Below are 144,179 nucleotides of genomic sequence, written 5' to 3'. Positions count from 1 at the left end.
AGAAAAGCCAAGTTTGTTAAGTTCTATTTGTTAAAGAGCTAAGTGCAAGGTGCTAGGCAGATAGCAAAGTCATTTCGGAGACAAGGCAAGAGAAGTTTACCACAGCAAAGTTCAAGAATTGCATTGTAAGGAATGTTTAAAAGTTTTAATTTTATTCTGAGCAAATGGGATGCTTCTGAATCATTAAAATAGGCAGTGGCATAATCTTACTCATTGTTCTGAAATACTACTCAGGCTATCACACAGAGAATACATTGGAGAGGGGAATGGGAAACAGGTACTTGCTTCATAAGAATGTACTGTATAGCCCATGTGTTGATATTCCCTCATCTGTATATTTATTATATTTCACATTTTAAAAAATACAATGAAATGTTCTAAAATAAGATAGCAGAAGTTGGGATGAGGTGACAAATGTCAAAGGTATTTAGGAGGTAGTATCAGCAATTCTTACTGATCTTGATGTAAGAGTGAGAAAGCAGGAGAAAGACAGCAAGAATGACACCAAAGTTTCCGTGCCATTCACTAATGAGAGGATACAAGTCTTGCAGAGAGAGAATGATGATACCCATTCTGGGCTTGCTGGATTTGAAGTACTTCTGAGACATCTATATGCAGATGCTAGGTAGACAGCTCAGTTCTAGAGTTCAGGGGAGCAATCTGGATTTTATATCATTTCCCCCCTAGCTTCATTGAAAGGTAATTGGTATACAAAAACTGCACATAGTTGATGCATATACTTTGGTGAGTTTGAACATATGTATTGTATACACTCGTGTTACCATCACCACAATCAAGGTAATAAACACTGGATTTTATATTTTATGAAGGCTGTTAATACCACAAAACAGAAAATATGACTAATAGTGGCTTGTAAAGCACAGGTTTATTTTTCTTACACTAAAAACAATTCGAGGTGGCAGCTTCAGGCACTGGTCTAGTGGCTCAAAAATGCTATCAAAATCTCACCTCTTTTTAGGTTTCTGTTCTCCTATACCTAAAGGGTTTGTTTTTTTTCTAATGTCTCCTCTAAATGGTAAGCTGGCTGCCACAGATCCAGGCATCATGTCTGAGTTCAAAGGATGAAAAGGGAAGGGATGGGCCCAACAAGATTTCCTCACCTTTATCAGAAAGCTCCCTAGTAGACTTCCCTTGCAGTTCATTGCCTTTAAAGTGGGAGATGGCAAGGAATAAAGAGGAGACTAATAATAGTAGCTGGGTTAGTGAAGCAATAAAAGCAGTCCCCAAAATGTAGATGGCATTTCAATCTATGGCACAAGGTCCAGGGAAAGTGTGTAGAATTAAAAATATCTGCAAAAGACACATCTGATAAAGGACTATTACCCCAAAACAAAAAACTCTTAAAACTCAACAAGAAAGCACACAACACGATTATAAATGGGCCATAGATCTGAACAGACACCTCACCAAAGAAGATATACAGATGACAAATAAGCATATGAAAAGATGCTCCACATCATGTGTGATCAGAGAAATACATATTAAAACAACAATGAGATACTACTACACACCTATCAGAATGGCCAAAACCCTGAACACTGACAACAGCAAATGCTGGTGAGGCTGTGGAGCAAAAGGAACTCTCAATCATTGCTGGTGGGAATGCAAAATGGCACAGTCACTTTGAAAACCACTTTGGCTAGAGGTTGACTCAATCACCAATGGCCAATGAGTTAATCAATCATGTCTACGTAATGAAGCCTCCATAAAAACCCAAAAGGTTGGTGAACATGTGAAGACTGGGGAGAGTGGCATGCTGGAGAGAGCATGGAAACTCTTTCCCTTTCCCCATGCCTTGCCCTATGCAGCTCTTCATCTGGCTGTTGATTTGTATCCTTTAATATCTTTTTATGATAAATCAGTGATTTAGTAAGTAACATGCTACTGAGTTTCGTGAGCCATTCTAGAAAAGTAATCAACCTGTGGAGGGGGTTGTGGGAACCTCTGATTTATAGCCAGTCAGCCAGAAGCACAGAAAACAACCTGGACTTGGGACTGGTGTCTGAAGTAGAGGGCAGTCTTGTGGAATTGAGCCCTTTACCTGTGGAATCTGGTTCTGTCTCCAAGCAGATAGTGTTAGAATTGAGTTGAAATCTTGGACATATGCTGGCATCCAAGAACTGTTTGTTGGTGTGGGAAAGCCTCCAAACACACACATTGAAACTGGGTCCAGAAATTCAAAAGAGGGACACGTGCATGTGTGGGGGCAGAAGGTATATGAGAAATCTCTGTATCTTCCTCTCAATTTTACCATGAACCTGATACTGCTCGAAAAATAGAAAGTCTCTTTTAAAAAAAGTCAAATAATAATAAGTTATTTGGGAAGCAGGAAATCACTAAAAGGGTTTTCATTTGTTCATTCATCAGGCTAACAATTAGCACATTTGTTCTAGGCACCCTACTAATTACTGGAGATCCAGTCTGCATTATAATGCAAGGTGACAAAAATCACTAATTCCAGACCTCTTTCCCATTCATGCCAAACATGACTTCAGAAACGTTACCAACACAACCCAACAGGTCACGACTAGCCATTGATTGGAATTTGGCATGCAGGATATAACTTATTTCTCATCCTTATATAGTACATTGTACATATGCCAGATTTTAACCTTAGTTAAGTGTGACGAATGAAACAGATTTTTATTAAAAATATTCAGAGTTCTTATTTAAATCTAGAAATACACAGTTTAATAAAGCACAGTAATCACATGTGCATTACTATATTATAGCAGTTCTTTGTCTCCTGATTTATAGGTTATATGCTAAACATGTACATATTTTTCCTTCCGTTTTATCCACCTCATATATTTATAAAAATGCAAAATGCAAAGTCATCAACATGATTAATGCAGAGTTTAAAAGTTTCCTAGAATATATTCTCTCCCTCTTTTATATATTCAAGTACATAAAATCTAAGAATATATTAGGCTTTGAAAATTACCAGAAAATATTTCTCAAATATGGCTGTCTTTACTGTATGTGAAATACACTGATTGCTGGAATAGTTTGTTCTGCACCTAGTAACTGACATGTGAATTAGTTATTTTTTCTGCATTGGTTTGAGGGATTTAACCCTCAACCTTCAACTAAAACTAGCAAGCCAAAAACACAAGTTTTATCAATCAACACAGGTTACCTATTTGCCACAGGAATGGTTTTACAAATAAGGAAATCTAGTGAACATTTTAAAAGATTACAGTGAGATGTGACCACCTACCAATAACAGCTACCATTTTTGAGCACAGAATCTATGATAAGCAACTTATATTCATTATCACATGTAATTGTCACGATGTATTATCTCATTTAATTATCACAATTGTCACAAAGCAATCCTGCAAGGTACCAGTATAACCATTTAAGGATGAAAAACAACTGAAGTTTAGATTCAAGATCAACATACTTATAAGTTGTAGAGCTAGGAATTGAACTCAAATATAGCCTCATATAAAAATGAGTATGATTAAATATATTATTGAGTAAACATACTTCAATGATTTTCAAATGTTGTAGAAAAATGCACAGTTGTATGTTATTACGTGTCCATCTAGAATGGAATCTGTAAAATTTGAGCTGGACGTAATGCCTCTCAGGTATAGACTACATTTCCTAGACTCCCTTGCAGCTCAGTAGGCCCAAGACATGGTATAAAACCAACAACGTTATCTCCTTAGAGGTAAAGCTGCTTGTCCTAGACTTTCTCTTTCCTGTAGAATTTTATTAGTACCTTCTATAGACTAAATGTTTGTGTCCCTTCCCAAATTCATATGTTAAAATCCTATCCCTCAAGGTGATGGTATTAGGAGATGGGGCCACTGGGAAGTGATTAGGTCAGGAGGGTAGAGCCCTCATAGACGGGATTAGTATTCATATAAAAGAGGCCCCAGAGATCTCCCTCACCCCTTCTGCCATGTGAAGTTAGAGCAAAAAAACAACCTTCTAGAAAGTGGGCTCTCACCAGACACTGATTCTGCTGGCACTTGATCTTAGACTTCCCAGCCTCCAAAACTGTGGGAAATAAATATCTGTTCTTTATAAGCCACCCAGGCTATGGTATTATGTTACAGTAGCCTGAAGGGACTAAGACAGTATCTACACTTTCCAGGCATGCCATAACATGGGGGAAAGGAAGATGAGTAGAATCCTCCCTTGTTTTCAATCCAGTGGAATATCAAACATGTAAAGAAAGAAATACCATTGTTTTCAATCCAGTGGAATATCAAACATGTAAAGAAAGAAATACCATCACAGTGTATTGAATAGCAAAGAACAAAGTCTTATGGGAGAATAAAGAAAAAATCACTTATTTAGGCTAGAGATTTCAGGAGTGTTTCCTAGATTGTATTAGTCTGCTCAAGCTGCCATAACAAAATACCATAGATTGAGTGGCTTAAACTACAGGAATTTATTTCTCACAGCCTGGATGCTGGGAATTCTAAGATTGAGGTGCTGGCCAACTTGATTCCCTAGCAGGGGCCCTTTTCCTGGCTTGTAGATGACTGCCTTCTTGCTGTATCCTCACATGGCAGGGGGGTGGGGAGCCCTCTGGTCTCTCTTCCTCTTTCTAAAAGGACACTAATCCCATTATGGGAGCCCCACCCTCAAGACTTCATCTAACCTAATTACCTCCCAAAGGCCCTACTTCCAAATACCATCACACTGGGGGTTAGAGTTTCAACACACAAATTTGGCGGGACACTGTGTTATTCAGTCCATAACACAGATGATGTAAAAAGTGAACTGAATATCGAAGGTTCACTGACTTCTAGTCTTGGAGTCGAATTTGTTTTTAAGGCATGCAGGATACTGGGAAAAGCTAGTGCTTTCTCTTTACCCTGCAGGTGCTGGGGTATTTGGTTTATCCTCTGCCTCAGAGTATGTAGAAAAACTATCTCTTCTCATTTACAAAGCTGGAAATAACTACTCAAAATATCATTATTCATTAGAAGGAGCTTTTTCATAGATTTTTAAAAAGTTATTTTGAAATAATTATAGGGTCACAGGAAGTTGCAAAAATAGTACAGAGAGGTCCCATGTACCCTTCATCCAGCTTCCTCCAGTGTAACATCTTATAGAACTATAGTATAATATCAAAACCAGGAGTACAGAGCTTATTTAGATGTCACCAGTCTTTACAAGCACTTGTATGTGTGTTTGTGTGTATGTGCGTGTGAAGTTCTATGCAATATCACATGTATAGATTCACGTCACCACAACCACGATCAAGATACCAAACTGTTCCATCATTGAAAAGGAACTCCCTATAATTCATCCTGAGCAAAATTTCTCTCTAGCTCTGACCTACAAAACCAAACAAGTTATGTGCTTCTAAATGAAACAGGCAAAAGGATAGATATTTCCATTCCAAAAGGGAGACATAAGGAGGAATAAAGGAGTGATGGGTCCCACACAAGTGTAAAACTTAGCAAGGCAAACTCCATGAGACGTTAAGGCTTGAGAACAATCCTCTTTGACTCAATGCTCTGCCCTCCAGACCTGCTGGGAAAGCAACATCACCCCCATGACTCAGCAGGGTGCTGCTCAGGCCTTGGCTCTCTGTGGCAGCCACAGCCATGCCACAGCTCTGTCAGGAGAGGTCCTACCCCCATAACTTCTGTTGGAGGTCATCTACCCTTTCGAAAAAAAAAAACTCCCTCAGGTTACTCCTTTATAGTAGCATAGTCCCTAGTACCTAACCTCTAACAACCACTAGTATGTTTTCTATCTCTATGATTCTGTCATTTCATAAATGCTAATAAATGGAATCAAACAGTATATAACCTTTCTTTTTAATAGCAAGGGCACAGTACAATGCAGTACAATGCATGAGACCAATGTCAAGCAAATATTGTCTCTTATCTGGCTCAGTGTTTTGGCTTTCCCTGGATGTCCCCTTGTAATATCTGCTATTACCACCCTTGGGCTCTACTCTATCTCTGGGAACAGAAGCCAGACCAAAGGTGGCCATATCTACTGATTAAGAGGCATACAGGGCCACAATCTTAACCACAGACACTCTGAAAGGGCTTGACAGAGCTCAGTTTTCTAGTTTATATGTGAAGTGACACTCTTGCCATGGTGCATTCAGAGGGGTGATACGACTTGCTCACTAGGTTTGGGCAGCAGGTGGGGTTATTTTTCCACTAGAGGGCAACAGAAACATACAGTGATGTTAATGAGCAGTGCTGAGTCTTTAGATGAAATAACAGCAAAGAAGAAGAAAGCCAACAGGCAAAAAATAACATCAAACAGGCAAAAAATAACCATCAACAGTATGGTCCTTCATTGCCAGACTGTCACAAGAAGTCAAAATAGAACAAGGAGACCAGGTTGCTGGTGAGTATTATTGCACCAGGGCATATAGTGAATTCCAGCAGGTTTTTTCTTACCTTTGGTGAAAACAAGCTAGCTTCATTGCTGCTAATGGTCTGCATGCTCTTCAGGGCCAAGGGGCAGGTGTGCTCTTGCTGTGGGAAGTAAAAAGACAAAAGATAAGTTTCTCTTTAACTCAAAACCCTCCACACATCTTAGAAGAGTACCAGATGGATTTCTTTTAATATAAAAAGTTAACTTATACAAACTACTAGACTAAAACATAGACACACATTTATAAAATTTGGGGTTTGAAAAAACTTTTTAAAGCATTATAATAACATAAAAGACATATATTTTTGAAAAGTTTTGAATAATAAATTAAAAATTTTGGCAAGAACCTAATATGTGTTAGAAGGGAAGTGCCAAATGAAAAAACACTATGTATTTTATAGTATAGGAGGTATATAGCAGGTACAGAAGGTACGTATTTTAGTAGATGTATACACACATACATATATAATCATACATATAATAAAGGGTTAATATATTAATTATACGAAAACATGATATACATTATACTTATGTTAATATATTAATATCTCTTGATAACGGAAAACTATAAATTCTCCAATAGAAAAAAATGACATAAGAATTTTTGAAAACAAATATAAATATTTATTGAGTGCTACTCTCTGCCCGGTATATTGCTATGTATTGGGAATAGAGCAAAATATCTGAAACGAAAAATTTATTGGAAACTTACAGGAGATTTACAGTTTAATAGGAATAATATCAGTGTTCAATAACTATCAAAAATAAATACAGCCTTACACTTAAAACAATCATCAAATATAATTTTCAGCTGATCAAATTTCCAATGATTATAAAAAGAATAGCCAATGTTGACTTGAATGTTGGGAAATAGGCATTTTGTAATCACTGACAACTTCTTGGATGTAACTGTCAAACTATATTTAAATTATTTCATAATATATGTACATGTGTGATTACATATATAGAGACATAGGCACAAAGGTTCTTATAGCATTGCTTAAAATTGTAAAAAAAATGGAAACAATGTAAATAGTCAATAAAGGGGGAATGGGTAAGGGAATTATGTTACACCCCTATAATGGAGTACTATGCACCATTACAAGTCATGATCTAAAACTATTTTACCTACATACAACTTTTCCGACTAATATGTACAGTATTTTATTTGTTGAAAAACCAAGTACACAAATGCCGTGAAAAATGGTGTTTTTCTCTAGGTGGTGATTTTTAATTAGAAAGAAATTTTTACTACTCCATATTTTCTTCTCTTTTTTTTTTTTAAACTTAGAATTAACATTTATTACCTGTAAAAATAAAACAATGAAGGAAAAAGGCAAATTAAAACACAGGAGTTAGAACAGATTGTAAGTCAGTACATTAGCAATTTCTTGAACTCTATTTTGTGTTTTTAAGACTATTAAGTAACAGTATCTAGTTTGACCCTCAAAACAACTCTGTAAGTTGTGTTGTTTCGGCTAAGCGAAAATTCCCTCTAGAATATACTCAGAGTAGGAGTGTAAAATCAAAGATTTATCACCAGTGAATTAAAAGAAAATTGTACACATTAATCAGTGTTGAAAGCACAGAATGAGCCAGACACTGTAGAGACACCCTCCCATTTTGTCCTCTTTTCCCCGGGAGATGCACTGGAGTCCTCTGTGCTCACTTCTTAAACCCAGTGGGGTAATTGTGAGCAGGTGGGAACTGCCAAAGTCAGGTTCTGCACACAAAGCATACTAAAGAGGCTGCACAGGGAAAGCTATTTATTCCATAATAAAAGTTGGACTAGTATTATGTGGCCACATGACTTGTTCCACCTGCAATTTGATATCCAATGCTTCCAGCAAGTCTCCTTGCAGACTTAAATATCTTCCTCCAAATTTCAGAACAATCCTCGCCTGCTTTATAAGGACAAAGACACAAGCACACTTAAGCGTATGCATAGGTGTACCTGTACATACAAACAAAATACATACATAAAGAAGCAATGTTTTTACTTTTTAAAAAGTGTATTTCCTATAACAGGTATTGATATTGTTATTTTACAGATGATAAAATTGAGATTCTTACTCTGTGAATGTGATTGACTTGACTAACATACTACTGGTGAGTTTCCCAGCCTGGACTTAAACCCAAGTTTCTTGGTTCCAAAGGCCATACCCTCCCCATTAACGTCCTGCCACCTCAAGGGTCCCACAAGTACTTTCTGGCTCTGAAATGCTAAAACTTTGATTCCTTGTAAGAGGAGAGCCTCAAATTATGCAGTATGTTGCCTTCTCAGAGTGAGGAGTCAAAGCAAGAGAAGAGTAATTAATCAACCACAGTGTGAACACTAAGGATTCGATAGATCTCAAGTAGTTGTGGGATCAAGAGCAGTGTCATTACATTATAGGAGCTGTGTCTGTGTGTTCACCTCTGTATCTGCCTTAGTGATCCTGTAAGTGAGAAACATAATCTCCAGTTCATTAAAACGTTGTTAGCATGGCCATATACGTTCAAATGTGCTCTAATAAGTATCTGTTGTTTTCACTTTTGACAAGTCTTATGGTGCTCCACCAAAAGAAACTGACAAAAGAACATAAACTTAGATTTGAAAAAAGCATAATAGATAAACATTCAATTGCAAAGTTCTTTTACCATGGCAAATTTTCTGAGTCATCCAAGCACTGGAACTTCTGAAAATTCCTTTTCAGTAGAGCACCAAAGCAATTCTGTTGCCTCCAAGTTCTTGATAACAAACTGTAAATAACGAACAAAAAGACAAGTTCTCATACCTCTTATCTAGAAAGCTTCAAGAATTGATTTTTTTTCTTTTTAAACACAATGGAAAACACACTGGTTATTCTGTTTCTTGAATACCGCATGCCCCTTCCAGCTTCAGGAAGTTTACATACGCTTTTTCCTGTGCCTGGAAGGTGTTTGCCCTACTCTTTCTTGTCCTCAGGTCTTGACTTAAATGGCAGATACTTACAGAGAGAGGCTTTCTCTGATTCAGTGTTGCCATACACACACACGCACCCCCATTATTCTCACAGCATTCACTTTTCCCCGTATTATAATTTTTCAGTATATTCTATTTGTTTACTTGTTTAATTTGTGTGGCTCTCTTTGGAATATAAGATCTATAAAGTTACCGTATCTCAAGTGTAGGCTGAGTGACCGTGACACAAGTGACACCAGTGAAGTGTAAGCTTCAGAGGTACTTGCTTGACCTATATTCATAAATTTACACTATTTTTATTTTCTTCAAGAGGGCTCCCGAATTTAATAAGTATTAGGCCCCCAAAATCTGGATTTGCCTTGCACCCTGTAGCAGACACACTCTAAGGTTACCCTCAGCGGGTCTTGCCCTTGTCTAATGCCTTCTTCTTAAGTGTGAGGGGAACTTATGACTTGAAGCTAGGCACTAGTATATGGCAAAGGTGAAGGAATAGGCACTCTTGTGATAGAGCTACATTATATAAGATTCTGTCTTTACAGACTGGAATGATGAATTTTCCTGCTGGCCTTGAAGAAGTAAGCTTCCATGTTGTGAAAGGGCTGGTGAGAGGGCCTGTGAAGGCAGCCTCTAGGAGATAACTACAGGCTACAACTAATAGCCAGCCAGAAAATGGGGTCCTCAGTCCCACACCACAATAAACTGAATTCTACCCACAACCACAAGGGCTTAGAAGAGGACTCCAGGTTCCAGATGGGAAAACAGCCTTGACTGGAGTTCTGTGAAACCCTGAGCCGAGGATCCAGCTAATCTGTGTCCGAACTCCTGATCCATGGAAACTATGAGATAATAAATAGGGGTTGTTTTAAGCTGCTAACTTTGTGGTCATTTGTTATGCAGCAATAATAACTAAAACAATCACCAGTGTCTGGTGTAGTGCCTATCACAGGCTAAGAACTCAAAAATATTTAATGAAACACGGATTATATTCAGGCTCCTCTGAACCCATTACTGGATTTCAGGGTTTATCTAAAAAAGGGATCAACTGAATTGGAACAATTTAACTTAAAACATTTCCTTAATTATACTATCTTGTTTCAGTTTGTCTCATTAAACTAAAAATATTCTTAGTTTTGCTTTTTTATCCATCTAGAAGACTTTAGTCCAATTACATTTATCACAATACATGTAGTTTCATGTCTGTAAATCCTGTTTTGTGGGTTTTCTCTCTTTTTTGTTACCTGGTTATTCCTTATTTATTTTCACTTTTGATTACCGAACTACATCCTACTTATATTTAACTCTTACATGGTTTGGAAGATAAAAGAGCAAAGAGCAGATTCAAAAAATAAGGCAAAAAGATTAGGATAGGAAGGTTATTTATACCTGGTGAAGGGAAAAATATGAAATCCCTGAATTAAAATACAGCCCAATATAGGCACGCAGGAAATACCATTTTTGCTCAAGTTGCTCCCTCTTCCCAAAATGAACTCACCTACCTTCTATGCTTGGCTTATTTTTCAATGCTCACAATGACAGTCTCCCTAGAGTTACATCTGCCCCTTTTCTCACTTCATAAGTTAGGTATTTCTAAAATGTACCACTTTAGCTCTCTGTAAATATCTCCATCAAATCACTCTCCCCAAGCTTTCTTCTTTCTCTTTACGTATCCCCACAGAGAGATTATTTGCAACCTGAGAAATGGAAGAGTGTATTCCATTTCTACACCTTCAGCACTAAGCAGAATGCCTGGCAGCTTGGAGGGCTCAATATGTATTTGATGACTTGATGGATAAGTAAATGAACTAGAACTAGACTTCAGTACAAGGCGCAGTGGGTAGGGAAGGCTATAAGGAATGTAAGGTTTGATCTGAAACCAACAAATAAACTGACATGACTTAGTAGAGAGGCAGTATGCCTCCGAGAAGAAACAATCTGAGAACAGGCACAGAGGTGGGAGTAAGCATGCTGCACAGCCAGGATGAGGAGGCAGGCATATCTGGAGCTGTGAGATTATGCTGGCCAGAAGGAGATTTCATAGGAGTAGGGATATTTAAAGCCTTAAACAGCAAATAGAGCTGTTGCTCTTTGACGCACTAGGCGAAAGGGGTGCTATTGCTATTATAATCCAGAGGCCAAAGGAGGTTGTAATGGTTTCACTGAAGTTGCTGAGTCTTGTCTTGTTGTTCGTGTTGTTGCTTATTTTTCCGGAGAGCATTATGCTGTAATTTTTTTCTGGTCTTGTTCTGTGTGACATAATTAATATGGCTCATTTGGACAGAACTGTTAGGAACATTAATTAAAATTATTATGATCCTACTGACTGTGTGACTGTTGTGGAAGCATTTAAAGCCAGAGAAAAACTTTGGTAATTGGAAAACCTTATAAGACATAAGCTTCAAACCACTCATTATGCTTTACCATGCATAAAGATACAGTCAGCCCTCCGTGTCTGCAGGTTCTGTATCCATGGATTCAACCAACCTCAAGTCAAAAATATTTTTTTTTAATTCCAGAAAGCTCCAAAAAGCAAAACTTAAATTTGCGGCACACCAGCAACTATGTACATAGCATTTACATTGTATTAGACATTATAAGTAGTCTAGAGATGATTTAAAGTTTACAGGAGGATATGCATCGGTTATATGCAAACACTATGCCATTTTATATAAAGAACTTAAGCATCTGAGAATCTTGGTATCCATGGGGGTCCAAGAACCAGTCCCTTGTGGATACCAGGGGATGACTGTATTAAGTGAGAAAACCAAGGTACTGCTGTTATTAATGTCAAATAATATCTATTTAAGTGAAGGGGCAACTATTTTTGGATAACAAAATATGATGTACTGCAGAAAAAAATACTCTCGCTTTCAAAGAAGTTTTCTTTTCCTTTAAGATACTAGTGAAAATTTTAGTTATCAAATAAAATATATAACAGGAATGGCTCTTTAAAACTCCTCTTATATACTTTCCACGTATGTAGCAAGCTTTTACTTAGCAGTTAGTTTCCTTATAATCATGACTTAGAAAGCTGAGGCTTCTAATTATATCTTCTGAATGAGGTTCTCAACTTTATGCAACAGAAAAAATTGATTGCATTCTACTGAAAATGGTTAAATCTTGATCAAATGTGCCTGCCTTCATCACATAATTCCCCACCAAATGAAATTAATATTGAAAACTTTTTCAAGATGATTTTATTGTGCCTTTTATGTCAAAGTTTGAGGCCATATTAAAGTTATCAAGTACTTATCCCCAAGTGTTCTGTTGTAGATGCAAAATATGATCAAAGAGGACTGACACCCAAGTAAACTTAGGAATTTGAAAAAGTCATGAACAGGGCTGAATTTCAGCTGTATCCTCAATGGAAAGTTCATTTTTTAATATAAATTATCTTAAATCATTTTTTTTTCTCACGAGAGCAGAAACCACAACAAAGAGAACAGAATACAGAGACGTAATGACTTTGACATCTTGGAAAGGAAACAGCATTGATGGATTTAACCCTAAGGCAAGCAGGGTATTCTTCCTTATGTATTTCATTCCTCCAGCAATTAAGGGTATTCATGGGCTGCTCTGATGCAAAATTAAGTGACATCAAAACTTCTGCAGATAGACTTTCTCCCAAAGGAGACCTAAGCAATTATAGTAGAACTCCCATGGAATCTTAGAACACATTTTTGCCCAAGCATACCTCGATTCAAGATAGTCAGCCAGGGCTTTGTAGCTGTTGAAATTGCCAGCTATGCTAAAACATGATAGCCCCCAAGTTTCCCTGTGTTTCAGTGTCTATTGCTATAAAACAAACCACTTAGTTGCTTAAAAAACAGCAATGTATCATTTCTTAAAATTTTCTAGGTCAGGAATTCAGGCAGGGCTTGGCTGGGCAGTTCTTCTGTTACATATAACAATGGCTGAAGTCACTCTCTCAGCTGCATTTGACTGGTGGTTGAGCAAGTCTGGGAGATACAAGAAGGCCTCACTTACATGGCTGGTCCTCTCTATCCTCATATGCTGTCTCATATATCAGTTTTCTGATCTAAGCTTCTTTACTTCATGGAGGCTGCCTCCCTGTAAAGAGAAAGCAGAAGATGCCTCTTCAAAGTTAGGCCTGGAACTCACACAGTGTCATACCTGCCATATCCTACTGGTCAAAGTAAATCACAAAGCCAGCTCAGACTCAGGAGGAGAGTAAGTCGACTCCACCTCTTGATGGTATGCATACAAAAAGGGAAAGAAGTGATGGTGGTCAACTGTGGAAACAAACTGAACACTGTACCTCTATGTTGGATATTCAGAGTCCCAGACTGGCCTTCCTCCTGTCCCCAGAGTAGCTTTGCTGACCTTAAGCACATCTTCTGGCAATGTGGTATAAGGAAGTATAGGGCAATGTGGGAATTTACATTGAACATATCTAGAGTTGCATCGTGGTTCTCTCTCTTCTGAATTAAGTAATGCAGTATAATAAAAGCCCATCTGAGCATTGTTTTCAAAATCTATGAAATCGGGGTAATGCTATATTATCTTGGATAGTAACGAGAACTAGAAACAAATATAAAGAGACTGGCATATATCAGGTGCTTAAAAATGTTTGTTGTTGTTATTATTAGATGATTGATGGGGAATGGCTTTCTAGCATACCTCTACCTAGAATCCTTTCTATTCAGAAAGGGAATTGAAAGAGTAGAAGAAAACTGTGATGCTCTTCTGAGACATGTCAAATAACTGAAACACTCTGGCCTTCAAATGTCAGAAGCCTCTTAAATGGGAGGAAATCTCAGAGAATGAAGGATAAGCCACACACTTGGGACTTCCCTGGTAGCACAGTGGTTAAGAATCTGCCTGCCAATGCAGGGGACACGGGTTCGACCCCTGGTCCAGGAAGATCCCACATGCCGTGGAGCAACTAAGCCCATACGCCACAACTACTGAGCCTGTGCTCTAGAGCCCGCAAGCCACAACTACTGAGCCCGTGTGCCATTACTATTGAAGCCCATGCACCTAGACCCTGTGCTCCGCAGAAAGAGAAGCCGCCGCAATGAGAAGCCCGTGCACCGCAACGAAGAGTAACGCCCACTTGCAGCAACTAGAGAAAAGCCCGCGCACAGCAACAAAGACCCAACGCAGCCAAATAAATGAATAAATAAATTTTTTAAAAAACCAAAGAAAAAGAGAAAAGGAAAGCGTAAGCCACATACTCAGAATTTAAGTTTGAACCTGAAAGTTGTGGGGAATGCTGATCTTCACCCCGCTTCAACATAGGAATCGGATAAGATCCCGAGAGGAAAAATATAGGACAGGATACTATAGACCTCCTATCAAATGCTTTGACTACATAACTCAAATAAATAATAGTAATATAATTATATAAAGTAGTCTCTCCATGTTGAAATATTATATATGACATAATATATATGTATGTATTCGTATCTATTACATATATATGCAAATACATAGGCTAAAAGAGATTAATACTGCTAAGCTTCCCAAAGACAATGATATATTATTTTTGTCATATGAAAGAAAGGGCATTCTATACATAGCACATACTTCAATCAGAACAAGTTCATGGACATGCTACCTTTGAAGTCAAAAAGGGGCCCACGCTTAGAAGTCCCCATGCTGGCTTCAATGCTCTGTTGTCACCATCCAGAAACCCTCAGTAATTTTTGAACAAGGGGCTCTATATTTTCATTTTTTAAATTTATTTATTTAATTTATTATTTTTGGCTGCGTTGGGTCTTCGTTGCTGCACGCAGTCTTTCTCTACTTGCGGCGAGCAGAGGCTACTCTTTGTTGCGGTGCCGGCAGGCTTCCCATTGCGGTGGCTTCTCTTGTTGCGAAGCATGGGCTCTAGGTGCGTGGGCTTCAGTAGTTGTGGCACGCGAGCTCAGTAGTTGTGGCTTGCGGGCTCTAGAGCGCAGGCTCAGTAGTTGTGGTGCACAGGCTTAGTTGCTCCGTGGCATGTGGGATCTTCCCGGACCGGGGCTCGAACCCATGTTCCTTGCATTGGCAGGCGGATTCCTAACCACTGCACCACCAGGGAAGCCCTACATTTTCATTTTTCACTGGCAAATTACTTAGCTGGTTCTCACTTCAACATACTGTTAACTGTGAATTCATATAATTTTGATCAGAAATGTTTCATATGTTTATATGTGCTTATGAGTAAACAGATACATGTATAAAGTATTCATAGACAAAATGTCATTCAACCACTCAACAAATAACTACTGAGGACAGATTTATACCTATATTAATGATATATTACTTCATTATTTATTACTATATTATTTTATGTATTTTTATCAGGAAGAGAGAAAGATCAAGAAGTTTTGTGATTCCTGAGACAGATGTTCCAAAGGATGTTACTTGAAAGCTCCTCCTTAACTATTCAGAGGAGGAGGACCAGTGACATGTAGACACTTTCTCCCTAAGTATCAACCCAGAGGTGTCTCTCGTGGCCCACTCAGTTCTCCATGTACTCACTCAGCCAGAAGTAGTACCTTTACTGTCAGAAAAATCATTTTCATTATGCAGAATAAAGTGATTCAACTGCCAAAGGCAATCTTCATGACAAAAAACAGCAGCTCTTTTTTCTCTTTTCACAAATAAAGTTAAGTATAATAACAGTATGATGAGCTTCAGGAATGATGGAATTCTCTCTCTCTCTCTCTCTCTCTCTCTTTTTTTGTTTTCTGTATGTGGTTTCAGAATTCCTTTGGTTAATGAATAAGAGTAATCCTTTCTGTAGAAACATTTTGATATAAAACATCAGGTGATTTTCAGAAACCTTCATATTTTGAAACTTAAAAAGATAAAATATAAGCAAGTGGTCAAGTTAAGCAACCCAATAAAGGCCATGTAGTGAGGGAAGCCTCATGGTTTCCAGTGGCTTTCAAAATATAAAGAAGTAAATCAAATTTCATTGTGTCCTCACAGAAAACATCACGATAACTCAGTCTCCATCACAGAACTGGGATTAACAGATGTTTGCTTCTAAGTAATGATAGCCCTAGTAAGAAAATTGCCAATCTTTAGCTTATTCAAAAATCCCAAGTCTTTATTAAGCACAGTCAACAAATCTGCAGTTTGAATTTTATTTTTGCATCTCCCTGACAAATCTCTAATTAACAATACAATAATTTTGAATATCACACTGAGGCAGTGGATTACATTTTATGCCTTCTTGTTTCTAAACATTAATATGAAAGTCCAAGCATCTAGAGAGTCCTCCCCACCTTTTACAAATGTTGACAAAGAATTTCAAAAAAACCGATAATAAGCAAAATCTCTGTATATATGTGAGAGAGCTTTGATTACATAGGTCTGTGGTGTAACATACACTCAAGTTTTTGCATTACTTATGAACAAATAAAGTCTTAAAGATCTGCTGACCTTAAAACACTTTTAGCTACTGTACTATTTTCTTTGTGTAACAAGAAGTAGAAAATAGTTTGCGTTCTGGGGATCCACAATAAAAACTCAAAGGCAGATTGCATTTTGATTAAGGTATGGATGGTAGATTAGACTACTGTTGAGTAAATATTCACTCCCCACCTTCTCCGCCCCGACCTGGATGAGAAGAGTATACATCCACGATACACTGATGTTGGGTTTGGCCATATGACTTGCTTTTGCCAATAGGATATTAGTGGACATGACAAATTGAGACTTGAAATGTGCTTATATGATTGTGGCCTAGAACTTGTTCTCATGCATGCATATTGCCTCATTGCTATGAGAAGAAGAGGCTACAAGTAGCCCCTGGAGCAAAGAGGATGACAGACGCATGTAGCCTACTTGGATCCTAGCTTCAGCTTGGATCCAAGCCCGAACAAACTCAGCCAAGATCACAAAATATCAGCCAACTTGCAGAAGCATGAGGGAGAAATAAATACTTGCTATATGCATTGAATATGGGCTTTTAAAAAATACAACACAATTGTGACAATAGCTAACTGACTCAACAAACTATTTAAAGAACTACAGAAGTATAGCTCTTCCAGGGCAAAATCTGGTTCCATATCTACTCAGGCAAGGTATTGAATACATTACATTCATTGCTAGAATTGTGAAACTGAGACTTTAAGCAACGTGAAATTACTTGAAAATAACATTCCCTAAAAAAATTATTTATGCAAAACTACTAAGCATTCATATTAAAATACATATAAATTTCAATTACCACACTATCAATATGTTGTTATATATGTTGAAATACACATAAATTTCAATTATTTTATATCATCAACAATGTTCATCATGACATTCACCAAAGGTTTTTTGGGGTTTTTTTTGTTTTTTTTTTTTGCGGTACGTGGGCCTCTCACTGTTATGGCCTCTCCCGTTCCGGAGCACAGGCTCCGGACGCACAGGCTCAGCGGCCATGTCTCACGGGCCCAGCTGCTCCGCGGCATGTGGGATCTTCCCAGACCGGGGCACAAACCCGTGTCCCCTACATCGGCAGGCGGACTCTCAACCACTGCGTCACCAGGGAAGCCCACATTCACCAAATATTTTTTAATGTCTATTATAAGTTACCAGGCACATGCAAGCATCATTTAGACCCCTAACCAGTTGTACACAAGGAGTGGTCAACAGTTCAATAAGCACAGGAAAGAAGATTCATCTAGGATCTTTCTGATACATTCTCCTCATCACCGTCATCTCATGGTGTCTTGAGTTGGTTACTATATTCTTTACTGTTGACTTGGCTATTACTAGAAGTTTTACTACTATTACTGTTCACTACATTTCTCTACCTCTTTTATATTACTTTCCTTTTTTTTTTTTTTTAACAGCATTTTAAACAAAGTGTCACCAAGAAGAAAATTCTGCCAGAAAAGATATCTTTCTAATTTAGAGCAATTGGTTCCTAGAAATAGGAGGAGAGAATGGTAAAATATTCAAATTTTTACCACTACGCTCTGTGAAATGTATGTTCTACACAATTCAAATAAATCACTTAGCTTAACTGTGCCTCAGTTTCCTTTCTCATCCATGAGATGGGAAAAGCAATAATATATACCCACACCTTTCAGCATTGAGATGATCAAATGCTGTGTCTGAAAACACTAAGGTAATATGTCATTTTTTTCTTCTTTATTTAGAGGCAGTTTTCAGCAATATCAAATTTTCTCCTTACAAAAAACCTGCCTTTCACTATTTCAATAATATATCTCTTGTATAGAGTCTTCCGCTAAAAAAATAGCATTTCCTCTTTACAAAAGCCAAGTAACAATTTTAAATGGAAAAACTTTTTTTCTAAATTTCTCTTGTAACACTGCTATTATGGATATGCTCGATTGTGAGTTTACTGCTACACAATGGTGCAAATGGTCCAAAATAGATCTTGTCAAAGAATAGATTGCTATTATGATTGATACGCTTGCACCAGGTTGTGTTTCATAAAATATGTATGTTGTTTTGTTTTATTTGGTTTTGTTCTATTTTATTTCTCCATGATGTTTTTGTTTGAACTTGATGTGTCTAATTCAGCTATGGTTTGGTCACTGCTACATGACCTTTCTTTCTTGGTGTTTGTCTTTGGGCTATTTATCTAGTCATCAGTCCAAGAACTAGGAAAATGAAACAAAAACTAGTTTCATTCAAATAGTAAATGCTTTGGCATAGTAGAAGTATAAAAGGGAAGAGTTGGTTAAAACCATTTTTGATATTTTCATGTATTAGCTCTGTATTATATACTTCTCTGTATATATTTTATTATCTATATATCCTACACTTCACTGCCATGAATATATCAGAGATTTCTTATTGTTTAGTGAAATTCTCTACACGTTTAAAAATGTCAAGCCATGAAAACTGAGTTTAAAAAAACTATCCAGTTGCTAAGATAAAACTCATGTTTAAAGACCTAGATTAAAACTAAAGTTTAATAGGAAATACTTATTTTTATTTAAAAGCCCAATATCCTTTATAAACAACTTCCTTCAAATGACAATAAATGTACACATCTCAATATTCATCACAACATTAAATGTAGATGCAATGGAACCTGAAATTTAATAATTCTGGAAAGTTTCTTAAGTTTTGGAAAAGCATGACTCTAAGCCATGAGGAAGTTAATTACTTCAAAGCTTACTGATTCATTCTGAAAAAATAAATTTTTAAATATCATACTCATCCTGAGGGTCAGCTGGTGTCTTACATTATACATAATGATTGCAACAGACCCCATAAACTATGTACCACTGAAAATAGAAAAGGACCTCTCTAATGTAAATACCAAATATCACATATTAATCACAATATGCTTTGCCATCAGTTTCACATTTACATATAAGTACAATGCACACAATCATTTTCTTTTCTTTTAAATGAATTTTAGTTGCATTAAAAATGTATTATGCTTATAGACACTGACATTTTAAAAAGCTGTTTAAATTGAAATCAAATAAGAAAAAAAGTTAATATTCATTTTAATAGGACACAAATGACTCAGTCTAGGAAAAGCCAATAATGAGTTTTTCTACTTTGCCATCATAATGTACATTTAACGAGTTGTCCTTCACATAGCAACACAATGCTGCCATCAATAGAACATAGATAGGCTTTGTGCTAGTTTTCAAATGGTGATAATGAGTTTTTCTGAAGCAAATACAGTATAGAACTGAAGTTCACCAAATTCTCTAGATGTCATAACTAGAGTTACTGAGTATATGGGTTTAACTCTTTATAGAATGTATTTACTTCTTTATTATGCTTATAGTTCAACAATATGATGAGTGGATTAATTTATTCATCAACATTGAATAAGAAATTGCTATCTCTACTGATTAAAAGTAAAAAGGTTTATTGGATATTCATAGGAATAGTAAGCTCTGGCACCAAAACATCGATAATTTTTATATATATGCAACAGAATTATGGGTGATTAAACTGTTTTCTATATATTCTAATTCTCCTACAATAAGTATGCTTCGCTGCCCATTTTTAAAATGCTGGGTTGCCTTCATATTTTTTATTTCACTCTGTACGCTCTTCCTTGCCAATCTCATTCATGTGCATTGCTTCCATTTTCAAATACCTGCTCATGACTTCAGATGTGCATCTTAAGCCCAGGCTTCTCCTCTAATATTCATCTTCATATATATTTCTGCTTACCTGATATCTTCACTTGCATATTTATTAAAAGTGCTTCAAACACAACCCTCTTTAAATTGAACTCACAACCATACCTCCAAATTACATCCATTCTTATCAATCCTACTCTTGGTAAATTGTACACTTGCAGAATTCCCAATCTCAGTAGGTGATGCAACTGTGAATGCAGTTGCACAGGCCACGGATATAAGCAGGCTTTTTTTTTTTCTTTCTTCTTCTTATTTTTTTTTTTGCGGTACGCGGGCCTCTCCCTGCTGTGGCCTCTCCCGTCGCGGAGCACAGGCTCCAGAGGCGCAGGCTCAGCGGCCATGGCTCACGGGCCCAGCCGCTCCGCGGCATGTGGGATCTTCCCGGACCGGGGCATGAACCCGTGTCCCCTGCATCGGCAGGCGGACTCTCAGCCACTGCGCCACCAGGGAAGCCCTAAGCAGGCATTTTTTACACTATGTTCTCCTACACCATCCATGTGCAAACTAGCACATGAGTCTTACAAATTCGACCTATACACAGCTTTCTAATCTGTCCAAATTTCTCCATCTCTGATGTCACAATCCTGGAATACTGTACAAGTATCTGGAATTCTTTTTCCTATGTGTTTTTTGTTTGTTTTGCTTTGCTTCCCTTTTTATTTACACTGCAGCCACAGTGTTCTTTACAAAATGCATATCTGAGCAGGTCATTCGCCTGCTTTAAAACTTTTAGTTGTTTTATTTTGCATCTAAGAAGAAACCCAAACTGTTTTACTACACTCTACCCATTGACTTTCACACTCAAGCTAAAGTAGTCTTCCTTGCAGTCGACTGAGTGGTGTTCTTCCAGCGCGCCAACTTTATTATGCAATCAGACCTTTGTACAGGCGGTTCCCCTAAGGAACAGTTTCCAAACCTCACCCCACCCTTGTTAACCTAACTCACATTCATCCTTTTTTCTAGGTTAAGATACTAATTCTTCAGGACAGCCTTCCCAAACTTATTGAATCAGATAGTATCCCACTATTTTATCTCTCTGTCCTTTTCCTTTGTAATGTATAACAGTTTGTAATAAATGTATATACGTGTCTATTGGATTTACATCTGTCATTCCCACTAGACGATAAGTTCTAGGAAGGCAGGCTCTGATCACATTTTGCTCACCATTTTCTCCTCAGCTCCCAGCACAGTGCATGGTTGAATTACTTATCAATAACTTACTGCTGCATTAAGGATGATAATGTTTTACATTCAGAAAAATATTAAAGTGGGAACAAAATATATGAAGTCAACTTGGTATTCAAAGTGCATAGAATCAGAACATGTTCACCTGCTTGGTTAAGAATCCACCTGCCAATGCAGGGGACACGACACGGGTTCCATCCCTGATCTGGGAGGATCCTACATGCCGCGGAGCAACTAAGCCCGTGTGCCACAACTACTGAGCCTGTGCTCTAGAGCCCGCGAGCCACAACTACTGAGCCCGTGTGCCGCAACTACTGAGCCCATGCACTGCAACTACTGAAGCCTGCATGCTCTAGGGCCTGCATGCCACAACTACTGAAGCTCGCGCGCTCTAGGGCCCACATGGCACAACTACTGAAACCCGCACGCCTCGAGCCCGTGCTCCGCAACGAGAGAAGCCACCGCAATGAGAAGCCTGCTCACTGCAAGGCAGAGTAGCCCCCCCGCTCACAGCGACTAGAGAAAGCCCACAGGCAGCAACGAAAACCCAATGCAGCCAAAAAAAAAAAAAAAAAAATGTTCACTTGCTCTAAGAATACATAAATCTGACTTTGAGATTCTACTTTTGACTTGAGTAAAAACCGACATCTAATTGTCCACCAGATTAAAAACAACATAGGGCTTCCCTGATGGCACAGTGGTTAAGAATCCACCTGCCAATGCAGGGGACACGGGTTCGAGCCCTGGTCCCGGAAGATCCCAGACGTCGTGGAGCAACTAAGCCCATGTGCCACAACTACTGAGCCTGCACTCTAGAGCCCGCCAGCCACAATTACTGAAGCCCGTGTGCCACAACTACTGAAGCCCACTCTCCTAGAGCTTGTGCTCCACAACAAGAGAAGCCACTGCAATGAGAAGCCTGTGCACCACAATGAAGAGTACCCCCGCTTGCTGCAACTAGAGAAAACCCACGTGCAGCAACAAAGACCCAACACAGCCAAAAATAAATAAATAAACCAACAAATAAATAAATAAATAAATTTAAAAACAACATAGTTTCTCTTAAATAAAAGAGCTAAACTAAGAGCGTATTTCCTTAAAGGTCTTTTCAACTGAATGCTTAAGATGATTCTATAGTGAACAATGTCCTTATAATAAATACCATGTTAATTTTTTCCTTATAATGACTTTAATACTAGTTTATAGTTGAAACCAATTTTTAACCATCATTTTGCTTATCAAAATTATGAGTAATATTACAAAGAAAAAACAAAGAAAAGGGTAAGACAGAAAGTAATGAACAGGGTTGAATGCAATACATAAAACTAAATAAAGTTGCTTATCTACTGTCAAGGAATCTTTGCCACTTCTGACCAGGAAAAAAAAAAAAAACTTCTTCTGACACCCCTTTTCTCTATCTCTTGTTTAGTCTAAGCCTTTGGTATCTTCATGACTGTGGTAAAGGTCCTTGTTTAGTAAATAAAAACTAAATGGATGAATGAAAGCTTCTTAATCTTAAAAGCCTCAGTTCCTTTGCCTGTATAATCCAATAAATAAAACCTACACCACAGGTGAAGTACTATAATGGACATAGCACACTTCCTTGAACATAATGGGTCCTCAACAAATAAGTAGTTATTATTATTGTTACTTTAAAATATTTGTCCTCCCTCCTTACCATTTCCCCTCATATCTCTGTGGCTCAATAACAGATGTTTTAGAGAATGGGGTGGGGAAACCCATGTGCCCCATTCCATAATTCAGTCACACTTTAGATTTAAAACAGTCTAGGACACTAGGCTAATTAAAGTTTTCCAGTCACAACCACTTCTTTCTTAGGGTACTTCTCACTTATCTTGTAGTAGCTGATAACTTGTCTTCCCATGCCTTCTTGCCTGCCCCATGAGTGCACATACATTGATATATACTGAGAAGGTTAGTTCTAACATTCCACTAAGAGTGAAAATAATAAGAAAACAAATGAACAAAAAACCAAAACCTCTTAACTGATCAGATTTTAAGTGTTCCAAATACCCCAGTATTTGGTATTTGCTAATGGCCATCAGGCACAAGTGTTCAAAAAAAAAAGCAAAAACACAACCCATAGCATTAGAGACTTTAAAACCCTTCATTCTAAATTTAGTATAGTATATGCAACTTGGGAGTTCCAGCTACCATTGTGGTCAGAAATTCTGCAATCATTTATTTTTTTCTAGGTGTGACGGGCAGAATTTTAAGCTTACCCCATATGGCTCACACTCCTGTTTAATCCCCTCCCATTGAGTGTAGGAGGGACCTGTGAATATGATGGAATATTGCTTCCATGATTAGGTTATGTTACATGGCACAGTTGACTTTAAGAAAGGGAGATTATCCTTGGTGGACCTGACCTAATCAAGTGAGCCCTTAAAAGGGGCAAGACTCTGTCTTCCTGGTGAAATGGATTCAAAGTTCTGGGGATTCTACATGAAGGAGATTCTTCACTGTGGGCTTTGAAAATGGAGAGGGCCATGCACCAAGGAATGCAATCAACTTCTAGGAGCTAAGAATGGCCCCTGTCTGACAGCAAGCAAGGAAATGGAGACCTCAGTTCCACAATCACAAGGAACTTCATTCTGCCAACAACCTGAATCCTTGAAGTGGATCCTTGCCCAGAGCCTCCTGATAAGAAACAGCTCAGCCAATAAGACACCTTGAGAGTGAGGACCTGAGCAGAGAACACAAATGAACTGCATCTAGACTACTGATCAACAGAACTGGGAGATAATAAGTGGGTGTTATCTTAAGCCACTGAGTCTGTGATAACTTGCTATGCAGCAATGGAAAGTTAATCCACTGGGTATCTCAAAGGATGGATCAAGACTGATTTTTAGGACTTTCTCAAAGTTTCAACCCAATAAATATTTCTAAACAACTAACAATTTGTAAAGTTTACAAAGTATGTTCTCATATATACTTTTATTTAGTCATCCCAACAACTCAGTATAAAGAATATCTTTATTATCTACTCTAAACCTTTTTTTTTAATAGTCTCATATAGGGTAATTTTACTGCTCAAGATCACAAAAGCAGACAGTGAAATGATGCCTAAAATTTAAAACAAGGCATTAAGTAATGATGCTCTTAAAAGTGTGAGGCCAGGATCAGTATTAAACACTAAAGACCTACCAGGACTGGGGCTAGGGTGAGACCAGTCAGGCCTTCACCTTGAGTTCAAAATTTAAGGTAAGGTGGGGGGGAAATCAAAAAAATCTCAGTAATCAAGATAAATTATGTCTCAATTCAATATTTTAAAAAGTCAAAATAAATGCCAAAATCCATGATAAGAAAATATCACACTTTTAAATAAAAACACCGTCCACTGGCTAAAAATAGGGTTAAACAAGTGAGGCACTCACTCTCAGCATCATACAAGTGCAGGGTCAGATCCTGTCTTTATTTAAAACTTTGTATTTATTTGCATTTATTTATTTCATTATTTAAAATAAAGAAAATTTATTTATTTTATCACTCACCTCACCTTAGTCCTGGCCCTGACTCAGTAACATGTACCCTTGGACACTTCCTTATCTTCCATTTACTAGGCCATATTAACATTTTCTATTTCTTAAATAAACTCTCTACTCAGTTATTTTGGTTGCCTGGCAAGGGGCGAAGTTATGTATTCAAAAGCAGAGTTCTCTTAAGCTGACAAAGTGACTCCTGGCTATGTCAGTCTAAGCATGGTGTCACGGGTATTGGGCTCATTGAAGACAGTGCATCCATTCTTCTAAAATGGCCCTGATCACTAACATGTCTTGTTCCTCCTTAATATCATTATCCTGGCTGGAGCTAATGTTTTAGAGAATGAGGTATGGGGATGAGGAAGCCTTCAGAAATTCAGTCCTTCATTGGCAGTGGGGCCATTGAAAGGGTTGAAATGGTACTGGACACAGCAGATTTAAGTGTGGACAATTTCTTCAAGTCGAACTGAAACAGAAAGCAAAGGGGAACAAAGTCTTCAGCCATTGAAAGGCTCAAGTTATTATTAGGGGCTGAATCACTCTAAATGACTTCTGCTTGAGAAGGCATTATTATACCATTCATGGGGAAGCAGGATGGGCGGAAGCACAGGGGGAGAAGGAGGTTATAACAGATAAAGAACTCTAAAATAGTTGTACAGTTAGTTTATAACCTAAGACTCCTTACCCACAGTTTGAGTGTCATTGCTCTATAACATTCTATATTTCCAGGCTTATTAACTTAGAAACAACCAACAATGTTTCCTACTCAAGAAGTAAATATTCATTCAAAAATCTAAACATTTAATTTACTAACAAGTGAAACGAGAAGTTGGAAAAATTATTTTAATAAACTGAGGCAACATATTAGCATATTTATGCAAACAAATCAGATATTTTTGCATTGACCACATTAATGGAGTCCTTAAATGAAGTCCATTACGACAGCCCTATATTGAATAAATTTGTGAACCCAGAGGACAGAGTGCCACAATTTGTTTTTATGTCTACATATGCATAAACTAAGATAGTAATAACACTTACACTACTTGCCATATCCACATTGGAATTTATAAAGAAAAAAGTAAAACTCAACTAGCATAACGACTGGGTAGCTATGTAGAAAGAACAGAGCAACTACATCCCTTCAAAGAAAGCTGGCTTTGAATAAATCATAGGACAATTTTCTACATCTTCCAAAATTATAACTATCTGTAGGTACAAATAATATGTCATGTGATAAATTCTAGGGCCTGAACATTGATTATTCCAATGCTGCTCATTAATAGTAATTAATGAAAGATGAATTATTCAACCAGTTATTAACTGGTTTTGTTCTCAAGCAAGATTTTTTTGTTATTTAAAATTATAAAAAATATGAAACAATTTTGGGCTAAAGACTGTTCTGATATTGATTAGACAAAGAGAGATTTAGCTTTCTTTATCTATCTAGCTATCTATCTTTCTAGGCAGTAAAATAGGGCCTTGTAAGGCTCACCTCAAGAAAACAAAAGGGAGGATAACAGAAGGTTCTACCTATAGATACATTTCAGCTAATAATCTTGAGAAGGAATGATAGAATTGGAGAATTACAACTCAGCAATTGTAATGGATTAATGGATGACAGTGATGATCCTCGATGACTGACAACATCACCACAAAGGAAACTACAGACATTATGTATCTCCTAATAGAATTGCAGTGTCACCTCTGGAATGGTTTTGCTAACAAAGAGTAGTACTGGAATTCACTATGTTAACAGACAGAGAAGAGAAAGCATTTGAACATGTGTGGGAGTAAAGAAATTGATAAAAACTCAACACCTGTTCATGGTAATAACTTTTAGAAAACTTACATTAGAATGGAATTTCCATATTGTTAAATCAACAGCAAACATATATAAGTGTGAAATGTTAGAAACATTCCCAATAAAGTCCAGAAGAGGACACGGAGGTATGGTACCAACTTTGCTGTTCAAACCTGGACTGGATTGCATAGCCAGTATACAGCCATACACAGCAATACCAAAATAAAAGTCATGAATAATGAAAAGAGGTAATACGATCCTCTAATTAAAAACTCCAAAGAAATTGGCTGCCAAATATTCAAATGTATAAGGAACTTAAGAAAGCTGGTGTAGAAGATCACTATACCAAAAGAAGGACTCTTATCACACAAAACAAATAACTAATTAGAATATGTAATGGAAAATACACCATTCAAAACAGCAGCGATATCCAAAATATACCTAAAAAGAGAACTAACAAAAATGCACATGATCTTTATGGAAGCAAATATAAAAAAATTACTGATAGATTTAGATAAAAGAAGTCTCAAATACAGCAACATATTATGTTTATTCATGGTGAGGAGAATACTGTACCGATGTCAATTCTCTTTAAATTATTTACAGATTTATGCCTTACCTGATAGGTTTGGTGCAGTGTCAGCAGAGAAGTAGCCCAGCACCTACAAGGCATCAAGGTAAGACACTGAAGGGTGACAGAGGGGAGAACCCACTCCAAAATAAGAAGCCACAAAGAGCCCCCCTACTGTCAGTCTTGGGAGACCCCAGACACGGCTGCTAGGCTCAGGTTCCCCCTTACTTCTAACTGGGGGTTCTGAGGGAAATGAGAACTTCGTCTGAGGCCAGCTGACTCATCTCAGCAGAGGAAGTCCCGGGCCCTGTCAGGAGTCAGGTAAGACCCCGGTGTGAGTTCTGCGTGATTCCTCCGCCTCCCAAAAGAGAGAGGGAGGCCCCCACAACCCCACCTCTGCTATAACGCTGGGAAGCCCAGGTGGGCGTGGCCGGAAGCACTCTCCCTAACTTCTGTCACACCAGCTATAGAGACTGAGGCTGCAGTCTGAGAGGTGTGGCCTCGTATCAGCAGACGGAGGAGTCCCAGAATTAGAGAGGTGTCGCGGTGAGTAATCTTCGTTAGAACTGAAGGGACACACTCCTCCCAGAATTGAAGCGGCCCCACAGAGCCCCACCCTGGACCGACATGCCCCAACCCCACTGTCGATCCCGACGGGCTCAAGAGTGGCTGTTATGCCCAACCCCCCTCCACTTCCGCCTGCAGAATTTGTGGGATGGGAATCCTTGGTCTGAAGGGGTAGCCTCAAGTTGGCAGAGGGAGGAGTCAAAGGACTGGTCAGGAGTCAAGTTTAGTATCCTGGGTTAGAACTGAGGTGACAAGCTCATGCAGAACAGAGGAGGTCCACAGAGTCCTGCCAGCCCCTGTCTCGTGGGTTCCTAAAACAGTACCCTTAAGGGGAAAAGCAGAGGCAGCTTTTCTTGGAAACAAGGTAGAAGAATCTCCCCATTGAGGCTATACACACCATCTCTTCCTCTGTCTTCTTCGGTGACCTCTCATCAACCTTCGCAGATTAAACAGCTGCCTGCAGTCCCTGACCAGTCATCATGCCTCGAGGTCAGAAGAGTAAGCTCCGTGCCCGTGAGAAACGCCGCCAGGCCCATGCTGAGACCCAGAGTCTGGAGGATGCTCAGGCCACTGGGGCGGCGGCGGCAGCAGCAGCAGCAACAGCAGCAGCAGCAGGAGAGTCCCCTTCCTCTGTCTGTCCTCCCTTTGAGGACAGGCCTCAGAATATGCCTGCTGCTGGGACACCTAGCACTCCTGAGGGACCTCAGGGAACCACCAATGCTAATGCAGCTGTTTCATGCACCAATTCAGATGAAGGTACCAACAGCCAAAAGAAGGAAAGCTCAAAATCCTCCAAGGGCATTGAGGACTTACGCAGAGATCCTCTACACATGAAGGTGGCTTTGTTGGTGCATTACCTGCTGCATAAGTATCAAAAAAAAGAGCCAATTACTAAGTCAGAGATGCTGAAGTTTGTTATCAGAAAGTACAAGTATCGTTTCAATGAGATCCTCAAGAGAGCCTCTGAGCACATGGAGCTGGCCTTTGGTCTTGATCTGAAGGAAGTGGATCCTACCAGGCACTGCTATGCCCTTGTCAGCAAACTAGACCTCACCTCCAATGGAACGATGAATGAAGAAGAGAACCCACCCAAGACCGGGCTCCTGATGATCGTGCTGGGTGTGATCTTCATCAACGGCAACTGTGCCACTGAAGAGGAGATCTGGGAAGTGCTGAATATGATGGGTGTACATGCTGAAAGGAAGCACTTCATCTATGGGGATCCCAAGAAGGTCATCACTGAAGATTTGGTGCAGCTAAAGTACCTGGAGTACCGCCAGGTGGCCAACAGCGATCCTCCGCGCTATGAGTTCCTATGGGGTCCACGAGCCCACGTTGAAACCAGCAAGATGAAAGTCCTAGAGTTTTTAGCCAAGATTTATGATACAGTGCCCAGTGCCTTCCCATTCTGGTATGAAGAAGCTTTGAGAGACGAGGAAGAGAGAGCCCAAGCAAGAATGGCAGCCAGGGCTCGTGCTGCTGCCATGGCCAGTGCACGCTCCAGGGCCGTGGCCAGTGCACGCTCCAGGGCCACGGCCAGCAACTTCTCCCAGGCTAAGTGAAGTTCAAGGCTGGTTCTTCACTTTTTGGTTGAAAAGGTGTGTCGGTGTTCTAATAGTGGAGGGCCAGGGTGGGACTGGAGAAGGGTATATCCCTGAGTTCCTGTTGTGTATTGCTAACTTGGAATTTTACCTTTTTTTCTTTTTTATTTAGGTTATAGTTCAAATGATGAAGTCTGAGAAGATTGTTTTCCTTGTGGAAGAAGAGCAGTAACATTCTAAGTTGTGGATGGCCAGGGTGGGTCTATAGGGAACACAGTGTAATATCCTCTTTGTGTTCCTATTCTATATGGTAAACTTAGAGTTTAATTTTTTCTCTTCCTTTTCTTTTCTTTTTTCTTCTCTTTTCTTCTCTTTCCCCCTTCCCTCCCTCCCTTCCTTTCTCTCTTTCTTTCCTTTTGTTATATTTTAAATGTTGTTTCTTTAATAGAAGGTATAATAATTTCAGAATCTAAATTTATTAGTGACCTCAGTTACATATTTATTAGATTTAACTTAATAGAGTTAAGATTAAGAGTTTTATTATTTTGTAAGACAAATTGGGAAACCTTTCGCACTTATTGAACTAGAACAATAAAACATGGCATGGTAATAGGCATTTCTTTGGAAATGTGAAAAATTTTATCAGTAAAATTTCTGGGATCAAAAAATACAGGAGACTTCCAATAAAGATGTTAAAAAAAAATACAGGAGAAAAAAAGTTTAAAAACTGTGTAGTTCTTGGTTTACCTTATCCATTTTAGTCTGTTATTCTGTAAAAATAAAAAACACATAACTGGATTTGCTTCGCTTATTAAAGAATGTAGGAGAAATAAAAGACTTATAAACTAGAACTCATACTCACTGGCTCATTCATTCTCCAAATATTGAGCATCTGCTCTTTGAAAATTATTGTGTTATAAATGGTGAAACTAGGATACAAAACACCCTGCCTTTAGAACTGTACAGTCAAGGAGCAGTAATTATATAGAGAAGATGGTGAAATACCCTCTAAGACCTAAAGGACAAGTAAGGAGTAAGGAGGTAATGGGACAGGGATGGGGTTGGGAGACGTGGGAGGGGGAGGGTGAAAACAATAAGGTACAAATTCCCTGGGTAACAGAAGTTTGGGGGTTGGGGAAAATACAAGTCTCTCAGTGGGACATCCTGTTAATTTAAGCTGGGTGGTAGACTAGATGAGGCTGTGGGACTGGTGAGCGGAGGCCAGGTATACAAACGGTGTTTCTCAGAGTAGGAGGACAAAACCCTGGAATGCAAACCTGTTCATAAGAGTTACTTTAGTATCATCAATAAACCAGAGGAAAAGCTCCTCCTTGGGCAGAAATGGAAGGTGTCCTGTGCTCTTGTTCAAGTGCAGCTGGACACAGAGCACAATCTAGTTGTTTTATGCACAGCATCTCCAAGGAATTTATGAGAAATAAAGGTGATACTCCCTTGAGGTGGAATGCTGAGAACCATATCTCAGGCATTAAAAAGGCATTTTAGGGCTTCCCTGGTGGCGCAGTGGTTAAGAGTCTGCCTGCCGATGCAGGGGACACGGGTTCGTGCCCCAGTCCGGGAAGATCCCACATGCCGCAGAGCGGCTGGGCCCGTGAGCCATGGCCGCTGAGCCTGCGTGTCCGGAGCCTGTGCTCCGCAACGGAAGAGGCCACAACAGTGAGAGGCCTGCATACCGCAAAAAAAAAAAAAAAAAAAGGGAAAAAAAAGCCATTTTAATTAGGTTATCTTGAGTATAATTTTGCAAACTCTAAGGGAGGGCTCCATATTAGGTGGTGAAGAAGTGAATAAAAATACAGGTGATTTGGATGGAAAGGCACCCGGGGGGGACATTGTTGGTCCTTGACACAAATTCTACGACCTCTGAGTTGCATCCAACTGGGGTGGACAACCCCACATACAAATTAAGTAACATCCTCAAATGGGGGAATTTATTTTGTTTTACCTGCTAAGCAGCTTTATGCGATCACTTGGTGGAAACTGCATATTCTGTGATATCTCTTGGATTAATATAACATAAATCTTCCCAGAGGGGAGGGTGGTATCATCTGCAGTAAAAAAAAAAAAAAAAATCATATGATAACTGCCATTCATTAAAGACCTTACTCTGTCAAGTGCTTCATATCCATTACATATATCCCAACAGTCCTACAAGATAGGGCTTATTAGACATACTTTGCAGATGAAGAACTTGTAATTTTCTCGAGTTCACATGGCTGATAAGTGAAAGAGCTGGGACTAGACCCCTGGTCCAGATTTTTCTAGAGCCCACACTTTTCCACTCCTCCAAACTGAGGCAGACCTTCTGTCTTTTCATTCTCTATTATTCTCACTACTCCAAGTTATATCACATACAATTAAAAAACAAGACACTCTAGTCAAAGTACAAAAAGCGACCCTGATGAAGGAAGGTGAATATGAGAATAAAGCACAATTTGGGGATTGTCTGTGGGTTTCATATGCTGAGGATCCCCGTCACTAGCCCCAGGGTTCCTTGACAGGTGACTCTGCTCACATACTGGCACAGTCCTGTACCAGCACTTTCCTGAATTACAGCATGTTTCCTCTGGGTCTTCCCCAGTGTGCCCTCCTGCCCAAATCGGAACCTCATACACTGACCAGCTCTTCACTGTGACCTCTGGAGCTGCACCCTGTTTCCTGTGATACAGGCAGTCCAGAGTCATATGCCCTCCCCTTGATTAAAGCATTCCAACTCTCTGCACGTGTACAGTGAAGGTCCCATCCCTCCCAGTGGAACCATTGACAGTGAAGTCTAGATACCTGGTTACCACAGCCCCATCCCCAGCCCACAAGTTTCAGAGTATATTCCAAATGAGGTGGTGATCACAATCTTACTTCTTACAGAAGATACTGGTTCTTGGGATATAACTGAAGTTAGATGGGGGGTTTTGTAAATGACCCAGATATTGTCAGTAGGATTTTGAAGGAATGTGTTATTTCAGACTGGCCACTGAACACATACACCGATAAGTGAGTTTACGAAAGCCTCCCTCATAAGTTGAAGATGAGAAAAGACCATGGAATTCACTGTCTAACAAACATCTACTGAGGCTGAATTCCTCAGAACTCACAGTCGTTCTAGGAGGGGAAAAATGTCAGGGGTTTACTGACAGATACCCTGTCTTTGAACAAATGTGTCCTACACGTTCAGTCCAATCCGCTTGTATTTAGGAAGGCTCATGTGACTACGCAGACACTGAAATATGAACAATGTTTGTCACCTCCAGGCCAAGGAATTTGAAAGCCAGTATGCCACTTCCATGCTTTCTATTCCATTCAGCAGCAAACATGGAGATCGCTTGTTGAAAAGTGGAACCGCCAATGGGAGCAGACTGGATCCCTGGGTCATCTGACAGTGGAGACCCCTGCCTACCCACATTGGACTTTATGTGTATAAGAAATAAATTTCTGTTGCTTTAAGCCATTGTGGGTCTGCAGGTTTTATCTGTTGCATCAGTTACTTTATCTGATTAATGCATACCTACTATTTTTTTTTAATTTTTTTTTTGGTTGCATTGGGTCTTCGTTGCTGCCTGTGGGCTTTCTCTAGTTGTGGTGAGCGGGGACTACTCTTCGTTGCGGTGACCGGGCTTCTCATCGCGGTGGCTTCTCTTATTACGGAGCATGGGCTCTAGGCGGGCAGGCTTCAGTAGTTGCGGTGCGTGGGCTCAGTAGCTGTGGCTTGCGGGCTCTAGAGCGCAGGCTCAGCAGTTGTGGCGCACGAGCTTAGTTGCTCCGCGGCATGTGGGATCTTCCTGGACCAGGGATCGAACCCATGTTCCCTGCACTGGCAGGCAGATTCTTAACCACTGTGCCACCAGGGAAGTCCCACATACCTACTATTTTTGTGGTTAGATGTATTTAAATAGTGTAATTACAAAGGTAATAGTACATATATTTTTGCTGCAAAAAATTCTTACAGATAGATTACAATCTCCCCCTTTCCTCAAAATCCAGCCCCCGCCTCAGAGGCAACCACAATTAACAAACTGATGTGTGTCATTTTAAAGCTGACCTGAGGTTTTTTCATATGTAGATGTGCTATAAAAATATATTGAACTTAACATGTGTGATTAACAATGTACATATTGTTCTGCCTCTTGACCCTGTCACTTAAAAAAATGAATGCAGAATATTTCCATGACAGCACACATAGATCCACCACACTCATTTAACAACTAAGATCCTTTTTCTTTAAAAAAAAAAACATGTTTGTTGAGATATATTTGATATAAAAAATTGCACATATTTAATACATACAGTTTGATGAGTTTGGACGTATGTATACACCCGTGAAATCATCGCCACAGTCAACGTAACAGACATATCCATCACCTCCAAAAGTTTCCTCGTGTCCCTCTGGTTTTTTCTTTCATGGTGAAAACACTTAACATGATAGCTACGCTCTTTTGAAAATTTTCAGTATTGTTAACTATAGGCACCATGCTGTGCAGCAGATCTTGAGAACTAATTCATCTTGCATATCTGAACCTTTATAACAATTGAACAACTCCTCATTTCCCCCTCACCCCAGCCCCTGGTAACTCAGTTGATTCTCTCCTTCTATGAGTTTGATGATTTTAGGTACCTCACTTAAGCAGAACCATTTGTCCTTCTGTGACTGGCTTATTTCACTTAACATAATGTCCTTCAAGTCCATCATATTGTTGCAAATGGCAGGATTTCCTCTTTTAAGGCTGAATAATATTCCATTGTGTGTGTGTGTCCGTGTGTGTGTTTGTGTATGAATCACATTTTCTTTCTTCGCTTATCTTTGATGGACGTTTGGGTTGTTTCCATATCTTGGCTGTTGTGAGTAGTGCTGCAAGTAACATGAGAATGCAGACATCTCTTAGAGATCCTGATTTCCATTCTTTTGAATACATACCCAGAAATGAGATTGCTGGATTATATGGTAGTTCTACTTTTAATTTTTTGACAAACTTCCATACTATTTTCTATAGTGGCTATACCATTTTACATTCCCACCAACAGTGTACAAGGGTTTGATTTCTTCACATGCTAGCCAACACTTAATTATGCTTTTTTAAAATTATAACCTTCCTAACTGGTGTGAAATGATATCTCACTGTGGTTTTGATTTTCATTTTCTTGATAATTAGTGATGTTGAGCATCTTTTTGTACCTTTTGGCCATTCGAAGGAAAGATCTTCAGGAAGAATAAGATAGGAGCAATCAGGGTGTTGCAAGTCTTGATTACACACAGATGTTAATCATGTATCATAAGAACGCCAATCATCATATTCCAAACTGCCCTCCAAGAAAAAGACACATAAGGATTACCCTACTTATTATGTTTGTGTGATAATTAATTATTCTCCTCCTAATGGACATAAAAATTGTTCCCCATTTGTTGCTATGAGTAATAGGACTGAAATCAACATCTTTGAACATGAAATCTTAGACAAATGTGCATGCTTTCTCACAGGAAAGAAATAGAAAAGTGCAAACTTGATTAAAGTGGGCAGAGTGTTAAGACTGAAATTTTTTACAAATATTGCCGAACTTCTGTTCCAAAGATGCCATACCAATTTACAGTCTTTTAGATTCACGTGTGTGAATGCCTTACATTCTCACAGGCATTTTATTTCATCAGTCTTTTAAATTTTGGCCAAACTTTCAGATGAAAGATACTGTCTTGTTATTTTATTTCCTTATTTTCAAATAGGTTGAGTATAAAATTAAACTTTTACCCATATGGAGCTGGATTTCTGCATTAATGTCTTGAGTACCAGGATTCTTCTAGGCATACTTTACATTCTGAAATATCAAGACATCCCTCCTTTACTTTGAAAAGCAAGGACTTGATGAGTATGATCGGTTGTTGGGCAAGAGAACCAGGCAGGACACCCTTAGCTAGTGAAGATCTGAGATCAGAGCAATTGCCAGAGTTCATGAGAGAGACCACATGAAAAACCTCATCTAGAGAGCCCATGGTAGGCTGGCAGTCAGCATTCTGGATTTAGAGTTCAGCATAAGGTAGAGAAAGGACTATAAGGAGAGAAGGTGGAGAATCTGGGTAGAGGGTCCAAGATAACTTCTGATAATAAGCTTGGGAAAACTCTCAATTACCACCAGCAGCTAGAAGTTGAGAGGTCTGGGTGGGCAGATCTACTGGATGAAAGGACTAGAGGCATGCCAAACACCTCACCTACCTTAGAATCCTCTGTGCCTACCATCAGGCAGAGTATAGGTAGCTTTTCTGTGTCACCCAGTGATACTAGATGCTGGGAGAGCTACATCTCTTGGCTATTCCGGTGGTTCACTGCATCCCTGCCAGTGTTCCTGGCTGGGAGCTGTGTTGATGGCTGCTGGAATCTGATATTTTTACCCTGTGTACAGTGCCTCCTCCACTGAGTTTGGGGCAGTATGAGTGGGCAGGCTTGGGAAGTGATGACACTTGAGACAGGCCAGGAAAACCAGTGAGTAGTGGAAGGGGACCTAAAACTGCAGAGAGGGAGAAATTGAGGGGAGATGTCCTGAGGCTAATTACCTCAATGATTCTGCAGATAAAGGGCTGGACATTCTGCAGATAAAGGGCTGGACATGTCTGGAAAAGATAATCTAGATGACATCCCCAGCTCATGGTTCCTGAGTTTTGTTTTTTTTAAAAAATTCTTTTCAGTTCTATTTCTTCTCAATAACTGTGTAAAATAGTTATACCTATTTCTTGATTTAACAACGGTGACATTGTGACTTATTTATTTTAAATGTTCAAAACAAATTTTAATTTTTTATACATAAAAATTTCATTCAAATCTGACCACACTAAATATTGGCAAACATCATGAACAATAAACAGGAAACATAAACACAAATGAATAATAAACACAGGAACACATTAAACATGAAAAAATGTGTTATTTTTCACCTATCAAAAACTAGAAAAATTAAAAAGCTAATTGTAATTATGTTACAGTATTCCCATGTATCCATATGACTGTTCTATTTTTTTGTGGTATCTTTGTCTAGTTTTCGTATCTGGGTGACAGTGGCCTCATAGAATGAGTTTGGGAGTGTTCCTTCCTCTGCAATTTTTTGGAATAGTTTCAGAAGGATAGGTGTTAACTCTTCCCTAAATGTTTGATAGAATTCACCTGTGAAGCCATCTGGTCCTGGACTATTGTTTGTTGGAAATTTTTAAATCACAGTTAAATTTCAGTACTTGTGATTGGTCTGTTCATATTTTCTATTCCTTCCTGGTTCAGTCTTGGGAGATTGTACCTTTCTAAGAATTTGTCCATTTCTTCTGGGTTGTCCATTTTATTGGCATATAGTGCTTGTAGTAGTCTCTTACAATCCTTTGTATTTCTGTGGTGTCCATTATAACTTCTCCTTTTTCACTTCTAATTTTATTGATTTCATCCCTCTCCCTTTTTTTTCTTGATGAGTCTGGCTAAAGGTTTATCAATTTTGTTTGTCTTTTCAAAGAACCAGCTTTTAGTTTCATTAGTCTTTTCTATTGTTTTCTTCATCTCTATATCATTTATTTCTGCTCTGATCTTTATGATTCTTTCCTTCTACTAATTTTGGGTTTTGTTTGTTTTTCTTTCTCTAGTTGCTTTAGGTGTAAGGTCAGGTTGTTTATTTGAGATTTTTCTTGTTCCCTGAGGTAAGACTGTATTGCTATAAACTTCCCTCTTAGAATGGCTTCTGCTGCATCCCATAGGTTTTTTTTTTTTTTTTCTTTTTTTCGCGTTATGCGGTCCTCTCACTGTTGTGGCCTCTCCCGTTGCGGAGCACAGGCTCCGGACGCCCAGGCTCAGCGGCCATGGCTCACGGGCCCAGCCGCTCCGCGGCATGTGGGATCCTCCCGGACCGGGGCACGAACCCGTGTCCCCTGCATCGGCAGGCGGACTCTCAACCACTGTGCCACCAGGGAAGCCCCCCATAGGTTTTTGATTGTCATGTTTTCATTTTCACTTGTCTCTAGGTATTTTTTTAATTTCCTCTTTGATTTCTTCAGTGATCCATTGACTGTTTAGTAACGTATTATTTAGCCTCCACATGTTTGTGATTTTTACAGTTTTTTTTTCTTGTAGTTGATTTCTAATCTCATAGCATTCTGGTCAGAAAAGATGCTTCATATGATTTCAATTTTCTTAAATTTACTGAGGCTTGCTTTATGGCCCAGCAAGTGATCTATCCTGGAGAATGTTCCATGTGCACTTTAGAAGAATATGTATTCTGCTACTTTTGGATGGAATGTTCTATAAATATCAATTAAGTCCATCTGGCCTAATGTGTCATTTAAGGCCTGTGTTTCCTTATTGATTTTCTGTCTGGATGATCTGTCCATTGACATAAGTGGGGTGTTAAAGTTCCCCACTATTACTGTGTTTCTGTCAATTTCTCCTTTTATGGCTGCACATCTGAAACCTCTTTAGAGGTGAGCATTGGCCTTTATTATTATTTTTAACAGAACACAGTGTATGGGCTAGAAATAGAATAATGAATATCACAGTAAATCACACATAGGCTAGTATTTTTCAAGAAACTTTTGAGATTGCGTATATTTATGCATATATACATGTACACACATATACACTCATATACACTCATACTCACACACACACACACAATTGGTAGCTGTTTCTGTGTGAGCACCCATGCAGAGACTTTCTAACCAAGAAGGTGACTTTGTTGGTGCAGTTCCTTTTGATCAGTTGTAAAATGACTGCCCATTACAAAGGCAAACATGCTGAAAAAGGTCAACAAAGGTCAGGGACCACTTCCTTGTGATCTTCTGGAAAGCCTCTGAACACATGGAGCTGGTCTTCTGCCTTAACTTGGTGGAAATGGAATCTACCAAGCACTTCTATGGCCTTGTCAGAAAACTTCACGTCACTAATGATGGGAGTTTGAATGGTGGCAGGGATTGCCCAAGACCAGTCTCCTGATGACTCTCCTTGGCACATCTTCATGAAAGGCAACTGCCGTACTAAGAAGGAGATCTAGGAATTCTTGAATATAATGGGGGTGTAGACTGGGAGGAAACACTTCATCTATGAGAGCCCAGGAAGCTTATCACTAAAGATTTGTGCAGGAAAAGTAACTGAAGTGCCAACAGGTAGCCAACAGAGATCCTCCATGCTATGAATTCCTGTGAGGTCCAAGAGCCCATGCTGAAACCAGCAAGATGAACGTCCTGCAGGTTTGGGCAAGGTCACTTATACAATACACAGTTCCTTCCCACACCAATATGAGGAAGCTTTTAGAAATGAGGAAGAGAGAGCCTGAGCAAGTTGTAGCAAGGGTTAGCACTACTGCCATGGACAGCACATGTTCTAGGGTCATGTCCAGTTTCTTCTCCTACCCACAATGAGTCTGAACTGCTTTCTTTAACTTGTGGTTGAAGAGAGCAGACAATGTTCCAACTAGTGGAGAACTGGTACTGGGCTGGAGGAAACACAGCATATCGTTTTGTCTTTCTGTTTTATGTGGTAATTTGGAGATTTCCCTTCCTTCTTTCCTTCTTTTTTTAAATAATTTTTTCACTCTTTCTTAATTTCGTTCATTCTTTCTAATTAATTTCTAAATGTGTCTTTTAATAGAAGATTTAAATAGCTTCAGAATATAAGTTTATTAATCAAATCTTTGGTTATATAGTTATTGCTACGTATCAGGTTTAAGAGTGGGAGCTATGTAATTTGGAAAACAAATTGGTAAATCTTCCATCTTATTTTATGATATAGAATAGGATATCATGGCATTGAGTAGGTGTTTCTTTGGAAATATGAAAGAACTCAGTAGTAAAACTGTTGGGTTTAAGAAATAGGTAATGTGAAGATGGTTGACTGATGGCTTTCCTAATACATTCAGTCCATCATTTTCTAAAATTAAAAGATGCATACATGAATTTACTTAACTAATCCAAGAATGTAGGAGAAATTAAAACTTAAATTAGCACGTTCATTGACTCATTTATTCTCTAAACATTAACTGAACATGTGCTCTTTGGAAAACACCTTGATATTCTTGGGGATGTTAGGGATTTTGTGTCTAGGAGCAGTTAGAAGTTATATCATGTTAGCCCAATTAAAAAGGAGTGAAGGGGTGGGAGCCCAGGTGAGAGCTGTTAGGTGTAAAAGCCCTGAGGCAAATCCATTTGGACATTTGGGAAACTGCAGTTTTTCAGTGGAAAGGAAGTTTTAAGCTTAGCTATATGGTGGGTGAGGTAAGGATATGGGAGACCCTCAGATAGTATGTCTCAAAGTTGAGAGACTAAAGCCTAAAATGTAAAATGGCTCTTAGCAGTTACTCTTTAATCCTGGATAAATTAGAAAGAAACTTTCCACTGGGGGAGGCACGGTAGGTGTTTCAAGTACTAGTCCCAGTGCATTTGATCACAGCCTGCAAAGTAACTGTTTTACATTCTCAACTACAAACACATGCTATCTTCCATAAAAAAGGAAGGATGACTCACAAGATGGAGGTGATAACCAGAGGAATTTTTCCCAGGCTTTGAAATCTAATCAAGGAACTGAAACATTTGTCCATTGGTATTTCAGAACTGATACTGTCCAGCGACTCTTATACTTCCCATTTTCTTGTTTCTAAACAGGAATGTCTATAGATGTTACCCTACTGCTATCTCTCCATTGTACATTGGATTTGTCAGGACAGATGACTTGTCTCTTTATCTTATATGTCCATAAGTAGAGATTTATTGTGCCCAGCTGGTTTGCTTAATAAACTTCCCCCCAAGAGCCTCATCATCTGCAGTTGGACCTGATTTAGATGATGAGACTTGGATTTTAAGTTGATTTTGTAATGAGGCAAGACTTCTGGGGATCTTGGGTGAGGGTGAATGAATTCTGTGTAAGGTGGGGACTTGAAATATTGAGGCCTGGAGGGTAAACTGTGGCAGACAGAACCTCAGGGGGCCCCCGTGATCCCCACCTCCTGGTGGTCATGCCTTTGTGTATTCATTGTGGGTAGGGCCTGTGACTTGCTTCTAACCAATATATTATGACAAAGGTGATGAGATGTCACCCCTATGATGACATTATATTATATGTGTTTTGGAAATAATTAGAAACAAACCATCCTGCTGACTCAAAAATGCCTCTCTACAAGCTATGTGTAAAATATAAAACAAATCTAGACTATTAAGGAGAGATCTTTCTTGAAAAAGGATTATTACAAGGGTAGAAAGGGACTTCTGAAACAGGGCGAGGGCACCTATTGCAATAGAGAAAAGCTGTGACCATAAGATCTGCAAGGATCTCAAGCATTAGGCAAAAAGGGATTCTCTTTTGTAGACAGGAGTAAACAATGCTAGAAAGAACTGGGTGTGGGGAAAGGGGATGAAGGGGTAGTGTGATTGGATACTAAATCAGAGAATGTTTTACCCTGAGGACAGCTGATTCTCAAGAGGGGTTGTATGCTAGCTCTGGTGAGAGGAGGCCAAAATTCAGGGGCCTGGAGGAAGAAAAGAAGCTTAACCAAAGTTTGGCTAACAAGCATTTTGTTTCAACTGATCATTTATGAGACAAAAAGTGGTATTTTTGAGGATCTGTATCTGGCCTTGTTATAGGTAAACAAAGGAAAATCCATGAGTCTTATTTAAATTATATGAGGAAGAATGGTTCTTTGAGGTAAGCTATTTCCTGGAACACAAAGTGGGGGGGAATCTCGTAACCTACACTGTTTTCCAGAATCACAGGGCTCAGGTAAAATTGAATGTTATACAGGAAAGAAAATAATTTTATCATTAAATAAGCATTAAACTGTGATATGATGTGCATCACAGGCAAGCACCTAAAGAGATAGCAAAGTTAACAAGAAATCTCACCTTTTTATACAGCCAAGCAGATACAACCCGTTACATCCATGTTCTCAAGATAAAAGATAGCTAGTCCTCAAGTAAGAGGACTTGGTATCACCATTTGTCAGACACAATTCTTCCTAAATGCACATGGTAATTGGGGTGGCCCTCTGTGTTAGACTTTATCCAAAGGAAAACATTCCTGGGTTATAAAATTGGCAAGAATATTTAAAAGAGAAAGGTTTTATATTTACAAGTTTTCTAAAGTAAATGCTCTAAAAATAAAGGAAGTCACATTCCTTTTTTTGGACACCAAAAGAATTAAAATTTTTAATTTGTATTTATCTTTACAGTACCCTCCCTTTGTTGCTGCAAAATAGTTCACACTACTGTTTTAAAATTTATTTCCACTGCCATTTCTACCTTTCTCTGGGCAAATTACAGCCATCTAAATAACCAACAAGTCTGTGGTAAATTACAAAGCAATGCAAGTACAGAAATAAAGTAAGATGGGTTGAAAAATTCAGTACATTATTTGCCTTGGGGAGAAAACCTTTAAATATATCAGACCAATGGTGAATGGTTAAAACAAATTCTTGATTAGCAATGTGCAAAAGTTCTTCATCGTACATTAATTTTACAAACTGTTGTGATGCTTTATTGCTCAAACTTCCAAATGAGTAACTATTTGAGTATTATTTAGTAGTCCCTTATAAAATATTATAGTACCCAATCCAAGCCTAAGGGAGAGCATAACTCTAGAGTCTGATCATCTAAAATTTTAACTAGGAGTTTTTCTTACATGGGCCAATAAATTTCTCCTGAGTTTCCCTTAATTACATAAGTAACATAACATTTACATAATGACTTAAAGTTCTTTCAATAAGTGCTCCATCTCACCAAATAATTTTTCCCAGATGTGAAACACAAAGACAGTTGGCCATTATCTAGTATCAATATCTTATTACAAGGCACCTATTGAAGGGTAGAGTTTGAACTTGCAGTGTTTAATGTACATGACTCTAATTGTTTTAAGGCTTGAGGACAAACCCAAGCTCTTTTTTGGCATCGGTCCAAATCAGTAATTCTATTATTATAGCAGTCAATTAAACCTCCACAAATAATGACCTTGTTTATCTCTATATATTGGGACTGGAGAGGACCTGCATCCCAAAGGTTAATGGAGTGACACTAGACCTGTCCTCTGAAGTCTCTATCTGTAAATAACAGATTTCTTTGTCTATTAGTTAGATGCTTTGCTTTTTTATACCATCTTTCTGTCTCTTTTGGGATAGTCATAGTCCCAATACCTAATTGTTGCCTTAAATATGAATACTTCTGTAATTTTGAACAAGTGATTATACAATATCTTGGAGTGAGTGTCTCTGAGAGCTTTGTGGGATTGTTGTTGTTCCAGCATGAAACAGTCCAAGCAGTATATTTCCATATTTTAACAAGAAACCTGTTTTTTTTCCTAGTAAAACATGATTCTTAAAGTATTTGACAGCCACTACTGTGAACAGGACAGCAAGGTGGTCTGTGAGAATAGTAAGTTTGCTAGAATGCCTCCTTTCAGTTGAATTAAGTATCAACTTCAGTTACTCTAGAAAACTTAAGTTTCAAATCCTCTAGGGAATTACACTCCTAGTCCTTCTCTGGTGCTGGCTTCACATGGGAAGTATGAATCTGAGTTTATCCTTTTTAGATTCCACATATAAGTGATATAATACAGTATTTGCCTTTCTCTGACTTATTTTACTTAACATAGTGTCCCCAACGTCCATCCAAGTTGTTGCAAATGATAGAATTTCCTTCATTCTCATGGCTGAATAATATTCCATTGTATATATGTACTACATCTTCTTTATCTATTCATCCGTGATGGACACTTAGGTTGTTTCTATATCTTGGCTATTGTGAATAATGCTGCAATAAACACAGGAGTGCAGACATCTTTTCAATATCCTGTTTTCATTTCCTTTAGATATATATCCAGAAGTGGGATTGCTGTATGATATGGTAGTTCTATTTTATTAGAAAAGAACAAGAATAGCCAAAGCAATCTTAAGAAAGAAGAACAAAGCCAGAGGCATTACACTTCTGAATTTCTAACTATAATACAAAGCTATAGTCATCAAAACAGTATGGTATTGGCATAAGAATAGACACATAGACCAATGGAACAGAATCAAGAGCCCTGAAATAAACCCCCACATATATGATTAACATTTGACAAGGGTGCCAAGAATACCCAATGGGGGAAAGGAATGTCTCTGCAAAAAAAAGTGTTGGGAAAACTGGATAACTACATGCAGAGGAATGAGGGTGGACCCCTATTTTATACCACTCACAAAAATGAACTCAAAAGGGAGTAAAAACTTAAATTTAAAACCTGAAACTGTAAAACTCCTGGAAGAAAACAGGGCTCCTTGACATTGATCTACGCAGTGATTTCCTGGATATGACAGCAAAGCACAAGCAACAAAAGCAAAAATGAATGAGTCTGCCATGTTTGAAGAGCAAATTTTACAGCTCTATCAGCAAAATTATTACCTTTAGAAACTTCATCCTTCTGCCCTGTGTGAGTTCTACCATGAATTACTGATACCTGAGCGGGCAGTTGTAAAGCCTTTAACAAATCAGCTATAACTTTTCCATGAGAAAATTTAGTTCTTATCGAAGTAAAAAATCCCCTATTTTTCCAAATTTACCCTGTGGCATGGCAGAACCAAATATTGATTAGTAGCATATGTATCCATTTTAAGTCTAGGACCAAGAATTGTAGCTCTAGGAACTGTTATCTCGTCTGCTTGTGCAGACCTAACTCTGGACAAAACATGGGCTTCCAAGATTTCATTTCACCACCCCACAGGAAGCCTTAAGTCAGCCACTTTTTTTTTTTTTTTTTGCGGTACGCGGGCCTCTCACTGTTGTGGCCTCTCCCGTTGCGGAGCACAGGCTCCGGACGCACAGGCTCAGCGGCCATGGCTCACGGGCCGAGCCGCTCCGCGGCATGTGGGATCCTCCCGGACCGGGGCACGAACCCGTGTCCCCTGCATCGGCAGGCGGACTCTCAACCGCTGCGCCACCAGGGAAGCCCAAGTCAGCCACTTTTATCTCAAGTACATGACCCAGCAGTAAACATTATCAAATCTGCATTTTAAACAGAAATGTCAAATAAATCATGCCAGGTTTTTCAAAATTTAGACTCCAAAGCTGCGGGGAGAGAGAGGCTGTAGCCAATTTCAATTATTCAAAAGCCTCTTCAGACTCTAGGGACAAAAACCTGAGGATCTAGAGAACAACGTGCAACTGCTGTGCCAGAAGTTATGACTGCCCTGTAAAAACCTAGAATCCACTGTCTACAATTGCAAAATTGGCTGGCTCCTCGATTTTAACACTTTGCCACTTTCAGCTGACAACAGATGTTGTATTCTCCCTCAGTTTGGTAATACTGCACTTTGCCTAGGGCGGCCTTATGGCCCTGTGAAGAGAGGAATTGTAACAAAGTTTCAGCTTTGTACTGCTCTTTAGTTTCTGAATCTACCAGCAAATCATCTACATATTGCATGATTGTCCCTCTACTAGTGGCACAAATTTCTCTACATTTTCCTGTAAATGACTAGAGAAAACAGTAGGAGAGTCCCCAGAGCTCTGAGGAATCCTTTGCCATAAATACTGTACTCTTTTGTAAGCAAACACAAACAAGAATATAGATTTGTGTGCTAGAGGAACAGAGAGGGAGAAAAAAAAATCAGGATGCAGATCAACTACAGAGAAAAAAACACTACAGATATTGGTACTGAAGTCACAAGTGAGAACAGTCGGAGGCTTAGGGACTATAGGGGTTATTGGAACAACAGATTTACTTACTTCACTAAGATCTTGTACAAAATGATGTAGTGGTCAAAGATCTTCATAAAATATACCTTCCTTCTTTACTGTAAGTATGGGAGTATTACAGGGCAAGTACTGTTTTCATTTTTTATTATCTCCCTTTTTCTCTAATTCTTTTATAACCAGTTTTATTCCTTACCAGTGAGCTCTCAACAAAGGATATTGTTTTATGCGTAGCCATGACATCCCTTTGGTGAGCTATTTTAATTGGTTCTATATCTCAAATTAAACCAGTATCATTATTCCCTAGGGCCCAAAGTGATGCATAGATTTGTTTTAGCTTGGGGTGCTTTTCCAGCATGGTATGCCACTGCCACTTTCTGCCATTCCCCATTTCATTCAGAAGGCACAATGAACCCAATCAGGTGCTTTTCTCCCCCTAGGGTACTCCACAGACATTCTGTCCAGTGTATAGAATGTGGTAACCTTTCATTTCCAAGGCATGTCTCTCTCCAGTGGGTTTACAGGAGGATCAAGAGAAACTAAGAAAAAAGAAAAGAAAAAGAAGAAAAAAAGAAGAAGAAAAACCAACAAAAAAAGAGAAAGTCAGAAAGGATTTTCCTTAGTCATAGGCCCTATCTGTATGGGAACCATGGATGAAAAGGGATAAGAAGAAGGCTGACCCAAAATACCAGAAATCTGTATTGATCTATCAACAAATAAAAAGCGAAAAATCCCCGAGGAAATTTCAGAATAAGTAGCACCAGTATCACCAATTCCCACCCCCAAGATTCCAATATGTGTCCATTTTTAGCCATTTTGCCAGTTATTCCCTAGTCTTCCTGGGCTTTCCTGATTCCCTGCTTCCTGCAACCTCTGCATTTGGAGTTTCTCTTTACAGTTCCTTTTCCAATGTCCCGGCTTCTTGTAAGAATGACATACAGTCTCCCTTCTTTACTCCCTTCACAAGTTGTCCAGAGTAGGGGTTATTCCTCTACTAAATAGTTTTAACTAAGCAGCTAACACAACAATTTTTAATTTTTTCTTTCCTTCTTTGTCTTTCTTTCGATTGTCAGAAAACAACATAGCTGCTGCTAAGATCTGAGTAACAATCTGTCCTTGTCATCCTACCTCCTTCTGCCTAACTTGAATGTGGATAGTCATCAAGAGAGCCCAGACAAGTGTGCTTAGGGCCAGAGAGTGATTTTGATCTGCCTTTGGCCCTGAGCCAATAAATTTTGAGACCGCCTTAGCAAATAGCCAACTGAAATCAGTTGGGGGGACTCACTGGTTTTCTGGTTACACCTCTGAAACTTCTCTCAGCTCACCTTTAGCAGAAAGGCTTCAAGCATGGCTATTAGCAACCCTTCTTGCAGGTCTTTAATGCCCTTGGTTCTTCCACACTTGTGGCAGGGGGGGCAGTGGCTTCCTTTGGCCACCATACACCTTGATGCGGTAGTTTTCTGGACTCTGACATGCTCGTTCCACCAAACTCGCCAAGCCAGCTAGTTGTAAAATTCCACACAGCAGCCAGTGCACATCCCCACGTGTGGGGCTGTGAACTGAAAACACACTGCAAAGTATTTCTAGGATACAGTGAAAAAAAGCCTTTAAATGAGTCACATCAGCTCGTTGGAAAGGCAAGCGAATTACCTTGGAGGCCTGGGCAGCTCCTCAATGCTGTCATCGGCATTGCTGGTGATCCGAATAGGAAGAGCTTGTTGTTCTCATACTGAAACAAGAAAAATGTAAATTATATGGTCTTTTGGCTAATCTTCCCATGTTGACCTTTATCAGCTTAACATCTTTTTTCGTTTGCTTTGTTTCAAGCGCCTAGTGGAATTACTCTCCATCCTGTTGCCTTCATATGGGGACAGAATCTTTTATCCACATTCTCAATTATTCCATGATTATGTTGCTTTATCATTTCTGCTTTCCTTCCTACCTACCTGGTGTGGGGATGATATGGGAATCTTGTAGGTGAACCTGGGCATGAAAACATGAAGTGGACTCAGGCTAAGGCATGAGGTACACAAACCTGTGTCCTCAAACAGGGCAGGTAATTCATTAGCAGTTAACAAACTTATGCCTTAGTCCCTCTGTGCAAGGAAATCACTAATGAAGGGAGCCACACATCCAAAAGATCACTGCCTCCTCCTCTCCAGAAACTGATTTGAGTTAGGGAAAGATAAAGAGAAGCAGGGGAGGGACTTCCCTGGTGGTCCGGTGGTTAAGAATCCACCTGTCAGTGCAGGGGACACAGGTTAAACCCCTGATTGGAGAACTAAGATCCCACATGCCACTAAGATCCCATGTGCTGCAACTACTGAGCCCACGTGCTCTGGAGCCTGTGCGCCACAACTAGAGAAAAGCCCACAGGCTGCAACTAGAGAAGCCCACGCACCACAACGAAGATCCCATGAACTGCAACGAAAGATCCTGCGTGCTGCAACTAAGACCTGACGCAGCCAAATAATAAAAACAAAAAAAGAGAGGGCTTCCCTGGTGGCACAGTGGTTGAGAGTCCGCCTCCCAATGCAGGGGCCACGGGTTCGTGCCCCGGTCTGGGAGGATCCCACATGCCGCGGAGCGGCTGGGCCCGTGAGCCATGGCTGCTGAGCCTGCGCATCCGGAGCCTGTGCTCCGCAACGGGAGAGGCCACAACAGTGAGAGGCCCGCGTACCACACACACACAAAAAAAAAAAAAAAAAAGAGAGAAGCAGGGGAGCAGAGAGAGTTGGGACATCAGGGAAAGGAGGAGGGTTCTGTGACAGAGACAGTGCCTATAATTCTCTAATTTCCTCCATTTTTCTCAGGTTTTCCTCCTGGCTATCCAACTTATATTTAATTTTCCTGTAGGAATGATATTAATCCCATAAATACTAATAATTCATTTGGTTGAGATGAGGCCCTTCTGAGAACCTCTGAAAATATGTTGCTTTATCCAAATTAAAGGAAGCATCCTCAGGCCACTGCAAGACTAGATTCTTACAGGTATACCATCTCTAATGTGACAGAGCTAGTACCTAGTAAAGAGAAAGAAGTGGCTTCCCATATTTTTCCATCATCAAAGCTGATGGTGATCCTGATGGGATTTTAGAGCCCATATTACCATGCATAGTTTATAGTAAAATCTTGAATTTGACGAGGTTGGTTTTTCTGACAAATAATCCAAAAGGGCACAGAGCTAGAAGGAAGACTTTATCATTTAAATCTCTTACCTGACTGTTGTGTATCTACAGAACTTCTGCTGATTCACTTGATTCAGGAACTTACGGAAGTCTTGTCCTCATTGCCAGATTTCTTGGGGTCATTTATTAGAAACAAACTCTCCTGCCAACTAACAAATGCCTTTCTGCAAAATATAGGAAAGAAAGAAAACAGTTTTATTATTTAATAAGAATTAAACCAGAATGTGACACTCATCACAGGCAATCTGCTACAAAGATTGTGAAGACAGAAAGACAGCTCACCCTTTTATACCACCAAACAAATACAACCCATTACACCCATGTTCTCAAGATAAGGATAACTGTTCCTCAAGTAAGAGGACCTGACAGCTCCATGTATTACACATACTTCATCCTAAATTTATCTGGTAATTGGGGCTGCCCTCTTTGTTAGATAATTGCCTTTATCCAAAGGAAAAATAAACTTATACCTTTGTGAAAGGAGGCAGTTTTTTTTACAACTTGGAGGCAGGTCAAAGTTAAACTCTTATGGAGTCTAGGAGATGGGGTGCTAACTTCCTTGATATTTATATTTCAAAGAGGTGGCTCCCAGTTACTTGAGAAAAACATTCCTGGGTTGTAAAACTGGCGAGAGGCTTATTTAGCTTTTAAAAGATTTACATAGATCTCAATGAGGCAGAGAAAGAATTTACAAGTTTTTTAAAGTACATGCTCTAAAAAACAGGGGAGTGGGGGGAGTTTCGTTTCTTTTTTGCCCTGGGGAAAAAAAATTTCTTATTTTATTTTTATTGAGGTATAATTGACATATAACATTTTATTAGTTTCAGGTGTACAACATAATGATTTAATATTTCTACTTCTTCCTTATTTTAAATTTGTATTTGCCCTTATGTCTGTCAAAGGGGAGATGGTACTTCCCTGACTGTGGACATTATATAAAACTCCATTTTGCTAGCAGAAATGCTCTTGCTATGCTGGTGACCTTAAAGAAAAGATCTGTCATGTTGGACAGGTCTTTGGAGACCTATGGAAATGGCCAGTATGGAATGAGCCACGTGTCATGGAATTGTGTTTAGGAACTGAGGCTGGCCTCTAAGCAACAGCCAGCAACAACAACAAACCCAACATTTCTTAGCACCATTGCCAACAAAGTGAGTCAGCTGGGATTTTTCTCTAGTTGAGCCTTTAGATAAGAACATAGCTCAACTGACATGTTGATTGCAGCTAGGTGAGACTCTAAAGCAGAGACAACAGTTGAGTTCTACCTGGACTTCTTACACATAGAAACTGTGAGATAATAAATTTGTGTTCATTTATCATGTTAAATTGGCACTAATTTGCTATGTAGCAGCAGTAGAAAATGGATACAAGAAGAATACTCTACTATACTGACCTAGCTATTAACCCTTTCTTTTGCCCTTTCTTCATTCCTTACGTACCAAGTTTCCAAGCCTAAAGTGGTTACCTGGTAACAGTTAGAAAAAGGTTCATGAAATATTTGAGTAAGTAGGAGTTGTTCACTCCTGTCAGAGTTGAGGGTAGCTGGAAGGAAGTATGTAGAGCTGAAGTGAAGGCAGGCCTTGTTCTGGGCTGAGATGTACCTATGAGATAACCAGGTTAGTCCCCACCCTCCTCCAGTTCCCCTCAGCTTATGACCCTGTGGATTTATATCTGGGTGACTTATTCCACATTTCGGGATAGACTGTCAGCCTAAAGTCTTTCCCACTGGAGCTCCAAATACCATTCAGATGATGGAAAGTCCTCTTTTATACATTTGCAGGGCACAACCTGCCCTGAGTGGTGTTAGTTCACTTGCTAGAGAAGCAGGCTCTCACAATGAGATTGTGCAAAGCTGCCTGCCCGTTGTGGAATCAGGGTCACTCCCTGCTTCCCAACCTCTCTCCACTCAGAGTAGCCCTGACAACAACAAGGGAAAGAAATGTCTCCCTTGTACCATTAAGTACTCTAAACCCCAGTGTAAGCCTCTACAAAAGAGTCTCCCTGATAAAGAGCAGAATCTGCAGGATACCTCCACGTGGGCAAAAGAAAAAAAAAAAAAGGGAGCGGGGGAGAGGCCCTGGCTCCCAATTTCCTCACCCCACAGCAGGAGCACTCATTCTGGTGAAGAAGGTGAGACACTGCCCCCATCACAGGTGGACAAGCTGGGACTGCCTCTGAGTCACTAATGTCTTCTTGGTTCTCTTCAGTGTGTCTATAATCAGCACTATATCCCCTGGTCACTATGTCTATAACACTACTGTCCAGGTTATGCTTCCTCAAAGTCTAGCGATTGACAGGTCAGTGGAGAGACTGGTGTAGAGGTAGATGGAATGAACAGATCATTGGCCCAGGTAGCTTTCTCCCAAGCCTGTGCTAAATCCCCATGCACTTTTCTTTGAAAGTGAAAGCCCGAGATGGTATCCAGGCCAACTAAGCGGGGGACAAGGGGATTGAAGGAGCTGCCATTTCTCAGAAGGAGCTGACATTTCTTCTTCTTCTTCAGCTCACATCATTCCCAGTCCTTCTGTTACTCAGTTGACTGATGTCCCCTTTTCCTTTCAGCCCTTTCCTTCCAGATGCCCTAGTTGAACAATGCTGGTATCTCTCTAGTTGATAGAAAATACAAAGTTTTTTTGCTCTCCTCAACTGGATGCAACTTTGAAAATTACCATAATATATATAAAAGAAGGTTTTTAGTAGTCTCCAAAATTGAATTTTGGGTCTAGTGTGAGGGAGTGTTCCAGTTGCATTATTTTTCAATTTGGATATACAGTTGTTCCATTATCACACCTTAGTAAAAAGAGTGTTCTTTCTCCGCTTCTCTGCAATGGCAGTTTTAATAATCAAAGGTCCATGTATAAGTGGGTGTTTTAGGACATTCTATTCAGTTCTGTTGGTCTATTTGCTTATATCGATACTTATAACACAAATTTTTAATTACTGTAGTGTTTTTTAAAAAAGTAATTCTTAACATCTAGTAGAGTAAGTCCTCATATTTGTTTTATCAAGAGCATATTGACTCTTCTTGGCCATTTGCAAATAAATTTAAAGTTTAGAATAAGCTATCAAGCTTCACATACAAAACCTCTTGAATTTCTCTTGGGAGGACTGGGTATTACCATACACGACAGATTAAAATTGGGGAGAATTAACATGTTTACAATATTGAATGCTCCTCTCCATGAATATATGATAATTCCCTATTTAACTTTTTGTTAATTTCTCTATTAATAGCTATATATTTTAAATTTTTTATTATATATATTTTTATATGAGGCATGTGTATTTTATTTAGTAATTTACAAGTTATATTTTGTTTAATTTCATGGTCACATGTTTGTTGCTGCAGAAACAAAACGCATGTTTACATATTAACTTTATACCCACCAACTTTTAAAAATAACCGTATTGATTTCATAGGTTGTTTTTATTTATTGTTCTTGTTTTCATAGATATCCTTTACTTTCAAAGATATCCTTTGCCTGGTAGCATTTCTTTTAACATGAATGAATAAGTTTTATAAAACACTATTCTGTATCAATTTAGATATGATTTTTCTCTCATTTAATCTGTCCACAAGGTATGCCAGCCGTGGATTTATTCTCCCTCAAATCGATTCCTCACTCTTCTGCTCTGCTCTTTAGTATAAAATGTCTGACTCTCATTTCTCATGCTCTGTGCTCTCCAACACCTGGATGCCAGCTCAGTTAAACCAAGGAGTGACAGCTGCAGAGTAGAGCCCAGGAGGATCAAAGTGCCCAGAATCCTTCACCTTCTTCCTCTCTGAAGCAGGTGGTTTCCCTTCGATGGCCACATTATCTCCGTGGCTTCAACTTACCTCAGTAACACTTTTTCTCTTTGTTCCTCTAGCCTAGAGGCGGGAATGCCTTTTTAAGTTGCGAAGTATTGTTTTGCTCAATTCTCCCCAGTTGGCTTCTCAAGTAACCAATCTCCTACACTAAATTCTCCAAATTGTATAGAGTGATTTCTGTTTCCTGGATAACAGTTGACCAATTACAGATGACCAATTTTATTGATTTATTTTTTCATGTGAAAGCCTCCTTTCAGTCCTAAGAAAAACTTAACTCTGTCACATATGTGTGTATACACAAACACACAAATATATATTCAAAAACTCTAACAGTATAATGGAGAGATTTATTCAACTTTTAAAAATTTCAAGCACTACACATAAAGCTCTACAGTATAACCTGTGAGAAATAGTCCAAGTGGTACTCGAATATTATAGCCTTAAATACATTTACCAGAAAAAAAATTTTAAAACATTCAAATGATTCAAGAGCTATAGAAACAATAGCACATTACATTCAAATAATTAGAAGGTAGGAAATAATGAAGATAAATGCAGAAATGATGAATTAGAAGGCAGTAAAGCCAACTTAATGAAAGCCAGCTCTTTGAAAATATTTCCATAATACTTTCTGTAGTTATTATCAATTACAAAAGAAAGAAGTAGAAATAAGTGATATTAGTTCAATAAAATTCTATAAGATATACCTACAGAAGAGACTTAAAGGCTATAATAGAACACTATAAATACTTTTACCCTTACAACAGGATAACAAATGGTGGATAAGGAAAAAATTCTACCTAGAGAATTTTTTAGCTAATAATCACAAAGGAATGCTAGAGTTACCATTCTGCAGCCCCTAATGGATTAATGGCTGAGGGTGATGAACCTCAATGACTGGCAACATCACCACAAAGGAGATAACAGACATCATGTATCTCCTAATGGAAATGCACAGTGTCATCTTTGGAGTAATGTTACCAATAAATAAACCTTCATCTTCAAGTGTCTTTCTATTAAGGACTGTTGATGTTGAGTATCAGGTATATTGGGTTCATTATTCTATTCTCTGTGCCGTTGTCTGTTTAAGAATTTCAATAACATGATTTTATTATAAATAGCATGCCTCTAAATTTAAAAATCCAACTGACATGGAAGATTTTTTTAGCAAAATATAAATGACTAAATAGGTCCATAAAGAAACAAAAAACTTAATCTAACAATAAAAACTAAAACTGTAGTTAAAACCCATGGAACCCTCAAAATGTTCCCGGAAGCTTCTTATACCAAATGAAGGAGGAATCAATCAAAATTTTATGTAAACTCTTCCAAACCATACAAAAGATAGGAAATGACTCATCCACTCTAATGGGGTAGCGCTCCTTGATACAAAGACAAGGTAAGGATACCCTGAAAAAAGAACATGAGTCAAGCTCACTCATATAGAGACAAGTCTTAAATAACTTCATAGCACATGCAATGTAGCGGTGAATTAATAAGAAAAAATAGGCTGTGTCAAAGGAATGCAAAGAAGAAATCGCATTAGAAAACATGAATCAGAATTCACTATACTAACAGATAAGGGAGAAAAAGCATTTGATCAAGTGCAGGGGTAAAGTAAAAGCTTTGATAAAAATTCAACATAAATTAATGGTAATAACTTGTAGCAAACTTATAAGAATGGAATTCCCATATCACAGTCATCAGCAAATATACATGTGAAATATTAGAAGCATTCCCAATAAAGTCTGGAAAAACACACAGATGTATGGTACCACAAACCTGTATGTGAATGTATAGCAGGACACAGCCAAGAACAAGAATAATTAAATATATGAATAATGAAAAGAAACAATAATAGTACCAATATGATTTTATAATTAAAATACCTAAAGTAATAGGCAAACACAATATTCAAATGTATAAGGAACATCAAAAACCTAGTATATTGAAAATCACTACAGCAAAATCAGAAACCTGGTCACACAAAATCAATAACTAACTAGAACACGTAAAGGACAATCCCATTCACAACAGCAACAATATCTAAAATGTACCTAAAATGAAACCTTACAAAACTGTACAAGATCTTTATGAAGACAACTATAAAAATTTACTGATAGAGTTAGAAAAAAAAATGTCCCAAATAGAGCAGTATAATATGTTTATTCAGGGGAACAGAATATTGTAAAGATGTCAATTCTCCTTAACTTATTTACAGTTTTAGTGCTGCACCTGTAGCTTCCAAGATGACAACCAAACTCCAGGTGCGCTCTCCTGTGCCCCAAATCAACCCTGGAAAAACTAAAGAAGGAATAAACAAAAGGATATCATCATTAACAGTAAAACAATAATAAGCAACCCCTGAGGGTACTAAGTCTGTACTGAACAAGGGCTTGTGTGAGGGCAGTTGAGATAGGTCTAGGGAAGACAGGATCATTTGAAGCAAAGGTTTTAAAGTTTAGCCCTTGTTTCTCCCAGTGTGCCCTGGGTGGATGAATGTCCACTGCCTCACTGAACTTGAGGGAACTTGAGGCAGCTCCTCAGAGCCCACATGCCAGGACTATTGGGTTATTCCAGGACTATGGGATAATATCAGAACAGCACCAAAATCTGGTTGGTTGAGGTAATATGAGTCCAGAGACTGGCCTAATAACCACCTGAAACTTCTTCTGTTGGTGAAGACAGTGCTTTTTGTAATGGTCATCTTAATAGACTATACGGCAAGAATGGAAATAAAATAGTGAGAACACTTGATATCTCTTCTTTCAGCAAATTTCAAGTATATAATACATTATAATTAACAGGAGTCACCATGCTGTACAGTAAGTTTCCAGAACTTTTTCATCTTATAACTGAAAGCTGTACCCTTTGATCAGTATCTCTGCTTCTCTCTAACCCCCCAGGCTCTGGTAATCACGATTCTACTCTCTGTTACTAGGAGTTCAACTTTTGCTTTTTTAGATACCACATATAAGTTAGATCATGTGATATTTGTCTTCCTGTGTCCGGTTTATTTCACTTAGCATAATGTCCTCCTAGGTTCATCCATGTTGTTCAAAATGATGGGATTTCTCACCACACACACAAAAATGGTTAACTATGGGAGGAGATATGATAAATACTGTCGTTCTGGCAATCATTTCACATTGTACCCATATATCCAAACATCACATTTGATACAATATACATAAAAAGCAATTTTTATTTGTAAAAATATAAAGAAAATATTGAAATACAACAGCAAATATCACAGTAATTTCATATAACAAAAAAATTCATTCCACAAAATTTGATTAATGACACTGATATCATGCAAGAGAGGCCCCAGAGCTAAAGTTAGGAAAGGGAAGAAACCAGTTAGAATGCACATCATCAGAAAATCTACAAACAACAAATGCTGGAGAGGGTGTGGAGAAAAGGAAACCCTCTTGCACTGTTGCTGGGAATGTAAATTGATACAGCCACTATGGAGAACAGTATGGAGGTTCCTTAAAAAACTAAACATAGAATTACCATTTGACCCAGGAATCCCACTACTGGGCATATACCCAGAGAAGACCATAATTCAAAAAGACACACGCACCCCAATGTTCATTGCAGCACCATTTACAATAGCCAGATCATGGAAGCAACCTAGATGCCCATCGACAGACGAATGGATAAATAAGATGTGGTACATATAAATAATAAAATATTACTCAGCAATAAACAGGAACAAAACTAGGTCATTTGTAAACACATGGATGGATCTAGAGACGGTCATACAGAGTGAAGTAAGTCAGAAAGAGAAAACCAAACACCGTATATTAATGCATATATATGGAACCTAGAAAAATGGTGCAGATGAACCAGTTTGCAGGGCACAAATAAAGACAAAGATGTAGAGAAAAAACGTATGGACGCCAAGGGGGGAAATGGTGAGGGGTGGTGTGGTGGTTGTATGAATTGGGAGACTCTGATTGAAATATATACACCAACATGTATAAAATGGATAACTAATAAGAACCTGCTGTATAAAAAATAAATAAAATTCCAAAAAAAAAAAGGAAAAATTCCAAGATTCATAGAACTCAGTGCAACCTCCCTAACTGAAAACACTGAACCCCACAAGATTCTCACCTCCTACAACCATTTCCAGGAACCCTGAGGCAGAACTGTCCAGATGAGATGTGCCTGCACTTCACACCAGCAGTCTCAGGGAGTTGATGTCTTTGATGTGAGGCCTTGGCGCCAGGTCAGCAGACGGGAGGTACCCAGCACCTACAGGGAGTCAAGAGAAGACACTGAGAGAGGATTGAGAGCAGCATCCACCACAGAAGAGGGGACCCCAAAGAGCCCTCACTGTCAGTCTCGGGGGACCCAGGCATGGCTGTGAGGCTCAGGGCCCCAGATACTTCCGGCTGGGGGTACCGACAGAAATGAGAACCAAGGTGTGATGCCTGCTGACTCAGCTCAGCAGAGGGAAATGTCCCAGGACCCGCCAAGAGTCAATGGAAGGCCCTCGTGCCAGGTCTGGGGGAAGCTCCCCCGGAACCACCACCCCCCGGCCACCCCCACCCCGACCCCGTACCGCCCCGCCGTGGCCCGGCCCTGCCCCTGCTGTCCTCCTGAACCCCAGATGCACATGACCGGATGTGACGTCCTCCTAACCACGCTGTGGGGGCGCGCCATTTTTGAGAGCTGCCGTCCAGCGAGGGTGAGCCGCGGGAGGAGTGCCACGTCTCGTCAGGTGTCAAGGTGTGAGGTGACCCCAGTTAGAAGTGCGGGGACACGCCCCCGACACCCCCAATCCCCATTCCCTCCGAAAAGAGGCGGCCACACAGGCCCCGCCCACCGCGCCCCTGCTCTCGGCCCCAGAGGCTCGGGCCTGGCTGTTAGGCCCAAAGTCCATCCGCTTCCCCCGTGGGGTCTCGGGCAAGGAAGGCCTCGCTCTGAGGCTGGTGGACCCTGGCTCAGCTCAGTAGAGGGAGCGCCCCAGGCCCTGTGGAGTGAAGGACGGGACCCTCCTGGGGACCGCAGGGCTCCACACCCCAGAATGGCGGCCACGCGGACCCCGCCCCTGACGTCGGCCCGGGAGCCTCCGGGCAGGTCTAAAGACTGAGGGGCTCCCTCAGTGCGAACGCGGACGGACGGACAGACGCGGGAGGCCCAGGGAGGAGGCGGCCTTGTCCTGAGGGGCTGGCCGCAGGTCAGCAGAGGGAGGATTTCCAGGGCACGGGAGGAGTCAGGGCGAGGACCGTCCTCCCCGTCGCAAGGGCACCTCAGAACCCCTCCCCTGTTGTCAGCCGCTTCCTTCTGGCCACACACGGAGGAGGGAGGGCTGCTGTCTGAGAGGGGAGGTGCAGGCCAGCAGAAGGCGCGTCCCTAAGCACTCCCAAGAGTCAGCCCAAGCCCTTGAGTGAGGGCCAGTGGGGCCGCCAGCCACAGGGCCTCGACCTGTCTGCCGCACGCTGCAGGCCTGGTAAAACTCTGCCACGTGCGGCCGCGTGGTCACCCTCACCGCCTCCGAATGGGACGCAAGGAGGTGCCGGCACTAGTGCGAGCAGATGGCCCTCGGGGCAGGAGAGGAGCTCCAGGCTGCACCGGCCGTCCAGGGAGGACCCCGAGTGAGGACTGAGGGAGTCACCCACCCCGAAGAGAAGGGACAAGAGAGAATGTGGTCCGTCCCCTCCTGTCAACCCTTAGACTCCCAAGAAAGGACTGTCAGGCTGAGACCGCCCGTAATTTCCTCTGCCAGGTTCAGGCTGAGACCGCCCGTAATTTCCTCTGCCAGCTTCAGGCTGAGACCGCCCGTAATTTCCTCTGCCAGGTCCGAGGGAGGTTAGAGCTTTGTTCTGAAGGGGCAGCCACCAGGCAGCAGAAGGGAGGGTCCCAGGACCCTTCGGTGGTGGGCTGAACGCTCCCGCCTTTCCTCCTCCTGGGTGTCGTGGAAGATGGTGGTGTCAACTTCAGAGCAGCAGAGGGGTGGGGGTGGGGGTCTTGCCACCAACTGTCATCCTGACTCTGAATGGGAACTGCAGAGACCTACCTCCCCTGCCAGCCCCCACTGTCACCCCCGTACCGCCCAGGCAGGGCTGGCTGGCTGTGGCCCAAGGCTCACTCTACCGTCCTCCACAGGGGTCTCAGGGGACAGGCTGAGCAGGAGAACAGGAGCCCTGTGGGTCCTCGGGCAGTGCCCTCAAGGACCCTGCAGAGGCGGCCTTGGTTAAAGCCAGGGAGGAATCTCCCCGCTGAAGGTGCTCACAGCATCTCCTTGTCCCTCCCCCAGGTGCCCTCGTTGCCTGCCTTCCTGCCCACACTCCCGCCTGCTGGTTCTGACCTGTGTCATCATGCCTCGGCGCCGGAGGAACAAGCGCCATGGCCGCAAGAAACGCCACCAGGCCCGGGGGGAGACTCAGAGTCTCAAGGGTGCCCAGGCCACTGAGGAGGCGGCGGCGGCGGCGGCAGAAGAGATACAAGAGTCGCCGTCTTCCCCCGCTTCTGTTTCTCGGGATACTTCCCCGAGCTCCCCTGCTGCTGGCACTCACCAGGAGCCTCAGGGAGCCCCAGCCACTACCTCTCGTGATGAAGGAGTTTCATGCCCAGGATCTGAAGAGGGTGCCCAGAGCCAAGATGAGAAAAGTGCAGGTACCTCCCAGGCAGCACCTTCCGTTCGCAGCAGTCGCAGAGATCCTCTGAGAAGGAAGTCCACAATGTTCGTGGAGTTCCTGCTGGAGAAGTACATAACGAAGGAGCCCATCCTGCAGGCAGCACTGCTGAAGACTCTCAACAAGAAGTACAAGAAGCACTTCCCTCAGATCCTCAGCAGAGCCTCTAATATCATGGAGGCTGTCTTTGGCCTCGAGCTGAAGGAAGTCGACCCCAGCAGTCACTCCTACGCCCTCATCAGCAAGATGGCCCTCCCCAGCGACGCAAGTCCGAGTGATGAGTTCAGGATGCCCACGTCCGGCCTCCTGATGACTGTCCTGGGCGCGATCTTCATGAAGGGCAACCGTGCCACCGAAGAGGAGCTCTGGAAATTCCTCAATGCGTTGGGTTACCATGCTGGGAGGAGGCACTTGATCTTCGGGGATCCCGGGAGGCTCATCAGCAAAGATTTCGTGCAGCAGAAGTACCTGACGTACCGCCAGGTGCCCAACAGCGATCCTCCGCGCTATGAGTTCCTGTGGGGCCCGAGAGCCCACGCTGAAACCAGCAAGATGAAAGTGCTGGAGTTTTTGGCCAAGATCATTGGTACCGTCCCCAGTGCCTTACCAGACCTCTATGAGGAGGCTCTGAAAGATGAGGAAGAGAGAGCCGCGGCCAGGGCTGCAGCTGTTGCTGAGGGCAGAGCCCCTTCCAGGGCCAAGGCCCGCAGCTCCTCCCACATGTAGGGAGGGAAGCCGCGGGCAGTTTGCTCACTTTGTTTTGGAAGAGAGCAGTCAGGCTCCTAAATAGTGCAGAGTAGTAGGGGTGGAGGGAACAAAATATATATGTTCTTACAGTTTTAAGTAGTATGGTAGTTTAGGTGCAGTTAGTTTTAATAAAATATATATCTCTTTCTTTTTTCCAAATGAAGAATACCTAGTTAAAGATATATGATTGGTAGATAAGTAGGTAGAGAGATGCTAGATAGATAGATTTATGATAGAGATGTTTAGTATCTTTTCAAATGTTATTACTTCATTGAATGTTTATTTTGCTTTAGAATCCAAGTGTATTAATGTCATGGATGTCATGTTTATTGCTGTTCAGTTTTAAGATTAAGAGTTTGCTATTTGCAAAAAAAACTGAAAAGCCTTCAATATTTTCCTTTTGCTACAGAACAAAGTAACATGGCATTGGAATAGGATTTTTCGTGGAAACGAGAAAGAATCCCACGAGAAAATATTGGGGATCTCAAAATGGTGATACAAAAGTAAAGGCTGGTTAATTCTTAGTTTGCCTTCTTTTCTTTCTCTTTGCTTGTAAAATTAAATAATATATACCTAGCTTTGCTTAGGTTATTCAAACTGTTTGAAAATTAAATCATGGTAAATAAGACTTCTTGGTCATTCCTTCTTTTTTCTCTCAAATTAATTGACCATCTTCTCTTTGGAAGCCTCTCCAGTACTACTATGGTTGGTAAGAAAATGAAGACCAAGCCACTGCCCATAGAATTTTTAGAGTCTAGCATCAGCTATCATGTAAGGAAGATGGTAAGATACACTCAAAGAAATAAACAAATGAACATTTTTTTTTTAAAGTGAGGGTGTGGAAGAGGAGGTTCCAAATGAGAGCAAGGAGTGTAAGTTACCTGATAAAGGCAGCGTTGGGTCTTGGGAAACTTCTAGTCCCTCAGCAGGAAGTAATTAACAGGATGCATGGTGGGCTAGATGAAGCTGTGGGAGTGATGGAAAGGGCCACTCAGATGGTGTTTCTCAGAGTTGAGAGACTAAACCTGGAATGGAAAACGTATCTTCACAGTTAACTTCGGGATGTGGAAAAACCAGAGAGAATCCCCACCTAGGGAATGGAAGGGGTCCTATGCACTTGACCCAGGGCAAGTGAACACTCAAACTAGGTGTTTTAGGCATGGGCTGTCCAGAGAGTTTCTGAGAAATAAAGGTGATACTCATTGAAATGAGATGCCAAGAAGCCACTGGACTGTCTCTCTTTTTGTGGGATGGGATTGCCAGAGCTCACTCCAGTGAAAGGGCATTTTAATTAGGTTATTTTGAGTGTAATTTGGCAAACTCTAAGGGAGGGCTCAAATTTTAGTGGCAATGGTATGAATGAAATTAGGGGTGGTTTGGATGAAAAGGCACCTGGGAGGGAAGTTGTTGGTCCTTGAGACAAATGAACTCCTAGTTGCATCCATCTGGAGAAGATGACCCCATGCCAATATTAAAACAAATGCTCTAATAGGGAAATACTACTTAGTTTTACTCGGTTGGCATTTTGGCTGATGTGGATTTCTATATTGTTTGGAGTTGCATTTTCTCTAATGTAGGCTGGAAATAAAATTCTGTGAAGGAAGTTTGTTATCATTTGGGGTCAAAATCATCTTAGTAATAACTGCCATTCATTGAAAGTACCAAACTTTGTCTCAAACTGCCAGGTGGTTTACATACATATCCATGCCTGTGGTCCTACACTATAGACTTTTTCAGACTCACTTTGCAGATAAAGAAGTTGGAATATTCTCAAATTCAAGGCTGGTAAGTGACAGCTGGACTGAACCCTGGCTCTGAATCCCTCTAGAGCCCGCACTATGCCACTCCTCCCAGGCTGAGGCCGACCTTGGGTCACTTCATTTTTCTGCTCACTAGTCCAAAATGTATTTCAGGTGTTAAAAAGCAGGACTTCATACCCCAAACATGGTTTTGGAATAAAAAGCTCCAGGAATAAGTAATAAAAATATGAAAATAAAAGTGAGGTACAAATAAAGAAAGAAATAGATAGCGTTTGGTGACAATATAACTATCTATGAAGGAAATGTCAGTAAACCTCAAAAGATCAGGGGCTCACAAAATCATTTAATTCAGCCCTTTCCCTGTAGAAAGTAAATCTGTTAGAATTGAGGTTATATAAGGCTATATCTGGCCAGTGAAGAGAAGGAAGAGATCAGCGTGTTTTCTCTGATAGCACAACACCTGTGCCGGAGCCCTTGCTTGGCTGCAGCTTCCCATCTCACATCACTCCTGGGGCTCAACCTATTCCTGCAAGATTTGTTGTAGGGAGATCAATTAAGAGTTTTCAAGGATGTGGCATTTCCCAAGAAGCCTTTTATAGAAGAGATAGGAGTCAAGGTGAAGACTTGATGAATGAGGACTGAGGAGACAAAAACCACATAATAACTGAAGTCACAGAGAGACTGGCCTGTGTCTGCTCTCAGACTTAGGCGGCCAAGGCAGGGCTGCCAGGCTGAGCATCCCCTCACTTATTTTCAGGGTTTAGAGGAACATAAGAGCTTTGGTCTAAATGGGTGACTTTAAGTTGAAAGAAAGAGGAAACTTAGGGCCCTTCAGAAGTCAAGGTGAGGAACCTGAGTGAGGACTGAGGGCACACCCCTACCCTGAACAGAGAGAGCCCCAAGGAGCCTGAATCCTGATGTCAACACTGGAAGGGCACAGGTAGGAGTAGCCTCATGTGGCATTCCCAGACCTTGCCTCTCTGGCACCTCAGGAAGTGAGGATTTTAGTCTGAGGAGAGGGTCCTTAGGTAAACAAAGGAAGGAGTCCCAAGCCCTGCCCGGAGTCAAGGTGAGAATCCCGAGTGAGGACTTAAGGAAACCTCTGCCTTTAGACTGTGAGATAACCCCACAGAACCATGCCCGTCCTGGTATCCCTGGTATCCCTGGGCTTTGTTGACATGATGTGACATATTTCCTCCTATGGTGTCACAAGGGGGTGAGGGACATGGTCTAAGGGGTACGGTCTAGGGCCAGCAGTGGGATGATTTCCAGGTTTTTCGAGAGACCAGGTGAATACCCTGAGGACTAAGGGAACCACATACCCCATAACCATAGAATTCATTCCTTACTCTCAGCCTCAGAAGACCAAGGACAGGTATGGTCAGATGAGGAGAATCTCACTTTCTCCTAGGGGTTTCAGGGTGGTGCTGGCCTTAGTATAAGGGGCAGGCCTAAGGGCAAGGGAGGGTGGAATTCCAGGACATGACAGAGGTCAAAGCAAGGACTGAGGGATCATCTACCACTAAATAGAAGTGATAAGGAATCCAGCCCTGCTCCTTGTTACAGCCCTTGAGGATCCAGGGCAGGACTATCAAGCTGAAGCTCCACCAACACTTATTTGTATCAGGTCTATGGGAAGTGAAATCCTTAGTTTGAAGGTGTAGCCACCATTCAATGAAAGGGGTGGGGATATCAGGCCCTATGTGTAGCCGAATTAAGGACCCTTAATGAGGACTGAGGACTCCAAAGGCCAGGACAGAAAACTCCCCACTGAGCAGTCAGTACTGGGGCCACCTGGACAGGGTTGATAAGCTGAGGACCCCCTTCATTTCTTTCTCATAGATCCCAGGGAGGTTTGTGATGTCAACCTCAGAACAGCAGAGGGAATGGGTCCCATGACCTGCCACCAGTTGAATGACGGTCTTGAATGTGACCTAAGAGACTCCTCAATGTAGAAGACCACCAGCCCCTGCTGTTGCCCCAGCATGCCTGAGGCAGGGGTGGCAGGATGCAGCCTAAAGATCATTCTAATTTCCTTCAACAGGTTTCCCAAGGGACAGGCTGTTTAGGAGAACAGGAGCCCTATGGGTTTTTAGAGCAGTGCCCTCAAGGAAAACTACAAATGTAGCCTTCCTTATAACCAAGGTGGTATTTCCCTGCTGAAGCTGCACACTCTCTCAACCTTCCTCATCCAGTGGACCCTTATCCCCTGCTCTTCTACTCACACTCCTAACCATTGTCCCTGAGCACAGTCATCATGCCTCGGGGTCAGAAGAGTAAGCTCGGCACCAGTGAGAAACGCCACCAGGCCCAAGATGACTCCCAGAGTCACAGGAGAGTTCAGGCCACTGCAGTAATAGAAGAACCCCCCTCCTCCTCTTCTCCTATTTTGGAAGATAATCCCCAGAGTTCATCAGCTACTGGGTCAAATAGCACTTCTCAGGGGTCTTCAAAAGCCCCATCTACTACCATCACTTCTTCAAGTACTTTTGACACAAGGTCTGATGAGGATGATAACAGTCAAGATGAGGAACATCCATGTTCCTCTGATGTCTCACCTTCTACTGAGAGCACATACAGTGATACTCTAACTAGTCAGATGGATTTGTTAGAGCAGTTCCTTCTGTACAAATATAAATGAAGCAGCCCATTATGAAGGAAGACATGCTGAAGATTGTCAGCCAAAAGTACCAAGACCGATTTGCTGAGATTCTCAAGAAAGCCTCTGAACGCACTGAGGCTGTCTTTGTGGTTGACTTGAAGGAAGTCGACTCAACCATCCACTCATATGACCTTGTCAGCAAACTGAAACTCCCCAACAATGGGAGGGTGCGTGCTGGTAGGGGGTTACCTAAGACCAGTCTCTTGATGACAGTCTTGGGTGTGATCTTCATGAACGGCAACTGTGCCACTGAGGAAGACATCTGGAAATTCCTGAATATGATGTGAGTATATGCTGGGAGGAAGCACTTCATCTATAGGGAGCCCAGGAAGCTCATCACCAAAGATTTAGTGAGGCTTAAGTACCTGGAGTACCGCCAGGTGCCTAACAGTGATCCTCCGCGCTATGAGTTCCTGTGGGGCCCAAAAGCACATACTGAAACCAGCAAAATGAAAATCTTGGAATTTTTGGCAAAGGTCAGCGATATGGTTCCCAGTGCCTTCTCATCACGATATGAAGAAGCTTTTCAAGATGAGGAAGAGAGAGATCGAGCCAAAATTGCAGCCAGGCCTGGAAATACTGTCACTTCCAGGCATGTTCCATGGCCACGTCCAGCAGCTTCTCCCACCCTTACTGAAGTCTGAGACTTTTTAAAAATCATCCAGATAAGAAAATTTGACATCACAATAGGGATTTTTGTTGAAATGGCAAAGAATCCCAAAATAAAATTGTTGGGATAATGGAATGAAAAAATAAAAAGTAATTAAAAAGAAAACATGATAAACCTTGATTTTTCTTAATCCTTTCAGTCTTCTGTTTTGTAAAATTAAATGATTTATACCTCAATATGCTTAACTTATTAAAGAATGTAGGAGGCATTAAATCTTAACAAGTTAGACCTCTTACTCACTTTCTTTTTTATTTCCCAAACGTCAGTTGAGCATCTACTCTTTAAAAGGCTCTGTGCTAGTACTGCCAATGCTAAGATGAAGACCCAGCCTATGCCCACACAACTTTCGATGCAAGGAGCTGCAGTCATACAAGATGTTGAGATGCCCTCTATGACTTACGGGAAAGCAAAAGGATAATCCAGAAAGAAATCTCTACCTGGGGCAGTGTATTGATTTGTTAGGGCTTCCACAACAAAATACCACAGAATGGGTGGCCTAAACAACCGAAATTTATTTTCTCACAGTTCTGGAGGCTGGAAGTCCAAGATGAGGGTTGGTTTCCTCTGAGGCCTCTCTCCTCAGCTGGCAGATGGCCACCCTCTTCACTTGGCTGTCCCTTTGTGTGCATATATCCCTGATCTCTCCTTTTGTGTCCTAATCTCTTCTTATAAAGACACCAGTCAGATTGGGTTATGGCCCACCCTAATGGCCTCATTTTAATTTAACCAGCTCTTTAAAGACCTCATCTCCAACTACAGTCACATTCTGAGGTACTGGGGTTTATGCCTTCAACATGAATTTTTTGGGGGACACAATTAAGCCCCTAACAGACAGAAATCTAAGGTGTCTTTGCTCTTATCTCAATGCAGGAGAATACAGTGCACAGACAGGTATTCTATGCACATTGTCTCCAGGGAGTTTCTGAGAAATAAGGGTTAACTGCCTTGAGGTATGTCAGGGAGGAGGGAATTCCCCCACTACCCCTTTGAGTTCTTGTGGTTAGACTAATAAAGTTGGCACAAGACAGATTAACAGGAGAAGAAAGAAATTGTAATTCATGTGCACGGAGGTGTCATAGAAATGGTACCTAAGAAGTAGCCAAAGCAGGCAGCTTTTATACTTTTTAGACAAAGAAACAATAAACTTGTGAGGAATGGACAGGACAAATAAACTTACATTTTGGATAATTCCTTCAATTAGTAAGGAATCTAAACAGAATTTGGGCTTGGGGTAGTAAATTAAAGAAGTAACAAGGTTTGTTTATACAGGCTTCTCTGCCTGAATTCCCTATTTCTGGCTATAAGGGTATCCTTCTATCCTTCTACCTCCAGATGCAGGGAGTGCATCTTTCACATGAGAGATTTATTTCCTGCTTTCAGGGAGACCGAAAGGAGGGTCGGAGTGCCCCTCCTGCACTGGCTGTTTCTTAAATAACTTTAATTCAAAATAATCAATATGCCATTGTGGTATATTTGGGAGCAACCTGCCCTAAGCCTTAACAGTTCCCTCCTCTGAAACTTCCCTGGAAGTTTCACATATTAAGAGCTGAACTGGTCACTGTGGAGACAGAGAATGGGTTAGTACAGTCCTCCATTTCACTGAACCAGTTTCTTAGTTCTGAGAACAGTTCAGTTCAGTTAAATTGTTGTATCTCATTTCAGGAGGCGATGATGCAGATGGGCTCCCAAAGCTAGGTCCATGGTGCAAGCAGTATCAGGTATTTAATAAGAGGCATTTCTATGGCAACAAAAGAAAAACAAAGGTTAATGATTGGAGCTGGTTATAAACCAGTTTCTGAGCCCAGGGGGCAGTCAGTCAAGAAGATTTCTAGGTGTCAGGTTCGAAGCATCTACTGCAGTTTGAAATGTCTCTGATGATGTCACTGGGTGTTCAGGTTAACTTTCTGAGTGGCTCATACAGCAACTGGCATGAAGATTGTTTAAATATGAGCTGCTGTGGCAATTTCTCTGACGTTTATATCAAGTCGTCTAGCTTCAGTGTGCAGGGCTTCAGGAAAAGAACAGTTTTAGTTCTCAATGATTCAAGTCAAAAGGATGGGAGAGGGGAGCAGGTCAAGTTGGCAGAGGAGTAGGACATAGAGCTCACCTTCTCCCCACAGATACATCAAAATAATGAGAGAAAATAGGAAATGTTAGAGAGTTGCAGCCAGATATTGGAGGAAACTAGAAAAATTCAGGATCCAGTCCAGTTTACAGGTAAATGACAAAACTTCAAGGAAAAGTAATAGCACTAGAATCTAATATCCACAAGTGCGTAGTATAGTTTCTATTGAAACAATTTTTCTCTCTAAAATCTCCCTCTTCTCTACCAAAGAAAGCAAAATTAAGACTAATTTGTTTGCAAAATAAGTCTAGATTCAATAAACTTGGCCTGATTATTTATGTTAAGTCCAGCAAGAATAGCAATTAGCCATATAGGCTCTTTTAAATCTGCTTTGCCGGAAGTTTTCATAAGGAGTCTCCAGAGTGAAATTTTAATAGCTTCTCAAGGCCAGGAAGCCACACCAAAGACTTGTCGTCAGAGTTCCTTTTATACCTAGAGATTTGGGTGAATTCCTCTCTTCTTGAAGTCCCCCAAATATCCTGAGGCTCCTGTGACTGCCAGGAAGTGGCCTTCCTTACTCACCTGGTAAGGCTGCTGGGAAGCTGCTGGGAACTCTGTCAGCAAGGTCCTAGGCTGTTTTTTCAAGGGGTTTTATGGTTCCATAAAGTCGACCTTAGTTCCTTCAAGCTATCTGGTCATATCTGAGTGTACATGTATCTCTGTCAAATATGACATTCCAATCAAAGTCTTGGTAATATAACCAATGTTTCCAATTGTGTCCTGCTATAAGAACAGATTCTTATTCAATTATGCATATAACTATTTTGCCAAGAAAATAAGAATACTCACTGAGACTTTCTGAATTCTGGAGTGATCAGGTAGGGACAAAAAGATAAATGTTTAAATTCTATTTACAAAGGTATAATTTATCAAATTGCTGTTAAGTGTTAAAAAATTTCCTTATATCTGGAAAATGAAAGATTTTTAAAAATCAGTAATATTTCAGACAAAAAAATCATGAAAATTATAATCATATTCATCAATTCATTCGGTCCCATGTTAATTCTTGTTCTGCTTGAGTCCAGTTTTTCCATTAGTTCTACCGATCTTCCCTGAAGACTGTGGGTGATAGGGACAGTGATAATTTCAAGAAGTTTGCAAGGTTTTTGTTAAGGCTTGTATGATTTGCCCAGGGAAATCTGTGCCTTGATCACTGGATATTTTAAAAGGTATACCCCAAGTGGAGAACACATTTTCTAAACAGTTTATTTGCCACTGTGAGAGAATCAGATTTGCAGCAAGGGAAGGCTTCAACCCATCCAGAAAATATACATACAGTAACAAGATTTTTTTTTTTTTTTTCTGGTACACGGGCTTCTCACTGATGTGGCCTCTCCCGTTGCGAAGCACAGGCTCTGGACGTGCAGGCTCAGCGGCCATGGCTCATGGGCCCAGCCGCTCCGCGGCATGGGGGATCTTCCCAGACCAGGGCACAAACCCGTGTCCCCTGCATTGGCAGGCGGACTCTCAACCACTGCGCCACCAGGGAGGCTCAATAACAAGAATATTTTGATGACTCATACTAAGTGGCAAATAAATGAAGTCCAGTTGCAGGTGTTCAAAGGGTCCAGCGAAAGGAGGTCTTCAGGCCTCTGGGGACAAAAATCTTTTTTTTTTTTTTTTTCTTCCCAGGGTTATGGACCTGCCAGGTCAGACGTTGCTGGTAAACTTTTTGCACAATTTTACAGAAATCTTCCTACCAATGTCTATTTATAATTTGAGTTATCTTAAATGGGGGGGCGGTTTGCCAGAAAGCTGGGAGGAACCAAGGGGCCATCTTGGGTTTCTCATAGCCCCAGCTATTTATTTTATAGCTATTGTTTACCCATTTAATTTCTCCAATTCAGAGGCAGACTGCTGCTATGTTAAACGGACATCAGGATGGCAAAAGTCTGGCGATTAAGGGTCAATTTTTTGGCAGAAGCAAAATGGACTTTATCCACACGTGCCACAATCTTTGCAGATTCTTTTTTTGTTGCTGCCTGTGCATAAAAGTCAGCTTCAGTGTTTCCCTGATACTTGGGTTTAGTCCTTTTAGTGTGAGCTTCAATTTTGGTGACAGACAACATTTTATGCCAGGACATATAAGACTTCCAGTAGTTTCACATAATTTCTGGAACACTTATAATACCTACCTATACAGACACAACATAAAAAAGGCCTAACGTTTGTTACTTCTTATTTGACAATGCTTCCCATGTAATTTAACATAACAAATACTCCTAATTAGTTTAATATCTCTCTTTTTATAAGGAAAGAGGACAAATCTTTGAGATATTTCAGGGGCCCTCTGAACTAACTCATATCTTAAAGTTAATTCTAAGTCAAAAAGACTTCATATAGAATTTGATTTGGGGGAAGCTTGCCAAAAATATCAAAGAGGCTTTAAAACACTTAGTCAAATAGGTCACTGTGAAACAATGCTTATTTATCCATTTAACCAAAGTAACAATTAAAGACTTCATAGGCAAATATAGAAGGTTATATGGTTCTGAGCAAAATTTCACTCTTTTAACACCCAGAGGACTAGGTTTACTTAAGCAATCAAAGACCTGATAAAGATAAGACAAGACACTATATATATTTTTTGGTCAGATTCCTTCAAGGTAAAGAAAAACCTTTCCTAATCTCTTCTTATCAAGAGCAGACCAATAGAAAAAAACAAACAAAAAAAACCTTTGTCCTTTTAACAGAGATAAAACCAAATTCCAATTTTGTACCAGTTTACTTTTGATACTTAAGCTCATTTACTTAATTAAATTGATTCCAATCTTATTTAGTCCTGACCACACATAAAATTCCTTTCCAAAGATTCCTTTTTTCACAAAACTTACAATTTTCTATGTCCATTTTAGTTTGTGCCTTGTTTTCTTTCCCATTTAGAAATAACCAGCCTTATGGAAAATCACTTTCGTTTTCCTTAACAAACACATCTCTGTACCCTATAACTTTTCTTACCCCAAAACATATCCCATTTCTATTGCTATATCGGGTAGCTTTAACCAATATATTAATTAGAATTCTTAATCCTTTGAAATCTTAATTTTTTAGTGAAAATAAAGAAGTAAACAATTCTGAACTGTATTAACATTTTGTGGCTTGGCAAACTTAAAAATACATTTTATAATTTCTAGAAATATATGTTACTTTAAAGAATAATCTTTCAATAAAGCATAAGGTATATTTATTAATAAACCCAAACATACTTAGTCTCTGTAGTAAGAGGTAAAAAATATGCAAACTTAGACTTGTTCAGCAGTTAATGTTTTAGTATTTTATCTTATTTGGAAATGACTAAACATTCAATGAATTCTCATCATTTAATTTAACTTAGCAAAACTCTAAGAGTGTAAATTACCAAAGAGATTTAGGAAACTATTTAGGTAGACAAACCACAAAAAAATTATTATTAAAAAGTTCACCTAAACAGTCTTATTTCACACATATTTAATTCTTTTGTTCTTAAATAATCATACTTAGATTACTCATGAAAATTTCATGAGTCATTAAAGCATTTAGTCATTATCCTAAGGTCTTTTGTCTGTTTTGTTTGTGTGTTTTCTGACAAACATTGCAAAAGAGACATAAGCTAGTAAACCCAGTAGAACAAAAAGTTGTTTTTCTGCATTATATTTTATGCTAACTCTGAAGATATACCCGTATTAATTAAATCAACAAGCTTAAAATTAGCTTTTACAATATTTAGTAAAGATTATTCTAGATCATGTGAACGTGAGAAACATTTGGGTTAGTTTTTGTTATATTTTTAACAATTTTTATATAAGTACTAGTTTGTTTAATCCAATTAGAGCTCTTTTACAAATAACGATTTTGGCAACATAATCTGGAGGTAGAAAGATACCATATTTATAAAGTAGACATATAGACAGACAAAACCAGAGATCTCATAGTTTTCATTTTAAAACTTTAGTCATGAATCAGGTACAATACAAAACTCACTAGTTTATAAATAACAGAATTAATTAAGTGTACTCATTCAGATGGCTAAAGTCTTTTTTTATTTGTGGAGAAGACTTTTAAGATCTGTATTTGCCCTTGACAAGCGATTTTAAGGAGACTGTTCAGGCAAGAGTCTTTTAGCAGTTTGTGTTTGAAGAGGTCCCTTTCCTTTTTTTCTCCTTCTTCTTCTTTTTTTTTTTTAAGTTCTACAGACTAAGCTAATCCAGACTCATAATTTTAAGGGGCAGGGAAGGAAATGTAAGTTTTGTCCTAGGGAGTTTTGGAGTATATTTGTCTATTATCATAAGTCTTTGAGTAATCACTATTAATTTTTTTCTTAAGTAAAGGACAATTTTACTCTAATATCCTGATGATTTATAATATCTACAAGCATTTTAAGAGGGATGGGTGAGGCCTTGGGACGGGTAAAGTCAGGTGCGCTTTGACTTGCTTCTAGAATTGTATTTCTGATTTTATACAGATTTACAAGACAAAGACAGTTGTTTCTATTAGTTGAATATTGGACTCCAGCTGATCTGTGCCCGGATTATTTGTAGGAGGTCCTGGAAAACTACTGAGGAAACAGGGTGATTTTTAAGAGCGGAATTTATGTTGGATTTTTGTTTTAATTTTAATTTCTTTCATCATAATAAGGAATTTCTTAATATTCATTATAATTTTTTTCCTTTCAATTTGATCCTCCCATAAGTACCAATATGAGAGATGTTTATGATGAGAGCTCTCACAAAATTTTTTCCTTTTAAATACAGCCAATTTATTTATTTATTTGTTTTTCTTGTTTTTTATTGGGGTATAGTTGTTTTACAATGTTGTGTTAGTTTCTACTGTACAGTGAAGTGGAGTTCCCTGTGCTATACAGCAGGTTCTCATTAGTTATCTATTTTATACATAGTAGTGTATATATGTCAATCCCAATCTCCCAATTCATTCCACCCCAATTTCCCCCCTTGGTGTCCATACGTTTGTTTTCTATGTCTATGTCTCTATTTTTGCCTTGCAAACCGGTTCATATGTGAATACAGCCAATTTAAAGGATCCATCATCTGGTCATTGGCAAGTAGGATGTTACATTAATTGCAAACAGCAACTCAAACCAATAAGCATTTTTTTTTTTTACTGCTTAACCAAAAATGCAAGAGATATATCACAAGAGATTATTTAGCCCTCACAAGATCCAGAAAGTTCATTCCCAGAGTTAGCCTAAAAAAGTAAAAGCCCTTTGTTGCTACAGGTGGTACGAATGGTATAGTGAAAACAATCTCTCTAGTGTCCCACAAAAATGTGGGGCACTCCAGCCATAAACCCATTAATTAATGGCACCAGGCAGGCACTACTGGAATGGGGCTTTTCCAGTACTAACAAGCAGTAAAAGTTGAGATGACAAATGCCCCTTATGGGCCAGGACCCCTTATGACAAACTCCTCTGAGAGCTGGCACAACCAGACGATGAGAGTGCTGGTAACTTCATGACTTGGAACCCCAGTCTATTCAACTAGCCACCAGATACACCCCAGTAAATGCACCTTCTGGATGACAGACCAGAGAGAATACTCTCACTGGGCAAAATGCCAGGCTCTCAAGACATAAAAGAAGACGGAAGGTAAAACCTCATCTCGTTTTTACATAGAGGAACCACAGCAAAGTTTGTCTAAATAGACGCGGGTCTGGTGACAGCTGTTAACAATCTGTGAGGCTGGCTTGAACAGCAGGCTTATAGGCTCTATGCCTACTGTACTGCCCTATGGTTTTCTCCTTATGACAAATGACACAACATAGACAAAGTAAAACACTGACCATGTTTGAGAAGAACAGAATCCTAAAGTTTTCCTAAGTCTAAGGAACTAGCTACACAAATATTTTCTCCTGCTAACCTAAATTTAGAGAGAAAACAAGGGACTTTCACTACTTTCCCTTCCATCAGACCTTGAAGGCAGCAATCTGGGAGGCTGACACGGTAAGAAATCTTACCTTCTGCGGCCTTTATCACATGTCCCAGGATCTCTCAGCTGCAGCAGCCTCAGGATGGGAAGCCTCCTGCCTGGCTTGCCAACTGTCAGGGAGGGGGAAATTTACCCCTCTACACCTCTTGAGTTCTTGTGGTTGGACTAATAACAAAATTGACACAAGACAGATTAACAGAAGAAAAAGAAACAAATTGTAATTCATGCACATGGAGGTTTCTTAGAAATGGGACCTAAGAAGTGGCCAAAAAAGGGCAGCTTTTATATTTTTAGATGAAAAAACAATAAAGTTTTGAGGAATGGACAGGACAAATAAACTTACATTTTGAGTGCTTAATTAGTGAAGAATATAAACAGAATTTGGGCTTGGGGTAGTAAATTAAAGAAGTAACAAGGTTTGTTTATATAGACTTCTCTGCCTGAATTCCCTATTTCTGGCTATAAGGGTACCCTTCTACCTCCAGATGGAGGGAGTGCATCCCTCACATGAGAGATTTCCTGCTTTCAGAGAGACATAAAGGAGAGTCAGACTGTCCCTCCTACGTTGGTCATTTCTTCAGTAACCGTAATATAAGGTAATCAATATGCCTTTGTGGCACATTTTGGGGCAGCCTGCCTTGAGCCCCAATGGGTGAGATGCACAGGAGCCACTCTGCTGACACTTTCTGCCTTGAACTGGTAGAGCCAGATCCCAATGCACTAAAAGAGCATTTTAGTTAGGTTATCTTGAGTATAATTTGGCAAATTCTAAGAGAGGGCTAGATTTTGGTGGGGAAGAAACAAAAATAAACATCGGCGTGGTTTAGATAGAAGGGCAGCTGGAAAAGACTGAAAGAGTCAGTGCATAACAAAATTCTAGGAACTTTGAGTTGCATCCAGGTGGGGGGAAAAAACACCTCCACACTAAAATTAAATAATAAATGCTCCAATGCGGACAAGATACTTAATTTTACTTGCTAAAGCAAATTTTTGACTGATTTGGTAGTGTTTTGTCTGAGAGCATTGCATTTTCTCTGACATATGCTGGATTTAAGAAAACATTCCTACATAGGAGGGTGATATTGTCTAGGTAAAAACAGTAACTGGCATTCATGAAACACCCCATATTTGCTAGTCATTTTGATGGGTGCTTTATACACAATATATACATTCCCACAGTCATGCAAGATAGGGTTTATCAAACTCAGTTGGCAAATGAAGAACTTGCAACATTCTCATGTTCACAAGGTTGTGACACAGCTAGACTAGACTCCTGGTCTAAATTTCTGTAGGGCACACACTGTTCCACCACTCCCACCCTGAAGCTGACCTTGCGTATCGTTATTCACTTTTCTTCTCACTACTCCATAGTATATCTCAGGTGATTGAAGAAAAAAAAAAAAGTTTGTGCCCAAAGTACTGGATTGGAATACATAGCCAGGACGATAAGAAAACCAAAATAAATGAAGGATATGAATAATGAAAGGAAGGATATACTATCTGGTAGCAATGTGATCATCTATATATGCAGTGTCAGTTAACCTTGAAACATGGGGTCTCACAAAATTATCAGGCTCAGCCCATTTCCTGTAGTATGTAAGTCTTGCAGAACAGAAGTTACATTAGAAGCCAAGTTTGGGTGGTAGAGGAGAAATAATCAACATGTTTTGTTTCCTCTCTGAAAGCTCATCTCCTGTGTGAGTCCTCTACCTTGCTCTTCAGCTTCCCCATCTCACATCTTTCCTGAGACACAGACCCATTGTCCGTAAGATTTACAGTGGAGAGAGTACTCAGAAGTTTGCAGGGATGTGGCACTTCCCAGGAAACCATTCATTAAAGAGACAGGAGCTGAGACGAGGACCTAAATGAATGATGACTGAGGAGAACACCACCCAGTAGTGTAGGGAGTCTTGCAGAGACTTTCCCTAGCCTGATCTTAGACCTATGCCATCAGGCAGCCTCCTGCGAGGAAGTTCTCAAGGAGGTGAGGACCTTGTAGTAAGGGCAGTGGCAGAGGGAAGTTCCCAAGGGTCTGAAAGGAGTATAACTGAGAATCCTGTGTGAAACTGACGGTGCCCTCCACCCCAGAACAGAGGGGGCGCCAGAGATCACGGCCCTGTCGGTGGTGAGATGAGGGGTAGCGCTCACTTCCTCCTAGGGAGCCTGAGGAAGGTGAGAGACTGCCTCCTGCGGCGAGCAGCCTCAGGGGTGAGGACTTCCAGGTTCTAGCAGGAACCGAGTCGAGGTGAGGAGCCTGTATGACGAATGGGAGACATCCCCCACCCCCTGCCTCCTCTCCAAAACCTCGCTCCTCTTCTAAGTCCTGGGAGGCCTTGTGCAGCGCAGTCAGGCTGAGGGAGATTTTGGCCCAGAGGCTTTCAGGGCGGTGAGGGCCTTGGTTTACATGGGCAGCCCCAGTTCAGCACACGGAGGAGAAGATGCTAGCGAGAGTCTGGGTGAGGAAACTTAGGTGGAAAGTCCCAATGAGGCCCTGCTTGCCACTCTCAGAGGACCCAAGCATGGCAGTCAGGTGGAAGGAAGCCTTCCTTTCCTATTTGATAGATCAGGAAGCTGAGGGCCTTGCCCTGAAGGATTTCAAAGACGGAACTCTGAGTGAGGTCTGAGGGGACCTCAACCCCAGAACAGTGAAGTGGCACAGAACTTGTGGCTTCCGTCAAGCCTGGGAAGCCCCACGCAGGGCTATCAGGCTTACTTCTGAGAGGAGGGTCTCAGATGTGAGGGCGTTGGTTTGAGGGGAGGGGCCTCAAGTTAGCAGAGGAAAGCATCCCAAGTGTGGCCAGGAGTCAGGATAAGGACCCTATGTGAGGACTGAGGGAATTCCCGCCCTGCTGGCAGCCTGGGGTGTCTGTTCAACTGGTGATGTGATGACTGACGCTCATTTTCTCCTATGGTATCACGGGGAGGGGAGGGTGGGGGGATGGAGGGAGGTGGGGAAGTGGAGGATGGGGGAGGCCGGGGGTGGGGGGTGGGAGGCAGGAAGGCTGAGGGTGGTGGGGAGGCGGGAGGTGGCGGGTGAGAGATTTTGTTTATAAGGGATAGTTTATCCCCCACAGTAGGAGGATTTCCAGATCTTTCCAGTAGTTTAGTTGTCTGGGGGGAACACCCACAACTAGGGTATAAGAGAATCCATCCCCTATTCTCAGCCTTGGAGACCACTGGCAACTGGGGGAACCCTCATATCCTCCTGGGGTGGGGTGCGTCTCAGGAGACGCTGGCAGGAAGAGAGAAGTCCCAGACTATGTCAAGGGTCAAAGGAAGGGAAAGACTGAAGGGATCACCAACCACTGAATAGATAACAAAAAATCTAGACCCCACCTTTGCATTCAGAACTTGAAGGTTCAGGGCAGGGCTGTCAGGCTGAGGATCACCCTCACTTATTTACATCAAATGTAAGAGAGAAGAGTATAAAGTTAGTATGAATTGCAGCCACCAGTCAGCAGAGGGGAGGTGTACCAGGTACTACCTAGAGAACAGGTGAGTCTCCTGAACGACAACTGAGCACCCAAGCAGCCCATGACAGAGAGGGCTCCACATAGCTCTCAGTTGGGTGCCCCCTGACAGAGAGAGGGGATAAGGAACCCCTTTACTTCCTCCTCTGGGGTCTCAGGGAAGTGGTGGATTTGGTTTGAGGTGTCAACTTCAAAGCACCAGAATAGAGGGGGCCCTGGACTTGCCAACAGTTGACATGATGATCCTGACTGTAAACTGAGAAGACTGTCACATCCCACAACAGAGGCTTCCGACTGGCAGCCCCGGCTGTTATCCCAGTATACCCCAGGCAGGGCTGGCAGGCTGCAGTCTAAGGTTCTAACATCCTCCACAGGGTTCTCAGGGGACAGGCTGACCAAAACAGAAGCTTTGAGGGGGCCTAGAGCAGTGCCCTCAAGGACCCTGCAGAGGTGGCCTTGGTTAAAGCCAGGGAGGAATCTCCCCACTGAAGGTGCTCACAGCATCTTATTCTCCTTCCTCCAGGTGTCCACATCTTCTGACCTCCTGTCTATACTCCTTCCTGCTGTCCTTGACCATGCCTCAGAGTCAGAAGAGTAAGGCCCATGCTGGTGATAAACGCCACCAGGCCGGAGGTGAGACCGAGTTGTGGGGGTGCCCAGGCCATAGCAGCAGCAGAAGAGGAGTCCACTACCACCTCCTCTCCTCAGTGTGGAGGCACTGCCCAAAGTCTGCCTGCTGCTGGGTCATGTAGCACTGCCCAGGAGCCTCAAAGAGCACCAACTACCACCACTACTTCTGCAGGCATTTCTTACACGATATCTGATGAAGCTTCCAACGGCCAACATGAGGATAGGGCAAGCGCCTATGAGGTCCCGTCCTTCACTGAGAGCTCAGGAACTGACTTTTTAACCAGGAAAGCTGGGTTGCTGGAGCAGCAGTTCCTTCTGTACAAGTATAAAATGAAACAGCCCATTATGAAGGAAGATATGCTGAAGATTGTCCACCAAAGCTACCACGACCGATTTGCTGAGATCTCAAGAGAGCCTCTGAGCGCACTGAGATAGTCTTTGCAGTAGATGTGAAGGAAGTCGACTCAACCAGTCACTGCTACGATCTTGTCAGCAAATTGAAACTTCCCAACAATGGGAGGGTGCGTGGTGGAAGGGGGCTACCCAAGACCCGTCTCCTGATGAATCTCCTGGGTATGATCTTCATGAAGGGCAACTGTGCCACTGAGGAAGACATCTGGAAATTCCTGAGTATGATGTGAGTGTATGCTGGAAGGAAACATTTCATCTATGGGGAGCCCAGGTAGCTCATCACCAAAGATTTAGTGAGGCTGAAGTACCTGGAGTACCGTCAGGTGCCCAACAGTGATCCTCCGCACTATGAGTTCCTGTGGGGCCCGAGAGCCCGCGCTGAAACCAGCAAGGTGAAAGTCCTGGAATTTTTGGCAAAGGTCAATGATACCGTTCCCAGTGCCTTTCCATCTTATTACAAAGAAGCTTCGCGAGATGAAGAAGAGAAAGCCAGAGCCATGGATGCAGCCACGGCTGACACTACTGCCAGTCAGTGCACCTTCCAGGGCCATGCCCAGCAATATCTTCCCACCCCTGTTGAAGTCTGAGGTTTTTTTATCCCCCAGACAAGAAAATATAACATCACAATAGGGATTATATTCTTGAAAATGTGAAAGAATCCCACAGTAAAAGTTAGGATAACGGAATAGAAAAAAAAGTAAAACATGATCAATCTTAGTTTTCCTTGTTCCTTTTAATCTTTAGCTTTGTAAAAATAATTGATTTATACTCTGAGTTTCTTAGCTTCTTCAAGAAAGAGAAATTAAATCTTAATAAATTACACCTTGTGTTTACTGGCTCTTTTATTCACCAAACGTTGAGTATCTGCTCTTTGGAAGGTTCAGTGTTAGTACTGGGGATGCTAAGAAAGAAAATCCAGCCTCTACTCATAGAATTTTAGAGCCTGTGAGTTGCACTCATATGAGTAAGATACTGGAATATTCTCTATGATCTATAGGTAAAGTAAAAAGAATGGGTGAGGAGAGGGTGTTCCTTATGATAGCAGTTAAGTGTAAAATTCCTGAGCAAAGCAGTTTGGGACTTTAGGAAACTGCAAGTCCTCAGTGGAATGTAATTTTCATTCCCATTGTGTGGTGGGCTAGTTGAGGTCCTGGAAGTGGTGAGTAGAGGCCAAACCCTCCAACAGTATGCTTCAGAGTTGACAGAAAAAACCCTCTATTAGTCTGCTCAGGTTGCTATAACAATACCACAGACTGGGTGGCTTAAACAACAGCCATTTATTTTTCTCTATGGAAGTTGGGAAGTTCACAATCAATGTGCCAGTTGGTTCCATTCCTTGTGAGAGCTCTCTTCCTGGCTTGCAGACAGCAACCTTCTCTCTGTCCTCACATGGCAGAGAGAGTGAGTTCTGGTCTCTCTTGCTCTTCTTCTAAGACCACTAATTGCATCATGGGTGCCCCATCCTCATGACTTCATCTAAACCTAATTACTTCCCCAAGATTTCACCTCCAAATACCATCGTATGGAGGCGGGGTGGGGGGGGCGGTGGTTAGGGCTTCAACATATGAATTTTGCGGGGACACAAACATTCGGTCTATAATGGAAAACTGCTGCTACAAGTTACTTTGGGATTGTGGGTAAACCATAGAAAAATCTCCACCTGGGGCAGGAAAGGAAGGTGTCCTTTGCTCTTGTTCTAGCACAGATTGTGCAAACTAGGTGCTCTACACACACTGTCTCCAGGGAGTTTCTGAAAAATAATGGGATGTCCCCTTAGGTGAGACGCCAAGAAACCACTGTGCTGGGACTCTTTGCCCCAAACTGAGAGAGCTAGAGTCTGCTCCATTACAAAGGCATTTTAATTAGGTTATCTTGAGTATAGTTTGGCAAACTCTCAAGTGAGGGATAGCTTTTAGACGAGGGTATAATGAATGAAAACAGAGGTGGTTTGGATGGAAGGGCACCTGGAAGGGATGGTAGGACTTGTTCTTTGACACCAATCTAGGAGCTTGAGCTGCATCCAGCTGGGGAAAACAACTCCACATCTGAATTAAATGATAAATACTCTAATTGGGAACGTTAGTTTCACCAACTAGAGAGAATTTTTGGTCGATTCAGTGTTCTTTTTCTAAGAATATTGTATATTCTTTGAAATTTTCTGGATTAAAAAAAAAATTCCAAGGGAGGTGAATTTTGATAATCTGAGATCAAAATAATATTAATAACTGCTATTCTTTAAACAGTGGGTGATATTTGCTAGTCCTCTTGCCATGTGGTATATATAGTACATACATTGCAACAGTCTTATAAGATAGGGCTTACCAAACTTGGCAGATGAAGAACTCACAATTTTTTCAAGTTCACAAGACCGGTCTGAATTTGTCTAGAGGCCACACTGTTATACTCCTCCCAGCCTGAGGCAGACCTGTCTCTTAATTCACTTTTCTTTGCACTATTCCAAAATATCTCAAGCAATAAAAAGGCACTTGTAGCCAAAGTGCTAAAAGCAGGCCTACTGAAGGGAAGAGTAAACATGAGAATAAATCAATATTTGGGGATTGTCCCTGGGTTTCATTTTCCTAGGATCTTACTGAGAGCTAACTGTCTAGAAGCTGGTATTTTGTCCAGCTCCAGTTCTTTCTACCATTACAGCAGCCTTCTCCCGGGACTTCCCCAGTGTGTCCTTCTTCCAACTCTGGAACCTGACCTGCTGACCAGCTCTTCTCTGCGGCTCCTCTAAGGGCTACACTCTGCTCTCAGTGGAGCAGACAGCCCCTATCCCCTGCTGTCTCCCTGACTTAGAGCATCCCAACTCCCTGGAGATCACTTCCTTCACCATGGATGTGTATCATCCTTATTTTCCTGTTTATGTGGTAATTTGGAGATTTTCATTTCTTTTTCTCATTGTCTGTCTGTATCTCTGTCTCTTTGTCTCTCTTTTCATTATTTTTCAAATGTCGTCTCTATTAATAGATGGTTTAAATAGCTTCTGAGTGTAAGTTTGTGAATCACTTGTTTATACATTTACTGCTGTGTATCAAGTTTGCAAGTAGGAGTTTTTATATTTTGTGAATCAAATTGGGAAACATTCACTCTTATTTTTGATCTAGAATAGGGTAACATGGCATTGGAATAGGTGTTACTTTAGAAAAATGAAATAAGTCAGTAGTAAAATTGTTGGCATCAAGAAATAGAGCAAAATAAAGTAAAAGATTATCAATTCATCTCTTCCTTATCTTCTTTAGTCTGTTATTCAGTAAAAATTAAATGACACATACCTGGATTTGTTTAGCTTAAGAATTTAGGAGAAATTAAATCTTAATAAATTAGATAATATGCTCCCTGGCTCATTTATTCCCTTAACATTAATTGGGCATCTGCTCTTTGGAATACACTGTGTTATTTCTGGGGATGCTAGGATCTTTGTGTCTAGCAGCAGTAATCTTACAAGGAAGATGGTAAGATATATGGTAAACCAGAGAGACAATTAAAAAGAGTGAGGGAGTTGAGGTCCAGATAAACACAGTGAAGTGGGAGTTAAGTTTAAATGCTCCAAGGTACATCCATTTGGGAAACTGCAAGTTCTTCAGATTAAAGTTTAACTTTAGCTATGTCATGTGGAGTTAAGTGGGAGTGAGGAACAAGGGCCAGCTCTTCACATGGTGTGTCTCAGAGTTGAGAGACTTAAGCTTGGAGGGCAAAATGACTTTTGAATCCTGGATAAACTAGAAAGAAACTCTCCATTGGCAGAGGTAAGGTAGGTATTCTGGGCCCTTTTCCATTACATTTGAACACAGTTTGCAAAGTAATTGTCACACCTGTATCTCATGTCCACACAAAAACCTGCACAATTTTTGATAAGCTGTACTTTCATTTCATTTAGTTCAAAATATTTTTTTCAAATTTCTCTTGAGATTTCTTCTTATACTCATGTGTTGTTTAAAAGTGTTTTGTTTAAACTCCATGGTTTGGGGATTTTCCAGTTATCTTTCTGTTATTCATTTCTAGTTTAATTCCATTACTGTCTGAGACAGAAATTGTGTGATTTCTATTCTTTTAAATTTGTGAAGATATAGTTTAAGGCCCAGAATGTAGTCTATACTGGTGAATGCTCCATGTGAGCTTGAGAAGTATGTGTCTTCTGCAGTTGGATGAAGCAGCCTATAGATGTCAATTATGTCCAGTTGATAAGTGATGTTGATGAGTTCAACTATGTCCTTACTGATTTTCTGCCTGCTGGTTCTGTCCATTTCTGATAGAGGGGCACAGAAGTCTCCAACTATAATATTGGATTCATCTATTTCTCCTTACAGTTCTATCAATTTTTGCCTCACACGTTTTGATGCTCTCATTAGGCAAATACACATTAAGGATTGTTATGCCTTCTTAGAGATTTGACACCTTTATCATTATGTAATTCCCTTCTTAATCCCTGATAACTTTCTGTGCCCTGAACTCTGCTCTGTCTGAAATCAATATAGCCACTCCCACTTTATTTTGATTAATGTTAGCAGGGTATATCCCTCTTCATTCCTTTACTTTTAATCTATGTGTATCTTTGTATTTAAAATGGGTTTCTTTCTCTAAACAACATATAGTTGGGATTTGTTTTTTGATCCACACTGAAAATCTCTGCCTTTTAATTGGTGTTTTTAGACTGTTGATATTCAAAGTAATTATTGATGTGAATGGGTTAATATCTACCATATTTGTTACTGTTTTCTATTTGCTGCCCTTTTTTCTCTTATTTTTGTTTTATACTCTTTTTCCACCTTTTGTGATTTTTACGTTAATTAACTTTATTGGGGGAATCATTTCACAATGTACATGTATATCAAAACATCACACTTCACACCTTAAATGTATATAAGGTTTGTCATTCATACCTCAATGAAACTGGAAAAAATTAGTTGAGCATTTTATGTGATTCCATTTTCTATTCTTTATCGTATCAATTATTTTTTTAAATTTCTTTTCAGTGGTTGCCCTAGTGTTTTCAGTATACATTTACACCAAATCCAAGTTCACTTTGCAATAACACTACATCACTTTACAGATAGTGCAAGTAGCTTATAATCACAAAGTGTTCCTAATTTTTCCCTCCTGTCCCTTGTATTATTTCTATTATTCATTTCACTTATACATAGGCCATAATCATCAAATACATGGTTGTAATTATTGTTTTGAACAAACTGATATCTGTTAGATCAATTATGAATAAGAAAAATATAAGTTTTCTTTCACTCTCATTTATTCTTTCTCTAATTCTCTTCTCTTTATATGGATTCTACATCATTTTCCTTCTTTGTGAAGGACCTCTTTTATTTCTTTCAAGGTCAATCTACTAGCAACAAATTCCCTCAATTTTTGTTTGTCTGAGAAAGTCTTAATTTGTTCTTCACTTTTGAAGGATAATTTTGCAGGACAGAGAAATCCTCTATTTTTCCTCTCAACACTTTAAATATTTCACTCCACTCTTTTCTTGTTTGTGTGGTTTCTGAGGAATAGTCAGATGTAACTCTTATCTTTGCTCTTCTACAGATAGGTTGTTTTTCCTCTGGCTTCTTTTAAAATTTCTCTTTATCTTTGATTTTCTCCAGTTTGATGTGTGGGTTTTTCCGACACTACCAAGCAGTTCTCCAATTCTCAGCGGACAGTGACTGGCTGCCCTACAAATTTAACTCAATTCTGACACTATCTACCTGAAGAATGCATCACATCCTCCAGATTAAAGATTCAGTCCCACATGACTGAATCTACTTCAAATGCCAATCACAAGTCCCAGTTTGCTACCTGTACTTCTGACCTACTAGCTACAAAGTTCACAAGTGATTCTCAGTGTCACGCCCCTCTTAAACTGGACGGGATGGCTATATGGAACTGGAATTGTTTATTTCCCTTGTCCCACATGGAAGGATAGAGAAGGCTAAAGTTGGGTATTTTATTTCTCCCAGACCAGTTGGGCTCTGATAAAACTCCAATAGATTAGTGTCTGATAATATAGTTTCTTCTCAGGGGAGGCATTGTTACGAAAAGAATGCTCTGGCATATGTCAAATGATTACTTTTCCCTCCCTTTGCAGGAAACCCAAAGGGATTTCTTTTCTAGTCTTCACTGTGACAATCTGGTAGAGCTCCTGGAGGTAAAATTCACAACAATGTAGAGAGGTTTTTTTGGTTTTTTTTTTTAAGATTTAATTGTATTTATTTTTGGCTGCGTTGGATCTTTGTTGCTGCATGCGGGTAGTTGCGGCAAGTAGGGGCTACTCTTCGTTTCAGTGCATGGGCTTCTGCTTGCGGTGGCTTCTCTTGTTGCAGAGCACAGGCTTTAGGCACACGGGCTTCAGTAGCTGCGGCACTCGGGCTCAGTAGTTCTGGCACGCAGGCTCTAGAGCGCAGCCTCAGTAGTTGTGGCCACAGGCTTAGTTGCTCCATGGCATGTGGATCTTCCCGGATCAGGGCTCGAACCCGTGTCCCCTGCATTGGCAGGTGGATTCTTATCCACTGCACCACCAGGGAAGTCCCTGTAGAGAGGTTTTAACTCTCAGACTTTTCCACAATGAGCTGCCAAGAAATTTTTCAATTACAGTTCAGGTTTTCCTACCCTGGCACGGTTCCCATGGAGGTTTCTGCTCTGGTAAGTTCTGATTCTCTGTATTGACCTATCTGCCTTTCCAATTAGAGGGGCAGCAGTTTGCTCTGTGTTCTAACCTCTCTGGCAGATCTAACAAAATTTATTGATTTTTTAGTTTTTTATTTGCTGTTAGGATGGAATGACGACTTCTAAGCTCCTCACATGTCAGACAGGAAACTGTAACTTTATTATTTCTTCAGTTATTCTTTCTGCCCCTTTCTCTCCTCTGAGACTCCTATTATATGTATGCTTTCATAATTGATAATGTTCTACAGGTCTCTTAGGCACTGTTCATTTTTCTTATTTTGTTCTTTCTGTTCCTGAGATTATATAATCTCAATTGACCTATCTTCAGGTTTATTGAGTCTTTCTTTGGCCTGCTCAGATCCCCTACTGAATCCCTCTAGTGTATTTTTTATTTCTGTTATTGTACTTCTCAACTCCAGAATTTCTATTTTGTTCATTTTAATAATTTCTAAATCTTGGTTTATATTCTTTATTTGGGGAGACATAATTCTCACAGTTCCTTGTTCCTGGTTTCCCTTATCTCTTTGATAATATTTAAATAGTTGATTTAAGTTCTTTGTCTAGTAAGTTCAATGTACGGGTTTCCTCCTGTACAGTTTCTATTAATTTCCTTTTTTCCATACTTCTTTTCATTGCATACCTCATGATTTTTTTTTGAAAACTAGACATTTTGAATATTATGTCAACTTTGAAATCAGATTCTTCCCCCATTCATGGCTTATTTTTGCTTCTTGTTGTGGTTTCTGTTTGTTTGCTTCATTAATTTTCTGAACTAACTTTTTAAGATATGTGTTCTTTGTAATGAGTGGTCACTGACATCTCTGTTCAATTAGGTTATTGGTCAGCTAGTGATTTGACATAGATTTCCTTAATGCCTGGAATAAAAAATATAAAACACCTCCATTCTTTGCAGATGGGCTCTATATGTCTGTGTTGGAGCATGCCTTCCACAGTCAGTTGGGCAATTTACAACTTTGCCTATACTTCTGCTTGCATGGAGCCGAACTGTGAGCCTGAGGTGAGAGATTAGGGCCTTTCAGGTATATTTTTTAGCATTAACTAGTCCTGGGCATTCATATGATCTTCTAGATTCCCAGGAATATGTGGTAGCTTTTCAAAGCTCCTTTCCCCCAAAGCATCTCACTCTTTAACCTTTCTTCCCATGCTTTTTGGTTTGCCTAAGATTTGTTCCAACTGTTATCCTTCAGGCATCAGTGGCTTATCTTTAAATGTTTTTGACAAACAGTGCACAGAAAAATGCCTTCTCCCTGGGAAAGTTTAGAGTTTGGAGAAATAAAAGGAGTCCTTTGAACTCATCCTTCAGGGAGCCATTAGATAGGCCAAAACAACCACAATTTCCTGAGAACAGGTCCGTTTTGCTCTCTCTAGCATGAGGAACCCATATCTGGAAAGCTGGCTCCCTTCCTTAAGGCTAGTACTCATTGGAGGAGCCAGGTAAGAGGTAGGTGAAAATTCCACGAAGTTCTCTTATCAAGATTCAGCTCCCTTGCCTTTTATTTTTCCTGGTCAATTTTTTTAATTGAAGTATAGTTGATTTACAATGTTGTACAACGTTGTACTTCCTGGTGTACAGCAAAATGATGCAGTTATACATATATATATATTCTTTTTCATATTCTTTTCCATTATGGTTTATTACAGGATACTGAATATAGTTCTCTGTGCTATACAGTAGGACCCTGTTGTTTATCTATTTTATATATAGTAGTTTGTATCTGCTAATCCCAAACTCCTAATTTATCCCTCCCTCACCCCCCTTTCCCCTTTGGTAACCATAAGTTTGTTTTCTATGTCTGTGGGTCTGTTTTGTAAATAAGTTCATTTGGGTTATATTTTAGATTCCACATATAAGTGATATCATATGGTATTTGTCTTTCTCTTTCTGACTTATTTCACTTAGTATGATAATCTTCAGTTGCATCCATGTTGCTGCAAATGGCATTATTTCATTTTTTTACAGCTGAATAGTATTCCATTGTATATATGTACCACATATTCTTTATCCAGTCACCTGTCAATGGACATTTAGGTTGTTTCCATGTCTTGGCTATTGTGAATAGTGCTGCTATAACCATCGGGGTGCATGTATCTTTTTGAATTAGAGTTTTCCCTGGATATATGCCCAGGAGTGGGATTGCTAGATCATATGGCAACTCTATTTTTAGTTTTTTAAGGAACCTCCATACTGTTTTCCATGTGGCTGCACCAATTTACACTCCCACCAACAATGTAGGAGAGTTCCCTTTTCTCCACACCCTCTCCAGCATCTGTTATTTGTAGACTCTTTAATGATGGCCATTCTGACTGCTGTGAGGTGGTACCTCATTGTAGTTTTGATTTGCATTTCTCTAATAATTAGCAATGTCGAGCATCTTTTCATGTGCCTATTGGTCATCTGTATGTCTTCTTTGGAGAAATGTCTATTTAGGTCTTCTGCCCATTTTCTGATTGGGTTTTTTGGTTTTATGTTATTGAATTGTATGAGCTGTATGTATATTTTGGAAATTAAGCCCTTGCTGGTCGCATTATTTGCAAATATTTTCTCCAAGTCCGTATGTTGTCTTTTTGTTTTGTTTATGGTTTCCTTTGCTGTGCAAAAGCATCTAAGTTTGATTAGGTTCCATTTGTTTAGTTTTCCTTTTATTTCTATTGCCTTGGGAGACTGACCTAAGAAAACATTGGTATGATTTATGTCACAGAATGTTTTGCCCATGTTCTCTTCTAGGAGTTTTATGGTGTCATGTCTTATCTTTAAGTCATTAAGCCATTTTGAATTTATTTTTGGATATGGTATGGGGGTGTGTTCTAATTTCATTGATTTACATGCAGCTGTCCAGCTTTCCCAACACCACTCACTGAAGAGACTGTCTTTTCTCCATAGTGTATTCTTGCCTCTTTTGTTGAAGATTAATTGACATAGGTGGGTGGGTTCATTTCTGGGCTCTCTGTTCTCTTCCATTGATCCATATATCTGTTTTTGTACCACTACCACACTGTTTTGATTACTGTAGCTTTGCAGTACTGTCTGAAGCCTGGAAGCGTTATGTGTCCTGCTTTATTCTCTTTCCTAAGAATTGCTTTGGCAATTCTGGGTCTTTTATGGTTCCATATAAATTTTAGGATTATTTGTTCTAGTTCTGTGAAAAATGTCAAGGGTAATTTGATAGAGATCACATTAAATCTGTAGATTGCTTTAGGTAGTATGGCCATTAAAACAATATTAATTCTTCCAGTCTAAGTCAGCTTCCTTTTTAAATTAAGTAGTCTCCTCAGTTGTAAAACTATGATTAATTTTTAGAGTTTTAATAAAGTTTATTCTGACAGTTTTTGCCAGTTTCTTAGATGTTTTTGTTTCAGAATAGTGTTCTGGAATTCTCTACTCCACCATTTTCACGGAATTTACTCCATTCCCCTATTTTTAAGGTGAAACAATCTTAAGTTCTATGATTGTGAGGTGGTTTTTATAATATAAACATTTTCTTCTGCATGTTTGAAGTGAGAATGGTGAAAGGCTTATATACCACTGGCTCAAGAAAAAAAAAGTTGCTGAATATCATTGGGTATATATAATAGGATGTTAAACAACTTAATAGTAAAGACTTTAATGATTAATTTTTAGTTTTCTCAGCATTCTTTCTGGTCTCAATGAATTAACCCTTTAAAAGCTAAAAATTGTTTAAAAACAAGTACTTTCTTCAACAATACTGTTTAAATCATATAGTACTTTTTAAGTACATTTTTTCCTAAGGTCATAAATTGTTTTCTGTGAGTTAGTTTTTCCATCACTTTTAACATTTCTGAATTAGTGAGGCAAATTTTTTTTCATACAGACATAATTTAAATGCATAGCTAAGTGGTTTGCAAAATATCACACAGAATTGGTAATGACATTAATATTATAAAATGGATCTACAATTGCATAGCCTAAAGAATGATGAAATCATTAATTTTCCTTGGAAAGCTATAGATACACCTACAATGTGACCAAGGACAGGTTATGTAAATAAAGTAACCTATCCACAATGTCACACAAGTAATTGTTAGAATATTTTAAAATAATGATTTCAAAAAACAGAAATATATAAACTATTTCAGCATGTTGGGCTCCATGTCAGATAATAAAATAGTAATACCCATTCTTACAAAGAATGTATATAGTGAATACTGACAGAAGGCCCATGAGAATTAATATGTACAATTGCTTCTCTCACTGCATGAAAAGTTTGTGGAAATTGAAATTTAAACCATAGTGCTAAAATACGGCATGGGTCCAAGGCACCTGCTATCCATGAATACAATACTGATCTTGAGGCAATATTTGGAAATTTAAAAGTTTGGCATTTAAGTATTACAGGGATAGCACACATTATAGCAAGATTTTTTAAAACAATTAAATGTGACTACTTCATGATATGGTTCAATGGTGTATAAAATTTCTTCTAGAGAAACAAAGAATGTTTTTGGACCAATGCATAAAACAGAAACTAAAATTTCCTCCTTTGCCTGCCAGTCATGTGATCATACTCATTAAATAGTCTTTCAAACTCTCAAAATACTCTTTCTTTTTTAGTTTTTACAAATGGGGAGTTATTCATTTTGCAAATAAGAGATATTCATTTTTTGATTTGCTGTTGGTCCAGCATAAATTCTTATATATAGTGAGGGGAGGGGGATTCTTAAATTGCAGGAAACTAAGTAAATTTCTTAACTCAACAAAATCTTTAAAATAATATGCCACACTATTCTTTACAAAATGAAAGTATCACATTATATAACATTATTTTGTCAAGCCATACCAAACATAGAGCACAAATTATATTTATGTAGATTAAAATGATTATACTTACCTATAACTGAGTTAAAATTTTAATCTGAGTACCACTTCACCAGTCAGAATGACCATCATTAAAAAGTCTACAGGGTGGCTTCCCTGGTGGCACAGTGGTTAAGAATCCACCTGCCAATGCAGGGGACACGGGTTTGAGCCCTGGCCCAGGAAGATCCCACATGCCATGGAGCAACTAAGCCTGCGAGCCACAACTACTGAGCCCATGTGTCACAACTACTGAAGCCCGTGCGCCTAGAGCTTGTGCTCCACAACAAGAGAAGCCACTGCAGTGAGAAGCCCATGCACTGCAATGAAGAGTAGCGCCTGCTCATCGCAACTAGAGAAAGCCTGTGAGCAGCAACAAAGACCCAACACAGCCAAAAATAAATAAATAAAATAAATAAATTTATTTTTTTTAAAAGTCTACAGGGACTTCCCTGGTGGTCCAGTGGTTAAGACTCTGAACTCCCAATGCAGGGGGCCTGGGTTCGATATCTGCTCAGGGAACTAGATCCCACATGCATGCCGCAACTAAGAGTTCGCATACTGCAACTAAAGATCCTACATGCAGCAACTAAAAGAGTCATGTACCAGAATGTTCACTGCAGCTCTATTTACAATAGCCAGGACATGGAAGCAACCTAAGTGTCCATCAACAGATGAATGGATAAAGAAGATGTGGCACATATATACAATGGAATATTACTCAGCCATAAAAAGGAACGAAACTGAGTTATTTGTAGCGCAGTGGATGGACCTAGAGACTGTCATACAGAGTGAAGTAAGTCAGAAAGAGAAAAACAAATACCACCTGCTAACATATATATATGTAATCTTAAAAAAAGAAAATGGTCCTGAAGAACCTAGGGGCAAGATGGGAATAAAGATGCAGACCTACTAGGGAATGGACTTGAGGATATGGGGAGGGGGAAGGGTAAGCTGGGACAAAGTGAGAGAGTGGCATGGACATATATACACTACCAAACGTAAAACAGATAGCTAGTGGGAAGCAGCTGCATAGCACAGGGAGATCAGCTCGGTGCTTTGTGACCACCTAGAGGGGTGGGATAGGGATGGTGGGAGGGAGGGAGATGCAAGAGGGAAGAGATATGGGGACATATGTATATGTATAACTGATTCACTTTGTTATAAAGCAGAAACTAACACACCATTGTAAAGCAATTATACTCCAATAAAGATGTTAAGAAAAACAAAAAGATCCCACATGCCTCAACGAAGATCCCGCATGTGGCAATGAAGATCCCACATGCTGCAGCTAAGAGCCAGCACAGCCAAATAAATAAATAAATAAATATTAAAGAAAGAGTAAATCCTAAGAGTTCTCATCACAATGAGGAAATTAAAAAAGAAAAAGGAAACAAAACAGAACAAAAAAGTCTACAAATAGCAAATGCTGGAGAGGGCTTGGAGAAAAGGGAACCCTCCTACACTGTTGGTGGGAATGTAAGTTGGTACAGTCACTATGGAAAACATAGTGAGACATAGTGGAGATTCCTCAGAAAGCTAAAAATACAATTACCATATGATCCAGCAATCCCACTCCTGGGAATATACCTGCACAAAACTAAAATTCAAAAAGATACATGCACCCCTGTGTTCATAGCAGCATTATTAACAATAGCCAAAACATGGAAACAACCTAAATGTTCATCGACAGAGGAATGGATAAAGAAGATGTGGCACATATATACAATGGAATACTACTCAGCCATAAAAAGAATGAAATAATGCCATTTGCAGCAACATGGATGCAACTGGAGATTATCATACTAAGTGAAGTAAGTCAGAAAAAGACAAATCACTTATATGTGGAATCTAAAATATGACAAAAATGAGCCTATCTACAAAACAAAGACTCATAAACATAGAGAACATACTTGTGGTTGCCAAGTGGGGGGAGGGAGAGGGATAGACTGGGAGTTTGGGGTTGGTAGATGCAAACTATTACATTTAGAATGGATAAATAAGAAGGTCCTACTATATAGCACAGGGAACTATATTCAATATCCTGTGATATACCATAAAGGAAAAGAATATAAAGAAGAATATATATGTGTGTATAAATGAGTCACTTTCCTGCACAGAAGAGATTGGCATAACAGTGTAAATCGACTATACTTCAATAAAAATAAATTTTAATCTGATTATGTAGTCTGAAAGTAAAAAGCATTAAATGGCTAAAATAGTAAAGAAAAGGATGATTTATGTTCTTTCATTTTGTACTGACTTTGCTAGGACATTGTGAAAATAACAGAAATATCAAAAATTAGAATTCCATTATTCTGAACAATAATTGACAATGGTCCTAGTGGACCTTAATATGCTGATACTTTATTTGAACAATCAAAGGATACTGAATGATATAAATTCCCTTTTGAAAGATACCTTTGAGTATTCTGTTCAGCATCAAGCACATTACCAATATAAGTGCTCGAAAATAAGCAACTCAATTGATTAACAGCATTACACATTCAATTATAGTTGGCATTATTGTATTGAATCACATTCTCTTGGAAGTGAGTTATTCCTGTATGAGGTTTATGTTAATTCTTTCAACCAGAATATCAAGTTAATCATTACATCACAAGCCAGATAACAGGAAAAATACTGTGTAGAGCAAATGAATACCTTTAAATTTTCACAATAGAGATCCATAGAATGTGAGAAGTGAAAAGGACCATAAAGGTACTAAAAAGTGGATACATTTCAAATCCCCTCTTTGACTTGTATTCTACAAAATAAGGCTGTATGAATAATGACAAAAACTCATTCAAGAAGAGAAAAAAATCATTTGAAATTATAGCTCTGGACTGTGAGGTCTGTGTTGACGTTACAAAACTGAAGTTAAATAATCTCTCAGTGTGAGATAAAAGTAATGGCTATTTATATCAATTCCAATTCTTGGTTTAGAGAATCTAGTTCTGAAATGCTCAAGAGGTTTCTGCTGATGGATGTTACTTTATTTTACTCTTAAAATGAAAGGTAGCAGAATTTACCACCCCAAAATATGTCTCTTTGGCATAAGGATTATTTTGAGATGATTATTTTTAAGAACTGCAGACACAGAAGAAGCTCTGAAAACCAAGAAGTTACTCTTTAGAAGTTTAAGAAACATTTACATTTATAAGGGAAATCTCCATTTGTAAGGGTGTCTCCCTCTCTATACCAGGAAGAAGAAGATGATTCTAAATCTCCAGAAACTCTTAATAATGGAGAAGACAACAACTTATATCTGCATGACAACCTTACCCTTGTACACTGTGTTTTGCCTAGTAACCTCCCATAACTGGCCTCCCCTGTAACATCTTTTGTCTTTAGCTGGAGATGATATTTAAGGTGGTGGCTCAGGCCATAACTGGGAGTTACTCAGTTTTCTGGAGTATCTCCCATGTATAGACGAGGTATATATACATGTTGTTAAACTCCTGTGTTTTTTTCCTGTTAACCTGTCTTTTTATTCTAGGGGCGTGGTCTCAGCCAAGAACCTAGAAGAACAGAGGAAAAATTATCTTTACTCCCCTATAAAAGTGTATTTATTTAAAACACACATTTCTTCAGATAGCTCATTTTGATCATTTTTTTACTGTTTTGCAAACTTTATTACCGTTATTGAAAATAGTATTTAATTACTAATTACTCTCTAAATTGTCCAGGTGGTTAGACATCTGTGACATCTAAAATACTAAATTAAAGACATTAAGGGGCTTCCCTGGTGGCGCAGTGGTTGAGAGTCCGCCTGCCGATGCAGCGGACATGGGTTCGTGCCCTGGTCTGGGAAGATCCCACATGCTGCGGAGCGGCTGGGCCCGTGAGCCATGGCCGCTGAGCCTGCGCATCTGGAGCCTGTGCTCCGCAACGGGAGAGGCCACAACAGTGAGAGGCCCGTGTACCGCAAAAAAAAAAAAAAAATTAAGACATTAAAATCCAAAAAGTGCGAAAAATAGGCATGTAAACTACTTTGTCCAAACTTTGCAATTGAAAAACTGAACTAAGGGACTTCCTTGGTGGTCCAGTGGTTAAGACTCTGTGCTTCCACTGCACCAGGCACAGGTTTGATCCCTGGTGAAGGAACTAAGATCCCGCATGCCCCATGGCACGGCCAAAAAAAAAAAAGACTGAACTAAGATGAAGGCTATCAAAATTTCAATACTTTTTTCTGACTACCCAAACAAAAAGGACAAGTAAGACTAACTAAAAGTATGAATCTTCTTATTATTGACAATTTCTGGGATAACAATGTTAATGAGAGATTTTAAAAGCAAACTAATACAGCAGTTTTATAAAAACACTATAAAATATGAGATCAAGAGTTCACCATTAATAAAAATGTAAAAAAAAAATGAGATCAAGAGTATCACCATTAATAAAAATGTAAAAAAAAAAAAAAAAGAGTATCACCATTAACTAACATATGAAGCACACCTACTAGAAACATGTTGCCACAGAGCAGAAACCAAGTGTGGCCAAATATTTTGTAATGAATGTATAAGAAATATAACCAAACATTCAGCTCTCTGACTGAAGACTCAAGACAGAAATACAATAAAGCAAGGGAGAGGTGACAAAACAACATGATAAGATGAAAATTCAGATGGCAGAACTGAGGAAAGAATCATTAGGATAAATCAAACCATCACAGAAAGGGAGATGTACATATTTTAGAATGAACATAAAGGACAGTTTAAGAAGCACAATAAGGAATACTGAAGATATGAATGTTAGAAGAAAACATTATAAAACAGAAACCTGGACTTCCCTGGTGGTGCAGTGGTTAAGAATCCACCTGCCAATGTAGGGGACACGGTTGGAGCCCTGGTCTGGGAAGATCCCATATGCCGTGGAGCAACTAAGCCCGTGCGCCACAACTACTGAGCCTGTGCTCTAGAGCCTGTGAGCCACAACTACTGAGCCTGCATGCCACAACTACTGAAGCCCGCATGCCACAACTACTGAAGCCCGCATGTCTAGAGCCCATGCTCCGCAACAAGAAGCCACTGCAATGAGAAGCCCGTGCACCACAATGAAGGGTAGCCCCCACTCGCCGCAACTAGAGAAAGCCCGCGTGCAGCAGTGAAGACCCAACGCAGACCAAAATAAATAAATAAATAAATTTATTAAAAAAGACAGAAACTTATGCCAACCTAAACCATGTTCAAAAGAGACTCTTAGATAGCTGAGTGACTAATCCATTTTTGACAGTGAGTGGTTTTAAACAACCAAAAAATGCAATACAATATTGAAATATCTAAGTTGATAGTTTGAAGGTTATAATATACTTAAGAATAAAATGGAATCTGCTTATAAGAATTGATTTCCTAGTGTTACTGATATTCAAATATCTTTGCACTTTTGTATTTTTAATTTTATTAAATATATGGAGATAGATACATAATTTAAAATATATGCTTAAAATGGATATAGATGCTTTATTTTTAGTGCAGCCTTTTTTTACATGTCTTCTTTTGCTTGGCTCTCCTCTTCTGCCTCCACTCAAATCAGTACATGTCCCCTTCTCTGCCTTTAAGATGACCAATATAACATGGTCAGCATCCTTACATGTCCTGTAATAAATACATACACATATCTCTCTATATAAGTATAATCTTTATTTTTGTCACTGTTGATTTTATAAGAATGGCATTACACTGGACACGTTTGCATCTTGTTTTTCTCACTCAATAATACACGTGAAAAACATCCAACTCAACTGATAAAGTTCTAATTCATTATTTTAAATGACAATATAATAACCAATGGTATGGATGTGCCACAACAACTTATCCTGATATTTTCCTAATGACAGAGATTCACTTTTTTTCCAGTTTTTTTTTTAACTAAAACAAATATTGCAGCAATAAACTTTTGCCTGCATATGTCCTTTTGTGCTTTTATTTCTATGGAGTGGGTTTATGTATTTTTAATTTTATCATATGTTGCCAAGTTGTTTTTAAAAAGTCTCTAATACATCAGAATTTCACTAGCAGTTATGAAAGTACCTCTTTCCTCAGTCACCATCAACAATAGAGATTAGAGCGCTTTTTAATTTTAGCCATTCTAATAGTTACAATGGTATTTCACTGTTACTCTAATTGGCATTTCCCTGACTGCTGGTGAATTTGAACCTCTTTTCATATGTCTGTCAACTCTTTGGATTTGTATGTCTATATACATTTTTTTCTATCGGATTACAAGCCTTTTTCTTGTCAATTTGTAAGAGTATTTGCTATTTTATAGAAATTAACTAGTTGTTAATTGCATTACTTTTTCTCTTTAGATCTACCACCCATTGATCAATTTGGTTTATATTTTGTTGTACTTAAAAAATACTTTTATATTTTCTTTTATAGCTTTTTTGGCTTTCAGTTGTGATTAAAATCTTCTCTGCCCTTGCTTTTTTTTTTTTTTTTGGCCACATTGGGTCTTCATTGCCGCATACGGGCTTTTACTAGTTGCGCAAGCAGGGGCTACTCTTCGTTGTGGTGCACTAGCTTCTCATTGTAGTGGCTTCTCTTGTTGCAGAACACAAGCTCTAGGCGTGTGGGCTTCAGTAGTTGTGGCACGCAGGCTCAGTAGTTGTGCCACGTGGGCCCTAGAGCACATGGGCTTCAGGAGTTGCAGCACATGGGCTCAGTAGTTGCAGCACATGGGCTCAGTAGTTGTGGCGCGTGGGCTCTAGGGCGCATGAGCTTCAGTAGTTGTGGCATGCGGGCTCAGCAGTTGTGGCTCACGGGCTTAGTTGCTCCGCAGCATGTGGGATCTTCCTGGACCAGGGCTCAAACCTGTGTCCCCTGCCTTGGCAGGCGGATTCGTAACCACTGCACCACAAGGGAAGTCCCTGCCCTGGCTTGTTATAAGAAGTTTTCAAGATTTCCTTTTTTTTTTTCCTTTATGCTTAGTTTAGTTTCACTTGCTCATATGGTACTGCATGCAGAGGTCTTGCATCCGGCACTTCAGACCAGAGTTCCTAGTGTAAAATGGCTCGGCCTGACACTTGAGCTTAGTGTACCATGTGCAGAAATGCTGCACCCGGCACTTTGATCTGGAGTGCTGTGTGCAGCATGGCTGCATCTGACCGGCAAGAACTGTCCCCTCCCTGCTGACAAGAACCCTGTAAAGCAGCCCCACCAATGGCCTTTTGGGGAGAGCATGTGTTCTAGAGAGCGGGTTTTCTCTTCTCCATTCTTTGCTCAAAAAATAAAGCTTTCATTTTCTCTGAACTGAATTCAGTTTCATTCTATTGATGCAAGCTACACCAGGCAGGAGGATCCTTGTTGGGGCCCGGGCAGTAACAAATTTTGAGGAGCATGAAGAGACCAACTGTGGTCTTTTTGCCTGCACTTATCCACTAGGCTCTGGGATCACCCTGGCTCCAATAGGACGACAGCGGAGGCTTTGGGAGGTTCACGTGAAGATGGCTGACTCTGGTCTTTGAGGACACTCTGACGGGTTGCTTTGATTTGGCAGCCTTTCCCAAATCAAAGCAACTCTGCCCAGCAACCTGATACCTGGGTGGGGTGCACACACAGCGTAGCCCCCACAGTAATCTGGACTGCACACCCTTGAGGGGATCATACTCTGGCATCCTTGGGGATCAGAGCCTGAAACTCAGTGCCTATCTGCCCGCTGCCTCTGGCTGGCCTTCCCTCGGTACCAGATGCCTGGGGACGGTGAGGATCTGTGGACTAGAGGGAACCACGGCAGTCTTGCCCGCTGTCTCACCAGCAGTGCTGACCTCTTGACCCCTGTACAAGGCAGTAGCAGTTACACCAAGGCTTTTTACCCTCCTCGCCCACCTCCAGGGGTCAACAGTAGCATTCTCCATAGTCACATTCAGTGTGGTAAGGGAAAGTGGGCAGCCCCGTGAGCCAAGAGGTGAGGCCAGAATAAGGCTCAGGTAATAAGGACCACCTGACAAAAGAGAATGAGGACGCTCGATCTGAGTTCAGGAAAAGGCACCGAGGACGCCCAAATGTGAAAGGGTCCCAAGGTAGGTATGCGACTGGGGACTTGACCTCTTCTGGTCAGTGCTAGTTTCTCTGAACTGGGCTGGGGAGCCCTGTGAGCCACTCACAAGACCATTACTGGGAAGCCCTGTGAGCTGCTGGCAAGAACAGGAAACACCCACTGCCCGACCTCTCCCCCCCACTCTGCTTGGGAGGCGAACCTTGGGTGATTCTTTACCAACTGAGGTTCCACAGGCTCTCCTCCCGGTATCGGCACAGAATACCAGCTACTCCAGTGATCTGGTGAGTACCCTGTGGGAATCCCTCATGCTTTTAGATCTCACCTAGTGGGAAGTCAGAAAACTCCTTTTCGACTGAAAGGAGGAAAGACAAGAGTCCTCCCTCAGACAGCTGTGCCATTCCCTAAGGGACCAAGGTGTTCAGGAACTAACATGGCTAAGCTGCTCTGGCCCAGAGGCAGGCCTGTCCAACCCCCTGTGGGACATTCTGACTGAGGAGAGACTAACTATCCCAAGCACAGCCCATTACACATTCAAGGGGGACCCCCAGCTATATCAGAGTCCATACTATTTGGATGCCTCCTAGTTTTCTTCTCTTGAGGAATCCATCAACAGTTTGGGGCTGGTTCCAAATTTCCCAAACCAGAAATCTTACTTGGATCAAATCTTGTGGCATTTGTGTGCCAACAAATCACTCCAACCACCCCCCTCAGTAGTTGGCAACAAATCCAAAACAGAACATCTAAGGTATGGGGAACCAAACGTCCACCATAGCTAAGGATAGCCCATTAGGGTGCATCCTGCAGATGGCAATTTTTCAGGTGTCACCCCTTGACCGAAAACATTTACTCTTCCTATGTAATACAGCCTGCCTCCAATACCGGCTGGAAGATGGGGAAATTTGGCCCATCAGTGGGCCTTTTAATTAGAACACCATTTTACAACTGGACCTGCTATGCCAGAGACAAAAGAAATGGGACGAAATTCCCTATGTCCAGTTTTTTATGGCCTTATATCAGAACAAAAGCCTTCAGAAGGGATGTGGGCTCTCTTCCACTGACGTAATACCAGTCCTTCACTCTCCCCTTGAGAACCTCCTTGATCCCCTCCCTAGCCCTTTTACAGCTCCTTCCCTACCCCCTTCCTTCATATGTCCTGATTTGGGCCACAGGCCCGAGGGGCCCCCTCCATACCAGCCCCATCCCCCCAGATCCCAGTTCAGCAAGTACACAAAGCAGAACTAATTACCAGCCAGGGTCCAACAACCCACCAGGAAAAATACTCCCTTTGAGGCAGGTCCCCAGTGGAGAAGGATTCATCCAGGTATATGCATCCCATTTACCACTTCTGATCTGTATAACCGGAAAACTCATAGTAAAAGGGTTGAGGGAAGATCCGGAAGGGTTCCTGAATCTAATTAGGGGAAGCTTTCAGATCCATGACCCCACCTGGCTAACATCTAGAGCCTCCTCAATGTACTCCTAACGGGAAGAAAAGGCCACGGTCTTTTCAAAAGCCTGAGACGAAGCAGACAAAGAGAAGAGAAACAGCACAGGTCATGCTATTTGCAGACCGGGGAGTCAAGTAGTCCCAGATAACGAACCCAACTGGGACCACTGAGACAAAAGAGAAGGGGGTGTAAGACAGAGGCTGACCATTATAAAAATATGATCCTAAAGGGAATCCAGGCAGCAGGAAAGAAACCTGTCAAGTGGATAAAGGAAATCAATCAGGAGTCAACAGAAAACACTTCTGCATTCCTAGCGCCTCAAGGGGATGCCTCCAAATCTATACTATCACCGACCATGAATTAGTAGAAGGGAAGGCAATCCTGAGGTCCTATTTCATTTCCCAAAGTGCCCCCGACATTAGGCATAAACTTCAGAAACTGGAAATAGAACCAGATACCCCTACCTTTTGCCTGGTTAAGGCTGCTTACTGGGTGTTTAATAACTGAAATATAGAGGAGAAAAAGTCGGAGGATAAAAAGGCCCAGAGACCCACCTACTGGCTGTTGCTGTCCAACGTCAACTGGTCAGCACAAGAATCTGGACTAACTGCCCATGAAGACTGTTGACTCTGGTGAGTGACCTCAGGCCCCCACTGAGAGATGGCAAGCAAGCCAAGGAAACTAGGGCCCAATCAGTGTACCGTATGTAAACAAGAGGGACGATGGAAGAGAGAATGCCCAAAGGGGGATGGAAATGGCAGATCCCGGCCACTACTGTCGAAGGCAGATGGTCCAAACAGACAAAGAATGACGGGGGCCAGGGGGTTCCTAACCTGGCACTTCAATTGACCCCTGAGGAACCCGACTGACATTGGACATAGGGGGAAAGCCTGTTGAATTCTTAGTCAACACCAGTGCCACTTACTCAGTTCTGAATACCAGATCAGGCAAACTCAGTCCAAGAGTTGTAAAATTATGGGAGTGTCAGGGAAGGCCCAAGAATGGGCATTCATAGAGCGATTCGAATGTAAATTGGGTGAACACATGCTTACCCATTCCTTCCTGGATGTCCCTGAATGCCCTATACCCCAACTAGGAAGAGATCTCTTACATAAATTGGGGGCTACTACCCACCTAATGGGAGACAAATTGGAGTCTGGTGTCCCCTTAGACAAAGAGCATAAGATGATAATGTTAATGGCGGAGGACACACCTCCCCAGACAGAGCAAGTTGATCTCTCCAGAGTAAACCCTGAGGTCTGGGCCCCGGGACGGGTGGAACGAACTGTAGGAGCCAGTCCCATGATAGTCCATCTAAAACCTGGACATACATGGCCCAATAGAAAACAGTATTCTCCTTCAGGAGGCCTTGTTGCGCATAGCCCCTGTTATACAGGGCCTAATTGGCCAGGGCCTTATTAGACCATGAAAATCAGCCTGTAATACCTCCATTCTCCCTGTAAAGAAACCCAATAAGTAATACTGGATGGTACAGGACCTCAGGGCAGTCAATGAAGCCACTGAGGATATACATCCAGTAGTCCATAATCCCTATACCCTGGTGTCTGCTCTACTGTCCACCAGGAGCTGTTATTCTGTATCAGATTTAAAAGATGACTTCTTCTGTATTCCACTAGCTCTGGAGTCAGAAGAGATTTTTCTCTTGAGTGGCAGGACCCAAACGCACAACAAAAACAACAATCCTAGAGACTGGATCAAGGTGGTAGCTAGGAGAATGTGGAGCTCACCTTTCCCCACAGACACATCAAAAATACATTTACACATGGAACAATTCTCACATAAAACTAACTGGAAACTGGCAGAAGAACTCTTATATAACCAAAGATTATATGCAAGAAAGATTTCCACATAACCAGGTAGGACTGAAAAAAGGCATAGTGTCAGGACTTCCACCCCTGGAAGGGATCTGAAAGGAAAAGATCTTCACAGGTGGACCCTCACCCTGGGGAGCCAGTAGGTTGAGCCACAGACTGGGCAACCTATGCAGAGGAGACAAGCCCCCTTGACTACTGGGAAATCCACTGAAACAGATAGAAGCTCTGGAGAAGCCTAGACTCTACTCACAAGGAATGCACACGTGCTAGCTTGCTAACCATCAGGGCAGAGAGAACTCTGCACTGGCTACTTCTGCCTTGCTGTAGCCTCTAATCCATGCAAGGCAAACACCCCAGTCCCACTTATTCCACACCACAGCTTGGCATGGGATCTGGGCCAGCAGAGCCCTGGGAAAAGACACTCAGTCTAGCTATGGAGAGATAGCCTGGGGGCCTAGGTGTGGTCTGGGTGGGGCGGCAGTGGACATTATCAGTGCTCGCACAAGTGGTGCCAGGAACCAGCATGCCTCAGTCCCCACTCAATGGGGTAGTGGCTGCCACTGTTGGCACTTACTTTGGCAGAGTCACAGGAGACACTGAAACTGGCAGGCCCCATTCGTATCCCAGCCAGCAAGTACTCCGGCCCTGCCCATTCCCCACCACAGCTTCGTGCTGGATCTGGGGCAGACAGGTCCAGCAAGAAGAATGCCACAGGGACACCCCAGATCTCTGGCAGCAGCATGACTGCCTCAATTCCTGGAGCCACAGTGCCCAGACCCCAAGCCCCAGCCTAGCGAACATTCTGGTCCCACTCATTCCATACCACAGCCTTGCATTAGATCTGGGATGACCACAATATGGGAAGGGATGTGACCCTGGGCTTGGCTGGGCATAGCCACAGACATGTACATAGGCAGGGCATCAGACCTCTATGACCCCTTCACTCGTTCCAGCACTCCCCTCCTTTGGGGCATAGCACTTGCACTCAAGGGGAATGGAGCCTGATTGAGCCTGACCCTCAGGGATTCTACTCCAACAACTGGGGAGCAGACCTCACCCCTGATAGGGTGGTGACAGCCACAGAACAGAGAGGAAGTCCCACCTCACACAATGCACAGGCTTTAAATACTTCAACACCAACCACACCCCTTATCAAGGTGATAAAGGCCAGCACACCCTGGGGAAAAATGTGGCTGGAGTCCATAACAAAGCCAGCCCTCACAGCAAAGACATTGGACATACACAGTCTACACAGGGACACTCCACATAAAAACACCCTTTCTAGACCACAATAGATAACTTTCTCTTTCTCTATGAATTTGAAAGAAACAGTTTAGTAAAATGAAAAGTCAGAGGAATTACTCCCAATTAAGAGCAAGAGAAATTCCCTGAAAGACTAAATAATGAAACAGAGATTACCAGTCTACCAAACCCCAGGTTCAAAAACATGGTAATAAAAAATGCCAACTGAATTAAGAAAGATTATCAGTATAAACGCAGATCACTGTAACAAGGAACTAGAAATTACAGTGAAGAACCAATCAAAAATAGATAATTCAATTTCTGAGATAAAAAGCAATTTAAAAGCAATGAATAGCTGACTAAATGACACAGAAGAACGAATAAGCGATATGGAAGATAGAATAATGGAAATCACCCAATCAGAACAGCAGACAGAAAAACAAATGAAAAACAATGAAAGCAACATACGAGATCTATGGGATAATATAAAACTTGCCAACCTATGCATAATAGGGGTTCCAGAAGGAGAAGAGAGAGAGAGAAAGGGGTTGAAAATGTGTTTGAAGAAATTATGGCTGGAAACTTCCCAAACCTAATTAAGGAGAGAGATATCCAGACACAGGAAGCAGAGAGCATCCTAAATAAATTGAACCAAAGAGACCCATACCAAGACACATCATAATTAAAATGGCAAAAGTTAAAGAGAGGATTCTAAAGGCAGAAAGAGATAAACAAACAGTCAGTTACAAGGGAACCCTCATAAGGCTATCAGCTGAATTCTCTGCAGAAACTTTGCAGGCCAAAAGGGAGTGGCATGATAAATTCAAAGTCCTGAAAGGGAAAAACCTGCAACCTGGGACACTCTACCCAGCAAGATTATCACTTAGAATGGAAGCAGAGATAAATAATTTCTCAGACAAACAAAAACTAAGAGAATTCAGCAATACTAAACCTACCCTAAAAGAAATATTGATGGGTCTTCTCTATAGAAAAAAAGCAAGAATCTATAGGAAAGGGAAAATCACAATAGGAAAGGCAAATATATAAAAGGATTGAAGAACACTTAAATAAGCCAGTACCTAGATTTCAAAAGAATTTAAAAGTTGTAAAAGTGATTATAACTACAAATACCAGTAAAAGGATAAGCATGAAGATGTGAAGTAGAACATCAAAATGACAAAATGTGGAGGAGGGGAGCATAAAAATGTACATCTTTTAGAATGTGTTTGAACTTGAATGACTATCAGTTTAAAGTAAGTAGATATAGCTATGGGTCAACATACTTGAACTCCATGGCAATCACAAATCAAAAATATACAATACACAAAAACCAAAAAGAAAGGAACTCAAGCACACTACAAAAGGAAATCATTAAACCACAAAAGGAAAAACAAAAAGAAGAAATGAACAAAGGAGAACTATAAAAACAACTGGAAAGCAAGGAATAAAACAGTAATAACTACATAACTATCAATAGTTGCTTTAATTGCCAGTGAACTAAATACTCTAATCAAAAGACATAAAGTGGCTGATTGGATAAAAAAAATAAGAACCTTTAATATGCTGCCTACACAAGACTCACTTCAGGGCAAAAGACACCCACAGACTGAAAGTGCAGGGATAAAAAAAAATATTTCATGCAAATGGAAATGGCAAGAAAGAGGAGGTAGCAATATTCATATCAGACAAAACAGACTTCAAAACAAAGGCCATAATGAAAGACAAAGAAGGGTATCATATAATGATAAAGGGATCAATACACGAAGAGGATATTATACTCATTAACATATACATACCCAATACAGGAGCACCTAAATATATGAAGCAAATACTAACGGACATAAAGGGAGAAATTGACAGTACACAATAATAGTAGAAGACTTTAACACCCTACTGACATCAATGGAAGATCATCCAAACAGAAAATCTATAAGGCAACAGAGGTACTAAATGACAGAATAGACCACCTGGACTTAATTGATATCTACAGGACACTTACATCCAAAAAAAGCAGAATACACATTCTTTTCAAGCACACCTGAAATGTTCTCTAGGACAGATCACACTTTAGGTCACAAAACAAGCTTCAACAAATTTGAGAGGATACAAATTAATATCAAGCATCTTTCTGACTACAACAGTATGAAACTAGAAATCAACTACAGAAAGAAAAATGGGAAAAGAACAAAGAGGTGGAGACTAAACAGCATGCTACTAAAATACCAATGGGTCAATGCTGAAATCAATGAAAAAGTCAGAAAATGCTTCAAGACAAATGAAAATGAAAACACAACGTTACAAAAGCAAAACTGTTCAGAGAGGGAAGCTGACAGTGATACACACCTTCCTCAAGAAACAAAAAATCTCAAATAAACAACCTAACCTGCCACATAAAAGAATTAGAAAAAGAACAAACAAACCCAAAGTCAGCAGAAGGAAGGAAGATCAAAGAGGAAATAAATAAAATAGAAATAAAAAACAATAGAAAAGATTAATAAAACCAAGAGCTGTTTTTTTGAAAAGATAAACAAAATTGACAAACCTCTAGCCAGGCACACCAAGAAGAAAGAGGATACTATGAACAGTTATATGTCAACAAATTGGACAACCTATTGTAGAAGAAAAGGACAAATTTCTAGGAACATACAGTCTGCCAAGACTGAGTCAAGAAGAAAAAGACAATTTGAATAGACCAATCACTAGAAGTGAAATACAACCTGTAATAAAAAATACTCCCTGCAAACGAAAGTCCAGGAGGGGTCAGCTTCACTGGGAAATTCTACCAAACATACAAAGAAGTTATACCTATCCTTCTCAAACTATTCAAAAAAATTGAAGAGGATGGAACACTCACAAATTCATTCTATGAGGCCACAATTACCCTGATACCAGAACCAGACAAAGACACTACAAAAAAAGAAAATTACAGGCCCATATCTTTGATGAATATAGATGCAGAAGTCCTCAATAAAATATTAGCAAACCAAATCCAACAATACATAAAAAGGATCATATACCATGATCAAGCTGGATTCACTCCAGGGTCACAAGGATGGTTCAACATACGCAAATCAATCAATGGGATAGACCACATTAACAAAATAAAATACAAAAAAACATATGATCATCTCAATAGATGCAGAAAAAGAATTTGACAAAATTCAACATTCATTCATGACAAAAACTCTCATCAAAGTGGGTATGGAGGGAACATATCTCAAAATAATAAAGGTGATTAACAACAAACCCACAGTCAACATAATACTCAACAGTGAAAAGCTGAAACCCTGCCCTCTAAATTCAAGAACCAGACAAGGATGCCCACTCTCACCACTTCTATTCAACATAATGTTGGATGTCCTAGCCACAGCAGTCGAACAAAAAGAAATAAAAGTTATCTGAATCGGAAGGGAAGACGTAAAACTGTCACTATTTGTAGATGACATGATACTCTACGTAGAGAAACCTTAAGTCTTCACACAAAAACTATTAGAACTAATAAATGATTTCAGCAAGGTAGCAGGATATAAGATTAATATACAGAAATCTGTGGCATTTCCACACACTAATAGTGAAATATCAGAAAGAGAAAATGAAGAAAACAAAACTGGGGCTTCACTGGTGGTGCAGTGGTTAAGAGTCTGCCTGCCAATGCAGGGGACATGGGTTCGAGCCCTGGTCCAGGAAGATCCCACATGCCACGGAGCAACTAAGCCCATGAGCCACAACTACTGAGCCCGTGTGCCACAACTACTGAAGCCCACATGCCTAGAGCTTTGCTCCACAAGAAAAGCCACCACAACGAGAAGCCCGCGCACCGCAACTAAGAGTAGCACCCACTCGCTGCAACTAGAAAAAGCTCGCACGCAGCAACGAAGACCCAGCACAGCCAAAAATAAAAATAAAATAAATATATTTAAAAAACAAACAAACAAAAACAAACCGTTTAAAATCTCGTTTAAAAAGCCTAGGAAGGGCTTCCCTGGTGGCACAGTGGTTAAGAATCCGCCTGCCAATGTAGGGGACACCGGTTCAAGCCCTGATATGGGAAGGTCCCACATGCCACGGAGCAACTAAGCCCTAGCGCCACAACTACTGAGCCTACACTCTAGAGTCCGCGAGCCACAACTACTGAAGCCCGCGCACCACAACTACTGAAGCCCACGCAGCTAGAGCCCATTCTCCGCAACAAGAGAAGCCACCGCAATGAGAAGTTTGCGCACTGCAACAAAGAGTGGACCCCGCTCGCCGCAACTACAAAAAGCCTGTGCGCAGCAATGAAGACCCAATGCAGCCAAAAATAAATAAATAAATAAACCCTAGGAATAAACTTAACCAAGGAAGTGAAAGACCTATACACTGAGAACTATAAAACACTGATAAAGGAAACTGAAGATGACTCAAAGAAATGGAAAGATATCCCATGCCCTTCTATTGGATGAATATTGTTAAAATGGCCATACTACACAAAGCAATCTATAGATTTATTGCAATCCCTATTGAATTACCCATGACAACATTTTTCAAAGAACTAGAACAACTAATCCTAAAATTTATATGGAACCATAAAAACCCCAGAATTGCCAAAGTAATCCTAAGGAAAAAAGAACAAAGTTGGAGGTATAACTCTTCCAGACTTCAGACCATACTACAAAGCTACAGTAATCAAAACAGTGTGCTGTTGGCATAAAAAGAGACAAATATATCAATGCAATGGAATAGAGAACTCAGAAATAAATCCACACACCTACAGTCAATTAATCTATGACAAAGGAGGCAAGAACATACAATGGAGAAAAGACAGTCACTTCAACAAATGGTGTTAGAAAACCTGGACAGGTACATATAAAACAATGAAATTAGAACACTCCCTCATATCATATACAAACTCAAAATGGTTTAAAGACCTAAATATAAGACATGACACCATAAAACTTCTAGAAGAGAACATAGGCAAAACATTCTTTGACATAGATCATAGCAATATTTTCTAAGATCAGTCTCCCAATGCAAAAGAAATAAAAGCAAAAATAAGCAAATAGGACCTAATTAAACTTAAAAGGTTTTGCACAGCAAAGGAAACCATCAACAAAATGTAAAGACAACATACAGAATGGGAGAAAATATTTGCAAACGATGCAACTGACAAGGACTTAATTTCCAAAATATACAAACAGCTCATACAGCTCAACATCAAAAAAACAACCCAATCAAAAAATGGGCAGAAGACCTAAACAGACATTTCTCCAAGGAAGACATGCAGATGTCCAACAGGCACAGGAAAAGATGTTCAACATCACTAATTATTAGAGAAATGCAAATCAAAACCACAATGAGGGGCTTCCCTGGTGGCACAGTGGTTGAGAGTCCGCCTGCCGATGCAGGGGACACGGGTTCATGCCCCGGTCTGGGAAGATCCCACATGTCACAGAGCGGCTGGGCCCGTGAGCCATGGCCGCTGAGCCTGCGTGTCTGGAGCCTGTGCTCCACAACGGGAGAGGCCACAACAGTGAGAGGCCCGCGTACCACAAAAAAAAAAAAAACCACACAATGAGATATCATCTCATGCCAGTCAGAATGGCTATAATCAAAAAGTCTACAAATAATAAATGCTGGAGAGGGTGTGGAGAAAAGGAAACCCTCTTACACTGTTGGTGGGAATGTAAATTGGTACAGCCACTGTGGAGAACAGTATGCAGGTTCCTTAAAAAACTGAAAATAGAGCTACCATATGATCCAGCAATTCCCCTCCCAGGTATATATCTGGGAAAACAAAAACTTTAATTCGAAAAGATACATGCACCCCAATGTTCATAGCAGCACTATTTAAATAGCCAAGACATGAAAACAACCCAAGTGCCCATCAACAGACTATTGGATTAAGAAGATGTGGTGTATATATTATTTATAGATATACAATGGAATATAACTCAGCCATAAAAAAGAATGAAATATTGCCATTTGCAGCAAAATGAATGGAGCTAGAGAATATTTTGCTCAGTGAAATAAGTCAGACAGAGATAGACAAATACTATATGATATCACTTATATGTGGAATCTAAAAAAATAATACAAATGAATGTATATACAAAACAGCAATAGACTCACAGACATTGGTAACTTTAAGTTTGTTTTCTAAGGGGTGGGGGGGAGGGACAAATGAGGAGTATGGGATTAACAGATACAAATTACTATACATAAAATAGATAAACAATAAGGAGTTACTGTATAACACAGGGGATATTATCCGACATCTTGTAATCATCTATAATGGAATATAATCTGCAAAAAAAAACCCTGAATCACTACATTGTACAACTGAAACCAACAGAATACTGTAAATCAACTATACTTCAATTAAAAAAACAAACAAACAAACCCCCCAGAAAACAAAAAAAAACCCAGAAAACAAAAAAAACAGGGAATTCCCTGGTGATCCAGTGGTTAGTACTCTGCATTGTCACAGCCAAGGGGCTGGGTTCAATCCCTGGTCGGGGAACTAAAATCCCACAAACTGTGCGGCGAGGCCAAAAAAAAAAAAGAAAAGAAAAGAAAACAACAAACAATATTGCTGGGCAGTTCTGTTCCAAGTTTTCAAAAAACTTCCCCCACCATCTTTGGGGAAACTTTAGCTAAAGACCTAAAAGAACCCTCCTCTGGTATGTAGAGGATATTCTGATCACCAACCCTACTAAGGAGGCCTCAGACAAAAATACTGTAACCACCCTAAACCACCTAGCTGATGAAGGTGTCCAAGAAAAACTCTCAAATATCACAAGCTAGAGTGACCTACCTAGGCTTCATTCTCACAGAAGGTCAGAGAAGCCCACCCCAGGAAAGGAAAGAAGCCATTTGCAGCCTCACTCCTGCTAAAACTAGAAGACAGCTTAGGGGTTTCCTGGGGATGGCCGGGTTTTCCCACATCTGGATCTCTAACTACGGTCTAATAGCTAGGCTGCTAGATGAAAACTTGAAAGGATGATGATCCTTTTGAATGGAATTCAGAATGTGAAAGGGCCTTTTAAGAAGTGAAAAAGCAATTACTTCAGGCTGTTTCCCTAGTCCTCCCAGATTTAGCTAAACCCTGTGACCTTTACATTCAGGAGAGGAAGGGAATTGCCCCTGAGGTATTTTAGCTTATAAAATGGGACCCCTTACTCAGGTGGTTGCTTATTTCTCTAAACAATTAGATCAAACCACTAAGGGATGGCCTCCTTGCCTACTAGCAACTACTAGAACCCTGCTAAAGGAAGCTGAAAACTTAAGTATGGTCAGCCAATCACTATATGGACTCCACCCCAGGTTCAGGCTTTAGTAAGTTCTAAGGGAACAGCACAGCTATCCCCTTGAAGGTTGATTCAAGTTCAGGCTATGCTTTTATTTTTTCAGATTTTTAAGTATTTTATTACATTATAGCAACATTAATAGAATTACAAATAAAATGTACTCATAATCCCATGACTTCAACAAATCAAATTGCATTTATTTGTCCATTTTTCCTTCTGGTCCCTGTTAAATAAAAATATATAACTTTTGCATAGCTTAAAGTGCAATGCAGTGAAGAAGTACTCGACATTTTAAATCAATACAGGTTTTAACCCCACCATTTTGAACCTGAGGATGTTTAGCCTCCATCAATAAAAACATTTTCCTTAGAATTTAGCAATATGAAATGCCATTAAATCAACATAATCCTTTGATCAGCTTTCTAGAGCACACAAGTAAACTGTGTGCATATTTTCATTTTCATCAGGACCAATCCCTTTCCATGTATATTTCACAGCACAAATTTAATGCACTGACTTTTTTTGGTGCCTATCAAATTTAACAAATTAACAGTTTTTTGCCACTAAGCATTTTCTTACGTGCTCATTATTTCTTCCAAGTCTAATGTTCTTATGTGACAATTTACCTACTAGCAGTCTTTTTTTAATAGTGCTAAGTCTTACCACTATTAAAAAAAGACTGCTATGCTTTTAGACAACACAGTGGCTACCATAAAAACCTGTCACATGCTAAATCCTGCCACCCTGCTACCCACAGAAATGGGGTCCTTGGAGCATGACTATTCCAGTCACCCCAACCTAGGAAGTGAGCCTTTCCCAAATGCCAAAGAGGAATGATTCACAGACAGGAGGAGTTTTATGAGAGAGGGAAAAAGGGTGAGAGATGCAGTAATCTCTCAGACCCAAGTCACAGAGGCACGAAGCCTACCGCTAGGGACTTCTTTCCAAAAGGTGGAGCTGATAGTCCTCATCTGAGCCTTAGAGCTTGGGACAGGGAAGATCTTAAGTATTTACACAGATTCCTGGTATTTGTATGCCATCCTACACGCACACAGGGCTATTTGGAAGAAAAAAGTTATGTTTACCGCAGATAACAGACAGGTGAAACATGGCTTAAGCATACTGAAACTCTTAGAAGCAATACAGCTTCCAGAAATGTGGCAGTGATTCACTGTAGGGGTCACCAAAAGGGGGTACAGAGGTAATAAAGGGAAACAAGGCCAAGGCAGATGCAACTGTTTAAAGTGCAGCCCTGAACCAGTAAGTTGGCAATTACCCTCATACCAAAGAGTCCAGATCCATACAACTACTACCCAGCCTATACAAAGGACGAATTAGACAAAGCCCGAAAATGGGGCTTCAGTAGAGAGATATAGGAGGCCATGGGTGGCTAGTTAATGAACATGGGCAATCCTTCTTTCCCCAAACTGCAGCTTGTCAAGCAATCAGGGAGGCTTATCAAGGAACTCACTACAGGAAGGAAGCCCTATATAACTGGCCAGTTGAGGTCATGGTAACTCCTGGCATGAAAAGTATAATCAGTCAGAGAGTTGAGACATGGTTCATCTGCACAATGAACAACTCCAACACCAGACTCCCCAGAGGCTCCCAGATAAAGCCCATTGAGACCCGAGGGACATATCCTGGAGAAGAGTGGAAGACTGACTTCACTGTCATGCTGAGAGTCCCAGGCAATTTTAGGTATCTCTTGGCACTAGCAGACACGTTTTCCGGGTATATAGAAGCATTCCCCACTAGAACTGAAATGGCAGCTGAAGTGGCTAAGGCATTACTACAGGAAATAATCCCCAGATTTTGGCTCCCAGGATCCCTACAAAGTGATAATGGTCCAGCATTTGTGTCTCAAGTGCCCTGGGCATAAAATGGACCTTGCACTCAGCCTGAAGACCCCAATCACTGGGAAGAGCAGAGAGATCCCATCAGACACTGAAACGGACCTTACCCAAGCTGTGTCAGGAAACTCAAGAAAATTGGATTAAGCTGCTTCCAATTGCCCTGCTCCCAGTGCTGTTAGCTCCAAGGCATAAGTTAAAGTGCGTTTGAAATCATGGTAGAGCCATTCCCCAAGCCTGAGAGAAGGGACACCTTAACCCCCTTGAAATGGAACAACTCAAGTATGCCCTCCGGGTAGGAGAAACCATGAAAGCTCTCAAGGAATATGGTAACCAGGTTTTGCCTGAACCCACCGACCCGGCCCTCGACCCCTTCCAGCCAGGAGACTGGGTGAACCTAAACACCTGGAAAACCAGCAGCTGCAAGACCAACTCACTCCTAAGGGGAACGGACCCCAGGAAGTGATCCTAACCACCCATTCTGCCCTGAAGTTGCAGGGATCACTCTGTGGGGACATCACACTGTAGTGAAGAGGCCCCTAAGTCTCAACCTCCAACCTGGGGCAATGGGTCCCCCTTGACTACTCGTGTGAACCTTTCTCTGACCTGAAGCTTCTCTGCTAAAAACAACAAACGCATGACCAGGGAGATTCAGGCCACAGTAGTGAGCCTTGACAGCAGGGCACACTTTTGCCAACAGGCAAAAGAACTAGAGACCTTCATTTTTAGGAAAAATTTGACATGTGACCATTATTCTCTTGCTGAATATTTGGGCCGTGAATCTTAAATTGTCTGGTGTCCTTAGTCTCCAAAAGGTTAGACAAATGGGGGTCGCTCAGAGCTAGGAACAGTTAGGGCGAGGTCTCGGGGCAAGCTAACAGAATTAAGGGCAGCTGGGAGAAGTTCTGCTCCTCCACCCACAGTTACAATGAAGTCCACACTCATCAGGGAGCAGTTACACAAGACTGACCAGGCCAGCGCCCCTCAAGAATGAGGACAAGAGGCAGAGGAGGGGTGTGTTGCTGGCAAAGCCCATTAACAATGCCAGGAAAATAAAAAGAGAATCTGAGTAATGAAATAAAGTCTAACCTTTTTTTTCTTTTCCTTTGTGCTTAGTCTAGTTTCACTTGCTCACAGCGGGCTGCGCGCAGAGGTCTCCCACCAAGCTCTTCAGACCCGAGAAGCCAGTGAGAAATGGCTGCACGTCGACACCTCAGCTCGTCACTCCGGGTGCAGAAGCTCCACGCCCGACACTGTCATTCAAGATGGCGGCGGCCAGCGTGCAGAGACGCTGCGCCTGGCGCTGCGATCTGGAACAGGAGCAGCACACCTGCAGCTGTGCCCGCCCCCTCCCCGCTGACGAGATCTCTATAAAGCAGCCCCGCCCACCGCCTGTCTGGGAGAGCATAGACTCTAGAGAACGAACTCACCTGTCTCCATTCTTTGATCAAAGAATAAAACTTCCTTTGCTTTCGAAGCAAACTCAGTCTCGTTCTATCCGTGTGACACTGGGCCCGAGGACCCTTGTTGGACACCGACTTGGGAGTGCTGGTAACAGTATCTGCAAAGAATGTGGGCTAGGTGTGGTGAGAGAAACTCTAGGCAACACCTGGAGATCCCAACCCACTCTGTGTCCCATTGTCTCTGCCTGGCCCAGAAAATACTTGTTTACAAAACATTTGCTTTTCCATCTCCATGTGAACTGCCTTCCTCCCCTTTTAAATCTTAAACCACTACCCACAACATCCTCTTCTGTCTTTAGCTGTAGATGGTATTCAAGGTGAGGGTTTTGGCCAGTTTGTGAGTTACTCACTTCTCCTGGGTGTCTCCCATGTATACATGTTATTAAACTTTTGTTTGATTTTCTCCTGTTGATCTGTCTCATGTCAATTTAATTCTTAGACCAGCCAGAAGAACCTAGAAGGGTAGAGGAAAACTTCTTCCTCCCTAACACCTTCATTATAATGTTTGGTATTTTTGTTGCATACCACTCAAGTCTGTATCCAAAAATACAACTACTGGTCTAACAGATCATATTCAAGGGTGATATAAAATATATTTTTCATCTTGAACACTTTCAACTATTCACTAAGAATAATCTTGATCTCTCTCTTTGAATATTTTCCAAAAACGATTCCTTTTCATTCTGATTCGTATGATTTCATTAATCTACATGTATAAGGGACCAAGCACAAATTGTGATTAATGTTTATATTTTTCATTCTGGGTCCTTTTGTGGTTTTGCAACCTCAAGTCTATTTGTAAAATATATTTCTTCACAACATGCACCATGTGTTTTCGCTTTATTCCCAAGCAACTTCTTCCCACCCAAGTGTCTGCTTCCTTGTCACTGTCAGCCAGTTGTGGTCTCTGTAGACTAGGTCTTGTTTGACATAGTTCTACTTTTAGTTTAGGTTACTTTCTAAATCTGAAGTGTGAACAGTACCTTCTGTTCTTTTACATTCTCCCTAATATGAATGTTAAAATTATTATATTTAAAATAAAAGGACAAAACCTGCTCTTTACTAATAAATGCGTAAAGTTGACAGATGGTTTTATCAGCATCTTAATTCTTCTCGGTTTGATGAGTTATATTTGAAGCATAAAAATCAATTATATTTCTTGTCATAAAACTATTAGGAATGGCTGACTCTCATCAGCATTGATCCATGCATATTAGATTCTCAGAAGCCTCTGATTTCATGATCAGCACCTGCTTTGGGTTCTATAAGGAATCTCAATCACATAACACTTTCCAAATGAAAACAGTCATGTTATATATATATTTTAAACAGAAAGTGTCAAAAAATTTTTGGAATTAAGCTGATAATAATTTTAATGTTCTTATTGCATTTCAGATGTCCCATTAAGTTAGATCATATTTACTGATCAAGAAAATGCCCAATTTTCATAGATCACAAATATTAAAATAATTCCTTAAATTCACCATTGTTCGTAGAAAATAACTTACATCTTCGATACTATATTTCACTCTAGATGGATATTTTCCATAATTACTTTAAAAATAATTACTTTTTTTCTCTGCTGTGTTGTAATTAAAAATGTACATATAGTTATACTATGTTCAAATTAAAACTATTCAATTATTAATTGGTAGATAAAATGGAACAGAATTAAATGAACATAGAGTTGAAAAGGGAATGGTGAGAGAAAATAAAGTAATCCAGAGGAAAAAACCACGACAGTAAAAACAAAACTCACTACGAGTTGTGAATAGTGGTGTTGGGGAGGAACTCAAGAATATAGGAATAGCAAATGTAGGGAGCAGCTAATCCCCCTAAGACTGAGGGAGGTTATCCAAGGAAAGAACAGACTTGGAAGATCCCCCATTCCCACCCAAGACTGAGATTTTAATCCCATTGGAGAGGGTTTGACTGTAGCCCACTGGATGGTAGAGAAGATCACTGGGATGCCATAGGCGGAGCTGGTTCACAGCCAGTAGTCCACTGTGATGAGCAAGAAACCATCCTCCTTGGTACTGGAGAAACGAATGGTGAGTACAACTGGGTCTCTCATACACCGCTAGCAGCCATGTCATGAGAGCAAAAGCTAAAGCACCTTGAAAAGATCAAGAGAAGCGCTTCCTCTGCTATGCCTTGCACTATCCCTGCAGTGTACCCTCTACTGCCAAAGCTTAACATTGGCAAAAGAAACGCTTGGTGTTGAGAAGGAAAAAAATCCCTCTACCTGTCTAGGTTCTTCTGGCTGGTCTAAGAATTAAATTGACATGAGACAGATTAACAGGAGAAAAATCAAACAAAATTTAATAAAATGTATACATGGGAGAGACCCAGGAGAACTAACTCACCAAAATAGCCAAAACCCTCACCTTGAATATCATCGTCAGCTAAAGACAAAAGAGGATGTTGCGGGTAGTTGTTTGGGACTTCAAAGGGGATGTAGGCAATTGCTGGGCCAGGCAGAGACAATGGAACACAGAGTGGAGTGGACTCTGATCTCTAGGCCCTGCCTGGAGTTTCCCCGACCACACCTAGCCCACATTCTTTGCAGATATCTTTAATGATAGATCTATTCTGGGAACAGACCTGCTATCTAAATTATTTTAGGCAGTTAGGAGGAAGGTCAAATTTTCTTCCTGAGCCTTTTGGGCCTTGACTGTTTTCAGCTGAAAATAATCCACATGTTAAAGAGATTTTGCCACAGCAAGTTTTGCCTCCCTACAAGCAGTATCTGCATGGCAGGGAATAAATCCATGAATGTAGAAGACAGAAGAAAAGTACAAAAATGAAAACGAGGAGGGATGAGCTGAAACAGGTGTTTTTAAATAAAAGACAACGAATATTCATTCTACAGTTGATAGAAAATTAATCAATCTAAGAAAGAAATGGAAAATTTTATTCAAGCCAAATTTGAGGATTATAACCTGGGAAAAACAACTCAGAAAGCTCTGAGAACTGTTCCACCCATTAGAAGTCAAGGCACAGTTATACTCTATAAGTTTTTTGAGACAGAGGACTGTACATTAAATGATGTATTATTGACAATTTACACAATGCAGATCTAAGCGTCATCGTGGCTGTTACAGGATCAAGAAGGAATGTTATCTTTTAAGGAGTTGTCTTGTTAATGCTAGGAGAATGTTGCTCTTTATGGTTGAATAGATATTTCTGCCATTGGAGGAGGTTTGGTCAATGCATAATGCAGATACACAATGCACAATAGGGGGGAGAGAGGAGGCCAAAGGGCAGAGAAAAAAAATTTTATGTTTAAATTTTTCTTGTCTTGCTATAAAATATGAATTTTATTTCACACTACAAATTCCCAGTGCCCTTGAAGGAAAAAAAAATAGAAGAACTGGAGCACAGGTGAATATATATATATCAGGAGAAGAAAATTTCTTTAAGACCCCAAACACTGATTTTTGCAGATCAAACATTCAAGGACACTTTCATTAAAGAGATACTATCAGAAGACATGCAGATGACCAACAGGTGCATAAGGTGCTCAACGTCACTAATCATTAGGGAAAGTAAAATCAAAACCACAATAAGCTATCACCTCACACCTGTGAAAATGGCGTCTTTTTTTTTTTTTTTTTTTTTTTGTGCGTGGCTTGTGGGATCTTAGCTCCTGAAACAGATATTGAATCCCGGAGCCACGGCAGTGAAAGTGCAGAGTCCTAACCACTGGACCACCAGGGAATTCCCCCAAAATGGCTAATCTCAAAAAGACAATTAATGACAAGTTTTGGCAAGGATGTGGAAAAAAAGAAACCCTTGTGCATTGTTGGTGGGAATGTAAATTGGTGCAGTCACTATGGAAAATAGTATGCAATTTCCTCAAAAATTAAAAATAGAACCACTATATGTTCCAGCAATTCCATTTCCGAAGGAAATGAAGACACTACCTTGAAAAGACATCTGCATTGCCACGTTCATTGCAGCATTATTTACAATAGCCAAGCCATGGAAGCAACCTAAATACCCATCAATGGATGAATGGATAAGGAAAATGTGAGAGAGATATATTATTTAGCCATAAAAAAAGAAGGAAATCTTGCCATTTGTGACAACATGGATGAAACTTAAGGGCATTATGCTAAGTAAAACAAGCCAGACAGGGGAAGACAAATAGTGTATGATCTCACTTATATATGGAATCTAAAAAAAAAACCCAAACTGATAGATACAGAGAACAGGTTTGTGATTGCCAGAGGTGGGGATTAGGGGGTGGGGAAAAATGGGTAAAGATGGTCAAAAGGTACAAACTTCCAGTTATAAAATAAGTCATGGGGATGTAATAATGTACAGCAAGTTGACTATAGTTAATACTGTATTGTATATTTGAAAGCTGCTAAGAAAATAAGTCTTAAAAGTTCTTAGCACAAGAAAAAACTTGTGTAGTGATGGATGTTAACTATACTTATTGTGGTAATCATTTCACAATATATACAAATATTGAATCATGTACAACTGAAACTAATATAATGTTATATGTTAATTATATCACTATTTTAAAAAGAGACACAATCAGATATAGCCAATTAAATATTTAAAAATAAAGATGGAGGGAATTACCTGGCGGTCCAGTTGTTAAGAGTCTGCACTTTCACTGTCAAGGGCCTAAGTTCAATCCCTGGTTGGGGAACTAAGATCTTGCAAGCTGCGCAGCATGGCCAAAAAAGAAAGAAAGAAAGAAAAAAAATAACATGTATAAACAACATGGTCCTACTGTATAGCACAGGGAACTATATCCAATCTCCTGGGATAAACCATAGTGGAAAAGAATATTAAAGAAAGAATGTATATATGTGTTAAAAAAAAAAAGATGGAGGAAAATTTCTCATGCATCAATCCAAAAAATAACTTAGAAAAAAATGCAACTTTTTTTTTATGAAGTAATGCTACGTTGGCAGAATGAACACATTGAATCAAAAATAAAATGGGAAAAACTTTATACCTAACCCATTTAACAATGATCAGCACCCAATTAAGACTTTCTACCATTCTGTAATGATAATAAGATGGCATGAAACTTAGCATTATGTAGCTTAAGTTTGTTAAAGTCACAAAACCTATAAGTGACAGAGCCAGAAGTCAAACCAAAGATTTTATATGCTTTGCTCTTAACAACTCTCCCTTAGTATCCTCCATTTCAGACTATATAATGATGTAATAAAATGTCTCTACATATATATATTCAGGTACATATGTATATAAAAGTAATATATATGTATATATTTATAGGTAAATATGTATTGAAGGCTATGGAGGCTATGCATTGGTATGTAAATGTATATGCATATATAAGTGTACACATTCGTAAGGCAGAATGAAAAACCACACTGAGTATAAAATATAATTCTGAAGAATATGTCAACATGTATGGATATATTTTTCACACAGACAATCATACACAAAAATAATGAATAAAAATGTTAGTAGTGATGTTCTTTAAATGTTTATAAGACAACTTAAAAATATAATTTTGAATATTTCCTATGTTACCAAAAATGAATGTGCACTACTTATAGAATGAAAAAAATCACTAAATATAAACAAATAAAAAACCAAACATCATTAGTCAATTAACCATAACAATTATATTAAAAATTAACAGCTTAACAATTGTTGCTTAAGTAATTAAGTAAGAACACTTTCCTATACCCACAGAATGTGTAAGAATGAACTACTTGCTAAGTCTCCATAATTTTACCCATTTCTGGCTTTTGAGAATTACTCTCCTTACAAAAGGTATATTATAAGATTGTCACTGCATCACACAGAGCACTATAATTTTTAGTTGTGCATCATTTTCTTGGGTCAAAAGCCAGCTTCATATGGCTGGTAACAATATTGCTCTGAGTATCAGAAATCTTAGATTTTTGTCTTGGTTTGACACTAACTCAAACTGGGTAAGTTACTAAAATAAATAAATAAACTTCATATTTGAGAATCATTAACTGAGAATCTGTTAACCACTCCTGTATCAACCAGGTATGCCTTAGATATTGTTTTACTTATGTACAGAATGAAGTGTGCATCCTGGCTGATACATGAAACACCTTCTAAGTGATAATATACTTTGAATAGTAACACTGGAAATTGGATCACCTGAAACTGTGAACTGGCATAACATTACTTTCTAATGTCCACTCTCTTAGGAATAAAGTGTTGGTCACTGCTGTGAAAAAAATGGAGAAATAAACATTTTAAAAGTTTAATAATATTGAGAAGAGACTGATGTGTGAAGAAGAAATTATTTCAAACTTTGTTGATTGGAGAGTAAATTTCTAAAACTACTTTGGAGAGCAATTAGTAGAATATTTTAAAATAAAAAAGCACTTATTTTATGACACAGCCATTCCACTTCTGAGTATTTACACTAGAGGCTTGTCCCCTAAGAGGCAGACACGAAAATGTTTTGTTTGTTATTTGCATTGATATTTGTAGTCATGAAAAATGGGATAAAAGCTAAATGTCTATCAAGTGGGTATTGACAAAAACCACAGTATACCATGGAATACTCTTCAGTAATTACGTAAGTTTGTGATTGATTTGTAAATATAACTAAGGTAAATTGTTGAGCAATAAACAAAGTAAGTGCAAAATGGTACATACAAGTTATATTTTAAAACACTGTGATTTATGGTAAAGACAAAACTGTAAACCCATGGGAGAGGTTTGGCTGATCTATAGCAACCTGAGGAAGGGAAGGGGCTTGGTGGGCTTTTTTTTTCCATTCATGTAGTGCTGTGATCTGAATGCTTGTGTTTCTCCAAAATTCGTTTTGAAATCCTAATACCCAGTGGGTTGCTATTAATAGGTGGAGTCTTTAGGAGGTGATTAGGTCATGAGGGCTCTGAATGAGATTAGGGTCCTTGCCCCTTCTATGGCATGAGGACATAACAAGAAGTCTGTAACCTAGAAAAGGGCCCTCACCCAACCATGCTGGCATCGAGATCTCATACTTCCTAGCCTCTACAATTCTGAAAAATAAATTTGTTTTTTATAAGCCACCCAGTCGGTGGTACTTTTTTTTTTTTTTTTTTTTGCGGTACGCGGCCCTCTGACCGCTGCGGCCTCTCCCGTTGCGGAGCACAGGCTCCGGACACGCAGGCTCAGCGGCCATGGCTCACTGGCCCAGCCACTACGCGGCATGTGGGATCTTCCCGGACCGGGGCACGACCCCGTGTCCCCTGCAACGGCAGGCGGACTCTCAACCACTGCGCCACCAGGGAAGCCCCGGTGGTATTTTTTAATAGCAGCCTGAGTGGACCAAGGCATATAGCCACTGATTTATATATCACACAACTCTCAATATGCTTTAAATATAATATGAGAGCCTGCATCAAGAAAGGTACGAAACTCTATATTAAGGGTCACGCAAAAATACACAAACAAAAGGAAGAGATGAACTCTTTTTGTGAAAGATAAATTTTGTTATTTGTATGATTTCACTTATTTTTAAATTATTAAAATTAATTTCCTATTATGATTTGGAGAGATGAAAATTAATATCTCAATAAGAGACTGGATTTCCTTCAGAAGAGTAAAGAGTTGAAACACTAAAGTATATTTTGGAAAAGAAGAATGAATGGTGGCTTATTCTGCCATATTTCGAAACATAAAAGGAAATAAGTACTTGACTATAACAGAATAAAAGTCTAGATATATGCCTGAATTAATAAGGATATGGACCATTTTTAAAATGGACTTTCAAATGAGTTGGAAGGGATAGATCATTTAAAAATGGTATTCAGGAAAGTAAACATACATTTGAGGAAAAAAGAGAAATTTAGGAAAGCACCTCATACCTTACAAAAAATACACTTCAAGGTACACCTTAAAAAAGTTAAAGGTGAAAAATAAAAACCTGAAAAAAACCCCTAGAACTTAATGTAAGTGAATGTTTACCTACTCCTTGGATTAGGAGTATGTTTCTAAAATTTTAAATTGATATAAAAACATAAAGGGAAAAATTAATAAATTTGTCTAGTTAATGAAAAAAAGCTTCATATATAAACATATATGTAAAAGGTAAGTGAGCTGCAAAAATATATCCAACATATTTGGTAGTCAAGGAATGAAATCTTTAATATACATAAAGCTTTTACAAAGAGGAAATGCATAAGAAAATGTCATATTTTAAAAAATAGATAAATGATAGTGCAGGGGAGCACTCTTAGACCCTCAAAATCTGGCAGCAGAATTATTATGCATGGATACCTGGTCACAGACCAACCTTGCTGCTTCTCTTCGCTGATGAAGTGCTCCTCTGAGTTTCATTTAAGAAACAAGAAAGATCTGTATGCATTCATTTGAACAGAAATGTTTTGATTATTAGGTTAATTTTTTCTGGTATGGTGATGTAAACCTCTAGTATAGAAGAGCAGTAGTATAGAAATTATTCAGCTGTTTGCTTAAAAGGAACATATCAGTATGGAAAGTGTTACTGGCAGACGTGACCCTTTTTAGAAAACACGGACCAAGGGAATTCAATCATAGATGCTCGCCATTTAAACCTGCTCTAGTAGTCATCTCACTTTTATTGAATTTTACTTTCTTAGCTGATTAAATGCTGAATTTATAGAGGGTCCCTTGTTTCCTTTGGCCAGCATACAAACCATCTGAAATTCTGCAACTAAAGGCATGGTTTTGTTGCCAAGATTCTGCAGTATTATGTTTAGATATTAGAAAGGAGTGTCCAGACCTGAAGGAGGAAGCAGGGAGCTTTGTGTGAGCGAGGGAGAAAGTAGGGTTCTGAACTCGAGAAGTTTAGGTTGATAAAGGAAGTTTATTTGGTAAGGAAGTTGTGTCAGTAAGAGTTGTCTGTTCTTCACCTGTGCATAAACTGGTTAGACCTTGTGGACAATTATAGACAAAGGAGCCAAAGTGAAGGGAGTCCAAGAAGCAGTTTCTAGATTCCTACGTTGCTGTCAGCCAAAGCTGTGTGGATGAGACAACAGTTGCCAAACTATAGCAAGCACAGAATCACCTGGAGGGCTTGTGAGAACACAGAGGCCAAGAATTTGCATTTATACCAAGTTTCTAAGTATTACTAATGCTGCTGGTACTAAAACCGCCAAAGGGATCTAGGATCCCCCAAAGGGATTTGAAACTGCCAAGGTTCAGATTACATCTCAGATATATCTAATGGCTGCATCTTACCATTATACCAGGTTGGATAATGCTAGACTGATAGCCAATAAACTTTGTGGGGGAGAAACAAAACTTTTCTGTACCCAGTTCTTCAGGCTTGTCTAAGAATTAAATTGACATGAGACAGATTAATAGGAGAAAATCAAACAAAAGTTTAATAGCATGTATACATGGGAGGGACCCAAGAGAACTGAGTAACTCACCAAATTGGCCAAAACCCTCACCTTAAACATCATCTTCAACTGAAGACAAAAGAAGATGTCGGGGGTAGTGGTTTGGGACTTCCAAGGAGAGGAAGGCATTCACATAGAGATGGAAAAGCAAAGGTTTTGTAAACCCATGTTTGCTGGGCCAGGAGGAGACAATGGGACACAGAGTGGACTTTGAACTTTAGGTGCTGCCTAGAGTTTCCCATACCACACATAGCCCACATTCTTTGCAGATATCTCTGGTGATAGCTCTATTTCTGGAACAGGACCTCTACCTAAACTCTTTTAGGCAGTTAAGGGGAAGGTAAAAAGAAAGACTTCCTAAGTCTTTTGATTCTTAAAAATAAAATAATCCTCATGCTAGAGAGACACATTTTGGGGTGGCAAATTTTTCCCCTGCACTTTCTGGGTAGTTAAGTGTTGAGGTTTTGGCACTGAGTAGGACCCTGTGGGGCTCCTGGACACAGAAGCCTTTCTTTCCCCATTTTCTAGTTTGTAGGGAACAGACTCCAGTCTCCATGAACTTCCCTGAGTTCCAAGGGGGCAGATTGGAACAGTTGCTAATTAAGGGAGGAGCAGCCCAGAAACCACCTGAGGCAAGATTAAAGGGAGGAGCAAAGCTCATCAAGAAGATTACCTGAGACCATATTAGAGTGCAGGCCCTGCACACACCCTGATCTTGTCAGCAACCCCACCCTTGAACCATTGCCATAAAATTCATCAAATTCTCCCGGGTAGGGCTTCCCTGGTGGCGCAGTGGTTGAGAATCTGCCTGCTAATGCAGGGAACACGGGTTCGAGCCCTGGTCTGGGAAGATCCCACATGCCGCGGAGCAACTAGGCCCGTGAGCCACAACTACTGAGCCTGCGCGTCTGGAGCCTGTGCTCCACAACAAGAGAGGCTGCGATAGTGAGAGGCCCGCGCACCGCAATGAAGAGTGGCCCCCCGCTTGCCGCAACTAGAGAAAGCCCTCGCACAGAAACGAAGACCCAACACAGCCATAAATAAATAAATAAATAAATAGGCAAGTTAAAAAAAAAAAAAAAAATTCTCCCGGGTTGAGACACACAGTTTTTGAGGGCAGGAGTCTGCTGTGTCCCCCTTTTCCTGGCAAAGCAAGAAAGCTATCCTTTTCTACTTCACCTAAAACTCTGTCTCCAAGATTCGATTCAGCACCAGTGCACAGAGGCTGAGTTTTGGCATCAGTATCAGGTATGGCGAGGAGAGCCTAGAGTTGAGAGATGTTTTAACTCTTACTGACTCCATTTCCCTGAAAAAAATAGTGGGAAGTGAGGAGGAATACCTCAGCAAAGCAAAACACAAGTTTAATTATTACTTTAACTATGAGAAATTTTATTTTAATTTGGAGATCACTTTTTGATTTTCCCACCTTTCCATCAGAAACAGAGCTTTGATTCTGCAGGTACCAATTCATCTGTTTTAAGAACAAATAAATGGCACTTAGAGGACTAGATTTCAGACATAAATTTCTTAGGATCAGGTGCCTCCAAAGTAGAAAATTAAAGTACTATTTTAGGCAGGAAAACTTGGGATAAGTACATTAAAAACATTTTCTTTCAAATCTCTTTTTATAAGGAGGAAGAAAAAGTCCACGTACAATGGCCAAGTAAGAGTGTTCTAATATCTTGGAGTGGAGTTACATTCATTTATTAGCTGAATAATACTGGGTTACCAAGTTCACATGGAAGTATCAAACAGCTGATTACTTTATTTCTGACATTAATTTTTATGTAAAGAAAAAGACCTGTTGAGTCAGAGCCAACAAATATAAGGAAGAAGGGTGTGGTTGGCAATATGCTTGACTTCACTGAAGCTGGTGAAGGGAAGCAGAATAGCACCCTCAAATATGCCTTTTTGGCATAAGGATTATTTTGAGCTGATTATTTTTAAGCAGCTGCAGACGTGGGAAAAGCTCTGAAAATGAGTAGTAAAAGTAACCCTTTTGTAAGAGACATTTACATTTATTAGGGAACTCTCCATTTGTAAGGGTGTCTCCCTCACCGTACCAGGAAGAGGAGGATGACTCTAAATCTCTAGAAACTCTTATCCATGGAGAAGACAATGACTTAAATCTGCATCACAACCATACCCTTGTTTACTGTGCTTTGCCTGAAAACCTCCCATAACTGGCCAACATCTTTCTGTTGTTTTTAGCTGGAGATGGTATTTAAGATGGCAGCTTGGGTCTTATCTGGGAGTTATTGTTTCCCTGGGTCTCTTCCATGTATACAAGAGGTATATATGATATTAAACTTCTGTTTGTTTTTCTCCTGTTAATCCATCTTTTATTACAGGGGGGTTCTCAGCCAAGAATCTGGAAGAGTAGAAGGAAAATGATTTTCCCTCCCTGACACTGGGAACCTTGGGATTGCTTTATCTTTCCCTTGGGGAATTTCAAAGTCTCAGCTTGAGGAAATGGCTTCTGAACTGAAAAAGAATAAAATATCAGAGTTTGTCTCCCTCTGTGCTTTCTTATTGTAAAGGTTAGGGAAATGTTGTAGAGGATAAAAGGGACTTGGGACAAGTATAAAAATAATAAATGGACAGCACTGAGTAGACGGTAAATCTATTGTATTGGAAAGCATATGGAGGAACCACAAAGGAAGAAGACTGTTCTTGCTGGAGAAGCCAGTGGATCATGAAGAAGAGGCCAGACTTGCTGCCAGGTCATTCTCCCCCACCCCTGTGAATGGCTAGATCTAACTGGGGAGGTTGGGATTCCTTTTTCTCTTTAGACGAATAGTGCTTGACTAATGATGATTAAGGAATTGACTGGATATGTGTACTTTGAAGCCAATTCCAGGACATTAGGTGCAAGAGTGAACAACAAATGAAAATGAAAACTACTAAAATTGCAAGCAACAGAATACATTAAACACAAGGTTTGCTATGATAATTTATAATGGGATACCTCAAAGTGAGTAGATGAAGGTCAGGAATTAGATTAATCAACTCTCTTATTAGAACAAGGTAAAAAGGTAGAAATGACAGAGAAGTGGAATGCTCATGTGAACTGATGACCTCTTGAGAAAAATGTAATTTTTCTGACCCAGAAAAGTGATTAAAATATATTCAAAAGGCCCAGGAGAAGGTGACCTAACAGATAACCATGGAGGATTAAAAATTAACCAAATAGTGATCTCTCTTGTCAAAGAAAAATTGCACTGGACAAGTTAAACAGGCAAGGAAGATTTTATTCAATGCTATTGAAATTGGGTGAAGACTATCACAACAGTGGAGAGAGACTGAACTCAACTGCCCTGAAACAAATGGCAGAATTTTTAAGTGCTGGAGTGAGCTACTAGTTAAGCACTGGAGGACATTAGGGATATATTGGTCAATATGATTAGTCCACCTATATTTGCTAATTGACTCTCATGAAGTTAGGCTCATACCCTCCCACGGAGATTAGCAGACAGGGGCACTATCTTTCTTGATGATTACATTTTAAAGAAATGACTCCCAGGTCCTTGAGAAAGATATTTGTGAGTTGGAAAACTGGAAAGAAGAGTTACCTCTAAAGGAGAAGAGAAAGAATTTATAATTGCAAATTTTCTAAAGTAAATGCTCTAAGAACAGAAAGATCAAGGACCCATACTCAGGAAGAAACCTGTCTAAAGTTAGTCAAGCCAAGTGAAACATTAAGGCAATCTTGGTCACTCTAAAATGAATTCAGTACATATCCTTTACAGAGTTTGTAATCCTCTAAATATAAGGTTCATTTCAATGTTCTGTAATATGTAACAAATAAAGACAAGCTATTCAGTATGTTATAAAAAGTTAACATAATAATTCAAATGCTAAATCCTAATTTTAACACAAAAAGATTATAAAATAGTAGATGAAAGCATAATAATTAAACTTAAAACTACTGCTCAAAACAATTCATCCCAATCACAGACAATTTATTCTAGGATGGCAAAATTAGTTTTAAAAAGAGAAAATTGTGGGGCTTCCCTGGTGGCGCACTGGTTAAGAATCTGCCTGCCAATGCAGGGGACATGGGTTCGACCACTGGTCCAGGAAGAGCCCACATGCCACGGAGCAACTAAGCCCGTGTGCCACAACTACTGAGTGTGCGCTCTAGAGCCCACAAGCCACAACTACGGAGCCTGCGTGCCACAACTACTGAAGCCCGCACGCCTAGAGCCCATGCTCTGCAACAAGAGAAGCCATCACAATAAGCCCGCACACCACAATGAAGAGTAGCCCCTGCTCACCACTACTAGAGAAAGCCCATGCACAGCAACGAACACCCAACACAGCCAAAAGTAAATAAATTAATTAATTAAAATAAAATAAATTTGTTCTTTAAAAGAAAAGAGAAAATTGTGAAGTAATGTAAAATTGTGTATAGCCCCAACTGTAAACAGCATGAGTGCCCACCATGAGTAGAATGGAATACTATACAACAGTGAAAATGAACTAATTTGTACTAACTTCTGTAGCTTGGATGAATGCCAGAAATATAATATTGAATGGAAAAAGCCATATATATAAATATAAAATATGGTTTCATTTCTATTAAATCAAAAATAGTCAAAAGTAATCTATAGTGATCAAAGTCAGGAGAGTAGTTCCTTTGGAAGATAGGTGTTTTTCACTGGGAAGGGCCACGACGGAGGCATCTGGGATGCTGGTAATGTGTATTTCTTGATCTAGGTGGTTCTTCCTTTGAAAAAATTTACTCTACTATTCAGTTAAGGTTTGGATACTTCTATGTATTATGCTATATATTTCAAACAAAAGTTTAAAAATTATATAATATTTAGGGAATTCTCTGGCAGTCCAGTGATTAGGACTCCGTGCTTCTACTGCAAGGGGCATGGGTTTGATCCCTGGTCGGGGAACTAAGACCAGGCATGCTGCGGGGTGTGGCCAAAAAAATTACACAATATTTATTAGTCTATTCAAGTTCTTTCTTATGATAGTTTTGGCATCTTATATGTATTTTTTCAGAAATAATATAGCTTGACAAATATATGAGTATGTAGGTGTTTGTAATATTTTTCATTTTTATTGTCATGTGTCTCCACAGTTATTTCTCTTCTTTTATTCTATAACTTATTTAACTGTATTTTCTTTTCTGTGTTATCAGTCTTGCTAGAGGTCTTTCTTATCAAGCTTTTCAATGAATTAGCTCTCAATTTTATTTTTATTTCCTATTTTTGTTCTCTTTTTCATTGATTTCTGTTCACTTTATTGATTTCTGAGGTAAATATGTTAAATATCAAAATGCAATTGTTAATAGGACTCTTTATTCTTGCAACTTCATAAAACTTTGCTATATGATATTTGAAGGTACATTGTGTGTTGCTTATATGTTTATGAAGGTCTTATCTTATTGTTTTATTGTTCCATTTATGATATACTCTTCTTGTCCGTTGAGAAAAATGTAGTCATAAATATTATTTTGCCATAAGCTGACACTCCAGTTCCCTTTTATTTAATAAATTTATTTATTTATTTATTTACTTAGGCTATGTTGGGTCTTCATTGCTGTGCATAGGCTTTCTCTAGTTGCGGCGAGTGAGGGCTGCTCTTCCTTGTGGTGTGCGGGCTTCTCATTGTGGTGGCTTCTCTTACTGTGGAGCATGGACTCTAGGCGTGCAGGCTTCAGTAGTTGTGGCACGCGGGCTCAGTAGTTGTGGCTCGTGGGCTCTAGAGCACAGGCTCAGTAGTTGTGGCACATGGGCTTAGTTGCTCCACGGCATGTGGGATCTTCCCAGACCAGGGCTTGAATCCGTGTCCCCTGCATTGGCAGGCGGATTCTTAACCACTGCACCACCAGGGAAGCCCTCCAGTTCCCTTTTGTTTGCAATTGCACAGCATATACTTTAGAATTATTTTATTTCCAACCATTTTATATCTTTTTTGTTTTATTTTACATGTGTATTTTACAAGGCAAAATATTATTATTAAAATTATTATTATATTAATTTTAATTCATGTTTTAGGGCCCATTTATGCCATCATATTTTATGTTTTATATTTATTTATTTTCTTTTCCCCCTCTATTCCATTTCCCAATGAAGAGATTGAATTTTTTTCTGGTTTCAAAGTTATACTTCCTACTTTTATTCTTATGGTGGTTATTCTTAATCTAAAATGCATGATCATGTATACTTACCACAACTAAGTTCTTCAACTTATTGTTATCTGTATCCTCCCCCTAAGAAGGCAAGTAATTTAACATATGTCCTCTCCTTAATCTTAAACCCTATTCACTCATATTGATATTGCCTTGAATTTAGGTCTGATTTGCTATAAATATACTTTCTTTTTCTTTTTGTTTGTCCTAGCTGTTTCTTTTAAGACAACAATAAAGTGTATTAAAGTATTTTATCACCTTTATTTCCTTTCTAGATTTGCTTTTCTTCTTACTTGATACTTCAGCCAATAATGTTTTCAATATTGGTCTCTATTAACATAGGTAATTTAATGACGATAATTAGTTTAACAGATAATTTGTATCACAGGATTAAAAAAAGGTAGGGGCTTCCCTGGTGGCGCAGTGGTTGAGAGTCCGCCTGCCGATGCAGGGGACACGGGTTCGTGCCCCGGTCTGGGAGGATCCCACATGCAGCGGAGCGGCTGGGCCCGGAAGCCATGGCCGCTGAGCCTGCGCGTCCGGAGCCTGTGCTAAGCGAAAGGAGAAAAAAAAAAAGAGACCGGCAAAAAAAAAAAAAAAAAAAAAAAAAAAAAAAGGTAGAAAAAGAAACACTGAGATGATACAGGATAGTCACTATAAGATGCAACTAGGGCTGGGGGATAGGGAAGGAAAAAGAATTATAAAAACTTGGAAGGTTGTTTTGGAAGCAAAGTATTATATATAAAACCAATTATATATCTATATATCAGCAAAGAACTCATAAAAATAAAATTAAAAATATCATTTATAATGGCATAAAAATAAAGCATCTTGGGATTAATCTAATAAAATGTGTGCAAGAATTTAAGAGACCAAATATATTCCGAAAGAGGGAGGGATACCAAGTTCATTGATTGCTATTTTCAATATTGTGAAAATGTCAATTCTCTTCAAACTGATCCATAAATTCAATGCAATCACAATCAAAATCTCAGCAAGATATTGTTGTAATTGATAAGCTGATTCTAAAATTTAGAGTGAAATTCAAAGGACCAAGAATAGCCAGGGAAGTCTTGAAGAAGACAAAAACCGGAAGAGTGAAATTGCCATATACCAAGACCTGTTTTAAATCTACACTAATTAAAACTGAGTGGTTTTGGTGCAAGAACAGACATATTGATGAATAGAATAGAATTAAATCCAGAAAAAGACCAACATAAATACAGTCACCTTATTTATGACAAAGATGATATTATTGTAGAAATTATCACCTTGTCAATAAATTGAGCTAAATCAATTTGATAGCATAGAGTCAAATAGTGCTTAATTACCTTCAACTCACTCCATAAACAAAAAAGTCAATTCTAGATGGATTTCAAATCTAAATTTAAAAGGTTAAAGTAAAATTAAAACTTTTAGAAGAAAACAAAGAACTTCTTTGCCTATTTGGAGCATGTAAATATTTCATAAATATGACACCAAAAGCTATAACCATAAAAGACATTTTGATAAATTGGACTTCATTAAAATTAATACTGGGCTTCCCTGGTGGCGCAGTGGTTGAGAATCTGCCTGCTAATGCAGGGGACATGGGTTCGAGCCCTGGTGTGGGAGGATCCCACATGCCACGGAGCAACTAGGCCCGTGAGCCACAACTACTGAGCCTGCGCATCTGGAGCCTGTGCTCCGCAATGAGAGAGGCCACAACAGTGAGAGGCCCGCGCACCGCGATGAAGAGTGGCCCCCACTTGCCGCAACTAGAGAAAGCCCTCGCACGGAAACGAACACCCAACACAGCAAAAATAAATTAATTAATTAATAAACTCCTACCCCCAACATCTTCTTTAAAAAAAAAATTAACACCTTCTGTTCATACAAAACAAAACAAACAAGAAACACCATTGACAAAGTTAAAGGGCAAGTGACTAAATAGGAAAAGATACACATATCAAAGATTTCATATTCACAATTTATTTTTAAAATTCTACAAATGAAAAAGAAAAGGCAATCCTATAGAAAAATGGGCAAAGCAATTTAACAGTTCATTCTAAGAATAGGATTTATCTATTTAAAAAGAAACCCATATCCACAGCAAAGAATGTGTAATCACACAAAGAATTAGTGAAAATAAATGAGGTATATAACATAGTAAAATATGTATAATGAAGTACATATATATAGTACTAATTTATATATATAAATATATTTATTTATATATATTACATATATATATAGTACTAATTTCTTCCCTAGAATACCACAAATATTGGTTACAGCAGATTGTGGTTAATTGTTCTTGAATGGCCAAAATCTTTCAAATGAAAACTCCAAAGCCAAATAAAGTCTTGGGAAAATGTTTGCAATTTTTCCCACAAAATGCTAATTATTGTGAAGAAGAAGACCAAGAGCCCAAGAGAAATATGGAAAAATATAAAAAGGAAATATTATCCTTAATGCAAAATGTCTTTAAATGTAATAAAATATGCTGACTGTATTATGCAGCTCTGAAAAGGAATGAGGAAGACCTCACTACACTGACACAGAGTGGTAATAGGGTAAACTTTTAAGTGACAAAAGCAAAATTCAGAATAGTGCAGAACAGCATAAGAAGTAAGAAGAGGTAGAAATTCTCTCCTCCTGTCCCCTTTCCTCTCCTCTCTTCTCCTCCTCTTTCCTCTTCTCTTCTCCCCTCTCCTCTCCTTCTCTCCTCCCCTTCTCTCCATCTCTCTCTCTGTCTCTCTCTACAACAGAGAAAAGGGATAAGAATGGAAGTGAAATTTCTGTGAATGTAATGTGAACATGATTTTGACTATGGCATCACATAAATATTTTCCACAGTTACAAATATTAAATCAGAACAGAAAAAAGTCGTAAAATCTTAAAGCAAATGAAACAAATGTACCTAATTATACAATATATAGTTGGTGGTATAGCAACAGGAAGAAATGAATTAATTAAGTTATTTGAAAGCACAATAATTTGACATACATTCTTAGTGGGATACAAACTAAAGAAAACATAAAGAACTTCTAAACTTCATTTGGTACCCTTGCTGTTATCAAAAGATATTATTATTATTTTGAAAGTATTATAGGTATATTGCAGAAGAAAACAGATATGTAATTTAATTAGGGTAATATCATTAGGAACCAAAATTTTCATCATAAGAGTAAAGAGATGCAATATAAAATAAAAGAGCTTAAGTAAGGTGACTAGAACCTTAAATTTGAATCAAAAAATCAGTATGAATTCAGGATTTGCTTCTCTTTAAAAAACAGATATTTCCTAAATTTGTACATTGATAAAGCCTAAGAGAAATGACAAACTAGTAGCAATGATTACTACTGGGGCCCAGATGGTGAGCTCCAAAAGCCATTTTCCAATAAACAGCATCAGGGATTCTCAGAGGAATTCTTAATTATAGGTATAGAGCAAGAAATATTCAAGATGATTCTGGGGCACTTTGTTGTTCCAGAAAGCAAGGATTTTTAAAACCAAGGAGGTCATGTAAAAAAGGTATGAATCGAGTTCCGGGAAGATGGCGGAAGAGTAAGACACGGAGATCACCTTCCTCCCCACAGATACACCAGAAATACATCTACACGTGGAACAACTCCTACAGAACACCTACTGAACACTGGCAGAAGACCTCAGACCTCCCAAAAGGCAAGAAACTCCCCACGTACCTGGGTAGGGCAAAAGAAAAAAGAATAAACAGACAAAAGAATAGGGACGGCACCTGCACCAGTGGGAGGGAGCCGTGAAGGAGGAAAACTTTCCACACACTAGAAGCCCCTTCGCGGGCGGAGACTGCGCGTGGTGGAGGGGGAAAGCTTCGGGGCCGCGGAGGAGAGCACAGCAACAGGGGTGCGGGGGGCAAAGCGGGGAGATTCCCGCACAGAGGATCGGTGCCGACCGGCACTCACCAGCCCGAGAAGCTTGTCTGCTCACCCGCCGGGGCAGGCGGGGCTGGGAGCTGAGGCTCGGGCTTCGGTCGCAGCGCAGGGAGAGGCCTGGGGTTGGCGGAGTGAACACAGCCTGCAGGGGGGTAGTGAACCACGGCTAGCCGGGAGGGAGTCCGGGGAAAAGTCTGGACCTGCCGAAGAGGTAAGAGACTTTTTTTTCCCTCTTTGTTTCCTGGTGCGTGAGGAGAGGGGATTAAGAGCGCTGCTTAAAGGAGCTCCAGAGACGGGCGCGAGCCGCGGCGACCCCAGAGACAGGCATGAGACGCTAGGGCTCTTGCGGCCGCCACCAAGGAGCCTGTGTGCGAGCACAGGTCACTCTCCACACCTCCCCTCCCGGAAGCCTGTGCAGCCCGCCACTGCCAGGGTCCCGGGATCCAGGGACAACTTACCCGGGAGAATGCACGGCGCGCCTCAGGCTGGTGCAACTTCCCGCCGGCCTCTGCCGCCTCAGGCTCGCCCCGCCCTCCGTGCCCCTCCCTCCCCTGCGGCCTGAGTGAGCCAGAGCCCCCGAAGCAGCTGCTCTTTTAACCTCGTCCTGTCTGAGCGAAGAACAGACGCCCTCTGGCGACCTACATGCAGCGGCGGGTCCAAATCCAAAGCTGAGCCCCGGGAGCTGTGAGAACAGAGAAAGGGAAATCTCTCCCAGCAGCCTCAGAAGCAGCGGATTAAAGCTCCACAATCAACTGGATGTACCCTGCATCTGTGGAATACATGAATAGACAAAGAATCATCCCAAATTGAGGAGGTGGACTTTGAGAGCAAGATTTACGATTTTTTCCCCTTTTCCTCTTTTTGTGAGTGTGTATGTGTATGCTTTTGTGTGAGATTTTGTCTGTATAGCTTTGCTTCCACCATTTGTCCTAGGGTTCTATCTGTCCGCTTTTTTTTTTTCTAATTTTTTTCTTAATAATTATTTTTTATTTTAATAATTTTATTTTATCTTACCTTATTTTACTTTTTCTTCTTTCTTTCTTTTTTCTTCCTTCCCTCCTCCTTCCCTCCCTCTTTCCCTCCCTCCTTTCTTTCTTTCTTTCTTTCTATGTCTACTAATTCTTTCTTTCTACTTTTTCTCCCTTTTACTCTGAGCCGTGTGGATGAAAGGCTCTTGGTGCTCCAGCCAGGAGTCAGTGCTGTGCCTCTGAGGTGGGAGAGCCAACTTCAGGGCACTGGTCCACAATAGACCTCCCAATTCCACATAATATCAAATGGCGAAAATCTCCCAGAGATCTCCATCTCAACACCAACACCCAGCTTCACTCAACGACCAGAAACCTACAGTGCTGGACACCCTATGCCAAACAACTAGGAAGACAGGAACACAACCCCACCTATTGCCAGAGAGGCTGCCTAAAACCATAGTAAGTCCACAGACACCCCAAAACACACCACCAGACGTGGACCTGCCCACCAGAAAGACAAGAGCTAGCCTCATCCACCAGAGCACAGGCACTAGTCCCCTCCACCAGGAAGCCTACACAACCCACTGAACCAACCTTAGCCACTGGGGACAGACACCAAAAACAACGGGAACTACGAACCTGCAGCCTGCAAAAAGGAGACCCCAAACACAGTAAGATAAGCAAAATGAGAAGACAGAAAAACACACAGCAGTTGAAGGAGCAAGATAAAAACGCACCAGACCTAACAAATGAAGACGAAATAGGCAGTCTACCTGAAAAAGAATTCAGAATAATAAAAGTAAAGATGATCCAAAATCTTGGAAATAGAATAGACAAAATGCAAGAAACATTTAACAAGGACCTAGAAGAACTAAAGATGAAACAAGAAATGATGAACAACAGAATAAATGAAATTAAAAATACTCTAGATGGGATCAATAGCAGAATAACTGAGGCAGAAGAACGGATAAGTGACCTGGAAGATAAAATAGTGGAAATAACTACTGCAGAGCAGAATAAAGAACTGAGGACAGTCTCAGAGACCTCTGGGACAAAATTAAACTCACCAACATTCGAATTATAGGGGCTCTAGAAGAAGAAGAGAAAAAGAAAGGGACTGGGAAAATATTTGAAGAGATTATAGTTGAAAATTTCCCTAATATGGGAAAGGAAATAGTTAATCAAGTCCAGGAAGCACAGAGAGTCCCATACAGGATAAATCCAAGGATAAATATGCCAAGACACATATTAATCAAACTGTGAAAAATTAAATACAAAGAAAACATATTAAAAGCATCAAGGGAAAAACAACAAATAACACACAAGGGAATCCCCATAAGGTTAACCGCTGATCTTTCAGCAGAAACTCTGCAAGCCAGAAGGGACGGGCAGGACATATTTAAAGTGATGAAGGAGAAAAACCTGCAACCAAGATTACTCTACCCAGCAAGGATCTCATTCAGATTCAATGGAGAAATTAAAACCTTTACAGACAAGCAAAAGCTGAGAGAGTCCAGCACCACAAAACCAGCTTTACAACAACTGCTAAAGGAACTTCTCTAGGCAAGAAACACAAGAGAAGGAAAAGACCTACAATAACAAACACAAAACAATTAAGAAAATGGGAATAGGAACATACATATCGATAATTACCTTAAATGTAAATGGATTAACTGATCCCACCAAAAGACGCAGACTGGCTGAATGGATACAGAAACAAGACCATATATATGCTGTCTACAAGAGACCCACTTCAGACCTAGAGACACATACAGACTGAAAGTAAGGGGATGGAAAAAGATATTCCATGCAAATGGAAACCAAAAGAAAGCTGGAGTAACAATTCTCATATCAGACAAAATAGACTTTCAAATAAAGACAAAATAGACTTTAAAATAAAGACTATTAGAAGAGACAAAGAAGGACACTACATAATGATCAAGGGATCGATCCAAGAAGAAGATATAACAATTGTAAAGATTTTTGCACCCTACATAGGAGTACCTCAATACATTGACAGATGAATGAATAAAGATGTGATATACACACACACGTACAATGGAATACTACTCAGCCATAAAAAAGAATGAAATAATGCCATTTGCAACAACATGGATGGACGTACATATTATTATACTAAATGTAGTAAGTCAGAAAGAGAAAGACAAAAACCATATGATATCACTTATATGTGGAATCTAAAATACAATACAAATGAACATATCTATGAAAAAAAAAACAGACTCACAGACATAGAGAACAGACTTGTGGTTGCCAAGGTAGAGGGGGAGTGGAGAAGGGAAGGAATGGGAGCTTGGGGTTAGCAGACACAAGCTAGTATCTATAGGATGGATAAACAGCAAGGTCCTACTGTATAGCACAGGGAACTATATTCGATATCTGTGATAAACCAGAATGGAAAAGAGTATGAAGAAGAATACTCCAGCAAAACAAAGAAATATATATAGGGTGAAGAATACATGAAACAATGACAATCGTGTTGATAATTGTTGAATTTGAGCTATGGGTACATGGGATTTCTTTCATTATAGGATTCTCTCTACTTTTGCATATGCATGATAATTTCCATGAAAAATGTTAAAAAAAAAAAAAAAAAGAGGCATAAAGTGGATAAGAGAATCAAATCTTAAACCAGACTGACTGGGTTCATGCAAATCCTGGCCTGCCACTTACTAGCATTGCTATCTTTGTTAAGGGAAAATGATTTAAGTGACTTAAATAGGGGTTAAGGTTCTCTTTACTGCACTGATACGCATAAGGCAGCACCAGCAGACCAGGTAACTAACTCCTCAATTGAATCAGGGACAGAATTTTATAGGATAGGGGGAAGGTGAGTACATGTCTTTGATGTTTTGGCTCAGACAGCAGTACTTTACTTTAACCAAACTCCGTGGTTCAGGATTGTTCCTTTTTTTACCTTCCTTCTTGCAGGTTTTGACCATCAGAATAGTATTGTTCAAGAAATATTTTTGCAAGCCCTTTGGTTTATTGGCTAGTCAAATTTCAAAGATAGATAGTGAAAAAGAAAAGGGAGTAAAGATAGAAGACAAAGGGGAAACTGATGACCCTCTCTCATGTTTGTTTTAGCCCTTTACAACTATGCACAACTTGCACATCTATGCACAACTGTGTTATCTTTACCATGCAGCAGTTTGATCATTTGTAAAATGGGAATAATGGTACCTAATTCTTAGGGTGTTTGTGAATTTTGTGAACATGGAATGAGTTAACATATATCAGCATTTCACATTCTCCTTACCTATGTGCTTGGCATGTAGTAACCACTCAAGAAATGTTAATCATTGTCCTATCAGGCTTCAAACAAGCATTGCTAGAATTTCATTTTAATATCACATAAATGACAATAGCACATTAACCTTCATGGATATAGGCATGCCATTTTATTTCTTCTTCCAAGTTGTGATCACTTTTTGTGTTTTTGGAAAGTTTCGAGTTGTTTTTGGTTGTTTGCTTCCATGTCAGAAACCCGTGTTTAGAAGACACAGGGCAGTTATCTAAATCCTGGAAATAAAAATATAGTGAACTTTCTAAAAACAAATCTGAAAAACTCCAGTGTTTGGCAGTAAAGTAAAATGTGAATTAATGTCTTCACTTTATTTGTGGAGTTAAAAGTGCTGATGAGCATGATCACTGTGAGTACAGCAGCCCCAACATCCAAAGTATAACAGGGCTTAGTAAGGATAATTTGCAATGTTGGTAATTCAAACAGAAAGCGTGCTCAGTGATCAATAGCTAAAATGTATTCCATGTTTACTGTTTATCTGGCCCTGAACTGTGATTTATATGCATTTTCTTATTTAATTCTCACAATAGTCCTATAAAATAACTAGTGTTCTTAATCCCCATTTTCCAGTTGTAAGTCAAAGAGATATAGTAACTAGACTAAGGTTTCAAATTGTATGAGCAATTAAACCCAAGATGTTAGATTCTACGTCTCACATGCCTAAGGATTACAACCTAACTAACTCTCATTCAAATATGCACCTACATTGCTTTCAGAGATAGGAAAACTTACTCTGAAAGTGTTTTGTAAACCTGCTACAGAGTATTGCACATCATATACTTTCTATTTCATGAATTTCCTTAGAGATACTGATTTCCAGAAATGAAAATTCCATTAGTATCTAGAACAGACACTGCATGATGATGCATTAATTCAAAATTATAAAATTCTGCAAAATAAGATAAAAATTAATTTATGAGGACACATTAACCATTCACATAGAGTACTTAGTGGAACAATGAAAAGTCCTTATGCCAGAGATTGGCTGGTTTCACCAATTCATTTCTTGTCTTCTTTTGCCAAAGAGCTAGACTACATGTACTGCCTATTTTGCAGTAAAGTGTTTCCATATGAATGATTTCTAGCTAAAGACGTGTAAGCAGAAATTAAGTACTCTACTTTCAGGACTGGCACATGTAAATGCCCCATGCATAATCTTCCATGCTCTTTTGCTTTCAGTCAGCTGGTCTCAGAAGAGCACAGTGACCTAGGAAGCAACATCTTTAAGATAGGGAAGCCTGAACCCCTGAATCACCACTTGAACAAGAGCCAACTGCACATCACAGACCTCCCTTTGGGGTTTATGTGTGAGATGAACTCACACATAATTTTGGGGATTCATCAATTATAGTAAGTAATGGTACCTGAACAAATACAAAAATTGATAATTTGATGTGGGGTTCTATTTTAACAAAACCTTACAATATATGAAGTAGCTTAGTTGTTGAACAGTGGTTGGGCAGTTAAATCAATATTGCAGTGAGATTTTTCTGATGTGGTGAGAAAACATGTGAAAACGTCACCAGCAATAACTTGAATGGTGGTGATAATGATGGGTTGACATTTACTTTCTGCTTTTTGTAAGCTATTATTAGAAGATAAGGTCAGGAAATAACTGGTTGGTTTACACGCAGAAATGTTTAGGGAGTAGAGAAATTTCAGAATTTTAGGGCCTTGTAGGGCTAGAAATGCTGAATGATTCTAAGCACCAAAGAGCAGGAGGTAAGAATTTTAAAATCATTGAATGAAAGGCCCAGTAAGAATTCTTAGTGGAATAACATAACTCAGCTCTACATCAATGATTTAGTTATGCAGCATTCCAACTGATTTCCTCAGAGGGAGTTAGTTAGCCTATATTAAGTTGAGAAAAAGAGACATAGGCAGTTCTCTACTATTAAAATTTGAACATTCAGGTGTCAAAAAAAATACACAAATAAAACCATGATTTATAGTATTTTCCAATGTCCGTGGTATAAACTTTCCTGCCATAGACAATTTTAAGCTACCAGCGAGATGCCAACTGCCTCGCAAAAACAATTGGTTCTTGAAAGCCAGTACCAGCTGGTTACAGTGCAGCACCAGCATAGAACCAAAGAATACATCTTATTCTAGCTCTATCTGGAAAGCAATTTCAATGTGCTTAAAGACACAGGAACTACCTGGAATCAATTAGAAAATATGCCTATTAAGTTTTAGAAAGTATTCTTTTAATTATATTTCCAAAAATATCGTGGCTCCTGATTTGCATGAGCAAGAAGCAGGTTGTAAAAACTATACAGTCTCTAAGGAAAGCATAATTCCAAAGTCCATTTCAGGTAGAGAATAATGACAGAGGAGAAACCTTGCAGAGGTTGGAGCCAGGAGCCTTACCTGCTAAAAAAATAAGGAATTTGCTATCAAAGAACAAAATCAGCTGTAATCAAGGAACTCTCCTAATTAGCAGGACAAAGAGGGGATCACAATGCCTTCTCCTCAAAGTTAGAGCTTTGCTGTGAGCCCGAACTGCTGGGTCTGTCTTACCTTTTCCTTTCCTAAATGGGAATATTTTGCGGTTATCCTGTTCCAGCACCCTCTTTGTACATTGAGTATTTATGCAGGGAGAGAGCTGTGTTAGATTCCTACTTATGCTGTAACAAATTACCACAAATTTAGTGGCTTAAGAAAGTATAAATTTATTATTTTATAGTCTTGGAGGGGAGAAGTCCAATACAGGTGTCACTGGGACAAAATTAAATTGTCTCTAGGGCTGTGTTCCTTTCTGGAGGCTTTAACTGAGAATCCATGTCTTTGCCTTTTCTAGCTTCTAGCGGCTGCCCACGTTTCTTGGCTCATGATCTCTTCCTCCATTTTCAAAGCCAGTAGTGGCTGATTGAGTCCTCACATCATACTCTCATGTCCTTTCATCATTATATCTCCTTCCCTGACTCTGACTTCTTTTCTGGCTCCCTCTTCCACTTTTACGGACCCTCGTGATTACATTGGGCCCACCCAGATTATTCACAGTAATTTCCTTATATTAAAGTCAGCCAGTTAGAAAACTTAATTCCATCTGCAAGCTTCATTTTCTTTTGCTGTATAACCTAACATATTCACTGCTTCTGGGGCCTAGGGCTTGAACACCTTGTTTTGGGAGGGGAGTGGTGTTTTCTGCCTTCTACAGTGATAAATTGTCTACTTGGTTCATATATCTCCAGATGAAGAAGAGCCACATTCACTTGACAGTAGTTACTGCACCTCTCCTAGACATGCTTGTCTTAGATTTAGATACAGTGACTGGATGAGACTTTGGGTTTTCTCTTTGGAGAGTGTTTTGTGTATAAAATATTTGATGACCAGAAGAGTGGGTTGTGGCAGTCTGAATAGCTACCCATGAAACCCCATTCTTCTTCTTGGGCACACAGCTAGAATACACTTCACAAACTCCCTTGCAATTAATTAGGTGCGTCCATATGAATGAGTTATTAAACATAGAATGTGAGTGGAAGTGAAGTGTGCAGCTTCCAGTACGGGCTCTTCAGAAACTTCATTCATCACCCTACACACGCTTTTTCTTTCCGTCTGACTTGAGGCAAAGGAACACAGTTACTTGGAAGTCATTTTTTGAACTGGCAAAGCCACAAACCAAAAAGAGCATAGGTCTCTAAAAATTACTTAAAGAAGGACTACTCAAAAGTTTGGAACACTCACTAAATCCAACTGAATGATGAACAAGGTTTTATAAGATTGGTTTCCATTTGCATGGAATATCTTTTTCCATCCCCTTACTTTCAGTCTGTATGTGTCTCTAGGTCTGAAGTGGGTCTCTTGCAGACAGCAAATATATGGGTCTTGTTTTTGTATCCATTCAGCCAATCTGTGTCTTTTGGTGGGAGCATTTAGTCCATTTACATTTAAGGTAATTATCGATATGTATGTTCCTATTCCCATTTTCTTAATTGTTTTGTGTTTGTTATTGTAGGTCTTTTCCTTCTCTTGTGTTTCTTGCCTAGAGAAGTTCCTTTAGCAGTTGTTGTAAAGCTGGTTTTGTGGTGCTGGACTCTCTCAGCTTTTGCTTGTCTGTAAAGGTTTTAATTTCTCCATCAAATCTGAATGAGATCCTTGCTGGGTAGAGTAATCTTGGTTGCAGGTTTTCTCCTTCATCACTTCAAATATGTCCTGCCAGTCCCTTCTGGCTTGCAGAGTTTCTGCTGAAAGATCAGCGGTTAACCTTATGGGGATTCCCTTGTGTGTTATTTGTTGTTTTTCCCTTGATGCTTTTAATATGTTTTCTTTGTATTTAATTTTTCACAGTTTGATTAATATGTGTCTTGGCCTGTTTCTCCTTGGATTTATCCTGTATGGGACTTTCTGTGCTTCCTGGACTTGATTAACTATTTCCTTTCCCATATTAGGGAAGTTTTCAACTATAATCTCTTCAAATATTTTCTCAGTCCCTTTCTTTTTCTCTTCTTCTTCTGGAACCTCTATAATTTGAATGTTGGCGTGTTTAATGTTGTCCCAGAGGTCTCTGAGACTGTCCTCAGTTCTTTTCATTATTTTTCTTCATTCTGCTCTGCAGTAGTTATTTCCACTAGTTTATCTTCCAGGTCACTTATCCGTTCTTCTGCCTCAGTTATTCTGCTATTGATACCTTCTAGAGTATTTTTAATTTCATTTATTGTGTTGTTCATCGTTGCTTGTTTCATCTTTAGTTCTTCTAGGTCCTTGTTAAATGTTTCTTGCATTTTGTCTATTCTATTTCCAAGATTTTGGATCATCTTTACTTTTATTATTCTGAATTCTTTTTCAGGTAGACTGCCTATTTCCTCTTCATTTGTTAGGTCTGGTAGGTTTTTACCTTGCTCTTTTATCTGCTGTGTGTTTTTCTGTCTTCTCATTTTGCTTATCTTACTGTGTTTGGAGTCTTCTTTCTGCAGGCTGCAGGTTCGTAGTTCCCGTTGTTTTTGGCGTCTGTCCCCAGTGGCTAAGGTTGGTTCAGTGGGTTGTGTAGGCTTCCTGGTGGAGGGGATTAGTGCCTGTGCTCTGGTGGGTGAGGCTGGATCTTGTCTTTCTGGTGGGCAGGTCCACGTCTGGTGGTGTGTTTTGGGGTGTCTGTGGCCTTATTATGATTTTAGACAGCGTCTCTGCTAATGGATGGGGCTGTGTTCCTGTCTTGCTAGTTGTTTGGCATAGGGTGTCCAGCACTGTAGGTTTCTGGTCGTTGAGTGAAGCTGGGTGTTGGTGTTGAGATGGAGATCTCTGGGAGATTTTTGCCATTTGATATTACATGGAGTTGGGAGGTCTCTTGTGGACCAATGTCCTAAAGTTGGCTCTCCCACCTCAGAGGCACAGCACTGAGTCCTGGCTGCAGCACCAAGAGCCTTTCATCCACACGGCTCAGAATAAAAGGGAGAAAAATTAGAAAGAAAGAAAGAGGATAAAATAAAATAAAAGATAAAAAAATAAAGTTATTAAAATAAAAAATAATTATTAAGAAAAAAGAATTTTTTAAAGTAAAAAAACAAAAAACGGACGGACAGAACCCTAGGACAAATGGTGAAAGCAAAGCTATATAGACAAAATCTCACACAGAAACATACCCATACACAGTCACAAAATGAGGAAAAGGGGAAAAAAATAATATATCTTGCTCTCAAAGTCCACCTCCTCAATTTGGGATGATTCGTTGTCTGTTCATGTATTCCACAGATGCAGGGTACATCAAGTTGATTGTGGAGACTTAATCTGCTGCACCCAAGGTTCCTGGGAGAGACTTCCCTTTCTCTTCTTTGTTCGCACATCTCCCGGGGTTCAGCTTTGGATTTGGACCCGCCTCTGCGTGTAGGTCGCCGGAGGGCGTCTGTTCTTCGCTCAGACAGGACGGGGTTAAAGGAGCAGCTGCTTCGGGGGCTCTGGCTCACTTAGGCCGGGGGGAGGGAGGGGTACGGAGTGCGGGGCGAGCCTGCGGCGGCAGAAGCCGGCGTGACGTTGCACCAGCCTGAGCCGCACCGTGCGTTCTCCCGGGTAAGTTGTCCCTGGATCCCGGGACCCTGGCAGTGGCGGGCTGCACAGGCTCCCGGGAGGGGAGGTGTGGAGAGTGACCTGTGCTCGCACACAGGCTTCTTGGTGGCGGCAGCAGCAGCCTTAGCGTCTCATGCCCGTCTCTGGGGTCGCCGCGGCTTGCGCCCATCTCTGGAGCTCCTTTAAGCAGCGCTCTTAATCCCCTCTCCTCGCGCACCAGGAAACAAAGAGGAAAGAAAAGGTCTCTTGCCTTTTCGGCAGCTCCAGACTTTTCCCCGGAGTCCCTCCCGGCTAGCCGTTGCGCACTAACCCCTTCAGGCTGTGTTCACGCCGCTAGTCCTCTCCCTGCGATCCGACCGAAGTCCGAGCCTTAGCTCCTCTACCTTTATTTTATATATTTAAATCTTGGAAAGAAAATACCAACTTCAGGTTTTGAATAGGCAGCGAAACTTGTGTGTATTGATCCTTGGTTTGTCACATTACTTAAAAGTGTAGTTATATCTTAGGTTGAGGAACAATTAATTCAAAATACTCAAATGACAAGAGCTTGTTTTGCAATATTGGTAGTTTCACAGTGTCCTATAAGGGCCCTTACTTTGAATCTCATAACTACTTTCTGCTCATATATTTAAATATAAAATTTTATGACAACATAGCAAATAAATCAAGAAAGCAGAAATTTGATTTGCCTTGGATGAATTTAACAATTGATATCCTAATTTTAAAAAATAAGCTAAGCAATTTTGTATAAAATTTAAACTGATATATTTTTCCTTGACATTCTTACACATAGTTAAAGAATTTAAACTAGGAATTCTATTCCAAAAGCTATTTATTCCAGATGTAATAATAGACTGACCTAAGCTAATTCTTTGGTTGGGCTGTAATTTTTATTGGGTGAATCAAAGAATTACACCAATCATAGATAATACGAAAGGAAAAGGTAGCATTCTTTAAGCAGATACATTGGTTAAGCTACCCACAAAATGCTGAAGTATTTTAATGAGGTTAAGAAGAAAAGTGAAAGTTTAAGTTCAATTCAACATGTATCTAACACTGTAGATTTGGTTCACTGGTGATTATGTTACGGAACCAGGTTCATCTTGCCTGAGGCACAGCAAGCCAAAAACGCTGAGACACTGAGGTTTACAGCAGAGAGGATTTATTTACAAGACAGCCAAGTGAGGACACTAGAGAACCAATCTCACAGCTGCCTCCCCGAAGGCAAAGAGCTGGGGCATTCATGGGCTAACACATAAAGCAGCAGGGTGGTCTGAGGCGTGGGGAGCGCGGGGAGCGCTGATTGGGAAAAGGCGCAATAATTGTCCTTCTGCGCAGGTGTAACTAAGCTATGGCTTCTGCACATTCCAAAGGTCATGGAGCAACACAGTGCATACCCAGCTGGAGGGTTGGTGTTCCTCTCCAGTCTTAACCGGCTCAGCTCGAACTAGACTACAAGTTCCTAGAAAACAACTCAGGTAAACATTTTATTGTTTAGACTGCGTGCTGCTTAGAGTACTTGCAAGTCTTAAAGTGACCTTGATTATTGAAGGTAGGTGAAATGGATTTAACCCACGGTTTCGTTTGGGGTACGTAGACGAATGAGAAAGAATATCTATTCTCAAAAAACTTTTAATCCCACAGCAAGAAATGTGATGATGGTAAAATCTAACTTCTTAATCAGGTAGAGTGTGACTTACGTCCTAGAAAAAGAAATAGGACACTAAGGGAATTCCAAAGCGGATATGTAATTTCCAATTAGTCTTTTAGGAGGGAAGAGGTGTCTGAAATGAGTGAAAGAATCAACAGAGAGTATTAAGCATTTTTGAAAATAGTGGTTCAGTTTCCTTTCAACCCTTTTGGGGAAACTAAAGCCTATTTGCATGATAGGAAGACATGGAATATAATTAAAATTATCTTTCGGAGTGGTATTTTGGCATTCCATTTTTAGGGTGTTAATATTGTAAAATGAGAAATAGAAGTTCATATATGATTCCAGTAACTCAGAGCAGAGGGCGTATTAGGAGGCTGAACTCAGACTGTGAATCACATTTTGTTACCCTTAGCCCTGTTTTCTTGAAGGAGAGACACTGATTTTCAAGTTTGATTGTTTAAAATTTCTTTGTAATGTCTTTTTTCAAAACACCCACATCCAAACGGTGGTGTAAAGGTGAGATAAAATAGAAAAAGCAACATGTACCAATTCCACATGTATCGATGACCATATTTCATTTAAGGATGTATACGTCCTGCAGAAAACAAGGTTATTTTCCACACTGCCTGAAAACTTCCTTCCCACCCACCCCCGACTTTACTGAGGAATATAATTTATATATTAAAGTGTACAACATGATGATTTGACATACATATGTATTGTGGAATGATTTCCAAGATCAAGATAAATAATATATCCATCACCTCACATACTTAGCTCTTTTTTTGTGTGTATGGTGAGAATGGTTAAGCCCTACTCTCAGCAACTTTAAACTTATAATACCATATTATTCACTATAGTCATCATGCTATACATTAGATCCTCAGAACGTTTTTTAAAAAT

General features: G+C 40.0%; 3 protein-coding genes, 1 non-coding gene and 1 pseudogene across 4 annotated transcripts; 4 read left to right on the top strand and 1 right to left on the bottom strand.

Annotated features, from left to right (window-relative positions):
• Window positions 1-28,256: 28,256 nt before the first annotated feature.
• On the top strand, window positions 28,257-29,626 carry LOC113614863 (melanoma-associated antigen B18-like). The gene has a single exon (XM_027096710.1). The coding sequence runs from the start codon at window positions 28,537-28,539 to the stop codon at window positions 29,617-29,619; it is 1,083 nt and encodes a 360-aa protein (XP_026952511.1). The 5' UTR covers window positions 28,257-28,536; the 3' UTR covers window positions 29,620-29,626.
• Window positions 29,627-34,815: 5,189 nt separating this feature from the next.
• LOC113614894 (U8 small nucleolar RNA) lies at window positions 34,816-34,949 on the bottom strand. Its single transcript, XR_003430754.1, has one exon. It is a non-coding gene; the product is annotated as a U8 small nucleolar RNA (small nucleolar RNA).
• A 23,647-nt stretch (window positions 34,950-58,596) lies between these two features.
• Window positions 58,597-59,640, top strand: LOC113614870 (melanoma-associated antigen B4-like). The gene has a single exon (XM_027096720.1). The coding sequence runs from the start codon at window positions 58,597-58,599 to the stop codon at window positions 59,638-59,640; it is 1,044 nt and encodes a 347-aa protein (XP_026952521.1).
• Window positions 59,641-63,678: 4,038 nt separating this feature from the next.
• On the top strand, window positions 63,679-64,720 carry LOC113614869 (melanoma-associated antigen B5-like). The gene is given in 3 exon segments (XM_027096719.1): window positions 63,679-64,054; window positions 64,057-64,671; window positions 64,674-64,720. Coding segments are annotated over 3 exon segments (1,038 nt in total).
• Window positions 64,721-76,844: 12,124 nt separating this feature from the next.
• Window positions 76,845-77,897, top strand: LOC113614868 (melanoma-associated antigen B5-like; annotated as a pseudogene).
• Window positions 77,898-144,179: the final 66,282 nt, after the last annotated feature.

This window comes from Aethalodelphis obliquidens, unplaced genomic scaffold (assembly GCF_003676395.1).
Source record: "Aethalodelphis obliquidens isolate GAN/ISIS:26980383/991018 unplaced genomic scaffold, ASM367639v1 scaffold107, whole genome shotgun sequence".
In the NCBI taxonomy this organism is placed as follows: domain Eukaryota; kingdom Metazoa; phylum Chordata; class Mammalia; order Artiodactyla; family Delphinidae; genus Aethalodelphis; species Aethalodelphis obliquidens.
The sequence above is the reverse complement of the archived record's forward strand: the minus strand, read 5'-3'. Positions and strand labels throughout refer to the sequence as shown.

Excerpts from the sequence above, each read along its gene's own strand:
- LOC113614870 (XM_027096720.1), top strand. The coding sequence starts at position 58,597 with ATGCCTCGGCGCCGGAGGAACAAGCGCCATGGCCGCAAGAAACGCCAC.
- LOC113614863 (XM_027096710.1), top strand. The coding sequence starts at position 28,537 with ATGCCTCGAGGTCAGAAGAGTAAGCTCCGTGCCCGTGAGAAACGCCGC.